At 36.5% G+C, this 144,179-nt stretch overlaps 9 protein-coding genes and 1 long non-coding RNA gene across 11 annotated transcripts; 6 read left to right on the top strand and 4 right to left on the bottom strand.

The window, feature by feature from the left end:
* Window positions 1-51,899: 51,899 nt before the first annotated feature.
* On the bottom strand, window positions 51,900-66,173 carry LOC145729137 (uncharacterized). Its single transcript, XM_081979775.1, has 3 exons — window positions 65,633-66,173; window positions 55,703-55,839; window positions 51,900-52,690 (listed from the first exon to the last, which is right to left on the bottom strand). The coding sequence occupies exons 1-3, from the start codon at window positions 66,071-66,073 to the stop codon at window positions 52,006-52,008; spliced, it is 1,263 nt and encodes a 420-aa protein (XP_081835901.1). The 5' UTR covers window positions 66,074-66,173; the 3' UTR covers window positions 51,900-52,005.
* LOC145729236 (uncharacterized) lies at window positions 53,743-54,666 on the top strand. Its single transcript, XM_081979916.1, has one exon. It carries the CDS (start codon window positions 53,743-53,745, stop codon window positions 54,664-54,666), a length of 924 nt encoding a protein of 307 aa, XP_081836042.1.
* LOC145729136 (uncharacterized) lies at window positions 63,895-65,263 on the top strand. Its single transcript, XM_081979774.1, has 3 exons — window positions 63,895-64,046; window positions 64,313-64,462; window positions 64,520-65,263. The coding sequence occupies exons 1-3, from the start codon at window positions 63,980-63,982 to the stop codon at window positions 64,615-64,617; spliced, it is 315 nt and encodes a 104-aa protein (XP_081835900.1). The 5' UTR covers window positions 63,895-63,979; the 3' UTR covers window positions 64,618-65,263.
* A 9-nt stretch (window positions 66,174-66,182) lies between the features above and the next one.
* On the top strand, window positions 66,183-74,651 carry LOC145729135 (uncharacterized). The gene is made up of 12 exons (XM_081979773.1): window positions 66,183-66,599; window positions 71,049-71,238; window positions 71,304-71,453; window positions 71,508-71,575; window positions 71,658-71,771; window positions 71,837-71,865; window positions 72,401-72,469; window positions 72,532-72,743; window positions 72,961-73,859; window positions 73,918-74,166; window positions 74,437-74,522; window positions 74,578-74,651. The coding sequence occupies exons 2-5, from the start codon at window positions 71,049-71,051 to the stop codon at window positions 71,688-71,690; spliced, it is 441 nt and encodes a 146-aa protein (XP_081835899.1). The 5' UTR covers window positions 66,183-66,599; the 3' UTR covers window positions 71,691-71,771; window positions 71,837-71,865; window positions 72,401-72,469; window positions 72,532-72,743; window positions 72,961-73,859; window positions 73,918-74,166; window positions 74,437-74,522; window positions 74,578-74,651.
* Window positions 74,652-75,635: 984 nt separating this feature from the next.
* LOC145729647 (uncharacterized) lies at window positions 75,636-76,568 on the bottom strand. The gene is made up of 2 exons (XR_014178428.1): window positions 75,928-76,568; window positions 75,636-75,868 (listed from the first exon to the last, which is right to left on the bottom strand). It is a non-coding gene; the product is annotated as an uncharacterized LOC145729647 (long non-coding RNA).
* A 171-nt stretch (window positions 76,569-76,739) lies between these two features.
* Window positions 76,740-77,692, bottom strand: LOC145729290 (uncharacterized). The gene is made up of 3 exons (XM_081979977.1): window positions 77,142-77,692; window positions 76,880-77,088; window positions 76,740-76,826 (listed from the first exon to the last, which is right to left on the bottom strand). The coding sequence occupies exons 1-3, from the start codon at window positions 77,392-77,394 to the stop codon at window positions 76,740-76,742; spliced, it is 549 nt and encodes a 182-aa protein (XP_081836103.1). The 5' UTR covers window positions 77,395-77,692.
* Window positions 77,693-82,733: 5,041 nt separating this feature from the next.
* Window positions 82,734-83,237, top strand: LOC145729289 (uncharacterized). The gene has a single exon (XM_081979976.1). The coding sequence runs from the start codon at window positions 82,734-82,736 to the stop codon at window positions 83,235-83,237; it is 504 nt and encodes a 167-aa protein (XP_081836102.1).
* Window positions 83,238-86,509: 3,272 nt separating this feature from the next.
* Window positions 86,510-92,405, top strand: LOC145729079 (uncharacterized). 2 transcript variants are annotated; one of them, XR_014178256.1, is made up of 5 exons: window positions 86,510-86,963; window positions 87,333-87,401; window positions 89,110-89,181; window positions 89,847-90,006; window positions 92,309-92,405. XR_014178256.1 is itself a non-coding variant. In XM_081979691.1 (4 exons), the coding sequence occupies exons 1-4, from the start codon at window positions 86,588-86,590 to the stop codon at window positions 89,924-89,926; spliced, it is 597 nt and encodes a 198-aa protein (XP_081835817.1). In that variant the 5' UTR covers window positions 86,510-86,587; the 3' UTR covers window positions 89,927-90,026. The 2 variants fall into 2 exon arrangements, 1 of the variants encoding a protein (XP_081835817.1); XM_081979691.1 differs by lacking the exon at window positions 92,309-92,405 and having other exon boundaries at window positions 89,847-90,026.
* A 21,154-nt stretch (window positions 92,406-113,559) lies between these two features.
* Window positions 113,560-115,476, bottom strand: LOC145729563 (THAP domain-containing protein 2-like). Its single transcript, XM_081980369.1, has 3 exons — window positions 115,341-115,476; window positions 115,000-115,241; window positions 113,560-114,915 (listed from the first exon to the last, which is right to left on the bottom strand). The coding sequence occupies exons 1-3, from the start codon at window positions 115,409-115,411 to the stop codon at window positions 114,701-114,703; spliced, it is 528 nt and encodes a 175-aa protein (XP_081836495.1). The 5' UTR covers window positions 115,412-115,476; the 3' UTR covers window positions 113,560-114,700.
* A 7,820-nt stretch (window positions 115,477-123,296) lies between these two features.
* On the top strand, window positions 123,297-125,492 carry LOC145729288 (uncharacterized). Its single transcript, XM_081979975.1, has 2 exons — window positions 123,297-123,353; window positions 125,187-125,492. The coding sequence occupies exons 1-2, from the start codon at window positions 123,297-123,299 to the stop codon at window positions 125,490-125,492; spliced, it is 363 nt and encodes a 120-aa protein (XP_081836101.1).
* Window positions 125,493-144,179: the final 18,687 nt, after the last annotated feature.

The following is a 144,179-nucleotide window of genomic DNA, read 5'->3' as shown; positions in this document are numbered from 1 at the left end:
ATAGTTTAGAGGGGTCAGTTTGTTTTCTGCACTTTTTGGCATGCGCAGTAGGTCCTACCTTGTTACTGACACTGAGTGGCATCGTTTGGGGGGGTCAGTTTGTTTTCTACACTTTTTGGCATGCGCAGTAGGTCCTACCTTGTTACTGACAATGAGTGGCATCGTTTGGGGGGGTCAGTTTGTTTTTCGCACTTTTTGGCATGCGCAGTGGTTCTTACCTCTGCGCAGTGGTATAAATTTTGTTACTGACACTGAGTGGCATCGTTTGGGGGGGTCAGTTTGTTCTCTTTTTGGCCCAATTTTCATGATTTTGATCAATTTTCATGATTTTGATCAATTTTCATAATTTTGTTAATTTTTTAGTTTTGAACCAATTTTCATGATTTCGATAAATTTTCATAATTTTCATGATTTTGATCAATTTCCATGATTTTGGTCATTTTTTAATTTTTGAACAAATTTTCATGACTTTGATCAATTTTCATATTGTCGATGGATAGCTAATGAAATGGGCTTTCCAACGATATGGCAACTTTGGCTGATTGGTTGAGTAAGTTGAACGCTAGAGGGCTTCAAACTTGACTTAATTTTTTTTGCACTGTTCTGTTTAAACCTTTCTACCTGGCTTATTTGACTGACAAGGTGTGAACTTTTATATGTCGATGGATAGCCAATGAAATGGGCTTTCCAACCATATGGCAACATTGGCTGATTGGTTCAGTAGTTTGACCGCTAGAGGGCTTCAAACTTGACTTAAATTTTTTTTGCACTCTTTTGTTTAAACCTCCCTACCTCCCATATTTGACCGACAAGGTGTGAACTTTTATACGTCGATGGATAGCTAATGAAATGGGCTTTCCAACGATATGTCAACTTTGGCTGATTGGTTCAGTAAGTTGACCTCTAGAGGGCTTCAAACTTGACTTAATTTTTTTTTGCACTGTTCTGTTTAAACCTTTCTACCGGGCTTATTTGACTGACAAGGTGTGAACTTTTATATGTCGATGGATAGCTAATGAAATGGCTTTCCATCGATATGCAACTTTGGCTGATTGGTTCAGTAGTTTGACCGCTAGAGGGCTTCAAACTTGACTTAAATTTTTTATCAATTTTTTTTGCACTGTTTTGTTTAAACCTCTCTACCTCCCTTATTTGACCGACTAACCTTCCTTCCAAATTTCTCGGCTAATTATCTAAAGCTAAATATCTCGGCAATTTCTTAATTGCTTGTCTAAGCACTTGGATCATTGTCCGAACAATTGATGACTTATTGCTGACTGGCGATTGCAACACCTTAGCTAGCTTTCGTTCTAAAAAGGTTCGATTGCTTATTTTGCAACTCAAGTGGTCGACGACTTGTTTCGGTCAGTGGCCGATTATTTCCTGAATAAGTAATTAACGAAAATCTACTTGTGACAATATCAGTAAAAATAAAGTTGTATAAAATCTAATAAAAAGTATCTTCAATCTCTTTGACCAGTTCATAAAGGGATAAAGGAAGCTGTAGAAATTAACAGGTTATGGGCCCAGTCCAGGAAAACCGGAAAAGTAAGCAGTAATTATCCTGTTGTGAAACGTATTTTGAAAACCTGAAGGATAAGACAAATTATGGCGACAATCCCTAGTAATTTAATTGTAAAGCCATTTGATGGAAACAAACGGCTTCTCAAATTGGGAGTTTCGAGTAAGATTGTGTCTTGAGCAACAAGGTGTTTTGGAAATGTTGGAGAAAGATCCTCCGGAATCAACAGCCACAAATGAACTTGCAGTTTTTAATAAAAACGATATAAAAGCTCGGAATTTAATCGTTCAGTTATTGGCTGATAATGTTCTTGAAATGGTGAAAACCAAAACTACAGCTAAAGAAATCATGAATGAGTTGAAAGGTACTTTTCAAAAGCAAGGAATAGCAAACCAGGTACATTTGCAGAAGAAATTGAGAAACATGAAATATTTTGGAAAAGGAAAACTAAGTGAATTTCTGTTTGAATTTGAGAAAACAGTCTCAGAGTTAAAAAACTGTGGTGAAAACATAAATGACACAGAGATAGTTACACAGTTATTGTCTGCAATGCCAGAGAACTATTGTCACGAAGGATAATAAATCAATTTATTTCACTTGAACGGAAACATTAAAAAATGTGGAATTTATATTACTTGAGCGGAAACATTAAAATTGTGGAATGCGGTCGGAGTGCAACTGCAATTATGATGCATTTGCTGAATTGCGAAATAATGTGGAATGTTTTCCAAGTACCGAGGGTCGAAAGGTCGTCACGAGTTGTCGGCTAGACGAGGCCAGGTCTGGGAGTTTTGATTGGTGGAACCAGTGTCTGGAATGATATAAAAAGAGGTTGTACCCTAGAGAGGGGTTCGGTTCAGTTCAGTTCAGTCCAGCTCTTTCCAGTCAGTCCAGTTTTGCTGTGCACCACGTTAGTGACCGAACCGCAAATGTCAATTAGACATGTCCGTAACGCTCAAGTAAAGTTAACGCGCTCCAAAGTGACCAGCCTCTCTCCAAGATTCTGTCTTCTATAGAGATGTAAGTATGTTTATTGTACTTCTATGTTGTGTGTTAATTTACGCCTGGTTTATCATAATTTTATTGGGAGTTAGTAACGTTTTCGTTGGGTTAGGAAACCTGTTATTTTATTAGCTAGTAAGTTAGGAGTTGTTAGGTTAAAGTACTTATTCAATAGAACTTGATGGTAGAGTTAACTGTGTTTTATTTTCACGCTGAAACGAGATCCCAGGCAAATAAGTTGAATTAAATTCAACACGTCACGCTAGTCGTGACATATGGTGGAGGCGCCTACGTTTCAGGGTGGAAAAAACATAATTTTTATTTTTTAAAAATAAATCGTTCTATTTAAAATGGGGGGTTCTTAATCAAAAGAAGAAAAAATTATTATTTCTCAAGCGGGTAATAGCGGAGGTATTTCTAATAAAGCGTCTCAAGAAAAAGATAATTCATGGTCAGCTAAGGAAATTTTGATTATTATTTTTTTGTGCATGGGGGTATTAATGCTGGTGTATTTTAGCATTAGAAAGATTATTAGTTTGATGAATAAGCAAATTCGCAAAGAAATTGCTAGGAATAATCAAATCGTTTAAATTTTGTCCGAAAACTTGAAAAATCTAAATAATTAAAATACTGCCAAACATTTCGTATTAATTTTACATGAGTGAACCAAGTGACAAATCACGAGTACGAACTCGCAGTAGAGCTCAAAGTGTATCAGACAAAGAAAAATTTGTTTTGCAACAAGCACTAGCCCAAGGGAAAAACCCGAAAAAGTCTTAAAAGAGTTGAGAGAGTTTAAACCCGCGCATCATAGCTCAACTGTCGGTTCCTCTGCTTCTGTACAGGCATCGATATCTGTAGGTGCCCCAGAAGTTGACAAAACAGCTTCTATTGCCAGTTTAACAAGTAGTGAGGACGAGAACAGCCCTTTCGAAAAAACTGTCGTAAGTGCGTAAATTGAAACCCCGCGAATTCGAACAACCAAAGCTTCGACTTCCCCAGAACAGTTTTTTAAGCCAAGAGCTTCATTGAGTAGGACTCCGCCTAAACCGCGAGAATCAGAAGAGTCTTGGCGAGAAAGTCCCTTAGAAGTGGTAGTGCCAGAGCCTACCTCATCCCGCCCCACAGATTTATTACAAGGTTGTAATAATCCTTGCCCACCCCCTGTAATTCGAGAGAGAAACAGTGTGATACGTCCTAACAATCCTGCAGCAATGGCTAACATGACTTTACAGGTAGCTTTGGCTGAGCCAAAAACTCCAGCCACACCAAAGTTTACATGCCCACCTACATTTAACCCATCTATAGACTCTCCCATTATTTCTGTGAATAAATATGAAAAAGCAGCGATTGCAAACAGCTGGTCGGAAAACCACAAAATTTCCTACTTAGCAAATTTCTTGGAAGGTCCGGCTCAGACTTGGTTTGATGGTTATATTAACGAACCGGCAAACCAGGCAAAGACATGGACAAATATAAAAACGGACTTTTTAAAAGAATTTTCCAGTGAACAGCCACTAAGAAAACTAAAGTTTCGACTAAATACACGAAAACATCAAGACAATGAGGATGTTAAAAAATATTATTTTAAATAACGAGAATCAAATAGTCAGGAGCGGACCGGGAAATACAACAAATTTTGCACGCAGAGATGGCAATCCAAATAGAAATCGAGTCTATTATAATAGTAATAGCACAAGGAGAAATTTCATAGATAACACGAATGTCGCCAGTAACGGTCCGAACAGGAATTTTGTCAATTATCGTGGAAATTTTACAAGAAATACGCCACCAAGGAACAATGACATTAATAATGATTCAAATAATGGCGGTCAACGGCCATATTACCAAAATCGGAATATGCAAGGGAATAGAAATAATGAGTAAAGAGGTCCAAACTATGGAAACAGAGCACCTTACCGAAATCAAGGTAATAGCTATTTACCGAACACAAGAACACACGATGGACGCATTAGATGCATTAATTGCAAAAGAATTGGGCATGCATCGTGCAACTGGAATGCAAACAGTTCCAGAAATAATTCAGATAACCGTCGAAATGATCAGGTATATCAAAACCCAAACGAAAGAGGACAATTTCGTCAATAGGAAGCCCTAACGAGATTGTCCACCTGTCATCAAAGGGCGTCAAAGGAGGGTTATTGAATGTGCATTTAAAAGTAATAATCAAGAAAATGTAAATGTTGTTCTAGACACCGGAGCGTGTAAAAATATTGTGGATTTAAATTATATTAATAACATGTATCCTTTGGAAAATGATGTTGAATTAATTACTGCAGGCAGTTACCCTCTTACACCTATTGGAAATTCACAAGTGACTATTGAAGTTAATAATAAAGAGATACGCGTTGAAGCATTAGTGCTAAAAAATTTGTCCAAAGCTCTAATTTTGGGACATAACTTTTTGACGACGACAAAGTTAGTCATTGACTATAATAACAATAAAGTGACATTGCAGCATGGTTCGGACAAATTAATCCTAAATTTTGGAGATTATGATTCAACTGAAGAATGCGAGCCACAGCAAGATTTGTTCGTAAACATAGCAAACGAGCCAATAGTAAATTCCCTGAAAATTACCGTCGCCAACGATTACGTGTTGAAGCCCGGGAATGATATAATTACCCGATTGAACTTGAACCTACGACCGCCTGACTTAGCGGAATATTGTTTTATTGAGAAAGACAGTTTTTTACGACCGAGAGGTCTTATTTGCGTAGGATTACCGTTTTTGCAGAATGGACATTTTTATATTAAGCTTAAAAATGTCGGTCACCGTAGAATTTTTGTAATAAAAAATTCCACGATTGGTAATCTCGAGAAAACAATTAAAATGGACATGACAAAACTTCCAGTTTGTTGTATTAATGACCATAATCTAAGTAATATAACAATCTTAGGATTACAGAATAAATTGCAAACGCTACTTGCGGAGTATAGTGACGTTTTTTCAAAAACACCAAAATATATGGGGAGAACAGATGTAATTGAACACGAAATTGACGTAGGAAATGCTAAACCTATAAAACAAAAACCTTACAGAGTAGCACAAAAAGAAAGAGAAATAATAGATAATCAAATAAGGGAAATGGAACAATATGATATAATAAGGCAAAGTAACTCGCCCTGGGCAAGTCCCGTCGTATTAGTAAAGAAAAAGTCGGGAGAGACGCGGTTTTGTGTTGATTATCGCAAGTTAAACAATGTAACAGTAAAAAATTCGTGGTCAGTATCTAATATTGAGGATATTTTGACTTACTTAGGAAACGCCCAGTATTTCTCATAGTTAGACATTTATTCAGGTTATTGGGAAGTCAAAGTAAAAGAAGAAAGTAAGCCACTAGAAATAGCAACATTTATTTTGGATACTCGTAATATTGAGGAATTACAAAAGAAAGATGAAAAAATTGCCCAAATAATAATGACAATCAAAAACCCGGAAAATGCTACAATTGGTTTACGTAAGCAGGCAAAAAACTTCAGGATTGAATCCGGAATTTTATACCGAGTAAATCCGAATGATTTAGGTCAAGATAAGCTATTAGTAATACCACAACAGTTGGTGGGAGAAATTTTGTATTCTCACCATTCAGAACCGCTGAGTGGTCATTTGGGAATAGCAAAAACGCTATCAAAAATTAAGCAACGGTATTATTGACAAGGGTTGCAAAAAGATGTTGAAAATTTTGTTAAGGGTTGTCCAGATTGTCAAGCTAGAAAAGGTCAGCAAAATCAAAAGCCGATAAGATTTTTACACCCAATTCCTGTGGGAACACCATTTGAAAAGGTGGGGATTGACCTTTTAGGCCCTTTCCGCCGAAGTAGCAATGGTAAAACCATGATAGTGGTAGCAACAGACTATGCAACACGTTGGGCAGAAACTGAGGCGTTACCAAGTGGAAAAGCAGGGCCCGTAGCAAAATTTATTTTGGAAAAAATAATTACGAGACATGGAGCGCCTAAGGAATTATTAAGTGACAGAGGAAAAGTATTTCAATCAGAATTGGTGACGAAACTATTGAAAGAAATGGGCACCACAAGTCAATTTACAACGGCATATCACCCAGCAACAAATGGTCTTACGGAACGATTTAATAAGACTCTTGCAAATATGTTGGCAATGTACACCAACACAAATCAGTCAAATTGGGACCAATACTTACCACATGTAACTTTTGCCTATAATTCAGCGAAACAAGACAGCACGCAGTTCTCACCCTTTATGCTAGTGTATGGACGAGAACCTGTTTTACCAACTGAAGCAAACATTATGCCGCATGCTGAATCTCTTGATAGCAATCAAATGAGAGAAACTAGTCTGGCAATACGTAATTTTGCTGCTGAAAACATAAAAAGACGACAAACATAGATAAACTTCGTTATGATTGTAAACATAGACATGTGGAGTTTAATGAGGGTGACCAAGTGAAAGTTTTCACCCCGGTAAGGAAAGTAGGGAAAAGTGAAAAATGGCTGCTTAGGTGGTTCGGACCTTATTATATAAGACGAAAAATGTCAGACGTGGACTATGAGATACAGAAAGGCAGATCAGACAAAGCAAAAAGAGAAGTTGTTCACGTAAGCAGAATATTACCCTATTATGATCCCTGGACCCCAGAATGCACGCCTTTATAAGGAAGAAAGATGGGAAAGACACACAAAAGAGACAACTTTGAACAACTAAAGAGTATATTACTACTAAAAAAAAAAAACAAACGAAACGAAATATAATGTAATGTAAATATAATGTAAAAAACTTAATAATGGTGGTGGTGGAAATAAATGCGGTGACCAGTACCATTTATGGTTACTTGGTCACCAGACCACCAAGTTGGAGAATTGCTGGAGGTTGTCTCCTCAATATTATTTTCCGCTGTTGGAGTAGCGATCCCATTCGGGAGCCGCTCTTTCGGACCGGGGGCGTCGATGGCCTCGTTGGCTCTGGTGACCCCCACGCAGAGGTGTTCGATGAGGGTGATGGATATGTGACACCCTGGTTGCGCCCAGTGGACGGCGAAGCGGACCTGGCACCAATGTCCCTATCATTGTCGGACCAAAGGTCGGCGAGCCCTTCACCAGGGCGGCGCATTGTTAAGAGTCTCCGAAAGTGCCGGAGACGACAACCCCTTCCAGACCCAGTTTGGTTGTCATTTGGGGGGCAAGATTGTGGATCTTTAGTTTTGAAAAGAACAACAAATTGGATTACTTTATAATGTGAATAACAAAGCCAACAAATTTACTTACGGTTCATGATGAAAACACTAAACACGACGAAAAAAACGAGCTACTACACTCAAATGGAAAAAACAACTGCACTCGCAAAGGCACACAAAGAAAGTGACTGGAGAGGAAAAAAGTAAAGGACCGTTTCGTCCATAAAATGACAAAACTGCTGTGAATGCAGTGCTGTATAAGTAAAATAAATAAACGATAATAAGGCACCGTCCATCCCTAACTGACATAAAGATTGTAACACTTTGTATACAAAGTAATAATTTTGTTGAAATGAAAATATTACGTTTGTTGGGTACAAACTTCACATACCGAGTTGTACCTAAATTTGAAGTTACTGAGCTCAGGGATTTTTATTCTCTTATCCGCGTCTGAATTTAATGGCCAATTGAAAAATTCACGAACGGATATTAGTCTAATTTTCCGCAGTTACACCAAAAGTGTGTAAAATGATTATCTAAGCGCGCGTGTTACAAGTTATTTGACTACAATGGAAAAAATGATATAATTAAAATGGCATACTTAGACAAAAAATTACGAGGGACGTTAAATATATCGGGAAACGCCATAGGTGCCGAACAAGTAAATACTTGAATAAATATATATGTCGAGGGTATGTGATATTGGGGGGATAGACAGATTAAAGTAACGAGTTTTCGTTTTATTTTAGTGTTGGATATTTTTTAATACCAGCATAATGTATTCGGTCGGAACAAATGCATCAAATAAATAATATGCGACCGCACGCGTCCCGTAAAAGTGCTGACATGAAATTAAGAGAATATAAATAATTCCATCGCTGTGACAGTACCGCGAGTGCGTTTCCTTGAAAAAATACCGATCGAGAGTTTATAAAAAAATGGAATGGAGTGTTTCTATATTATTCCCGATGTGTTTCGGACATAAATGTCAAATTACATTTATATGACATGGCGTTATACCATTTATGGGAATTACATCAAGAAATACAGCGACCGGGAATAGTGTATTTGGGAGTCACAAAGACGTTACTAGCACTTTGGACCCAAATAATTCACGTGGAATACCAGATGATTCATATTGATTTAATGATGAGACAAGGAAGAAACCCTACGGAAAGATGTGGTTGTGCAATCTGCGCACCTCCGAGGGTGCCATTCTATCAACCAAGACAATTTTGGGAAATTTGGGGAAATCTGTTTGTGGATGGTTGCGCATGCAATGTTTGTGCGTACAGAAGGAGTTCACAATTCAGGCAGCGTAAACTACATCAACCTCCCCGACCCCATTTGCCACCGAGAATGATGGGACATCCATTTAGGGTGCCATCAAGAAGTGAACCTACGTTTATTGAAGTGCCGAGGGTGACTTTGCGACCGAATTGGAACCCCGTTGAGCCACCAATAAATACAGAAAACATGACAAATTGGACTCGGCAGGTGACTGCCACGCCTCTTCGAAGACAAATAAATCGTACACGTGTACGTGGTACGGCACCATATCAAGTGCCTATACGTGAGGAAAGAAATGAAGACCAGTTGAACACTTATCAGGCGAAACCCGGAGGGACCCAAACCGAACAAGACAAGTGAAACAGTTATTGTTCAATGTATTATATCTATATTATATATTGTATCTTTAAATTTTATTTATATAATAATGACTATTGTAGCACAAAGAAAATAAATGATATTTAACCATTTTTCTTGTTTAATTGAAGGTACGATGGGTAAAGTTAATACAGGCGTAATACGTTTTAAAGGCGTCAAGTACGTCACTGTTATTAAGGTGATAATGATGACACAAGCTTACCCTGACCCACCTCAAAACCGCTGCCAAGACAAAATAAACCGAGTATAGGTTGTTTACACTACTTAGGTAGAGTACATTTCAAACCATAGGGTCATTAGACAACCGTAAATTTTGTTTTGTGTTTACGTTTTGATAATTTACTTTCTTATTTTTGTTTACAGATAATCTAGGGAAGAAGCAATCAGACGCTATCGTCAATTTATTTTTTGTTTTTGGATAAATAAAATATTTCTCCGCACGGATTTGAAATGAAGTTAGAACGTTCAATGTTCCAGTTTTTAGAACAACTTAGCTGATATGGAAATTGGGACATTAGTTAAACATATGCAGAAGTTATTGCAATCGGTTTGAAGTATACCAGTGAATAAAATTCACTCGGTTGAAGGTTATTAATTTGATTGAGATATAAAAGAAATATGCGTGTAATATTATATTATTATATGTTATTATTAAGCCTTAAGTAACGCATATTAACCTTTGTTCTTATTTTCATTACATGTAAAAACCGCTTGAGGGAGCCATAAGAAGCCAATGTACTAAATGGCGCTGTGCAAAGCCAGTATTGGACGACCATTGAAGATGACATTTAACAGTGTCACCAGAGTCAACCACATGATGAAAATGAAGCCTTTGCAGAAGAGACTATGAAAAGGACATTGCTAGACTTCAGCTACTGGACTATTTGGTGACCAGTGAAAGACGATGTGTTAAGTCATAGACAGGGCAATGTATGATTGTGACAAACATTTTTGTGCGAACAATGGCGCAATATAAGTCGCAACATGAAAACTACATGTATTAGAGTAAAATGGTGCGCATTTAAGGGCTACCCAAGGTTTCAAATGTGTTATGTTAATTTAAGGGTTACTTTAATGATTAGGATTACTATAATTTTTAGGTACAACGAAGCGATGACGGAAAATGGAGAAAGTAATGTTACGATTTTCCCGTGGGTTCACACAAAGTCAGTTTAACTCAACAATTAATAAATTTATTTACACTTTCATAACACTCCGTACAATAATTAACTCAGCTATTAAAAACACTACTACAATTCCACTATTTAAAGTTTACCGCGTTCCCAAATTCACTACTACACTACTCTCCCGCGGTCGACACCGCTTCTTTTATATTCGCAAACCACGTTCTAGAATGACAGCGAAACGCTTCGCGATTTGCCTCGATTCTTCCAGGTATGGCGCTTCCTTCTGTGGCCTACTTTAATACGCGCCCGGACAGATATTGCGGCGCATCGGTTTCATCCAGCATAGCATAGTAGGCCCAAATCGTAACACTGCCCCCCTCTTAAAGCTGATCGTCCCGATCCGCTTCATCTAATCCGTGGTATTTCTTGAGTCTGTCCAGATGGACAATTTTCATCTTGCCTTTGGGGCTGCGTTGGACTCTGTATGCGACGTCGTTTAACTTTTTTTACCACATTGTAAGGTCCCTCCCAGTGTCGTTGCCATCTTTGACTTAATCCTTTGCTCCTCCTGGGTTGAAACATCCACACAGCATCACCTTTCTTATAATTGCCACCAGTTGGTCTGTGGTCCAGTGTCATCTTCATACGGTCGTTGTTTGGTTTCATCTTCTCTCTCCCAAGTTCCCGAATTGTGATGGATCCCTTGTGTAACGAACACTGGTCACACCGTTTACACCATTCCTCAACGTCCTTTCTGAAGTTAATCCAGTAAAATCGATCTCTTATTCTAGCCAAAGTCTGGTTTACTCCAAAGTGTCCTCCTCTGCGACTGTCATGTACTTCTCTCAGCACATTTTCTTTGCAGGAATTGGGCACTATTGTTTGGTAAACAAAGCGTTTTCCGTCTGGACTTTCCCATTTGCGAGTAATTAAGTCATCTCGCAGTCGAAGCGAATTCCACTGCAACCAGTAACCCCTTACTGTTGGTCCATATCTGGAAATCTGTTGCCAATCCGGTTTCAAATCTTTCTCCAACCATCTTCTGATTACTTTCAAATCAGAGTCTGAGCGCTGCCCTTTTATTATGTCTTCCTTAGAAACGCTGCTCTTCATTCTTTTTGTAGCCTCTTTATCTGTCACCTTCGCGATTTGACCAATCCTCCAACCCTTATGAATTTGTCCTTTCCGGTACCTTAAGTCACTATCAAAAGCTTGACGATCCTCTACATATCGCGGTAAATGTCCTTCCGGGTTCTTCATTTCCTGCTCCTGGTTACGCCAGTTCTGCGGGGTCGGTAAACGAGACTGCTGTCTGCAATTCCAGCGGTAATTTCCTCTACGTCCACAATTATAACACGTAATGTTCCTTTTAACAGAGGAGTTCCGGTGATTTGTTCTAATGTCCTGATTTCGTCGGCACTGTGGGTTTGGAGAACAAGACCGCTGTCTGCAATTCCTTCTATAGTGTCCTTTGCGTCCACATCGATAACATTCAACTCTAGTGATCGGACGTGACCGTTCTAACTGTGTGGACATTTCCTAATGCTGCCATTTGTTGCACTAATTGGCCGAACATTGATTCAATTTCATCTATTAATGTAGCAACATGATCGGCTGGCGGTACTCTTTCCTCTTGAATTGTCTCTGGCTTTAAGTCATTGCACGCAGCTTCAACTTCCAGCGCTCGAACCAGTAATTCGCTGTTGTTGCTCCCTTTGAACATCTTCAGCCATTTCTTTACCTCCAGATCTCGAATCCCATCTACAAAATACTGTGCCACAAGTTCTTCTTGGATTTCATCCGGGACGGCTGGGTAAGCCAGATGCACAAGGCGACAAATTTCGGCTTCAAACTCTTCTAGACTTTCACCAGTTTTCTGCTGTCTTGCCATTAATTGCGTTCGATACAGTCCTTTCTTATGTTGATCCCCATAACGACGTTCTAATGCAGCTACTAATGCTTCATAGTTGCTTCGTTGGGCGATAGGCACCGTCTGTAACAGTTCCAATGCAGGTCCTCGTAATGCCACTACTAGTGCTACAGCCATTTCCTTGGTACTCCATCCATTTGCATTTGCAGCGGCCTCAAATTGGAGTTGGTACATTGCCCATGAAGTTTGACCGTCGTATGTGGGAGGCTTGATCTTGTTGAGCCCGTTTCCGGTGAACACTGTAGAGCTGACTCCTATGCTGTCAATTTTCTGCTCTAAGTCGCGTAGCTTTATCTCAACATCATTCTGAATTTTATTAATGTCCTCCCGAACATCATTAATGTCCTCCCGAACATCCTTTAATTTTACCTGAACATCACACTCCATCTTTTTGAGACTATGGGTTACATACTCTAGGATTTCTGTCTTGGTCCCCGCTAGAAGGTTCAATATTTCTACGTTACGTTTTTCTTGCCGCTCTCTATCTTCTTGACGCATTTCTATATCTTGTTGTAGCATTCTTTCTTGTTGTTGTCCAATCCTTTCTTGTTCTTCCTTGTCTTGTTGTCGAATTCTTTCTTCTTGTTGTCGAATCCTTTCTTGTTCTTCCTTGTCTTTTTGTCGAATCCTTTCTTGTTCTTCCTTGTCGTGTTGTCGAATTCTTTCTTCTTGTTTTTCAAGCATTGCCATAATAGCTGCAAATTGGGCCTCCATATTTGCACTTTGACGTCTTGTTATTGGCATAAAATAAATTTAACACACCACTGTTCCAAAAATCTCTAGTCCGGTTCTGAACACAAGTCTTTAACCCGAAGTTTAGTTCAAATTCACGTCGCACTAAAGTCTGATCGCACTTCTGACACCAATTGTTACGATTTTCCCGTGGGTTCACACAAAGTCAGTTTAACTCAACAATTAATAAATTTATTTACACTTCCAAAACACTCCGTACAATAATTAACTCAGCTATTAAAAACACTATTACAATTCCACAACTATTCCACTATTTAAAGTTTACCGCGTTCCCAAATCCACTACTACACTACTACACTACTCTCCCGCGGTCGACACCGCTTCTTTTATATTCGCAAACCACGTTCTAGAATGACCGCGAAACGCTTCGCGATTTGCCTCGATTCTTCCAGGTATGGCGCTTCCTTCTGTGGCCTACTTTAATACGCGCCCGGACAGATATTGCGGCGCATCGGTTTCATCCAGTATCGAGCATAGTAGGCCCAAACCGTAACAATAATTTATATCTAGTATGCATGAATATTGATAATGGGGAAGCGCATATAACTGAATCTGAACTTAATGATTTATGGCATAAAAGAATGGGACATTCTACTAAATACCCTAGTAAAACTCTATGTGAAACATGTTTAAAAGGTAAACAGACACAGAAGCCTTATAAATCTTTAAGTGAAAACTTAAAAGCAAGGAGATTGTTAGAGGTTATTTCGTCAGATGTTTGTGGACCTTTAACTCCTGTAACTTACAACGGCATGAAGTATTTTGTAACATTTATTGACCATTTTTCACATTTTACAGTATGCTATCTTATGAAAAATAAAAGTGAAGTTCTGGAAAAATTTCAGCAATATGTAGCAATGGTAGAAGCTAAGTTCCAAAGCAAAATAGATAGATTACGATGTGACAATGGGGGTGAATACATGTCAAGGGATTTTAAATACTTTTGCAGAGCAAAAGGTATAACAGTTCAATCAACAATACCACATACACCTCCACAAAATGGTGTGTCTGAAAGAATGAACAGAACTATAATGGAAACTGCACGTTGTATGCTTCTTAGTTCTAAACTGGAAAAATATTTATGGGAAGAAGCAGTACTGGTAGCAATTTATATTATTAATAGATTACCAACAACAGCATTACCAACAAATATTACTCTGGCATGCGCAGTAGGTCCTACCTTGTTACTGACACTGAGCGGCATCGTTTAGGGGGGTCAGTTTGTTTTTCGCACTTTTTGGCATGCGCAGTGGGTCTTACCTCTGCGCAGTCGTATAAATTTTGTTACTGACACTGAGCGGCATCGTTTAGGGGGGTCAGTTTGTTTTTCGCACTTTTTGGCATGCGCAGTGGGTCTTACCTCTGCGCAGTGGTATAAATTTTGTTACTGACACTGAGTGGCATCGTTTGGGGTGGGTCAGTTTGTTTTCTGCACTTTTTGGCATGCGCAGTAGGTCCTACCTTGTTACTGACACTGAGCGGCATCGTTTAGGGGGGTCAGTTTGTTTTTCGCACTTTTTGGCATGCGCAGTGGGTCTTACCTCTGCGCAGTGGTATAAATTTTGTTACTGACACTGAGTGGAATCGTTTAGGGGGGTCAGTTTGTTTTTCGCACTTTTTGGCATGCGCAGTAGGTCTTACCTCTGCGCAGTGGTATAAATTTTGTCCTCAATGTCCGAGCAGTACCTCCTCCACGTAAATCTGCGGGAGTCTCGTATCGCTTTCTTGTAGAGCTTCTGAGCCAACTTGTGGTTGTCCCAGTGTTCCACAGTATTGATCCTTTTTGCTTTGTTAAAAAGTTTACGGACCTTCTTACGGTGTCTCTCTAAGAGAGAGTTCCACCATGGCGTTCCTCCAACTACCCGTTCCTTAGCCGGGCAGTTGTGCTCGTGTGACGCTAGTACGGCAGCGTTGAGTTCGTTCTTTTATACATGACCCTTATCCTACTGGCCAGCTGCTCGCTGTAGAGGCTCCAGTCAGTAGTCCGGGGGTTCCTGTAAGTGGAAGAGGGGATTGTGCTTATCCCCTCGACATCGAAAAGAATGTGTCGGTGATTGGAGAGGGAATCCTCCTCCGACACGCACCATCGCTTTACTTGTTGTTTTAAGGGCCCACCGCAGATCGTAAGGTCGATGACAGACTGCCGCCCCGGCATGAAGAAGGTCGGCACGGTACTTCTATGGAGGACCCCCAGACGGAGGCCCAGAGCTCGGGATGAGCATTGGAGTCAAATCCAATTAATTCTGGAGTGTCCTCCTCTGCGCACCTCCTCACGAGAGACTCAAGTTCGACCGGTGGACACACACGGGTCCGGCACGGTTCCCCGTGCCAATTTTGTTACTGACACTGAGTGGCATCGTTTGGGAGGGTCAGTTTGTTTTCTACACTCTCGCGCTTGACAATAACCTTGATTTTGCCAAGGTCCTTCGATATACCTTCGATGTCCGAGGTTCCCTTAACGGGCTCCTCTGGCATCGAGGTACTTGTACAGGCCGGACCCCCCGTAGTCCCAATAAGAGGGCATACGTTGGAGGCGGCCGAATGTGTTGAGGCCGAGGAATTCAAAGACCCCTCGTCCTCCGAAGAAATTTCATTAATGGTATCCATATATTGGTCCCACGAGTAATGGGGAAATGTGGTCCGACGCCGTGGAGCCCCACACGACGCTAAGGCATTTATACAAGGGGGTGCACCAGCTGCCCCCAGGTTCGTCGCTAGATGTCAGACCGCCTGGCTGACCATCCATCCCGTCAGCGCGCACGATACCTTGTTATTCAGAAGGTTTTTTATAGTGGTGCCTAACATCCACTCGGCCCAGGCAGTAAAGCCAAGGTCCCCGTTCCCCGGGTTGCCCCGGGGGTTACGGTATGTAGCTGGTCCACGTCTGCATTTTACCGGGCTCATCCGGGTTTTTATTCCCTTCGGACCCGGCTATGTATACAGATAACCATGAGTTCCCCAAAGGGCCCTCAAGGCCGTTCCCCTATCCGCCACCTGGGACGCGCCTGTCAGGTTGCTGAACCCCCGCAGAACTAGCTGCGGTACCAGACTGCGCAGTGGTATAAATTTTGTACTGTGCAGTTTGTTTTTCGCACTTTTTGGCATGCGCAGTAGGTCTTACCTCTGCGCAGTGGTATAAATTTTGTTACTGACACTGAGTGGCATCGTTTGGGGGGGGGTCAGTTTGTTTTCTACACTTTTTGGCATGCGCAGTAGGTTCTACCTCTGCGCAGTCGTATAAATATTGTTACTGACACTGAGCGGCATAGTTTAGGGGGGTCAGTTTGTTTTTCGCTCTTTTTGGCATGCGCAGTAGGTCTTACTTCTGCGCAGTGGTATAAATTTTGTTACTGACACTGAGTGGCATCGTTTGGGGGGGGTCAGTTTGTTTTCTACACTTTTTGGACTGCGCAGTAGGTTCTACCTCTGCGCAGTCATATAAATTTTGTTACTGACACTGAGCGGCATCGTTTAGGGGGGTTAGTTTGTTTTTCGCACTTTTTGGCATGCGCAGTAGGTCCTACCTTGTTACTGACACTGAGTGGCATCGTTTGGGGGGGGTCAGTTTGTTTTCTGCACTTTTTGGCATGCGCAGTAGGTCCTACCTTGTTACTGACACTGAGCGGCATCGTTTAGGGGGGTCAGTTTGTTTTTCGCACTTTTTGGCATGCGCAGTGGGTCTTACCTCTGCGCAGTCGTATAAATTTTGTTACTGACACTGAGCGGCATCGCTTAGGGGTGTCAGTTTGTTTTTCGCACTTTTTGGCATGCGCAGTAGGTCTTACCTCTGCGCAGTCGTATAAATTTTGTTACTGACACTGAGTGGCATCGTTTGGGGGGGTCAGTTTGTTTTCTACGTTTTTGGCATGCGCAGTAGGTTCTACCTCTGCGCAGTCGTATAAATTTTGTTACTGACACTGAGCGGCATCGTTTAGGGGGGTCAGTTTGTTTTCTGCACTTTTTGGCATGCGCAGTAGGTCCTACCTTGTTACTGACACTGAGTGGCATCGTTTGGGGGGGTCAGTTTGTTTTCTACACTTTTGGCATGCGCAGTAGGTTCTACCTCTGTGCAGTCGTATAAATTTTGTTACTGACACTGAGCGGCATCGTTTAGGGGGGTCAGTTTGTTTTTCGCACTTTTTGGCATGCGCAGTGGGTCTTACCTCTGCGCAGTCGTATAAATTTTGTTACTGACACTGAGCGGCATCGCTTAGGGGTGTCAGTTTGTTTTTCGCACTTTTTGGCATGCGCAGTAGGTCTTACCTCTGCGCAGTCGTATAAATTTTGTTACTGACACTGAGTGGCATCGTTTGGGGGGGTCAGTTTGTTTTCTACGTTTTTGGCATGCGCAGTAGGTTCTACCTCTGCGCAGTCGTATAAATTTTGTTACTGACACTGAGCGGCATCGTTTAGGGGGGTCAGTTTGTTTTCTGCACTTTTTGGCATGCGCAGTAGGTCCTACCTTGTTACTGACACTGAGTGGCATCGTTTGGGGGGGTCAGTTTGTTTTCTACACTTTTTGGCATGCGCAGTAGGTTCTACCTCTGTGCAGTCGTATAAATTTTGTTACTGACACTGAGCGGCATCGTTTAGGGGGGTCAGTTTGTTTTTCGCACTTTTTGGCATGCGCAGTAGGTCTTACTTCTGCGCAGTCGTATAAATGTTGTTACTGATGTAACATAGTTAGTTGAAGTTGTAACAGTTCATTTTCATGCATAGCTAAGTATTATTATTAATCGTATTGCATCAATCGGTTCGCTATTATAAGTATTTTATGTATACACAGCAACCGATATTATATTGTATGAGTACGCATAATATAGTACGATGCCACTCAGAAGCTAGTAGTGGATACAAGAGTGTAATGCAAAAATATAATTGATTTATTCAGCAAATAGATATTGAATACAGGGAACTTGCGGGAGTATCATTTGCTACCTTTACACTGACACTGAGCGGCATCGTTTGGGGGGGGTCAGTTTGTTTTTCGCACTTTTTGGCATGCGCAGTAGGTCCTACCTTGTTACTGACACTGAGCGGCATCGTTTAGGGGGGTCAGTTTGTTTTTCGCACTTTTTGGCATGCGCAGTAGGTCTTACCTCTGCGCAGTGGTATAAATTTTGTTACTGACACTGAGTGGCATCGTTTGGGGGGGGTCAGTTTGTTTTCTGCACTTTTTGGCTTGCGCAGTAGGTCCTACCTCTGCGCAGTAGTATAAATATTGTTACTGACACTGAGCGGCATAGTTTAGGGGGGTCAGTTTGTTTTCTGGACTTTTTGGCTTGCGCAGTAGGTTCTACCTCTGCGCAGTAGTATAAATATTGTTACTGACACTGAGCGGCATAGTTTAGGGGGGTCAGTTTGTTTTCTGGACTTTTTGGCTTGCGCAGTAGCTCTTACCTCTGCGCAGTGGTATAAATTTTGTTACTGACACTGAGTGGCATCGTTTGGGGGGGGTCAGTTTGTTTTCTGCACTTTTTGGCATGCGCAGTAGGTCCTACCTTGTTACTGACACTGAGCGGCATCGTTTGGGGGGGTCAGTTTGTTTTCTACACTTTTTGGCATGCGCAGTAGGTCCTACTTCTGCGCAGTCGTATAAATGTTGTTACTGATGTAACATAGTTAGTTGAAGTTGTAACAGTTCATTTTCATGCATAGCTAAGTATTATTATTAATCGTATTGCATCAATCGGTTCGCTATTATAAGTATTTTATGTATACACAGCAACCGATATTATATTGTATGAGTACGCATAATATAGTACACTTTTTGGCATGCGCAGTAGGTCCTACCTTGTTACTGACACTGAGCGGCATCGTTTAGGGGGGTCAGTTTGTTTTTCGCACTTTTTGGCATGCGCAGTAGGTCTTACCTCTGCGCAGTGGTATAAATTTTGTTACTGACACTGAGTGGCATCGTTTGGGGGGGGTCAGTTTGTTTTCTGCACTTTTTGGCTTGCGCAGTAGGTCCTACCTCTGCGCAGTAGTATAAATATTGTTACTGACACTGAGCGGCATAGTTTAGGGGGGTCAGTTTGTTTTCTGGACTTTTTGGCTTGCGCAGTAGGTTCTACCTCTGCGCAGTAGTATAAATATTGTTACTGACACTGAGCGGCATAGTTTAGGGGGGTCAGTTTGTTTTTCGCACTTTTTGGCATGCGCAGTGGGTCTTACCTCGGCGCAGTGGTATAAATTTTGTTACTGACACTGAGTGGCATCGTTTGGGGGGGGTCAGTTTGTTTTCTGCACTTTTTGGCATGCGCAGTAGGTCCTACCTTGTTACTGACACTGAGCGGCATCGTTTGGGGGGGTCAGTTTGTTTTCTACACTTTTTGGCATGCGCAGTAGGTCCTACTTCTGCGCAGTCGTATAAATGTTGTTACTGATGTAACATAGTTAGTTGAAGTTGTAACAGTTCATTGACATGCATAGCTAAGTATTATTATTAATCGTATTGCATCAATCGGTTTGCTATTATAAGTATTTTATGTATACACAGCAACCGATATTATATTGTATGAGTAGGCATAATAGAGTACGATGCCACCCAGAAGCTAGTAGTGGATACAAGAGTGTAATGCATAAATATAATTGATTTATTCAGCAAATAGATATTGAATACAGGGAACTTGCGGAAGTATCATTTACTACCTTTACACTGACACTGAGCGGCATAGTTTAGAGGGGTCAGTTTGTTTTTCGCACTCTTTCGCATGCGCAGTAGGTCTTACTTCTGCGCAGTGGTATAAATTTTGTTACTGACACTGAGTGGCATCGTTTGGGGGGGGGGGTCAGTTTGTTTTCTGCACTTTTTGGCATGCGCAGTAGGTCCTACCTTGTTACTGACACTGAGCGGCATCGTTTAGGGGGGTCAGTTTGTTTTTCGCACTTTATGGCATGCGCAGTGGGTCTTACCTCTGCGCAGTGGTATAAATTTTGTTACTGAAACTGAGTGGCATCGTTTGGGGGGGGGTCAGTTTGCTTTCTGCACTTTTTGGCATGCGCAGTGGGTCTTACCTCTGCGCAGTGGTATAAATTTTCTTACTGACACTGAGTGGCATCGTTTGGGGGGGGTCAGTTTGTTTTCTGCACTTTTTGGCTTGCGCAGTAGGTCCTACCTCTGCGCAGTAGTATAAATATTGTTACTGACACTGAGCGGCATAGTTTAGGGGGGTCAGTTTGTTTTCTGCACTTTTTGGCTTGCGCAGTAGGTCCTACCTCTGCGCAGTAGTATAAATATTGTTACTGACACTGAGCGGCATAGTTTAGAGGGGTCAGTTTGTTTTCTGCACTTTTTGGCATGCGCAGTAGGTCCTACCTTGTTACTGACACTGAGTGGCATCGTTTGGGGGGGTCAGTTTGTTTTCTACACTTTTTGGCATGCGCAGTAGGTCCTACCTTGTTACTGACACTGAGTGGCATCGTTTGGGGGGGTCAGTTTGTTTTTCGCACTTTTTGGCAAGCGCAGTAGGTCTTACCTCTGCGCAGTGGTATAAATTTTGTTACTGACACTGAGCGGCATCGTTTAGGGGGGTCAGTTTGTTTTTCGCACTTTTTGGCAAGCGCAGTAGGTCTTACCTCTGCGCAGTGGTATAAATTTTGTTACTGACACTGAGTGGCATCGTTTGGGGGGGTCAGTTTGTTTTCTACGCTTTTTGGCATGCGCAGTAGGTTCTACCTCTGCGCAGTCGTATAAATTTTGTTACTGACACTGAGCGGCATCGTTTAGGGGGGTCAGTTTGTCTTTCGCACTTTTTGGCATGCGCAGTAGGTCCTACCTCTGCGCAGTCGTATAAATTTTGTTACTGACACTGAGCGGCATAGTTTAGAGGGGTCAGTTTGTTTTCTGCACTTTTTGGCATGCGCAGTAGGTCCTACCTTGTTACTGACACTGAGTGGCATCGTTTGGGGGGGTCAGTTTGTTTTCTACACTTTTTGGCATGCGCAGTAGGTCCTACCTTGTTACTGACAATGAGTGGCATCGTTTGGGGGGGTCAGTTTGTTTTTCGCACTTTTTGGCATGCGCAGTGGTTCTTACCTCTGCGCAGTGGTATAAATTTTGTTACTGACACTGAGTGGCATCGTTTGGGGGGGTCAGTTTGTTCTCTTTTTGGCCCAATTTTCATGATTTTGATCAATTTTCATGATTTTGATCAATTTTCATAATTTTGTTAATTTTTTAGTTTTGAACCAATTTTCATGATTTCGATAAATTTTCATAATTTTCATGATTTTGATCAATTTCCATGATTTTGGTCATTTTTTAATTTTTGAACAAATTTTCATGACTTTGATCAATTTTCATATTGTCGATGGATAGCTAATGAAATGGGCTTTCCAACGATATGGCAACTTTGGCTGATTGGTTGAGTAAGTTGAACGCTAGAGGGCTTCAAACTTGACTTAATTTTTTTTGCACTGTTCTGTTTAAACCTTTCTACCTGGCTTATTTGACTGACAAGGTGTGAACTTTTATATGTCGATGGATAGCCAATGAAATGGGCTTTCCAACCATATGGCAACATTGGCTGATTGGTTCAGTAGTTTGACCGCTAGAGGGCTTCAAACTTGACTTAAATTTTTTTTGCACTCTTTTGTTTAAACCTCCCTACCTCCCATATTTGACCGACAAGGTGTGAACTTTTATACGTCGATGGATAGCTAATGAAATGGGCTTTCCAACGATATGTCAACTTTGGCTGATTGGTTCAGTAAGTTGACCTCTAGAGGGCTTCAAACTTGACTTAATTTTTTTTTGCACTGTTCTGTTTAAACCTTTCTACCGGGCTTATTTGACTGACAAGGTGTGAACTTTTATATGTCGATGGATAGCTAATGAAATGGCTTTCCATCGATATGCAACTTTGGCTGATTGGTTCAGTAGTTTGACCGCTAGAGGGCTTCAAACTTGACTTAAATTTTTTATCAATTTTTTTTGCACTGTTTTGTTTAAACCTCTCTACCTCCCTTATTTGACCGACTAACCTTCCTTCCAAATTTCTCGGCTAATTATCTAAAGCTAAATATCTCGGCAATTTCTTAATTGCTTGTCTAAGCACTTGGATCATTGTCCGAACAATTGATGACTTATTGCTGACTGGCGATTGCAACACCTTAGCTAGCTTTCGTTCTAAAAAGGTTCGATTGCTTATTTTGCAACTCAAGTGGTCGACGACTTGTTTCGGTCAGTGGCCGATTATTTCCTGAATAAGTAATTAACGAAAATCTACTTGTGACAATATCAGTAAAAATAAAGTTGTATAAAATCTAATAAAAAGTATCTTCAATCTCTTTGACCAGTTCATAAAGGGATAAAGGAAGCTGTAGAAATTAACAGGTTATGGGCCCAGTCCAGGAAAACCGGAAAAGTAAGCAGTAATTATCCTGTTGTGAAACGTATTTTGAAAACCTGAAGGATAAGACAAATTATGGCGACAATCCCTAGTAATTTAATTGTAAAGCCATTTGATGGAAACAAACGGCTTCTCAAATTGGGAGTTTCGAGTAAGATTGTGTCTTGAGCAACAAGGTGTTTTGGAAATGTTGGAGAAAGATCCTCCGGAATCAACAGCCACAAATGAACTTGCAGTTTTTAATAAAAACGATATAAAAGCTCGGAATTTAATCGTTCAGTTATTGGCTGATAATGTTCTTGAAATGGTGAAAACCAAAACTACAGCTAAAGAAATCATGAATGAGTTGAAAGGTACTTTTCAAAAGCAAGGAATAGCAAACCAGGTACATTTGCAGAAGAAATTGAGAAACATGAAATATTTTGGAAAAGGAAAACTAAGTGAATTTCTGTTTGAATTTGAGAAAACAGTCTCAGAGTTAAAAAACTGTGGTGAAAACATAAATGACACAGAGATAGTTACACAGTTATTGTCTGCAATGCCAGAGAACTATTGTCACGAAGGATAATAAATCAAATTTATTTCACTTGAACGGAAACATTAAAAAATGTGGAATTTATATTACTTGAGCGGAAACATTAAAATTGTGGAATGCGGTCGGAGTGCAACTGCAATTATGATGCATTTGCTGAATTGCGAAATAATGTGGAATGTTTTCCAAGTACCGAGGGTCGAAAGGTCGTCACGAGTTGTCGGCTAGACGAGGCCAGGTCTGGGAGTTTTGATTGGTGGAACCAGTGTCTGGAATGATATAAAAAAGAGGTTGTACCCTAGAGAGGGGTTCGGTTCAGTTCAGTTCAGTCCAGCTCTTTCCAGTCAGTCCAGTTTTGCTGTGCACCACGTTAGTGACCGAACCGCAAATGTCAATTAGACATGTCCGTAACGCTCAAGTAAAGTTAACGCGCTCCAAAGTGACCAGCCTCTCTCCAAGATTCTGTCTTCTATAGAGATGTAAGTATGTTTATTGTACTTCTATGTTGTGTGTTAATTTACGCCTGGTTTATCATAATTTTATTGGGAGTTAGTAACGTTTTCGTTGGGTTAGGAAACCTGTTATTTTATTAGCTAGTAAGTTAGGAGTTGTTAGGTTAAAGTACTTATTCAATAGAACTTGATGGTAGAGTTAACTGTGTTTTATTTTCACGCTGAAACGAGATCCCAGGCAAATAAGTTGAATTAAATTCAACACGTCACGCTAGTCGTGACATATGGTGGAGGCGCCTACGTTTCAGGGTGGAAAAAACATAATTTTTATTTTTTAAAAATAAATCGTTCTATTTAAAATGGGGGGTTCTTAATCAAAAGAAGAAAAAATTATTATTTCTCAAGCGGGTAATAGCGGAGGTATTTCTAATAAAGCGTCTCAAGAAAAAGATAATTCATGGTCAGCTAAGGAAATTTTGATTATTATTTTTTTGTGCATGGGGGTATTAATGCTGGTGTATTTTAGCATTAGAAAGATTATTAGTTTGATGAATAAGCAAATTCGCAAAGAAATTGCTAGGAATAATCAAATCGTTTAAATTTTGTCCGAAAACTTGAAAAATCTAAATAATTAAAAATACTGCCAAACATTTCGTATTAATTTTACATGAGTGAACCAAGTGACAAATCACGAGTACGAACTCGCAGTAGAGCTCAAAGTGTATCAGACAAAGAAAAATTTGTTTTGCAACAAGCACTAGCCCAAGGGAAAAACCCCGAAAAAGTCTTAAAAGAGTTGAGAGAGTTTAAACCCGCGCATCATAGCTCAACTGTCGGTTCCTCTGCTTCTGTACAGGCATCGATATCTGTAGGTGCCCCAGAAGTTGACAAAACAGCTTCTATTGCCAGTTTAACAAGTAGTGAGGACGAGAACAGCCCTTTCGAAAAAACTGTCGTAAGTGCGTAAATTGAAACCCCGCGAATTCGAACAACCAAAGCTTCGACTTCCCCAGAACAGTTTTTTAAGCCAAGAGCTTCATTGAGTAGGACTCCGCCTAAACCGCGAGAATCAGAAGAGTCTTGGCGAGAAAGTCCCTTAGAAGTGGTAGTGCCAGAGCCTACCTCATCCCGCCCCACAGATTTATTACAAGGTTGTAATAATCCTTGCCCACCCCCTGTAATTCGAGAGAGAAACAGTGTGATACGTCCTAACAATCCTGCAGCAATGGCTAACATGACTTTACAGGTAGCTTTGGCTGAGCCAAAAACTCCAGCCACACCAAAGTTTACATGCCCACCTACATTTAACCCATCTATAGACTCTCCCATTATTTCTGTGAATAAATATGAAAAAGCAGCGATTGCAAACAGCTGGTCGGAAAACCACAAAATTTCCTACTTAGCAAATTTCTTGGAAGGTCCGGCTCAGACTTGGTTTGATGGTTATATTAACGAACCGGCAAACCAGGCAAAGACATGGACAAATATAAAAACGGACTTTTTAAAAGAATTTTCCAGTGAACAGCCACTAAGAAAACTAAAGTTTCGACTAAATACACGAAAACATCAAGACAATGAGGATGTTAAAAAATATTATTTTAAATAACGAGAATCAAATAGTCAGGAGCGGACCGGGAAATACAACAAATTTTGCACGCAGAGATGGCAATCCAAATAGAAATCGAGTCTATTATAATAGTAATAGCACAAGGAGAAATTTCATAGATAACACGAATGTCGCCAGTAACGGTCCGAACAGGAATTTTGTCAATTATCGTGGAAATTTTACAAGAAATACGCCACCAAGGAACAATGACATTAATAATGATTCAAATAATGGCGGTCAACGGCCATATTACCAAAATCGGAATATGCAAGGGAATAGAAATAATGAGTAAAGAGGTCCAAACTATGGAAACAGAGCACCTTACCGAAATCAAGGTAATAGCTATTTACCGAACACAAGAACACACGATGGACGCATTAGATGCATTAATTGCAAAAGAATTGGGCATGCATCGTGCAACTGGAATGCAAACAGTTCCAGAAATAATTCAGATAACCGTCGAAATGATCAGGTATATCAAAACCCAAACGAAAGAGGACAATTTCGTCAATAGGAAGCCCTAACGAGATTGTCCACCTGTCATCAAAGGGCGTCAAAGGAGGGTTATTGAATGTGCATTTAAAAGTAAATAATCAAGAAAATGTAAATGTTGTTCTAGACACCGGAGCGTGTAAAAATATTGTGGATTTAAATTATATTAATAACATGTATCCTTTGGAAAATGATGTTGAATTAATTACTGCAGGCAGTTACCCTCTTACACCTATTGGAAATTCACAAGTGACTATTGAAGTTAATAATAAAGAGATACGCGTTGAAGCATTAGTGCTAAAAAATTTGTCCAAAGCTCTAATTTTGGGACATAACTTTTTGACGACGACAAAGTTAGTCATTGACTATAATAACAATAAAGTGACATTGCAGCATGGTTCGGACAAATTAATCCTAAATTTTGGAGATTATGATTCAACTGAAGAATGCGAGCCACAGCAAGATTTGTTCGTAAACATAGCAAACGAGCCAATAGTAAATTCCCTGAAAATTACCGTCGCCAACGATTACGTGTTGAAGCCCGGGAATGATATAATTACCCGATTGAACTTGAACCTACGACCGCCTGACTTAGCGGAATATTGTTTTATTGAGAAAGACAGTTTTTTACGACCGAGAGGTCTTATTTGCGTAGGATTACCGTTTTTGCAGAATGGACATTTTTATATTAAGCTTAAAAATGTCGGTCACCGTAGAATTTTTGTAATAAAAAATTCCACGATTGGTAATCTCGAGAAAACAATTAAAATGGACATGACAAAACTTCCAGTTTGTTGTATTAATGACCATAATCTAAGTAATATAACAATCTTAGGATTACAGAATAAATTGCAAACGCTACTTGCGGAGTATAGTGACGTTTTTTCAAAAACACCAAAATATATGGGGAGAACAGATGTAATTGAACACGAAATTGACGTAGGAAATGCTAAACCTATAAAACAAAAACCTTACAGAGTAGCACAAAAAGAAAGAGAAATAATAGATAATCAAATAAGGGAAATGGAACAATATGATATAATAAGGCAAAGTAACTCGCCCTGGGCAAGTCCCGTCGTATTAGTAAAGAAAAAGTCGGGAGAGACGCGGTTTTGTGTTGATTATCGCAAGTTAAACAATGTAACAGTAAAAAATTCGTGGTCAGTATCTAATATTGAGGATATTTTGACTTACTTAGGAAACGCCCAGTATTTCTCATAGTTAGACATTTATTCAGGTTATTGGGAAGTCAAAGTAAAAGAAGAAAGTAAGCCACTAGAAATAGCAACATTTATTTTGGATACTCGTAATATTGAGGAATTACAAAAGAAAGATGAAAAAATTGCCCAAATAATAATGACAATCAAAAACCCGGAAAATGCTACAATTGGTTTACGTAAGCAGGCAAAAAACTTCAGGATTGAATCCGGAATTTTATACCGAGTAAATCCGAATGATTTAGGTCAAGATAAGCTATTAGTAATACCACAACAGTTGGTGGGAGAAATTTTGTATTCTCACCATTCAGAACCGCTGAGTGGTCATTTGGGAATAGCAAAAACGCTATCAAAAATTAAGCAACGGTATTATTGACAAGGGTTGCAAAAAGATGTTGAAAATTTTGTTAAGGGTTGTCCAGATTGTCAAGCTAGAAAAGGTCAGCAAAATCAAAAGCCGATAAGATTTTTACACCCAATTCCTGTGGGAACACCATTTGAAAAGGTGGGGATTGACCTTTTAGGCCCTTTCCGCCGAAGTAGCAATGGTAAAACCATGATAGTGGTAGCAACAGACTATGCAACACGTTGGGCAGAAACTGAGGCGTTACCAAGTGGAAAAGCAGGGCCCGTAGCAAAATTTATTTTGGAAAAAATAATTACGAGACATGGAGCGCCTAAGGAATTATTAAGTGACAGAGGAAAAGTATTTCAATCAGAATTGGTGACGAAACTATTGAAAGAAATGGGCACCACAAGTCAATTTACAACGGCATATCACCCAGCAACAAATGGTCTTACGGAACGATTTAATAAGACTCTTGCAAATATGTTGGCAATGTACACCAACACAAATCAGTCAAATTGGGACCAATACTTACCACATGTAACTTTTGCCTATAATTCAGCGAAACAAGACAGCACGCAGTTCTCACCCTTTATGCTAGTGTATGGACGAGAACCTGTTTTACCAACTGAAGCAAACATTATGCCGCATGCTGAATCTCTTGATAGCAATCAAATGAGAGAAACTAGTCTGGCAATACGTAATTTTGCTGCTGAAAACATAAAAAGACGACAAAACATAGATAAACTTCGTTATGATTGTAAACATAGACATGTGGAGTTTAATGAGGGTGACCAAGTGAAAGTTTTCACCCCGGTAAGGAAAGTAGGGAAAAGTGAAAAATGGCTGCTTAGGTGGTTCGGACCTTATTATATAAGACGAAAAATGTCAGACGTGGACTATGAGATACAGAAAGGCAGATCAGACAAAGCAAAAAGAGAAGTTGTTCACGTAAGCAGAATATTACCCTATTATGATCCCTGGACCCCAGAATGCACGCCTTTATAAGGAAGAAAGATGGGAAAGACACACAAAAGAGACAACTTTGAACAACTAAAGAGTATATTACTACTAAAAAAAAAAACAAACGAAACGAAATATAATGTAATGTAAATATAATGTAAAAAACTTAATAATGGTGGTGGTGGAAATAAATGCGGTGACCAGTACCATTTATGGTTACTTGGTCACCAGACCACCAAGTTGGAGAATTGCTGGAGGTTGTCTCCTCAATATTATTTTCCGCTGTTGGAGTAGCGATCCCATTCGGGAGCCGCTCTTTCGGACCGGGGGCGTCGATGGCCTCGTTGGCTCTGGTGACCCCCACGCAGAGGTGTTCGATGAGGGTGATGGATATGTGACACCCTGGTTGCGCCCAGTGGACGGCGAAGCGGACCTGGCACCAATGTCCCTATCATTGTCGGACCAAAGGTCGGCGAGCCCTTCACCAGGGCGGCGCATTGTTAAGAGTCTCCGAAAGTGCCGGAGACGACAACCCCTTCCAGACCCAGTTTGGTTGTCATTTGGGGGGCAAGATTGTGGATCTTTAGTTTTGAAAAGAACAACAAATTGGATTACTTTATAATGTGAATAACAAAGCCAACAAATTTACTTACGGTTCATGATGAAAACACTAAACACGACGAAAAAAAACGAGCTACTACACTCAAATGGAAAAAACAACTGCACTCGCAAAGGCACACAAAGAAAGTGACTGGAGAGGAAAAAAGTAAAGGACCGTTTCGTCCATAAAATGACAAAACTGCTGTGAATGCAGTGCTGTATAAGTAAAATAAATAAACGATAATAAGGCACCGTCCATCCCTAACTGACATAAAGATTGTAACACTTTGTATACAAAGTAATAATTTTGTTGAAATGAAAATATTACGTTTGTTGGGTACAAACTTCACATACCGAGTTGTACCTAAATTTGAAGTTACTGAGCTCAGGGATTTTTATTCTCTTATCCGCGTCTGAATTTAATGGCCAATTGAAAAATTCACGAACGGATATTAGTCTAATTTTCCGCAGTTACACCAAAAGTGTGTAAAATGATTATCTAAGCGCGCGTGTTACAAGTTATTTGACTACAATGGAAAAAATGATATAATTAAAATGGCATACTTAGACAAAAAATTACGAGGGACGTTAAATATATCGGGAAACGCCATAGGTGCCGAACAAGTAAATACTTGAATAAATATATATGTCGAGGGTATGTGATATTGGGGGGATAGACAGATTAAAGTAACGAGTTTTCGTTTTATTTTAGTGTTGGATATTTTTTAATACCAGCATAATGTATTCGGTCGGAACAAATGCATCAAATAAATAATATGCGACCGCACGCGTCCCGTAAAAGTGCTGACATGAAATTAAGAGAATATAAATAATTCCATCGCTGTGACAGTACCGCGAGTGCGTTTCCTTGAAAAAATACCGATCGAGAGTTTATAAAAAAATGGAATGGAGTGTTTCTATATTATTCCCGATGTGTTTCGGACATAAATGTCAAATTACATTTATATGACATGGCGTTATACCATTTATGGGAATTACATCAAGAAATACAGCGACCGGGAATAGTGTATTTGGGAGTCACAAAGACGTTACTAGCACTTTGGACCCAAATAATTCACGTGGAATACCAGATGATTCATATTGATTTAATGATGAGACAAGGAAGAAACCCTACGGAAAGATGTGGTTGTGCAATCTGCGCACCTCCGAGGGTGCCATTCTATCAACCAAGACAATTTTGGGAAATTTGGGGAAATCTGTTTGTGGATGGTTGCGCATGCAATGTTTGTGCGTACAGAAGGAGTTCACAATTCAGGCAGCGTAAACTACATCAACCTCCCCGACCCCATTTGCCACCGAGAATGATGGGACATCCATTTAGGGTGCCATCAAGAAGTGAACCTACGTTTATTGAAGTGCCGAGGGTGACTTTGCGACCGAATTGGAACCCCGTTGAGCCACCAATAAATACAGAAAACATGACAAATTGGACTCGGCAGGTGACTGCCACGCCTCTTCGAAGACAAATAAATCGTACACGTGTACGTGGTACGGCACCATATCAAGTGCCTATACGTGAGGAAAGAAATGAAGACCAGTTGAACACTTATCAGGCGAAACCCGGAGGGACCCAAACCGAACAAGACAAGTGAAACAGTTATTGTTCAATGTATTATATCTATATTATATATTGTATCTTTAAATTTTATTTATATAATAATGACTATTGTAGCACAAAGAAAATAAATGATATTTAACCATTTTTCTTGTTTAATTGAAGGTACGATGGGTAAAGTTAATACAGGCGTAATACGTTTTAAAGGCGTCAAGTACGTCACTGTTATTAAGGTGATAATGATGACACAAGCTTTACCCTGACCCACCTCAAAACCGCTGCCAAGACAAAATAAACCGAGTATAGGTTGTTTACACTACTTAGGTAGAGTACATTTCAAACCATAGGGTCATTAGACAACCGTAAATTTTGTTTTGTGTTTACGTTTTGATAATTTACTTTCTTATTTTTGTTTACAGATAATCTAGGGAAGAAGCAATCAGACGCTATCGTCAATTTATTTTTTGTTTTTGGATAAATAAAATATTTCTCCGCACGGATTTGAAATGAAGTTAGAACGTTCAATGTTCCAGTTTTTAGAACAACTTAGCTGATATGGAAATTGGGACATTAGTTAAACATATGCAGAAGTTATTGCAATCGGTTTGAAGTATACCAGTGAATAAAATTCACTCGGTTGAAGGTTATTAATTTGATTGAGATATAAAAGAAATATGCGTGTAATATTATATATTATTATATGTTATTATTAAGCCTTAAGTAACGCATATTAACCTTTGTTCTTATTTTCATTACATGTAAAAACCGCTTGAGGGAGCCATAAGAAGCCAATGTACTAAATGGCGCTGTGCAAAGCCAGTATTGGACGACCATTGAAGATGACATTTAACAGTGTCACCAGAGTCAACCACATGATGAAAATGAAGCCTTTGCAGAAGAGACTATGAAAAGGACATTGCTAGACTTCAGCTACTGGACTATTTGGTGACCAGTGAAAGACGATGTGTTAAGTCATAGACAGGGCAATGTATGATTGTGACAAACATTTTTGTGCGAACAATGGCGCAATATAAGTCGCAACATGAAAACTACATGTATTAGAGTAAAATGGTGCGCATTTAAGGGCTACCCAAGGTTTCAAATGTGTTATGTTAATTTAAGGGTTACTTTAATGATTAGGATTACTATAATTTTTAGGTACAACGAAGCGATGACGGAAAATGGAGAAAGTAATGTTACGATTTTCCCGTGGGTTCACACAAAGTCAGTTTAACTCAACAATTAATAAATTTATTTACACTTTCATAACACTCCGTACAATAATTAACTCAGCTATTAAAAACACTACTACAATTCCACTATTTAAAGTTTACCGCGTTCCCAAATTCACTACTACACTACTCTCCCGCGGTCGACACCGCTTCTTTTATATTCGCAAACCACGTTCTAGAATGACAGCGAAACGCTTCGCGATTTGCCTCGATTCTTCCAGGTATGGCGCTTCCTTCTGTGGCCTACTTTAATACGCGCCCGGACAGATATTGCGGCGCATCGGTTTCATCCAGCATAGCATAGTAGGCCCAAATCGTAACACTGCCCCCCTCTTAAAGCTGATCGTCCCGATCCGCTTCATCTAATCCGTGGTATTTCTTGAGTCTGTCCAGATGGACAATTTTCATCTTGCCTTTGGGGCTGCGTTGGACTCTGTATGCGACGTCGTTTAACTTTTTTTACCACATTGTAAGGTCCCTCCCAGTGTCGTTGCCATCTTTGACTTAATCCTTTGCTCCTCCTGGGTTGAAACATCCACACAGCATCACCTTTCTTATAATTGCCACCAGTTGGTCTGTGGTCCAGTGTCATCTTCATACGGTCGTTGTTTGGTTTCATCTTCTCTCTCCCAAGTTCCCGAATTGTGATGGATCCCTTGTGTAACGAACACTGGTCACACCGTTTACACCATTCCTCAACGTCCTTTCTGAAGTTAATCCAGTAAAATCGATCTCTTATTCTAGCCAAAGTCTGGTTTACTCCAAAGTGTCCTCCTCTGCGACTGTCATGTACTTCTCTCAGCACATTTTCTTTGCAGGAATTGGGCACTATTGTTTGGTAAACAAAGCGTTTTCCGTCTGGACTTTCCCATTTGCGAGTAATTAAGTCATCTCGCAGTCGAAGCGAATTCCACTGCAACCAGTAACCCCTTACTGTTGGTCCATATCTGGAAATCTGTTGCCAATCCGGTTTCAAATCTTTCTCCAACCATCTTCTGATTACTTTCAAATCAGAGTCTGAGCGCTGCCCTTTTATTATGTCTTCCTTAGAAACGCTGCTCTTCATTCTTTTTGTAGCCTCTTTATCTGTCACCTTCGCGATTTGACCAATCCTCCAACCCTTATGAATTTGTCCTTTCCGGTACCTTAAGTCACTATCAAAAGCTTGACGATCCTCTACATATCGCGGTAAATGTCCTTCCGGGTTCTTCATTTCCTGCTCCTGGTTACGCCAGTTCTGCGGGGTCGGTAAACGAGACTGCTGTCTGCAATTCCAGCGGTAATTTCCTCTACGTCCACAATTATAACACGTAATGTTCCTTTTAACAGAGGAGTTCCGGTGATTTGTTCTAATGTCCTGATTTCGTCGGCACTGTGGGTTTGGAGAACAAGACCGCTGTCTGCAATTCCTTCTATAGTGTCCTTTGCGTCCACATCGATAACATTCAACTCTAGTGATCGGACGTGACCGTTCTAACTGTGTGGACTGACCATTTCCTAATGCTGCCATTTGTTGCACTAATTGGCCGAACATTGATTCAATTTCATCTATTAATGTAGCAACATGATCGGCTGGCGGTACTCTTTCCTCTTGAATTGTCTCTGGCTTTAAGTCATTGCACGCAGCTTCAACTTCCAGCGCTCGAACCAGTAATTCGCTGTTGTTGCTCCCTTTGAACATCTTCAGCCATTTCTTTACCTCCAGATCTCGAATCCCATCTACAAAATACTGTGCCACAAGTTCTTCTTGGATTTCATCCGGGACGGCTGGGTAAGCCAGATGCACAAGGCGACAAATTTCGGCTTCAAACTCTTCTAGACTTTCACCAGTTTTCTGCTGTCTTGCCATTAATTGCGTTCGATACAGTCCTTTCTTATGTTGATCCCCATAACGACGTTCTAATGCAGCTACTAATGCTTCATAGTTGCTTCGTTGGGCGATAGGCACCGTCTGTAACAGTTCCAATGCAGGTCCTCGTAATGCCACTACTAGTGCTACAGCCATTTCCTTGGTACTCCATCCATTTGCATTTGCAGCGGCCTCAAATTGGAGTTGGTACATTGCCCATGAAGTTTGACCGTCGTATGTGGGAGGCTTGATCTTGTTGAGCCCGTTTCCGGTGAACACTGTAGAGCTGACTCCTATGCTGTCAATTTTCTGCTCTAAGTCGCGTAGCTTTATCTCAACATCATTCTGAATTTTATTAATGTCCTCCCGAACATCATTAATGTCCTCCCGAACATCCTTTAATTTTACCTGAACATCACACTCCATCTTTTTGAGACTATGGGTTACATACTCTAGGATTTCTGTCTTGGTCCCCGCTAGAAGGTTCAATATTTCTACGTTACGTTTTTCTTGCCGCTCTCTATCTTCTTGACGCATTTCTATATCTTGTTGTAGCATTCTTTCTTGTTGTTGTCCAATCCTTTCTTGTTCTTCCTTGTCTTGTTGTCGAATTCTTTCTTCTTGTTGTCGAATCCTTTCTTGTTCTTCCTTGTCTTTTTGTCGAATCCTTTCTTGTTCTTCCTTGTCGTGTTGTCGAATTCTTTCTTCTTGTTTTTCAAGCATTGCCATAATAGCTGCAAATTGGGCCTCCATATTTGCACTTTGACGTCTTGTTATTGGCATAAAATAAATTTAACACACCACTGTTCCAAAAATCTCTAGTCCGGTTCTGAACACAAGTCTTTAACCCGAAGTTTAGTTCAAATTCACGTCGCACTAAAGTCTGATCGCACTTCTGACACCAATTGTTACGATTTTCCCGTGGGTTCACACAAAGTCAGTTTAACTCAACAATTAATAAATTTATTTACACTTCCAAAACACTCCGTACAATAATTAACTCAGCTATTAAAAACACTATTACAATTCCACAACTATTCCACTATTTAAAGTTTACCGCGTTCCCAAATCCACTACTACACTACTACACTACTCTCCCGCGGTCGACACCGCTTCTTTTATATTCGCAAACCACGTTCTAGAATGACCGCGAAACGCTTCGCGATTTGCCTCGATTCTTCCAGGTATGGCGCTTCCTTCTGTGGCCTACTTTAATACGCGCCCGGACAGATATTGCGGCGCATCGGTTTCATCCAGTATCGAGCATAGTAGGCCCAAACCGTAACAATAATTTATATCTAGTATGCATGAATATTGATAATGGGGAAGCGCATATAACTGAATCTGAACTTAATGATTTATGGCATAAAAGAATGGGACATTCTACTAAATACCCTAGTAAAACTCTATGTGAAACATGTTTAAAAGGTAAACAGACACAGAAGCCTTATAAATCTTTAAGTGAAAACTTAAAAGCAAGGAGATTGTTAGAGGTTATTTCGTCAGATGTTTGTGGACCTTTAACTCCTGTAACTTACAACGGCATGAAGTATTTTGTAACATTTATTGACCATTTTTCACATTTTACAGTATGCTATCTTATGAAAAATAAAAGTGAAGTTCTGGAAAAATTTCAGCAATATGTAGCAATGGTAGAAGCTAAGTTCCAAAGCAAAATAGATAGATTACGATGTGACAATGGGGGTGAATACATGTCAAGGGATTTTAAATACTTTTGCAGAGCAAAAGGTATAACAGTTCAATCAACAATACCACATACACCTCCACAAAATGGTGTGTCTGAAAGAATGAACAGAACTATAATGGAAACTGCACGTTGTATGCTTCTTAGTTCTAAACTGGAAAAATATTTATGGGAAGAAGCAGTACTGGTAGCAATTTATATTATTAATAGATTACCAACAACAGCATTACCAACAAATATTACTCTGGCATGCGCAGTAGGTCCTACCTTGTTACTGACACTGAGCGGCATCGTTTAGGGGGGTCAGTTTGTTTTTCGCACTTTTTGGCATGCGCAGTGGGTCTTACCTCTGCGCAGTCGTATAAATTTTGTTACTGACACTGAGCGGCATCGTTTAGGGGGGTCAGTTTGTTTTTCGCACTTTTTGGCATGCGCAGTGGGTCTTACCTCTGCGCAGTGGTATAAATTTTGTTACTGACACTGAGTGGCATCGTTTGGGGTGGGTCAGTTTGTTTTCTGCACTTTTTGGCATGCGCAGTAGGTCCTACCTTGTTACTGACACTGAGCGGCATCGTTTAGGGGGGTCAGTTTGTTTTTCGCACTTTTTGGCATGCGCAGTGGGTCTTACCTCTGCGCAGTGGTATAAATTTTGTTACTGACACTGAGTGGAATCGTTTAGGGGGGTCAGTTTGTTTTTCGCACTTTTTGGCATGCGCAGTAGGTCTTACCTCTGCGCAGTGGTATAAATTTTGTCCTCAATGTCCGAGCAGTACCTCCTCCACGTAAATCTGCGGGAGTCTCGTATCGCTTTCTTGTAGAGCTTCTGAGCCAACTTGTGGTTGTCCCAGTGTTCCACAGTATTGATCCTTTTTGCTTTGTTAAAAAGTTTACGGACCTTCTTACGGTGTCTCTCTAAGAGAGAGTTCCACCATGGCGTTCCTCCAACTACCCGTTCCTTAGCCGGGCAGTTGTGCTCGTGTGACGCTAGTACGGCAGCGTTGAGTTCGTTCTTTTATACATGACCCTTATCCTACTGGCCAGCTGCTCGCTGTAGAGGCTCCAGTCAGTAGTCCGGGGGTTCCTGTAAGTGGAAGAGGGGATTGTGCTTATCCCCTCGACATCGAAAAGAATGTGTCGGTGATTGGAGAGGGAATCCTCCTCCGACACGCACCATCGCTTTACTTGTTGTTTTAAGGGCCCACCGCAGATCGTAAGGTCGATGACAGACTGCCGCCCCGGCATGAAGAAGGTCGGCACGGTACTTCTATGGAGGACCCCCAGACGGAGGCCCAGAGCTCGGGATGAGCATTGGAGTCAAATCCAATTAATTCTGGAGTGTCCTCCTCTGCGCACCTCCTCACGAGAGACTCAAGTTCGACCGGTGGACACACACGGGTCCGGCACGGTTCCCCGTGCCAATTTTGTTACTGACACTGAGTGGCATCGTTTGGGAGGGTCAGTTTGTTTTCTACACTCTCGCGCTTGACAATAACCTTGATTTTGCCAAGGTCCTTCGATATACCTTCGATGTCCGAGGTTCCCTTAACGGGCTCCTCTGGCATCGAGGTACTTGTACAGGCCGGACCCCCCGTAGTCCCAATAAGAGGGCATACGTTGGAGGCGGCCGAATGTGTTGAGGCCGAGGAATTCAAAGACCCCTCGTCCTCCGAAGAAATTTCATTAATGGTATCCATATATTGGTCCCACGAGTAATGGGGAAATGTGGTCCGACGCCGTGGAGCCCCACACGACGCTAAGGCATTTATACAAGGGGGTGCACCAGCTGCCCCCAGGTTCGTCGCTAGATGTCAGACCGCCTGGCTGACCATCCATCCCGTCAGCGCGCACGATACCTTGTTATTCAGAAGGTTTTTTATAGTGGTGCCTAACATCCACTCGGCCCAGGCAGTAAAGCCAAGGTCCCCGTTCCCCGGGTTGCCCCGGGGGTTACGGTATGTAGCTGGTCCACGTCTGCATTTTACCGGGCTCATCCGGGTTTTTATTCCCTTCGGACCCGGCTATGTATACAGATAACCATGAGTTCCCCAAAGGGCCCTCAAGGCCGTTCCCCTATCCGCCACCTGGGACGCGCCTGTCAGGTTGCTGAACCCCCGCAGAACTAGCTGCGGTACCAGACTGCGCAGTGGTATAAATTTTGTACTGTGCAGTTTGTTTTTCGCACTTTTTGGCATGCGCAGTAGGTCTTACCTCTGCGCAGTGGTATAAATTTTGTTACTGACACTGAGTGGCATCGTTTGGGGGGGGGTCAGTTTGTTTTCTACACTTTTTGGCATGCGCAGTAGGTTCTACCTCTGCGCAGTCGTATAAATATTGTTACTGACACTGAGCGGCATAGTTTAGGGGGGTCAGTTTGTTTTTCGCTCTTTTTGGCATGCGCAGTAGGTCTTACTTCTGCGCAGTGGTATAAATTTTGTTACTGACACTGAGTGGCATCGTTTGGGGGGGGTCAGTTTGTTTTCTACACTTTTTGGACTGCGCAGTAGGTTCTACCTCTGCGCAGTCATATAAATTTTGTTACTGACACTGAGCGGCATCGTTTAGGGGGGTTAGTTTGTTTTTCGCACTTTTTGGCATGCGCAGTAGGTCCTACCTTGTTACTGACACTGAGTGGCATCGTTTGGGGGGGGTCAGTTTGTTTTCTGCACTTTTTGGCATGCGCAGTAGGTCCTACCTTGTTACTGACACTGAGCGGCATCGTTTAGGGGGGTCAGTTTGTTTTTCGCACTTTTTGGCATGCGCAGTGGGTCTTACCTCTGCGCAGTCGTATAAATTTTGTTACTGACACTGAGCGGCATCGCTTAGGGGTGTCAGTTTGTTTTTCGCACTTTTTGGCATGCGCAGTAGGTCTTACCTCTGCGCAGTCGTATAAATTTTGTTACTGACACTGAGTGGCATCGTTTGGGGGGGTCAGTTTGTTTTCTACGTTTTTGGCATGCGCAGTAGGTTCTACCTCTGCGCAGTCGTATAAATTTTGTTACTGACACTGAGCGGCATCGTTTAGGGGGGTCAGTTTGTTTTCTGCACTTTTTGGCATGCGCAGTAGGTCCTACCTTGTTACTGACACTGAGTGGCATCGTTTGGGGGGGTCAGTTTGTTTTCTACACTTTTTGGCATGCGCAGTAGGTTCTACCTCTGTGCAGTCGTATAAATTTTGTTACTGACACTGAGCGGCATCGTTTAGGGGGGTCAGTTTGTTTTTCGCACTTTTTGGCATGCGCAGTGGGTCTTACCTCTGCGCAGTCGTATAAATTTTGTTACTGACACTGAGCGGCATCGCTTAGGGGTGTCAGTTTGTTTTTCGCACTTTTTGGCATGCGCAGTAGGTCTTACCTCTGCGCAGTCGTATAAATTTTGTTACTGACACTGAGTGGCATCGTTTGGGGGGGTCAGTTTGTTTTCTACGTTTTTGGCATGCGCAGTAGGTTCTACCTCTGCGCAGTCGTATAAATTTTGTTACTGACACTGAGCGGCATCGTTTAGGGGGGTCAGTTTGTTTTCTGCACTTTTTGGCATGCGCAGTAGGTCCTACCTTGTTACTGACACTGAGTGGCATCGTTTGGGGGGGTCAGTTTGTTTTCTACACTTTTTGGCATGCGCAGTAGGTTCTACCTCTGTGCAGTCGTATAAATTTTGTTACTGACACTGAGCGGCATCGTTTAGGGGGGTCAGTTTGTTTTTCGCACTTTTTGGCATGCGCAGTAGGTCTTACTTCTGCGCAGTCGTATAAATGTTGTTACTGATGTAACATAGTTAGTTGAAGTTGTAACAGTTCATTTTCATGCATAGCTAAGTATTATTATTAATCGTATTGCATCAATCGGTTCGCTATTATAAGTATTTTATGTATACACAGCAACCGATATTATATTGTATGAGTACGCATAATATAGTACGATGCCACTCAGAAGCTAGTAGTGGATACAAGAGTGTAATGCAAAAATATAATTGATTTATTCAGCAAATAGATATTGAATACAGGGAACTTGCGGGAGTATCATTTGCTACCTTTACACTGACACTGAGCGGCATCGTTTGGGGGGGGTCAGTTTGTTTTTCGCACTTTTTGGCATGCGCAGTAGGTCCTACCTTGTTACTGACACTGAGCGGCATCGTTTAGGGGGGTCAGTTTGTTTTTCGCACTTTTTGGCATGCGCAGTAGGTCTTACCTCTGCGCAGTGGTATAAATTTTGTTACTGACACTGAGTGGCATCGTTTGGGGGGGGTCAGTTTGTTTTCTGCACTTTTTGGCTTGCGCAGTAGGTCCTACCTCTGCGCAGTAGTATAAATATTGTTACTGACACTGAGCGGCATAGTTTAGGGGGGTCAGTTTGTTTTCTGGACTTTTTGGCTTGCGCAGTAGGTTCTACCTCTGCGCAGTAGTATAAATATTGTTACTGACACTGAGCGGCATAGTTTAGGGGGGTCAGTTTGTTTTCTGGACTTTTTGGCTTGCGCAGTAGCTCTTACCTCTGCGCAGTGGTATAAATTTTGTTACTGACACTGAGTGGCATCGTTTGGGGGGGGTCAGTTTGTTTTCTGCACTTTTTGGCATGCGCAGTAGGTCCTACCTTGTTACTGACACTGAGCGGCATCGTTTGGGGGGGTCAGTTTGTTTTCTACACTTTTTGGCATGCGCAGTAGGTCCTACTTCTGCGCAGTCGTATAAATGTTGTTACTGATGTAACATAGTTAGTTGAAGTTGTAACAGTTCATTTTCATGCATAGCTAAGTATTATTATTAATCGTATTGCATCAATCGGTTCGCTATTATAAGTATTTTATGTATACACAGCAACCGATATTATATTGTATGAGTACGCATAATATAGTACACTTTTTGGCATGCGCAGTAGGTCCTACCTTGTTACTGACACTGAGCGGCATCGTTTAGGGGGGTCAGTTTGTTTTTCGCACTTTTTGGCATGCGCAGTAGGTCTTACCTCTGCGCAGTGGTATAAATTTTGTTACTGACACTGAGTGGCATCGTTTGGGGGGGGTCAGTTTGTTTTCTGCACTTTTTGGCTTGCGCAGTAGGTCCTACCTCTGCGCAGTAGTATAAATATTGTTACTGACACTGAGCGGCATAGTTTAGGGGGGTCAGTTTGTTTTCTGGACTTTTTGGCTTGCGCAGTAGGTTCTACCTCTGCGCAGTAGTATAAATATTGTTACTGACACTGAGCGGCATAGTTTAGGGGGGTCAGTTTGTTTTTCGCACTTTTTGGCATGCGCAGTGGGTCTTACCTCGGCGCAGTGGTATAAATTTTGTTACTGACACTGAGTGGCATCGTTTGGGGGGGGTCAGTTTGTTTTCTGCACTTTTTGGCATGCGCAGTAGGTCCTACCTTGTTACTGACACTGAGCGGCATCGTTTGGGGGGGTCAGTTTGTTTTCTACACTTTTTGGCATGCGCAGTAGGTCCTACTTCTGCGCAGTCGTATAAATGTTGTTACTGATGTAACATAGTTAGTTGAAGTTGTAACAGTTCATTGACATGCATAGCTAAGTATTATTATTAATCGTATTGCATCAATCGGTTTGCTATTATAAGTATTTTATGTATACACAGCAACCGATATTATATTGTATGAGTAGGCATAATAGAGTACGATGCCACCCAGAAGCTAGTAGTGGATACAAGAGTGTAATGCATAAATATAATTGATTTATTCAGCAAATAGATATTGAATACAGGGAACTTGCGGAAGTATCATTTACTACCTTTACACTGACACTGAGCGGCATAGTTTAGAGGGGTCAGTTTGTTTTTCGCACTCTTTCGCATGCGCAGTAGGTCTTACTTCTGCGCAGTGGTATAAATTTTGTTACTGACACTGAGTGGCATCGTTTGGGGGGGGGGTCAGTTTGTTTTCTGCACTTTTTGGCATGCGCAGTAGGTCCTACCTTGTTACTGACACTGAGCGGCATCGTTTAGGGGGGTCAGTTTGTTTTTCGCACTTTATGGCATGCGCAGTGGGTCTTACCTCTGCGCAGTGGTATACATTTTGTTACTGAAACTGAGTGGCATCGTTTGGGGGGGGTCAGTTTGCTTTCTGCACTTTTTGGCATGCGCAGTGGGTCTTACCTCTGCGCAGTGGTATAAATTTTCTTACTGACACTGAGTGGCATCGTTTGGGGGGGGGTCAGTTTGTTTTCTGCACTTTTTGGCTTGCGCAGTAGGTCCTACCTCTGCGCAGTAGTATAAATATTGTTACTGACACTGAGCGGCATAGTTTAGGGGGGTCAGTTTGTTTTCTGCACTTTTTGGCTTGCGCAGTAGGTCCTACCTCTGCGCAGTAGTATAAATATTGTTACTGACACTGAGCGGCATAGTTTAGAGGGGTCAGTTTGTTTTCTGCACTTTTTGGCATGCGCAGTAGGTCCTACCTTGTTACTGACACTGAGTGGCATCGTTTGGGGGGGTCAGTTTGTTTTCTACACTTTTTGGCATGCGCAGTAGGTCCTACCTTGTTACTGACACTGAGTGGCATCGTTTGGGGGGGTCAGTTTGTTTTTCGCACTTTTTGGCAAGCGCAGTAGGTCTTACCTCTGCGCAGTGGTATAAATTTTGTTACTGACACTGAGCGGCATCGTTTAGGGGGGTCAGTTTGTTTTTCGCACTTTTTGGCAAGCGCAGTAGGTCTTACCTCTGCGCAGTGGTATAAATTTTGTTACTGACACTGAGTGGCATCGTTTGGGGGGGTCAGTTTGTTTTCTACGCTTTTTGGCATGCGCAGTAGGTTCTACCTCTGCGCAGTCGTATAAATTTTGTTACTGACACTGAGCGGCATCGTTTAGGGGGGTCAGTTTGTCTTTCGCACTTTTTGGCATGCGCAGTAGGTCCTACCTCTGCGCAGTCGTATAAATTTTGTTACTGACACTGAGCGGCATAGTTTAGAGGGGTCAGTTTGTTTTCTGCACTTTTTGGCATGCGCAGTAGGTCCTACCTTGTTACTGACACTGAGTGGCATCGTTTGGGGGGGTCAGTTTGTTTTCTACACTTTTTGGCATGCGCAGTAGGTCCTACCTTGTTACTGACAATGAGTGGCATCGTTTGGGGGGGTCAGTTTGTTTTTCGCACTTTTTGGCATGCGCAGTGGTTCTTAGCTCTGCGCAGTGGTATAAATTTTGTTACTGACACTGAGTGGCATCGTTTGGGGGGGTCAGTTTGTTCTCTTTTTGGCCCAATTTTCATGATTTTGATCAATTTTCATGATTTTGATCAATTTTCATAATTTTGTTAATTTTTTAGTTTTGAACCAATTTTCATGATTTCGATAAATTTTCATAATTTTCATGATTTTGATCAATTTCCATGATTTTGGTCATTTTTTAATTTTTGAACAAATTTTCATGACTTTGATCAATTTTCATATTGTCGATGGATAGCTAATGAAATGGGCTTTCCAACGATATGGCAACTTTGGCTGATTGGTTGAGTAAGTTGAACGCTAGAGGGCTTCAAACTTGACTTAATTTTTTTTGCACTGTTCTGTTTAAACCTTTCTACCTGGCTTATTTGACTGACAAGGTGTGAACTTTTATATGTCGATGGATAGCCAATGAAATGGGCTTTCCAACCATATGGCAACATTGGCTGATTGGTTCAGTAGTTTGACCGCTAGAGGGCTTCAAACTTGACTTAAATTTTTTTTGCACTCTTTTGTTTAAACCTCCCTACCTCCCATATTTGACCGACAAGGTGTGAACTTTTATACGTCGATGGATAGCTAATGAAATGGGCTTTCCAACGATATGTCAACTTTGGCTGATTGGTTCAGTAAGTTGACCTCTAGAGGGCTTCAAACTTGACTTAATTTTTTTTTGCACTGTTCTGTTTAAACCTTTCTACCGGGCTTATTTGACTGACAAGGTGTGAACTTTTATATGTCGATGGATAGCTAATGAAATGGCTTTCCATCGATATGCAACTTTGGCTGATTGGTTCAGTAGTTTGACCGCTAGAGGGCTTCAAACTTGACTTAAATTTTTTATCAATTTTTTTTGCACTGTTTTGTTTAAACCTCTCTACCTCCCTTATTTGACCGACAAGGTGTAAAATTTTATATGTCGATGGATAGCCAATGAAATGGGCTTTCCAACTATATGGCAACATTGGCTGATTGGCTCAGTAGTTTGACCGCTAGAGGGCTTCAAACTTGACTTAACTTTTCTGTCAAATTTTTTTGCACTGTTTTGTTTAAACCTTTCTACCTGCCTTACTTGACTGACAAGGTGTGAACTTTTATATGTCGATGGATAGCCAATGAAATGGGCTTTCCAACCATATGGCAACATTGGCTGATTGGTTCTGTAGTTTGACCGCTAGAGGGCTTCAAACTTGACTTAAATTTTTTTTGCACTGTTTTGTTTAAACCTTTCTACCTCCCTTATTTGACGGACAAGGTGTGAACTTTTATATGTCGATGGATAGCCAATGAAATGGGCTTTCCAACGATATGGCAACTTTGGCTGATTAGTTCAGTAGTTTGACCGCTAGAGGGCTTCAAACTTGACTTAAATTTTCTGTCAAATTTTTTTTGCACTGTTTTGTTTAAACCTCTCTACCTGCCTTATTTGACTGACAAGGTGCGAACTTTTATCTGTCGATGGATAGCCAATGAAATGGGCTTTCCAACGATATGGCAACTTTGGCTGATTTGTTCAGTAGTTTGACCGCTAGAGGGCTTCAAACATGACTTAAATTTTCTGTCAAATTTTTTTGCACTGTTTTGTTTAAACCTTTCTACCTGGCTTATATGACTGACAAGGTGTGAACTTTTATATGTCGATGGCCAGCCAATGAAATGGGCTTTCCAACGATATGGCAACTTTGGCTGATTGGTTCAGTAGTTTGACCGCTAGAGGGCTTCAAACATGACTTAAATTTTCTGTCAAATTTTTTTTGCACTGTTTTGTTTAAACCTCTCTACCTGGCTTATTTGACTGACAAGGTGTGAACTTTTATATGTCGATGGATAGCCAATGAAATGGGCTTTCCAACGATATGTCAACATTGGCTGATTGGTTCTGTAGTTTGACCGCTAGAGGGCTTCAAACTTGACTTAAATTTTTTTTGCACTGTTTTGTTTAAACCTCTCTACCTCCCTTATTTGACTGACAAGGTGTGAACTTTTATATGTCGATGGATAGCCAATGAAATGGGCTTTCCAACGATATGGCGACTTTCGCTGATTGGATCAGTAGTTTGACCGCTAAAGGGCTTCAAACTTGACTTAAATTTTCTGTCAAATTTTTTTTGCACTGTTTTGTTTAAACCTCTCTACCTGCCTTATTTGACTGACAAGGTGTGAACTTTTATATTTCGATGGATAGCCAATGAAATGGGCTTTCCAACGATATGGCAACTTTGGCTGATTAGTTTCAGTAGTTTGACCGCTAGAGGTCTTCAAACTTGCCTTAAATTTTCTGTTAAATTTTTTTTGCACTGTTTTGTTTAAACCTCTCTACCTGCCTTATTTGACTGACAAGGTGTGAACTTTTATATGTCGATGGATAGCCAATGAAATGGGCTTTCCAACGATATGGCACCTTTGGCTGATTAGTTCAGTAGTTTGACCGGTAGAGGGCTTCAAACTTGACTTAAATTTTGTGTCAAATTTTTTTGCACTGTTTTGTTTTAAGCTCTCTACCTGGCTTATTTGACTGACAAGGTGTGAACTTTTATATGTCGATGGATAGCCAATGAAATGGGCTTTCCAACGATATGGCAACTTTGGCTGATTGGTTCAGTAGTTTGACCGCTAGAGGGCTTCAAACTTGACTTAAATTTTCTGTCAAATTTTTTTGCACTGTTTTGTTTAAACTTTTCTACCTGGCTTATTTGATTGACAAGGTGTGAACTTTTATATGTCGATGGATAGCCAATGAAATGGGCTTTCCAACGATATGGCAACTTTGGCTGATTGGTTCAGTAGTTTGACCGCTAGAGGGCTTCAAACTTGACTTAAATTTTCTGTCAAATTTTTTTGCACTGTTTTGTTTAAAGCTCTCTACCTGGCTTATTTGACTGACAAAGTCTGAACTTTTATATGTCGATGAATAGCCAATGAAATGGGCTTTCCAACGATATGGCAACTTTGGCTGATTAGTTCAGTAGTTTGACCGGTAGAGGGCTTCAAACTTGACTTAAATTTTCTGTCAAATTTTTTTGCACTGTTTTGTTTAAAGCTCTCTACCTGGCTTATTTGACTGACAAGGTGTGAACTTTTATATGTCGATGGATAGCCAATGAAATGGGCTTTCCAACCATATGGCAACATTGGCTGATTGGTTCTGTAGTTTGACCGCTAGAGGGCTTCAAACTTGACTTAAATTTTTTTTGCACTGTTTTGTTTAAACCTCTCTACCTCCCTTATTTGACTGACAAGGTGTGAACTTTTATATGTCGATGGATAGCCAATGAAATGGGCTTTCCAACGATATGGCGACTTTCGCTGATTGGATCAGTAGTTTGACCGCTAAAGGGCTTCAAACTTGACTTAAATTTTCTGTCAAATTTTTTTTGCACTGTTTTGTTTAAACCTCTCTACCTGCCTTATTTGACTGACAAGGTGTGAACTTTTATATTTCGATGGATAGCCAATGAAATGGGCTTTCCAACGATATGACATCTTTGGCTGATTAGTTCAGTAGTTTGACCGCTAGAGGTCTTCAAACTTGACTTAAATTTTCTGTTAAATTTTTTTTGCACTGTTTTGTTTAAACCTCTCTACCTGCCTTATTTGACTGACAAGGTGTGAACTTTTATATGTCGATGGATAGCCAATGAAATGGGCTTTCCAACGATATGGCAACTTTGGCTGATTAGTTCAGTAGTTTGACCGGTAGAGGGCTTCAAACTTCACTTAAATTTTGTGTCAAATTTTTTTGCACTGTTTTGTTTTAAGCTCTCTACCTGGCTTATTTGACTGACAAGGTGTGAACTTTTATATGTCGATGGATAGCCAATGAAATGGGCTTTCCAACGATATGGCAACTTTGGCTGATTAGTTCAGTAGTTTTACCGCTAGAGGGCTTCAAACTTGACTTAAATTTTCTGTCAAATTTTTTTTGCACTGTTTTGTTTAAACCTCTCTACCTGCCTTACTTGACTGACAAGGTGTGAACTTTTATATGTCGATGGATAGCCAATGAAATGGGCTTTCCAACGATATGGCAACGTTGGCTGATTAGTTCAGTAGTTTGACCGGTAGAGGGCTTCAAACTTGACTTAAATTTTCTGTCAAATTTTTTTGCACTGTTTTGTTTAAAGCTCTCTACCTGGCTTATTTGACTGACAAGGTGTGAACTTTTATATGTCGATGGATAGCCAATGAAATGGGCTTTCCAACCATATGGCAACATTGGCTGATTGGTTCTGTAGTTTGACCGCTAGAGGGCTTCAAACTTGACTTAAATTTTTTTTGCACTGTTTTGTTTAAACCTCTCTACCTCCCTTATTTGACTGACAAGGTGTGAACTTTTATATGTCGATGGATAGCCAATGAAATGGGCTTTCCAACGATATGGCGACTTTCGCTGATTGGATCAGTAGTTTGACCGCTAAAGGGCTTCAAACTTGACTTAAATTTTCTGTCAAATTTTTTTTGCACTGTTTTGTTTAAACCTCTCTACCTGCCTTATTTGACTGACAAGGTGTGAACTTTTATATTTCGATGGATAGCCAATGAAATGGGCTTTCCAACGATATGACATCTTTGGCTGATTAGTTCAGTAGTTTGACCGCTAGAGGTCTTCAAACTTGACTTAAATTTTCTGTTAAATTTTTTTTGCACTGTTTTGTTTAAACCTCTCTACCTGCCTTATTTGACTGACAAGGTGTGAACTTTTATATGTCGATGGATAGCCAATGAAATGGGCTTTCCAACGATATGGCAACTTTGGCTGATTAGTTCAGTAGTTTGACCGGTAGAGGGCTTCAAACTTCACTTAAATTTTGTGTCAAATTTTTTTGCACTGTTTTGTTTTAAGCTCTCTACCTGGCTTATTTGACTGACAAGGTGTGAACTTTTATATGTCGATGGATAGCCAATGAAATGGGCTTTCCAACGATATGGCAACTTTGGCTGATTAGTTCAGTAGTTTTACCGCTAGAGGGCTTCAAACTTGACTTAAATTTTCTGTCAAATTTTTTTTGCACTGTTTTGTTTAAACCTCTCTACCTGCCTTACTTGACTGACAAGGTGTGAACTTTTATATGTCGATGGATAGCCAATGAAATGGGCTTTCCAACGATATGGCAACGTTGGCTGATTAGTTCAGTAGTTTGACCGGTAGAGGGCTTCAAACTTGACTTAAATTTTCTGTCAAATTTTTTTGCACTGTTTTGTTTAAAGCTCTCTACCTGGCTTATTTGACTGACAAAGTGTGAACTTTTATATGTCGATGGATAGCCAATGAAATGGGCTTTCCAACGATATGGCAACTTTGGCTGATTAGTTCAGTAGTTTGACCGGTAGAGGGCTTCAAACTTGACTTAAATTTTCTGTCAAATTTTTTTGCACTGTTTTGTTTAAAGCTCTCTACCTGGCTTATTTGACTGACAAGGTGTGAACTTTTATATGTCGATGGATAGCCAATGAAATGGGCTTTCCAACCATATGGCGACTTTCGCTGATTGGATCAGTAGTTTGACCGCTAAAGGGCTTCAAACTTGACTTAAATTTTCTGTCAAATTTTTTTTGCACTGTTTTGTTTAAACCTCTCTACCTGCCTTATTTGACTGACAAGGTGTGAACTTTTATATTTCGATGGATAGCCAATGAAATGGGCTTTCCAACGATATGACATCTTTGGCTGATTAGTTCAGTAGTTTGACCGCTAGAGGTCTTCAAACTTGACTTAAATTTTCTGTAAAATTTTTTTTGCACTGTTTTGTTTAAACCTCTCTACCTGCCTTATTTGACTGACAAGGTGTGAACTTTTATATGTCGATGGATAGCCAATGAAATGGGCTTTCCAACGATATGGCAACTTTGGCTGATTAGTTCAGTAGTTTTACCGCTAGAGGGCTTCAAACTTGACTTAAATTTTCTGTCAAATTTTTTTTGCACTGTTTTGTTTAAACCTCTCTACCTGCCTTACTTGACTGACAAGGTGTGAACTTTTATATGTCGATGGATAGCCAATGAAATGGGCTTTCCAACGATATGGCAACGTTGGCTGATTAGTTCAGTAGTTTGACCGGTAGAGGGCTTCAAACTTGACTTAAATTTTCTGTCAAATTTTTTTGCACTGTTTTGTTTAAAGCTCTCTACCTGGCTTATTTGACTGACAAAGTGTGAACTTTTATATGTCGATGGATAGCCAATGAAATGGGCTTTCCAACGATATGGCAACTTTGGCTGATTAGTTCAGTAGTTTGACCGGTAGAGGGCTTCAAACTTGACTTAAATTTTCTGTCAAATTTTTTTGCACTGTTTTGTTTAAAGCTCTCTACCTGGCTTATTTGACTGACAAGGTGTGAACTTTTATATGTCGATGGATAGCCAATGAAATGGGCTTTCCAACCATATGGCAACATTGGCTGATTGGTTCTGTAGTTTGACCGCTAGAGGGCTTCAAACTTGACTTAAATTTTTTTTGCACTGTTTTGTTTAAACCTCTCTACCTCCCTTATTTGACTGACAAGGTGTGAACTTTTATATGTCGATGGATAGCCAATGAAATGGGCTTTCCAACGATATGGCGACTTTCGCTGATTGGATCAGTAGTTTGACCGCTAAAGGGCTTCAAACTTGACTTAAATTTTCTGTCAAATTTTTTTTGCACTGTTTTGTTTAAACCTCTCTACCTGCCTTATTTGACTGACAAGGTGTGAACTTTTATATTTCGATGGATAGCCAATGAAATGGGCTTTCCAACGATATGACAACTTTGGCTGATTAGTTCAGTAGTTTTACCGCTAGAGGGCTTCAAACTTGACTTAAATTTTCTGTCAAATTTTTTTTGCACTGTTTTGTTTAAACCTCTCTACCTGCCTTACTTGACTGACAAGGTGTGAACTTTTATATGTCGATGGATAGCCAATGAAATGGGCTTTCCAACGATATGGCAACGTTGGCTGATTAGTTCAGTAGTTTGACCGGTAGAGGGCTTCAAACTTGACTTAAATTTTCTGTCAAATTTTTTTGCACTGTTTTGTTTAAAGCTCTCTACCTGGCTTATTTGACTGACAAGGTGTGAACTTTTATATGTCGATGGATAGCCAATGAAATGGGCTTTCCAACGATATGGCACCTTTGGCTGATTGGTTCAGTAGTTTGACCGCTAGAGGGCTTCAAACTTGACTTAACTTTTCTGTCAAATTTTTTTGCACTGTTTTGTTTAAACTTTTCTACCTGGCTTATTTGATTGACAAGGTGTGAACTTTTATATGTCGATGGATAGCCAATGAAATGGGCTTTCCAACGATATGGCAACGTTGGCTGATTAGTTCAGTAGTTTGACCGGTAGAGGGCTTCAAACTTGACTTAAATTTTCTGTCAAATTTTTTTGCACTGTTTTGTTTAAAGCTCTCTACCTGGCTTATTTGACTGACAAGGTGTGAACTTTTATATGTCGATGGATAGCCAATGAAATGGGCTTTCCAACGATATGGCACCTTTGGCTGATTGGTTCAGTAGTTTGACCGCTAGAGGGCTTCAAACTTGACTTAACTTTTCTGTCAAATTTTTTGCACTGTTTTGTTTAAACTTTTCTACCTGGCTTATTTGATTGACAAGGTGTGAACTTTTATATGTCGATGGATAGCCAATGAAATGGGCTTTCCAACGATATGGCAACTTTGGCTGATTGGTTCAGTAGTTTGACCGCTAGAGGGCTTCAAACTTGACTTAACTTTTCTGTCAAATTTTTTTGCACTGTTTTGTTTAAACCTTTCTACCTGCCTTACTTGACTGACAAGGTGTGAACTTTTATATGTCGATGGATAGCCAATGAAATGGGCTTTCCAACCATATGGCAACATTGGCTGATTGGTTCTGTAGTTTGACCGCTAGAGGGCTTCAAACTTGACTTAAATTTTCTGTCAAATTTTTTTGCACTGTTTTGTTTAAACTTTTCTACCTGGCTTATTTGATTGACAAGGTGTGAACTTTTATATGTCGATGGATAGCCAATGAAATGGGCTTTCCAACGATATGGCAAATTTGGCTGATTAGTTCAGTAGTTTGACCGCTAGAGGGCTTCAAACTTGACTTAAATTTTCTGTCAAATTTTTTTTGCACTGTTTTGTTTAAACCTCTCTACCTGCCTTATTTGACTGACAAGGTGTGAACTTTTATCTGTCGATGGCCAGCCAATGAAATGGGCTTTCCAACGATATGGCAACTTTGGCTGATCGGTTCAGCAGTTTGACCGCTAGAGGGCTTCAAACTTGACTTAAATTTTCTGTCAAATTTTTTTTGCACTGTTTTGTTTAAACCTCTCTACCTGCCTTATTTGACTGACAAGGTGTGAACTTTTATATGTCGATGGATAGCCAAGGAAATGGGCTTTCCAACGATATGGCGACTTTCGCTGATTGGATCAGTAGTTTGACCGCTAAAGGGCTTCAAACTTGACTTAAATTTTCTGTCAAATTTTTTTTGCACTGTTTTGTTTAAACCTCTCTACCTGCCTTATTTGACTGACAAGGTGTGAACTTTTATATTTCGATGGATAGCCAATGAAATGGGCTTTCCAACGATATGGCAACTTTGGCTGATTAGTTTCAGTAGTTTGACCGCTAGAGGTCTTCAAACTTGACTTAAATTTTCTGTTAAATTTTTTTTGCACTGTTTTGTTTAAACCTCTCTACCTGCCTTATTTGACTGACAAGGTGTGAACTTTTATATGTCGATGGATAGCCAATGAAATGGGCTTTCCAACGATATGGCAACTTTGGCTGATTAGTTCAGTAGTTTGACCGGTAGAGGGCTTCAAACTTGACTTAAATTTTGTGTCAAATTTTTTTGCACTGTTTTGTTTTAAGCTCTCTACCTGGCTTATTTGACTGACAAGGTGTGAACTTTTATATGTCGATGGATAGCCAATGAAATGGGCTTTCCAACGATATGGCAACTTTGGCTGATTGGTTCAGTAGTTTGACCGCTAGAGGGCTTCAAACTTGACTTAAATTTTCTGTCAAATTTTTTGCACTGTTTTGTTTAAACTTTTTTACCTGGCTTATTTGTATGTATACTTGTGTTTCCAGACTCAGCGATGCAGAGTCTGGAATCCCATTTTGGTCGGTTAGCGACGATTCCGAGTCGGTGATGCTGATGCAAGTTTCAACGTGTATACAACTGCGTCGACGCCAAAATGATATTAATTTATTTTCCCGCGTTATTTTAAGGTTAGTTTTGTTGGTTGAGTTTGTAAATTCCATGATGGAAAGTGATCGCATATTTTGGGAGGAGTTTATAAACATTTATCATCTGCATACCTGTCTTTGGAATACAAAGGCTAAAGAGTATTCAGACAGAAACATAAAAAACCAAGCATACGAAGAACTGATAAAAAAATGCAAGGAAAAATTTCCAAACGCAAATAAGGACTTTGTAGTTAAAAAAATTCATACTATGCGATGCAGTTTTCGCCGAGAATTAAAAAAAGTCATAAACTCTGTGAGGTCTGACAGTGGCACTGATGAAGTTTACGTTCCATCCTTATGGTATTATGATATGCTAAGTTTCATAGCCGATTCTGAAATGCCTCGGAAAGGCACTTCAAATATTGAAGATGACGAGAGTGGCCCCGAAAAAACACAAAACGAGGTATGTAAAGCATGTAGCTATTTATTAATATAATGTATTGTTAAATAATCATGTACAAGTTTGGTTTAATATTTTTTTTATAAAAGGGGCCCCCACCCTATTGTTCACTAAGTTTGGATCAAGCCACATCTTTTTTCTTGGAAAGGCACAGCTCCGTTAGTATAGAAGTATGTTTTGTATTCATCTCTTATCTTTTTTGCTAAAGCAGTAGCTGCTCTTGGAGTACGTTTCAGTGATGTCAAAAGATTTCGATCTTGTCGCCATTCTCCAGGTATTACTTCTCCAGTTTCAGTATCTTCTTGGTCATATGAAGATTTTGGCGAGTAAGTTGTAGATGCTTTACGTCTAAGGAAGTTATGAAGGGCACAACATGCTAATACTATAGCATCAACATTTTCAATGTCAATAGCAATATCAGTATGAAATATACGAAACCGGCTAGCCATTATGCCAAAAGCATTTTCTACGATTCTACGTGCTCGACTTAACCTATAATTAAATATCCTTTCTTCCTTTTTTAAGTTTTTTTGAGCATATGGCTTCATTAGGTATTCAAGTAGCGGAAATGCTTCGTCTCCTACAAAAGTATAAGGCAACCTAAACTGAGTTCCACAGGGAGTTTCAGGACGTGGAAAATGTAATTTGTCATTTATCAGTTTTTCATAAAATTTAGTTTCTTGCAAAACTCCTCCATCGGAAATCCGACCGTTGATACCTGTATGAACCATTATGAACTCGTAATTTGCATTAACAACTGCTAACAATACGATGCTAAATTTTCCTTTATAATTGAAGACCACAGGCGAAAAAGACGCTTTGTCAATTTTTGAAGGAATTGAGATAATGGTGCCATCTATTAGAACATTTCGCAAACTTTCATTCCCTATTACCGAACTTGCAATAAACGTGCTAAGTCTGGAGATATTTATCATTCAAATATTTGGGTACAGAGGAAAAAGGCGCCAGGTTCTAGGTCTAGAATAATTTCGGCATTTTAGTCGTTGTTTTTGAGGGGTTATGTTGGTTGTTTAATTCGGTGAAAACGTGAGATCTTTAAGACAACAAAAAGCTAATAAGTTTAGTAGTATACTTGCCTAGTTAAGTAAGTATGTCGAGTTCGGAAAATAGTGAGAGTGACGTGTCTAATAGAAATATCGAGAGAAAAACTAAAAAAAGGAAAAAATACGGGAAACTAACTGATGTGATGAAAACATTCAATTTAAGCAGCCATGAGATTGGCGAGGACTGTCTTTGTAGTCGATATAAATGTTTCCAGGCTGTTCCTGTAACAGCACGAAAAGAAATTATTCGAAAGTTTAATGAATTGAAATCAGTTAATAAACAAAATCTTTATCTATGCGGGCTAATGTCAGTTTTGCCAATAAAACAGAGAAGGCCCCGAAAAGCGGAACAACTTGCTCAATTTCACGATGCTTCCTATTATTATAGGATTCGATTTCATGACAACGAAGAATTAAAGGAAGTTTCAGTACGTCGTAAAGCATTTCTGTGTATAAGTGTAAGCATAAGTGTTCATTAAAAGAAAAAGGTGTAGCACCCATTGATAATAGGGGCAAACACAAAGCTCTCGGAGGTGTCAAAAAACGTAATAAGAAATCACATCAAATCCTTCAAAGGGAGAAAAACTCATTACAGTTTACACAAAACATCAAAGCTGTATCTTCCTGAAGAACTAAACGTTAAAAAGATGCATAATATGTTTTCACAAAAGTTTCCAGATGTTAAAATATCTTATGAAACTTATAGGACGATATTCTCTACAGAATTTAATATAGGATTCGGATTTCCTAGATCGGAGTCAATGCGACATAAACATCGCGAAAATGAAGGGTCTTGAATCTGAAAGATTCAATTTAACAACTAGAGGAATGACTGAATCTTTACAGTTTAGACAAGTAGAGAGGAATATCAGAAATTTGAAAATAGAAATTAAGCTGCATAAATTAAAGGCTGACCAATTTTACAAGAGGAAGAGAGAAGCCAAAATAAGTAGTCAACGAGTTTTATCTACTGAAGCAATTTGCTTGGATTTCTCCAAAAACCTTCCACTTCCCAATATAACGACCAATGACGTCTATTACAAAAGACAGCTATCTCTATATTCGCTAAATATTCATGTACTTTCGACTTCTCAAGCAATATTTTATACATTTCCAGAAACTGTTGGAAATAAGGGAAGTGATTCGGTCAGTTCCTTGCTTCATCACTTTGTATTCAACTATCTCAACGAAGAAGTTCAACATTTAGAAATATTTTGCGACTCGTGTGGGGGGCATAATAAGAACTATACTGTGTTCCGACTTCTTCACTATATAGTCCACGTTGAAAAGAGGCTACAATCGATAAAACTTACTTTTCCAATAAGAGGGCATTCCTATTTGGAGTGCGACAAAGACTTTGGTTTGATTAATCAAAAGAGCCGAGCTGAAGTACCGGAAGATTGGATTGAAGTATTCAAATCAGCTAGAGTTAAACCAATGCCCTTTGAAGTGGTTGAAGTTGAACAAAGCAATTTTAAGAACTGGACGTTCTTTTTTAAAGACAGGTACAGAAAAAAATGTCCCTTTCCAACTCGACCGATTCGAGAACTAAAAATAGTTAAAGAGCATCCTCGCCTAATTTACTACAGGACTACATATAATGGGATGTGGGAATCCAGCCCTGCAACAGACCCAAAATTTAAACCTAGTCAAAAGTGCAGAGACGGAGAATTTGAACTGCCCGATTATTTATACAATGGTATGTAAGTTTTCTACTGACAATTCCACTCATGTACAAAAAATGCCATATATACGTCATCAAAACACGGTTTGCTATCGGCTAATAGGGAAGGAAGAGAGTTTGCTAGCGGATAAAAAAATCGGATAAATGTTGCTGTTGATTTCATCGTTTCCACGGATTTTCACTACACTTCTATTGTTGCAATGTCTCACCTTGAGATTTTTGCTGGCACTGTCAATTTTGATTTTTGTTCGTATTGTTTTGGTTATGGCTCGCTTCGGATAGAGTTCTACTGCAGAAAATCAAAAGAACCAGAAAAATGTATTTCTGTCAGTACAAGGAAGTCGCAGTCTTATTATATTATTGATTATATTCAGGGAATTGTCTTATCAAATACCATTCGAGCTCAGATTTTGAACAGGATAATTTTTCCGCTTATCTTCTCATACTTTCTTTATGGTACAAAACTCGACCTGTTTGGCAAAATCACTCGACCTGCGCTCTCGTGATTTAGTTACAACAGGTCTCGTGCAGTTACACCAAAAAGAAAGTGTTCTAAGACAAGCACAAAAATTATCCGGCTAAATCTGAGCTCTTGTGGTATTGCCCCCGATAATATTACAATGATATAATCATTATTTATTTAAAAATTTTAGAGCTTTTACCAATAAGTCACATTAAGTGGAAAAATCTGAGTGAAAAAATTTGAAAAAATTTTGTGGGCCCGAGGCGCAGAATTATTTTTCCAATATTCCACATTCAATAAATTAAAATACCTGAAGCCTCTCTGACTCGAAATTAGTTTATAGTATCATGCAGGGTAAGTTTTCTATTTAAAAACAAAAAAAAAATTAATAAAAAATCCTGTTTTTTAATAGATCAAGCATGCAAGTATTTTGCTGAAAACACCATTACTTGAGTGTTCACTTAATGACATGGCGCCTTCTTATTCTATCTAGTTAAAATTTAAACAAGACTGTAAGGAATTAAAACCTTTAACCTGGTTTTTCTCGAAATCGATTTTTTTGACAAAGCGCCTTTTTCCCCTGTGGTCTTCAATTATAATAGTATGATCCACTATTATGAGGCTTCTTTATATTAATGTGTTTACCGTCTATCGCACCACAACATGTATCAAAGTTCCATTTTTCTTTAAAATCGTTTGCTATTGATTTCCATTCCTTTTCGCTCTTTGGAAACTAAAACAAAAACAATAACTTATAATTTATTTCAGGACATTGAAAAAAACATGGAGCTAACAGAACCCAATAATTTTTCCGACACCGACTTATCAAACATTCAGTCTCCAACTCCAACTACTTCACATATGAGCTCAACTACGACTCGTAAAAGAAAGAAGATTTCACAAGAAAAGGAGTTTCTGAATGTTGCCACTAAAACGTTGCTAAATTACAATTCAGTTAACAATCATAATCTTAGTACACATGTTGATGATAAATTTGATGCTATCCCTGTTGAAAATGCCTCATAAAAACTTATAAAAACAGCTAAAGATTTCTATTAGGGTCTATCAGCGGATCTGGGATCTATTAGTATTCAGCAATTTACTAGTAAGGATTGTATTAGTTTTAGTTAGGTCCTATAAGACGGCTAATACCCAATAGATACATACAATTTTTAAAGTTGTCATCTTATTTTGGGTCTATAAGTATCAATAAGAATATTAACATGCTTACATTTATAAGGAAAACCAAATTCGTGTTTATACGGATTAGTAAGTTTGAATTGGAGTATTAAAATATATTTTCAATTAGGAAGTTTACTTAATTATGTACAGGTCTCTATCAGTGTCAATGGGGATGCTGTTTTTTATAATATTTTTATTTCAATCTGTAACTGTAAGTTTTAACAAGAATAGGAAATTGCTTATATGTATTGGTAAATCCACATTAGAGTTTAATGAATTATCAAGTTTGAATATGTGATTTATTTACATATTTGAATTAGGAAATCAACATTAAGTGTTTATAAGTATCCATCAGCATCAATTGGAAGACTATAATCATATTTTTTTTTATCAATCTGTGACTATAAGTTTGAACAAGAACAAACCATTCTTGGTTTCTATCAGGATTGGCAAGTTTAAATTATGTTATAAAACCCGCTTTCAATAAGAAATTTCACGTATGTATTTTATAAGTATTTATCAGCATCAACTGTGTCAGTTTGTAGTATTTTATTTCACTATGTGGGGGCTATAAAGTTATGGAAAATTGCTTATATACCTATTTGGAAAATCAGTGTTAATGCTTAATATGAAGATTAGTAAGTTTGAATTCTGATATTAAATTAAAAATACATATTCTATGATGAATACAATTAATTTATTTATGGGTAATTTCATTACACATTTATTATTGTATTTCAATAGTGTTTGGAAACTCACATACGTATCTATCTAAGCCACCAACATTTACAAATATACATTTAGAAACTATTTCATTAAATCCTACTACAATGCTTTCTATTGCCTCCTCAATAATAAGAAAACACTGTTCAACTTTATTGCCATTGACATAAAAGTTTTCACAACACAATTCTTTTAACTCCACATTAAAGTTACTTCCATTAAATGTAAAAAATTTCTGAATTTTTGAAAACTTTCCATCTCTCAACTTTACCACAGAATTATCATTTTTCTTTGTGTGGGATAAATAGGCCAAACTGTGATATGTAATAGAATTCACTTTAACCCTATCATAAATTGTAAATTTTTTAATTTGGTCTAGGTACCCCCTGCCCAATGGATGTAATTTAACCTTATAATTATGTATATTTTTATTATCACATGATAAAATATTACAACAAAAGTTTTGTATACTTATAGAAATATTTTTGTCTGAAAACAACTTTTGTAGAAGGCGAGTTGTTTTTAAAGTTTTTTTCACTATTTGATCCGTAACTCCTGTAGGTCCTTTAATCAGTTTCTTAATGTTAAAAATATTAGATTCGAAACAAAACGTCGATGTAGCCCATAACGGTCCCGTTTTTCTAACCGATTCTGTTAAGTGAGTTAAAAGATGCACATTAAAAGTCATTGCATTTTGACCATATAAGCTTTGAAAGTCTGAAACAAATAAAGCAACACAGTGCTCTGCTTCATCAAGCTCCTGAGGCAAAATACTTTTTTTTAATAGAATATAGATAGCCCGTTGCAAAAGCACAAAATTTGATAAATATTTATCAGGTAAAATACCTTTTAAACACGGAATACAATAAAACAGTAACCAGGAACGCCACTCCGTATCTTTCCACTTTGCTCTTTCTTTAATAGGCCTTGGAGTGCGATGAATTTCATTTGGAGGGTGTATATTTAGTAGTCTTTCATTATGAACATTTAAATTTTTTGGTGCTCCTATATAAAATTCACGGTTTTCTGTATAACCATATGTACTCCATATATCAAATATTTGCCTTACAGCCCACAACAACACGGAATGCATATAATCAATAGGATATCCCCAAACTAAATCAAACTGTTTTAAATTTACTAAAGCTGAAGCACCCTTTACACCTAACACTCTTTTATTAGTTTTCCAAGCTTCTTTCATATGATCTACTATTTCATGTGAACTCCTATTGGTATAATTTATTTCATGTGTTGGCAATGGATATTTAACTACTCGATCAACCACAGTTCCTGGGTGGTAACAATATGAACAGCCATAGAAACCATTGAATTGAGTAAAGTTTTGAATCATAGGCCTAGCAACAGAATCCACACAACAAAATAAAGGTGAAATTTTAAAATTGATTGTTTTATTATTGTGAAAATAAGTAATACCTTGCTCAGCTATGTTTTCACAATTACGAGGAAAACAATTCATAAATATAGTCATATTTGGTTCACAATTGGCACACCATATTCCAGCTAAGATAACATTTTTAAATCTTTCTTTTGGCGGCAACTCATTTAAAATTAACTGTATGGGCCACATAGAGCGTTTAGATGATTCAAAAATAGGAGCACCATCTGTTGAAAAATTAAAAGTGAGTTTTACACACTTGTCATCATCAAAGGATTGATGATTGAGCTTATATATCTCACTGTTACAAATGTCTTCAATTTTGTAACTACATGTCTTTGCCATATCGTTATAAATGGAATTAATATTAATTCTATCAAGCAAACTACGAAATTGGTATTCTAAATCTAACAATTTAAAATGGTTTTAACACTTCTAATGAAATAATATTTTGGTTGTTACACTGATTACATATTTTTGTAGTTACCATTAGTTATAATTAGTTACCTCACTCCTGTGTAAATCTGTAACCAATTCAGCTTTACAAAAATCAGAATAGAAATTATATTGTACTACATTTTCTGGCACAGAAAAAAATGTATCTATATAATAATTGGTGAGTGGTAATTTTTTTCCAGCACACATTTCAATAATTTTAATTAAATCACTCACCCCAGACTTAGAAAGTGAATGTCTCAAGCAAAAGCTTAATATTAAATTTTTAATGTCACTTATGGTTAAATTACTTTCCACAAATATTACCATATTGTCTTTATTACTTTCCTCATCATTCTGATAAGATTTATCTTCTACTTGTTCAAATTCATCATTAGGTGCACAGTTGTTGCCATCAGATTCTTCTGTTTCTAAATTGGAACATACCTATTTTGATGGAGTTTCTTGGATCATCATCATCACAAGCAATCAAGTCTCTACAAATCACATAAATTGTGTTTTAATTTATTGTTGAAATTTGATATACATGTACATAAAAAAAGAGGGTAAATATATATAATAATAATCCAATATGGCGCCGAGTGTGGTGGACATGTTAAACCTGCCTCCCAACTTACCTTGTCGTAGATGTAAAGCTGCGCCTGTGAGTGGCTTAAAGTGTGTGTTGTGTGGTTCGGTACTTCATCCGAGTTGTGTAAAGTTTTTGAAAAACGTGGAAATGATTGTGGAAGGCAAGTTTGTTAGGTGCTGTGCTGAGGTTACTGTTGACCTTGATAAGACCTTGGACCCTACTGTTGTGAGTGTGGGCGAAGAATCGAATGATTCATCCTTGCACATGGAGATAAATTACTTGAAGCAAATCTGCCATGAAAAGGATAAGTTAAATAGTGAAAATAATCTGGTTATCGCTACCCAAGCTGAGTTAATAAAGTCTTTGAAAGAGCAAATTATTTACATGAAAACAATAAACTTGACGTGCCCGCCATCTGGCGAGACGATGCAAACTCGCCAAGCACCAGGTTCAAATTTGACTAAAGATTCTGACACCGCATCGCAGATCTCTGCCAAGGAACTACATCTTTCAATAAATTCGCAAGTGATCGATAGAACTGTGTCGCTGTCTAGTGACAAAAATAGCAATTCATCAACAAAGTCCTACCTGGACGCAGCCAAAAGTACAGGACCGGTACTGAGGCAGGGCGTCTCCAGTGAGGTTGATACTATAAATACAAAGCTTACCAAAAAAAATCCAACTACGAGGACAACCCAGAACTCGTCTTCAAGTGAAAATAGAGCCCCAAAGGCGAAGCAATTGATTGGTTTGGCGCAGAACATTGCCTTATTGTCGGCTCCTAGACTGTCTTTTTTACATGTTTATAAACTTCACCCGGAAACCACCGAACACCAGTTGACTGAATATTTGAAGGCAATGTTCGCTGAAGTTGAGTGCGAGAAACTAAATTCAAAGTTTCCCCAATATTATGCGTCGTTTAAGGTGTCAATACAACAGGAAAATCTGACAAGGGCAATGGATCCGGCTATATGGCCTGCAGGAACCCATGTAAACAAATTTTATCATGGTAAAAAACTTCCTGCCCCGATGGCTAAGAAGGGTGACTGACTGAATGGCTTACAGGCTGGCGTTGAGGAATATTTTAATTATGTTTTTTAAAAAAGTGAGAATTGTTCTGTATGTAAATTTTGTATTGGTATATGTGTGATGTATAAGTTTTATGAGTGCTAATGTTATATTTTAGGCTATTGTAATTGTTGACTTGCTGCACATACATTTCATGTATAATGTTGTCAAATAAATAAATCTAAATCTAAATCTATATAAAAAAATAATAAATAACCCCATGACAAAATTCTTCAGGAAACTTAAGAATCTTTTAAAAAATTACTTACTTGCTTATGCTTATGTTTGAGCTAATTATACTATGTGGCTCTGGTTCATTCTGATCAACATTTGTTATAATATGCAAATCATCGTCATATATAACACTATTGGAATTCATTGAGGAACTCATTACAGTCTGGTTGAGTGATTTTTGAGGAAGATTGATATCACTGTGCATCGAGGTTTCTAAAATGAAAAGGAAAAATGTATCTATTGTATTACAATTACACCACACAAATACTATAATATTAAATTACCTTGGTGATGATAATGATGAGTTAAATCTTGGTTTCGCCGAATGTTCTCAAACTGTTTTTTCCATTTCCAGGTTGTTTTTCTAGATGTTGAACAATTGTGAAGATTTTCTGGATCTTCTGAAGATACCTTTTATAACTTTTCTTTATTTTACCCATTATTTTCACAAAAAAAAACCGGTGTCAAAAACATTACGTCGTTGCCAATATGGTGCTACGACAGTGTCACAACGGGTATATTAAAATGATTAAATAATCTATATAATTACTTATTGCAAATATTTATTTGTTCTTTTTTTACTCTTAACCAAAACTAGAACCGATTTTAAGCGAATGACCAATGTGAAACGGTATTTACCATTCTTAACATGTTTTTAACCGGATCATTTAAGCGTGACCGGTTATAAAATTGGTTTTAGTAGTAATGACGTCATGAATCAGCTGTGAAACATCAAAGTTATAACCAGAGTTTTGCGGTTTAAACCTTGCTCGGCAGGTGCTTTAACAAGCCGGTTATGTTTGATTTGACTAGGAGGAAATGGTGATAAATTTGGATGTTTAGTTCGAATGTTGCATCATGTTAAATAACTACTAAAAATGGAGCAGAACTTCATCCTGAGTATAAATTATGAAGGAACAGATTATCAAGTACAAGTGGATAGTTTGGAAACTGCCAATCTGTTATTAAATGGTAAGTTTTTATAATCACAGCAGGTAGAGTGACATATTTATTTATAATGTCAAAAACTCATTTTATGATCGTTTGGGATACTGTTTGGTTTCAAACGGAGGTGTAACTTTAAACAAATTATTTAAAAAAATACTTCTTCTGTTTTACTTTCTACGCCAAATTTTACTTGCTACCTGCCCTGCAAGTATCAAAAACAACAAGCACCTACCATACATACAACAGTATGAAATATAAAATCATTTTGAAAAAAAAAGATTTTTTGCGAGTTTTTGATCACTTTTTAGACTGAATTGGTAAACCTACTTAAGCTTCAGAGTACGAAATAGCAATCCGCCAAGTTTTACACCTGTAATTCCAAAATAACATGGGCTTAAAAATTTAAAAGTAATGTAAGTTTAAAGTAAAATCCTATGTTGCGCGTTAAAAAAAAACGCACTGTATATTATATTATACAATAATAACATTTGGGCAGGGTCAATTGAGGAACTACGCTCAAAACTTAAAGAAAAGCGAGTTAGAAAGCTCAATAAAAATGTGCTGATGTCAGCGTCATCAGACACCGAAACTGAGAGTCAAGAAAAAATTACTACAACCAAGAAATTTTCATCAGCGTCGCCAGTAAACATTATAAAAAAAACATCGAAAGTAAGTAATAATAATAATGTTTATTTATTTAGCAAGTGCTACATATAAAAACAGATAAAAGAAAGATAATAAATATAACAAACTCCATATAACATCACAATTCGCTAATTCCATATAATCTCAAAAGAGTCTCAAATTGGTTTAAGTTATCACAGTTCTTTATGTGTACCGGCAACTTGTTAAAATCACTTGTGCCCCTATACAAAACAGATTTTTGCATTCGACTAGTGCTACATTTCTGCAATATAAAATCAGTGCAATTTCTAGTACTATACTTATGAATATCCTTAAAAAGTTTTAATCTATCACAGATATATTCAGGTAACAAGTTGTGCTTCAGCTTAAATACAAACAAATGCATGTTGAACTCAAGTCTTTGTCTAACGGACAGTATATTTAAAACATTTAACATTGATTTAACGGGAGTACAACGATTGCACTTTAGAATGATTCTCAATGCTCTATTTTGGGTTTTTTCCAATTGGTCAAGTTTGTATTGTGGCAAATTAACCGTAGTCATCATTGAACAGTATAACTGTTATTATCATTTATCATGTTAGTCAATGATAACTGAAAATATTTTTTGTAGGGTTCTGCTTCACTCAACTCTTCAGCAAACAGACAAACTGAAGCAGGTATTCTGAAAAAGTTTTTGACCCCAGAAAAGTCTGAAATGTTCAATCCTTAATAATACGGATAGTACTAGTTCAAATATTTACAAACAAGAAAATGAAAATTTTAAAAGACAAATAGAGGAGTTGACCAAACTTAATATGGAATTGCAGAAAACCTTGATCCAGGAAGTAAAAGGTACTTAATAAAGATTTTGTTTTTAGACCCAGCTTAATTTTTGTTGTATTTGATACGTTTTTATATCCTACCTTATACCTATAGGTACTTAAATTTTATTATCTTAATGATGGTGATGGTGATAGTTTCAAAATGTAATAAACTTGTACTTAAAATGGTTTGCTAAATAAGTGATAAAAGAGATACGGTTCGTGACAAAATTTACTTAGAATTTGGATTTATATACAGGGTGGACCAGTTTTTAGTGTCAATAAAAATAAATAAAATAAAATAAATAAATTTTTAAACTGAATTTTAGAGGGCCGCATTTTCGTTAGCAGCATTTTTCAGAAAAATGACATAATGCATGTAAACTTATTTTATTTTTTGATGAGCTATCGGATGGTGAATTATTGACACGTAAAACTGGACCATCGTGTAGATATTGGATCCAATAATCTGAATATTTGTATATTCAGAATATTGTATTTGATACTTGTAACGCCATTTTTTAACAGATTAGATATTAATTAGAGATTTTTTAAGATTTGAAAGCCAAATTTAATGAAGGCTGCAAATGTACAACGCCCGTAAGCAAGGAAAATACAGAAAGTAAAACGTGGGAAGTTGGACAAGTAATGGGAAATAAGGTAAAAAGGATGCCAAAGACCTGCCTCTATATTAGCTAATAAACAATAACTTCAAGGGGTTTGTATTGAAAAAATTGCTTTTGACAGTGCATTTGTCAAAAGCAAAACTGTGAGCCAATTTGTAAAAAATATTTCGGTTGCTGTGTTTGGTATCACAACATTATCGCAGTCGTCAGTGCAAGGCAAAATGTGCAATCGCACTAAAACGCAATCAAAGCCAGCGTTGGACCCAAGCAAATTGACAGCTATATATGGTAATAATACTTAATTTTATTTTTAAATTAATTAAATTTTTTGAAAATTACTTAATTATCAATTCAAAATTGGCCATAAAGAACAGGGGAAGCAGTTGCAAACTACAATGTTTTATAAGTAAAACTAATACATGGGTTAATATAAGTCAGAGAGAATGTGATAACATTTTGGCTGATTTTTGTCGAGAGCATTGGCTTTCACTGCCTAATATACCTATTTTTATCTTCAACTCTTTATTACTAGCCTATGAATAATTTGATTGCAGATATTACCAAATACTACCTTAAAAAGAAGGGTACAGATGAAATTCTTATACTGAACCAATTGTCAAAAATTAACACTTGGATAGGCATCAAAATAGCGGATTTAAACCGAGCACCTCGAGGGATATCAAAAGAAACGACAAGTGCTATAGGTATAGAAACACATGCTTGATGTTTATTTCAATCCCTAATGACTATTCTATTAACAGTTGCTGATGAAGTTGAAGCGAGCTCAGAAGCGCCCATCAATAAAGAAATAAGAGAAGAATGGCATAGATCTGAGTCAGATGAATCTGCTGAAGGGTAAGTTTTAAAACAGCATGCACATGTATTTATGTAACTAGTTACAAAATGCCAGATGTAGTGCTATTTAAGTTTCAATTAATAAGTCAATAGTTATACAATAAAACGTGCACTTTTTTAGAATACTATTAAAAAAACTGTTTGCAAAAAAACCGTTGCAGAAAAATACCTTATTTCCTAAATCTAAGTTATATATTATTTTTATCTTTATTGCTCAATACATTGTCTGAAAAAAACCAAACTCATTAAAACACTATTGTAATTATCTAGTGCTTAGCTTTAGGAAATGCGACCTCATTCTAATACGGTTTTTTAATTAATATTTTAGAAAATAGTAGAAATAAGTAGGTATACAGGGTGAGTTTTTTTCGATGTTTAGTGAAGGGATCTCGGAAACTAGTAGAGCTACGGAGTCGGTTAAATGGGGAAAGTATTGCAGTTTTAGAAGACCAATTTAACACTGTTTTTCGTTTTTTGAAAAAGTTCATGGGTCACTAGATATTTAGCAAAAACCAAATTTTATCGATTTCTTTTTTCAATTTAGCCGATTTATTATTGTTTTGTTTTATTTTGTTGTTTGTTCACTACGCACATTCATTCTTATTAAACCTTATAGGCAATTTTTTTATTGGGTTTAATTAGTCATTTTCAACAGGGATGGGTAAAAAAATTGCATTTGATCTAAGGTTTCTTTCCCCTGATCAACTTATTTTTGCTGAAAAATTAATGAGTGATGTTATTTATTACGGCAAATTAAATAAGCTCAATGAGGATGCGATGGTCTCTATTAAACCAAGTCAGGGGTTTAATATATCACAATATCAAACCAATAATAGTCGTCAATATTTCACCAATTCTTCAAATTCAGTATTTCAACTTCATAATACAACTGAAACTGAACCACAACAGTTTCCAGGTCTTACCGAGTACTTGAACTTTAATAAGCATCAGTAGTTTTTAGTTGTTTATGTTTACAAGTTTATAATAAAAAATAGTTATAATTTATAGTGTTTATTTACCTTTAAGTATCCCTCTTTCGATAATTCCTCGTATATAGCAGTACACGTTTCAGGAATAATTTTGCTTAATAGTTGAGGAGAAATTGCAGTAGAAAATTTTAAATCTTCATAACTATTACGAGTAGCTAAATATCTCAGCGTTGCAGTCAGCCTTTCTTCCGCAGTAACGGACTCCCTCATTATTGTATTAACTTTTTCAATTCGATAGCGAATTTTGTTCAATAAATATTCAAAACATTCTTCATTCATACGGAGGTAGTTCCTATAGTCTTCTGGCTCATGTTCTTTTAACTCTTCCAATAAATTTACATTTGAATAACGTTTTCTTTCTATAAACCATCTTTTGGACCATTTCTTTCTAAACTTCTGTTTTCTTTTATGGAGTACAAAGAGTGTGCCAACTACTGCCAATAAAACTGGTGTTGGTAAAACGTGCTTCATTCTATTTATCGAGCACTAGATACCTAGAAAATAATTTAACCCTATTGTTTTTGTGTTGCAAGAACATGGAGTCGATTCAGGCATCCCAATAGGTTTCTAAGGTTTCCATCCCAGCAAGCACGCTACATCAATGGGCCTTTTGCGATGTTCCGTTTAGGTGAAAAATGTTATATAATTTTTGTATGTGTTTCTAATGTTGTTGCAATGTTAAAAGTATAATGTATGTTTTTAATGTGTACTGGACATACCTATTCGATATCTGAGGTACATTAGTAAATGATATTAGCTTTATGGAAGAAAAGAAGAAGAATGTGTTCCCAACCTCACTTTACACCAATTTAGCCTCAACGATTGTAAAGCTAAATGTTTTAACGTTTAATGTCGTTTTCGTGTAACTCGTTTAACAGAGAGGCCATTTTTCTTTGGAACGCTGGAACCTCGATGCCCTGAAAGAGAAAAAACTAAGCGGGTGTGTTTATGTGGTTCGATTGGTGCTTGTGCATTTCTTGGAGTCTAATTCGAAAAGGTAAGTAAAACGTAAATACGTAGGTAGGCATTATTTTGTATTGTTTTTTTAATAATGTCACCTAAACGAACTCCAAAAAATATAGCTTTTATGTCTTCAAGACATAAAAGGCGGCTAAGAGAAAATATCCTAAAAGGCTTACAAAATGCTTGTCTGACTAATAATCCCTCTGGGAATTACTCTACAGGTTCCATTTTTTCAACCACTGAAACTGTAAGCTCGACTTTAAGTATCAGTCAAATTAGTTCTGACACTAATTTAACATTAGACTCGTCCTTGATTTCAATAGCTACTTCAAGTGTGTCTGCTACGTCAACTCCTCCTATAAGTATACCTGTTCCAGGCCCTGCTGATATTTTTGGTAATATGAATAACCATCTCTATGGTAGTAGTTCACCTACAAACAATTTTGATACAGATTCTGAAAGTGAGTGTAATTGTTTAGAGTGTATCAATGCTAGTAATAGTAACTCCCTAGAAATGTCTTCTAATTTAGTTGATGATTTAAGGAGTTGGGTAACTGAGTGTAATATAGCTTTAAACCACACAAGTAAACTCTTAAAAATTCTAATAAGTCACAATATTAATGTGCCTTCAGATGCCAGAACACTACTGAAAACCCCAAGATATGTCAACTGTGATGAAATGGAATCTGGAGAATACTGCCATATTGGGATTGAGTCTAGCATTTTACAATGCCTGAAAGTATTGCCAAATGAAGTGCCATTTGTTATTGGTGTATACCATGGACACACTAAGCCAAAAGATGTAAATCATTTTCTCAGAAAGTTTGTTAATGAATTTAATTCTCTTCAACAAATTGGTTTTATTTGGAAAAATGAAAATATTAAAATTAAATTTAATGTATTGATTTGTGACGCTCCTGCAAAGGCTTTTATATTATGTGTAAAAGGCCATACAGGATATCATGGATGTAGCAAATGCATGCAAGAAGGTGAATTTATAAATTGTGTAACTTTGTGACGCTATTTATTCGGGAGTTCGAATTAAAGTATGTTCAAGAACAAAAGTTAATGAGAATTGCCTCGGGCGCCACCTGGTTTTAAGAAAGTATTTAGAGTTTTCGAAATGTGAACCAGGAAACACAATTCGTATGCCTTGGTAGCTTTTAAACAGCTGGAGACAAGGTTCCCGACAATCTGTGGTAACAGTGGTTCAGTTCGTGACAACGCAAATAAAAGCCAAAAGTACCAATCAACTAACGTATAGGTATTCTCTGTGATTAACTTAAAATGCCAGCAAACTTAACTAAAGCAAATACTTATCCAAACAAACGTATCTTAAATCCCCCCTCCCCTTAATTAAACAAGAACGAGAGTGAGAGTGTGCAACTTAGTTACGGTACGGGTCGGATGCGATGCAAAACAGGTCAACGGTATAATGCAGAAAGTTAAAAAGCCACGCAGTGCAATGAATGTTACAGGTACAAAATGAATCAAAGTTAATTACAGGGTCAATGCAGGTCTACGTTTACAACTAAGCAATTAACCGTCCTAGTGCAAATAAAGTTACGGTGTCACGGGTCGGTAAAAGGGTTGGGAAAGGGTATTACTGAACCACCCGGTCTATACGAGCCTTGTAGTGGTTCTTGTTGGCAATAGGATATAGAAACTTGCCTCCTACGCCCGGTCTAGCGAACCATGTAGCGTAGTCAACAAAAGACCAGGGCCAGGAAGTGCGGCCGGACTACTAAATGTAGCGTTTGTGTTGGATACGGAACTATCGTGTAGCGCCCGGTCTAGCGAACCTCGACGCTACAGAGTGAAGTAGGGCCGGAAATTGGCCTATCGGGGAAAAGTATACAAACACCCGGTCTAGCGAACCATGTAGTGTTTGCAATGAAAACAGGTGACGTGAATGTTACAGCAGCGCCCGGTCTAGCGAACCACGACGCTACAACAAACGGCGGTACAGGGTTGGAGTAAACAAGGAACGAACACCCGGTCTAGCGAGCCTCGGTGTTCAAATAACAGGTACACAGTGCACTAGGAGGGCTAGCCACTAAACAGGTATACTTACTGGGATGCGGCGGTGCTGCTGGAAGGTTGAGATGTTGCTCGGGGGAGCTAGCGATCTCAACAGAGAACGAACTGACGGCGCACGCCAGTTTTATAGGCAGTCCGATTCCCCCACTTTCGGGTAGTGGGAAACACGGCCCTACTCGAGCGACGCGTACAGAACCGCAGTACTGCAGGAAAACGGTACGCTTCGGCCAACCTAGCCGGCTACGTCAACTCGCGAATTATAATTACAAGGAAAGCCGTAAACCATTAAATTCCTATTGCGCGGTTACACACTGCAGCGTTGTTGCAAACCCTGCAATTCCACCAATGGTCTCCAACAAGAATGGCAAATATCGGACTGGCCAATCCTGAGAAAATATAACAACCCAATAACACGGCCCATCGTATTTTGGCAACGTACTAGCACTGGTTACTTTACTAAACGGCTTCTATTAATAGATTCCTTATCTGCATATCGCCGCAAATCCAACGGTACTAACGGACGGCTTAGTAAACCAAACAGAAAAATATTCGTAACTTCGTTACAACTTTTCCTGAATTAGGTTGTGCATTACGTACTGATGAATCTTTCAAAGCCAAACAAGATGAAGACCATCACATTGGATTATCAGAATTGGAATTGTTAGGTATTGGTATGGTTAGTCAGGTACCTCTCGATTATATGCATTTAGTATGTCTTGGTGTGTTTAAAAGAATTATGCAATTTTGGTATAAGGGCCGACAAAACATTCGAATTCCATCAACTAAGATGATTGAACTGACAAACCTTATTTTGAAATTTAAAGACTATATACCACAAGAGTTTGCAAGAAAGCCTAGAAAACTTTCTGACATTGACAGGTTTAAAGCCACTGAACTGAGACAACTTCTATTATACACAGGAATAGTGGGCTTCAAAAATTTTGTATCCACTGAATTTTATAACCATTTTTTACAACTTTCATGTGCAATTCGCATTCTCGCGTCACCTAGTTTATGTGTTTCACTTAATGATGTTGCAAAAAATCTTTTACATAAATTTATTAGACAGTATGGCCGATTATATGGCTATGAGTACATCTCATACAATGTTCACAATTTAAGTCATTTATGTGAGGATGTTAAACTACATGGACCTGTTGATTACTTTAGTGCTTTTCCAGGTGAAGCATTTATGTCTCACATAAAAAAAAAATTTGTCTTAATACAGGAAAACCCCTTCAGCAACTTGTAAAAAGATTGAATGAAGAAATTCAACGTTTCGGTTTCCCAAATTTTCTACAAAAAGAGCTTATCAACAACTTCAATACAAAACATTTACTTTTACTAATAAACTACCAAATAATGTTTGTTTGTTGAAAAATGGAGACTATTTTCTAATTAATAAGATAGTTGAAAATGATGAAATTACTATTAAAGGTACGACACTTAAATGTATTGATGCGTTTTTTCAAGAACCTGTTAATTCATTGCAACTTGGAATACAAATTTGTATGATAGAAGAAAACTTCGTAACTCATACTGTTCAAGATATTATTTGTAAAGGCATGATGTTACCATTCTTAGATAAATGGGTAGTGATGCCCCTGATACATGCAAATGATTAAATTTTCTGATATGTTAACAACTGTTATATATGTTTTTGGTTCACCCTGTAGATATAAATATAAATTGCCATTGAAAGCAACTTTACATGTAACATATAGTATTTTATCTGTTAATTGTAGCTTACTAATTAAAAGATTTAAAAATTGTTCAGGAAAATTTATTTTAATTTATATGATGAAACTGAGGCTGTGGATAGGCATATTTCCATCTTTCAGCCTAATCTGATTACACAAAGAGATCTCTTGTTTTTTTCTTGAAATTAGTTTCTTGATCTGAAGCAAAAAAAAATGTAATGCAAAAAAAAAATTAAAAAGTGGGCGAGTACTACAGATTTTTCACATCAGCCCATAAATCCACCACTATAGAGTGTAAACCGTATATCGCTACCATTTAGAAACAATGAACTTGCCTTCACAGGGTTGCCAGATGCAAATTTAAATTATCTTGGTCACGTGACGTGTTTTCACAATTTCAGCTTTTCTGTCGAACCAGTTTAAATGTGATTTACACACACAAAACACACTTTTCAAGATTTTTCAAGTACAACATTTTTCAGGTTACGTTACTGTGGTTGACGGGAACCTAAGTTTACAGTGTTGCCAGATGCGAATTTAAATTATCATCATCGCGTGACGTGTTTTAACAATTTCAGGTTTCCCACCTGTTTGAATGTATAATTTCCAGGTTTTTCAAGAGTCAACTTGCTCTTACAGTGTTGCCAACTCCAAATTTAAAGATCAAGAAACTAATTTCTGAAGTTTAAAAACTTTTGAATGTTGTCTTTACATATATATACTTGGCTGTTGAATTATTTCAGATGAGTTATGCAGTGGTAAAATTTGTGAATGAAGACGATGTTGTTTCTGAAGTGCCAAGTTCATGGCTGTCAAAAGACAAAAAACATTGCAAATGGCCTAAAGACAAATTTGCGGCGTTATATATAACAAAATGTCTTCCTCCCCAAGAAAACTGGAGTGAACATCCGGTAATTGTGGAATGTTTTTGTGGTATGAATACGTTTTTCAACATCAATATGTTTGTATCTAAGTTACAAGCAGTTTATTTTCTTTAGACACACTAGCTGAAGCAAAACAAATTGCTAGTTCAAGCATCTCTTCATCAGAAGAAGGTGGCAGAGGTTATAGGCCGGTCAAGCCAACTAATTATTTCAGTCCAGCTGAAGAAGAAATAAGAGGAAAACAGCTAAAGTTAAAAGCAAATAGTAATATTTAAAACAAAACAATTGTGTTAGGTTCCTAATTTTGAATTTTTGCAGTTTCTATGCCAAATAGTGAAGCTGATTTAAATAAAGAAAAATTCAGTTTTGTAAATTTAATGCTTAACGTAAGTTTGAAACTATATAAACACATTGATAAATATTAATCTAATTTATAATATTTATTAATTATTGTATCTGTTTTATAAGAAACCAGTCCTAAATCTGTATCAAATGAGGTGAGTTTATAATTTCAGTTCTGATAACAAGTTTCATATACAATGAAAAATTTTTAGGCCGGAAACTTGGAATCAAGAGAAGAAGGTAAGTAACTTTATTTCCTTTGTAAGTTTTTCTGATGCATATTTAACATAAACGCTTGTTTTCAGATAATATAGCAGAAGTCGCTTCTTTTCAGGTAATAAAAAATATTGTTTCATAGAAAACGACAAATGTATTATCGTCCCTCGAAATTAAAACACCATTTTGTCGTCTTGTATGACCAATAAACTGTAGGTATTTATATTTGAACGTTTGTAATTTTTGAAAGCAAAACAATCACACAAACCATACAGACAACTTTTTTTTTCCTAAAATGGTATACATTTAAAGTTTTGCTAATTGTTTTTCAAGTATCTACTAGCAAATTTTATTTTGATATTATGCAATATACTAATTTGTAGGTGAATAGAGGAAATGACATCTTTAGCCAGACTAGGATGGTTACTGGTGTGTTCGGTGTGTTATCGCATGCTTTTAAGTTACTTTTTTTCTTTGCTTGCTTTTCAATGTTCTCATTTGCAGCAAATTACATGTAGTGTTTTAATATTACATATTATATTTATTAGCAGTATTTCTGAGAGCATGTGCATGATTTAAAAAGTACATTTGCTTTACCTTTTATAGTACTGATTTATAAATTTATATTTTCTTACATAATATTTAAATTTTAGACCAAACGGTACATGCAACTGCGGCAGTTGAAACCCAATCAGCAATAACAAAAGCAATACTAGTTGAAGGTATTTCTTAAACGCAATCCTGTCATATCCGCATTTATCTTAAACAAGTATTTTTTTTTTAGAAAATGATATTGCTATTATTAAGAATCAATTGGCAAATATTTGTAACTTATTAACACAAATCAAGTTAGATGTGCTCGAATTGAAACAAAAACATCAACACGAGCCAAGGGCTATAATGCAGCTAGACGGAGTGTTGCCACTGGCTTCCATTGAAGACTTGGAAAGATTCGAAGCCAAATTGGACACGGATGATGAAACTGAATCAGCTTATGTAAGTAAAAAGTTTTATTAGTATTATACTGGGTGGTCCACTTTTTTGTAGCAGGACTTTAACCACGTTTTCTATACGAAAAAGCAACTTCAATTATACTCAAAAAATGCTTTGGGATAATAGAACTTTAGATATGTGATAGCTTGCAATACTTGTATATGCCTCTATTGCAAGAGATTTTGAATTTTATTGGCTAAATATTTTTTTTTTGTTCCAGAAGTTATATTTAAAAAATATTGGAGGTGGGGATGTTAAACCTTGATAATTCGGAGGGTTGTGGGTTGCCTAAACTGAATAAACTAAATCAAGTGTTAGTGAGCGTTTGAGAAAGCTGGCAACAGTGTTTGACAATTCTGACTGAAGTGTGTGTGTAGACAGAAGACAGATTAAAAAAAATTAGAAATTAGAAAGATATCGCAACGCACAAACTAAATGACTTTAATAAAGTATTCCTTTATTTTGACATCTGAGCATGCGCATTTAATGATTGGGGATGACCCCAGAGTTCGGTAATCGTCGATGGCTTGAGACGCTGATTAAATACCCACATCGTGACCCCAATTTGCCGGTCTTGCTGATTCAGACAGTGCACTAGGGGAGACCGGGGCCCGACTAGGTAACGGAACTTAGTGCAATTTATGTTATTCGTGACAATATTAATATAGGCTACTTTATTAAAATACTGCTCGCCTTTATTTAAGTTGTTTTTAAGTTGACCTTTATTTGACTTTTATACGATCGTCGGGTAAACTCGGACTCGAGAACAGTACTGGTGGCAGATCGGCAAATAATTTTAGCGCAATTTTTGAGGTTATGAGGTTTGTTTATTTTTTCAATAAATCGGATTTTTTTGATACTTTTGGATGTGAGGTGAATAAATAATAAGATTATGGAGAGACAGAAGCAACGACGCTTGAGATTTACACACGAAGACGACGTAATATTTCTCCGGGAAGTAGTTCAATAGATACCAATGTTGCATCCTGAAAGGTGGGAAATTGTACAAATTAATATGGAGAGGCTTACCTCCAAAAAGTTTGTCATAAAAACCTTAAAACAACATCTGCAGTGGCTAATTGAAATGTGGAAGGCGAAAGAACAGAAAGAAAGAGTAAAGTAGGTTAATTTGTGTTAGCACTTTATATACCTGGGTAACAAAATAATATTTTTACAGATCTGGTTGTGAAGAACATTACTCAGAAAAAGATACCCTATTGCAAGAAATAATTTCAATGGAGGCTGATTTTGTTATAAAAAAAGGCATAAAGCCACAACCAAAAAAAAGTGATTTCGGATGCAGGAAGGAGTACAAGAGAAACAATTGCTCTTAAAAATTATGAAAATCAAGGTCAATTTGATTTTGTAGAAGAGTCTGAATTACCAATGTACAATTTATCCACACTTCACGATACTTCTGAGACAGGTACCTATTATGTAGGCTCATATGTAGGTGTTTCAGCAAATGACAACCCTAGTTGATAATTGGCACTATTGCAACTGAAAATTAGTACTTTTTATTTTATTTACTTATTTTGCTTAATGCAAAGACAGTTTGAATATAAATATGAATTTATGTTATGACTCTACATCGTATACTCATATAAGATGATCATCATTTGAGGTAACACTTCATCTATAAAGATATGCGTCATTGTAAACTTTTATGTTTTAAAGGATCAATTGGTTTTTACAGGACCTCCTTTTGAAAGTGAAACTGTTATACAATCCACTGTTACACAGTCCACATAGACCATGATTATCACAGTCTAAATTTGGACGGTTAGAAAAAAAACTGACTCAGTACTTGATATATTTTAATATAATGGAATTGTAGGTTCTCAGCAGAGTGAATCTGTAGGAATAGGCAGCAAACTGGTTGAAAATTATGCAGAAATTACTGGAGAAAAGCAAATGGCGTCACAACAAGACCTGAGAGTTGACAAAAATAAAATTCAACTTGAAAAAAGAAAAATATTAGGTAACTGTTTGATAATATGATATGTAGTACAAGTATGGGTGCACATCATTAGAATTTAACATTTACAATTCCACCAATCAATATAGGCTTTTTTACAAGTTACTTGGGTCACTTATCTAACTCAGTATTGTAACCTGGATTTCTCACTAGGCAACAAAACTCACAAAAAAGCCAAATAATAAATTCGGATGATGTGTAACTATACACTTGTATTGGATATTGTATATGAAGTATTATAACCCACATATTGCATTAGTTCCAGTTAGAAAAAAAACTAACAAAAGCCGAATATTAAAGAAAGATGCATTATCATACCTAAATGAGAAACAGGAGAGAGAACGAGAAATTCGGCTAAAGGAGATAGACCTTGAAGAAAAAAAATTAAAATTAGAAGAGCGAAAATTGGCGCTAGATAAAGCCAGATTAAAATTTGACGAGCAGAAATTTGAAATAGAGAAGCAAGAAAGGCTCCAAAGATTAGGATTCGAAAATGAGAGACTATCAATGGATTTGTCTGAAATGAAAACCAAAAATAAGTTAATTGAAGCTCAGCAAAGATGATAGAAGGGTTGTTACAAAACGAATCTTCATTGACATGCCATAAATGTAACGAGCTGTGATACATTACTTTTATACTTTTATTTATTAATAAAGATTTTAAATTTTTTTTGTCACTTGTTGTATAACTATTAGACAATTTTATTTACAAAGTTCAAAGGTGTTTTTCAACCTAAATACTCCTCTAAACTCGGAGGTTCTACATTAAAATATGTGCTAGTTTGACTTCCATATATTCCATATATACAAGTGTGGCAATTTGACAGAAAAACTGCGCATTTAAATAAATTATCAATATCTTGAAGAAGCAATTTTTTATTTTTTTTTAAATCTACAAAAGCAAATTCACATACAACTTTTTGGAAACCCCATTCTACTGCTACACGTAAATTTCTCATTGACATGTTAAACTGTTGTTGGTAGGGAAGCAGAGCTTCAGGTCTCCCAGGGAAAGGTGACAATAATAATTCCATAACTCCATAAGCTTGATCTCCATAAAGCACATACTTTTCATCTCCAAATACAGCTTTTAATTCCAAGCGTTCATATAAGCCGGAGTCCCTAAAAATGCCAGCATCATGTCGTCTACCTAAGTGCAAAATAGACAATGAAAGATTTGTAGTACTTATTTCAAGTGAACTATAGTACCTGGATAAGCTCCTTTAAAACTGACAATCAGACCATCAGGACAAAGTACTGACTGATACTTAATGCAGTGGTTTCTCAAATTGACAAAACAGCATACATATTACAATACGCAGACGACACTGCACTTATTGTTCATTACAAAACTACGACAAAAGCAGTTTTAAAACTACAATCATTTACTGACGACATCATGACATGGTTCTACAGATGGAGACTAACGCCCAACGCAACTAAAAACCAGCTTTTATTACTGAACCATCAAATAAAAAACGACTCACCAAACATAACCGCAGACGGACACACAACTGATCCCAAACAAGACGTAAAATACTTAGGGATAACACTGGACCAAAAACTAAAATTCACAAAACACCTTAAAAATGTCCGGACTGAAATTATTAAAAGAACAAAACACTTTAGGTCACTAACATACAAAAACAAAGGCATCAGTACCAAAACGGCAACTCAAATATACAAATCCATCTGTAGACCGGTCCTGGACTACGGACACTTACTTAGAGCAAATGCTACGGACAAGACTAAAAAATATACACAAATTACTGAACAGATTGCTCTAAGACTAATAACAAAAATACGACATCCTGCAAACCCACTACACAACCCATCCAACCAACTTCTCTACGAACGTACCAACATGACTAAAATAACTGACAGACTCATACAACTACAAACCAAGTGGAAAAATAACCCAAACAACTGGACAATTGTAAATCCACTATGCATAACAACCAGACCAGACAATCCCGTTACCTTTTCCCCGCTCTCTCCCTATTAGAACATTTTAATTGAAACTATTTTATTTTTTTTTTCTTTAGATAATTAGAAATAAGATAACCTGTACAACAGTTGGGGATTGCGCTACCTTTGTTATGAATTGCCTAAAACATTGTTTAACACTAACTTCCTAAATTTATATGCAGAGTTAACATACCTGAGCATAATATTGAAGTCTATTCCTATCTAACCAATTTAAAACATTTAGATCATCTAACAATGAACCATGACTTTCAATTATTAAGCTAGCTGTTTTATTTATAATTTGAGAGAGTGATTGAGGCGAAAGTTTGAACATCTGAGAAATATCTGCCAGTCGATTGGGGTATGCCAGTCTTCTTAAAATAATACAAAGGGCAGTTAATTCTTGAATTAAAAAAAAAATAGTACAGAAGTGAATTAAAAAAAATTATACTTACTGTTGACTTTGTGTCTGGTATCAGTTTGTATTTCTGGTGGTAATCTTAGGGTGTTTGTTAAAATTTCAATATCATGCCTATTGAATCTGAAGTTCAGCTTTATTTCTTGATCAGAAAAATTATCTAAATTGAAAGTGTTATTTTCTGGTTCTCCTACATCATCCCGATCTACTAATATAATATTTAAGATCACAAATTCTACTTCGTTCTCAGCACCACCTCCCAAAATAACTGCTTCCAAAATGTTTTCCATTATCACTATCACCAGTAATATTTTTTTCTAGTCGTACCACCTAGTCCTAGTCTCTCCTTCTATTGACCCCCAAATTCGTTGTAAATTGCAAATAGCTAACTTAAAATAAGTGTGAAAAATCTCAAAAAATTATTTATTTTATAATTTTTAATAATTTCGTTTTTTTTAGGTAATGTTTAAAAGAAACGGTGTTCGTTTTTCACTGCGATAACCTGAACTTAAAATAGATGAAATTAAGCATTGCTTTTAATAAAATTTACTTTAATAATGCCGTAATGTGGCTTGCAATAACTCTCTAATATAAGACTCATGTTTTTTAGCAGTACGTGTAAAAAAGTTTAATTTCTTTTGTTTTATTATAATTAAAACTATTGTAACCTAAAAAAGGTGGTAAAGATTATTTTGTGTATACAGTCCACTTCAAATATCAACATGTTTTTGGACCATCGAGCCGCATGAGAAGTTCAAGGAATGGAACTAATATTAAGAACGTGCTGCATGTAAGTGAGTTTCTTTTTTGCCCTTTCCTAATCACATTGCAAGTTGCTTTCATTTGGTTGATTAGTGAATTTATACAGTTGTCATCGTTAGTTGTACGGTAGTGTTTATTGGCAAACTTATTCATTTTTGCACGTCTTTATTTGGTTATTTTAAACTAATATCAAATTATAACCTCTATTTATCTGGTGCAATCTAATTTTGCCTTTAAAAACATATACATAAAAGAAAAATACGTACTTTTGGACAATGGCAGATGAATCTGTAAGAGACTTAATTAAAAAGAGAGGTGTAATTGAAGGTAAAGTTACGTTTTTTACAAAATATGTGTCCACACTCAAGAATAGGGTAGACAATGGTGAGGAAATTTCACCGACAAAAGTTATTCAACTACAGGAACGTATTTTCAAAAATGAAGACCTTAGCAATGAACTTGACACCATACAAAGTCAGATTGAGATGGAGTTTGTAGAAGATGAAGTAAAGTTTAGTGAACAATTAAATATTCGAGAAGAAATTATTCAGTCATTTTTCGAAATATTGTCTTTGAGTAAGCATTTGCTTAAAACTCTATCTCAGTCTGAGCAATGTTTACATGAAGGTCAATTTAATAACGCCCTTTCCATATCCTCTACTCAAGAAAGTAATCATAATGAGCTTGCTGTCAAGTTACCTGACATAAAGTTGCCTACATTTAATGGCAGTTCCGAGACTTGGCTAGAGTTTCGAGATACTTTTGGATCATTAATTAATAATAATCCTGATATAAGTGAAATAAATAAGTATCATTATTTAAGAGCTAGTTTAGAAGGAAATGCTGCTGAAGTTATCAAATCCATAAATATTTCTGCTAGCAATTACAAAGTAGCATGGGAATTGTTATGTAGACGGTATGATAACAAAAAGCTTTTGATTTTCAATCATTTAGATGCATTATTTAATTTAGGAAAAATTACTAAAGCATCATCTTCTAAATTGAGACATCTTTCTGATACAGTAAGTAAACATTTGCGAGCTCTTGAAATACTAGAGTTGCCAACCGAGAATTGGGATGCTTTAATTTTACATTTAATTTCAATAAATCTAGACAGTTCTTCTATGGCTAGATGGGAAGAAATTAAATCAAAAAAGGGTCAAGATGAACTTCCAACTCTTAAAGAAATGTTTGATTTTATTCAACACAGAGCAGAACTGTTAGAGCGCTTAGAGCTTAATAAAACTGAAACTAGAGGTTTGCTTTCTTTTGAGAATGCAAGTAATAGTGTTGCATTAAAAAGTAAATGTGTATTTTGCACCGGTGATCACAAAAATTATTTATGTGAAAAGTTTGCTTCTATGTCTCTGTCAAATCGTTGGGATCAAGTAAAGCGTTTAAAATTATGCTCAATTTGTTTGCGGGTTGGTCATAAACCCAATGTATGTAAGTTATATGCTACTTGCAAAATTTGTCGAGCTAAACATAATTCTTTATTACATCAAGAAGAATCAAAAAATAACCAATCATTGACTTCAGATGAAAAATCTAAAGACGTATCTTTAATGTCAAACAGTAGAATGTCACAATCTCTTTTGGCTACTGCTGTAGTGGACGTTTTGGACAATAATGGTGTATATCAGCCAGTTCGAGCAGTCTTAGATCCAGGTTCAATGTCTTCATTTGTTACTGAAGCTTTGTGTTCTAGGTTAAATTTATGTAAACAAAGAATTAATTTCTTGGTATCGGGCTTGAGCAGTGTGACTTCTTCAGTTAATTTTAAATCAGATATTGAACTAAAATCTAGATATAATAAATTTAAAACTACCTTGACTTGTCTTGTATTACCTGAAATAACCGGTAGTTTGCCGGCCAGTCCTGTTAATAAAGAAATCTTACCAATTCCAAGCGATTTAAAACTTGCAGATGAGAATTTTCATAAAATAGGACCCATTGACTTGTTGATAGGTGGCGAAATATTTTGGCATATTTTAGGCAACAAACAGTTAAGTTTAGGTATAAATTGCCCTGTTTTACAAGAAACTCAACTTGGCTGGGTAGTGGCAGGCAAATTACAATGCAATAGTTTTTTGGTTACATATTGTAATTTGGTGAAAAATGAAATAAACATTGAAATTCAGGATCAACTAGCTGAATTCTTTAAGTTAGAAGATGTAAAGGTTGCAAGTCCATGGTCACCCGAAGAAATTCAATGTGAAAATCATTTTATTAACACAACTCGAAGACTGGAAGATGGTCGTTTTTTAGTCTCTATTCCACTGAAAGGTAATATTGGTGCACTAAATAGTACTTTAGACTTAGCAACAAAAAGATTTTATTCATTAGAAAGAAAATTTAAGTTAAATAATTCTTATTACAATTTATATTCTGCTTTTATTCATAAATATCAAAAATTGGGCCACATGAAAAGGCTATGCAAGCTTTCTGAAATTAATGATGATGGATATTTTCTACCTCACCATGGTGTTTTGCGCGACCATAGTACCACTACTAAACTAAGAACTGTTTTTGACGGTTCGGCTCGCTCATCTTCAGATTCTGTGTCATTTAACGATGTCCAATTAAAGGGTCCAGTCATTCAAGATGATTTGATATCAATTCTCTTAAGATTTCGGCAACATTTATATGTGGTCACAGCGGACATTGAGAAAATGTACCGTCAAGTGAGAGTATCAAGTGATCAACATAAATTCCAAAGAATTTTGTGGCGCGATAATGAAAATGAAGAATTATCTGTCTATGAACTACTAACCGTCACTTACGGTACCACAAGTGCCCCTTATTTGGCTATACGATGTCTGATTGAGTTGGGCAAGCTTTTTAAAAATCAATATCCACAGGTATCCAATATAATTCAACATGATTTTTATGTTGATGATTTATTAACTGGGTTTGATGATCTTGAAACAGCTCAGGAATGCTGTCTATATATATTCTTATGTCTGGATGTTTCCCACTTCGAAAATGGCGATCAAATTGTCCTCAAATATTTGAAAACTGTAAGTTTTTTTTTATGAATAATTCATTAGAAACTCTCATAATTGGGGAGGACAATACAATGAAAACTCTGGGTCTAACTTGGGTTAGTAATATCGATAAACTTGGCTTCAATATTAATGTACACAATACTGGACAGATTACAAAGAGATCGATGCTTTCATGCATCTCAAAAATATTTGATCCTTTGGGTTTGGTCAGCCCAACCATAGTTTTAGCAAAGGTTCTCCTCCAGAAACTGTGGTTGGAAAAATTAAATTGGGATAGTTCTGTTCCATACGAATAAGAATTAAATGGAACCAATTTGCTGGAGATCTTCCGTCTTTGAATGATTTGAGAGTCAGTCGATATGTCGCTTGTAATAATGCTGTTCGAATCGATTTACACGCATTTTCAGACGCTTCTGAAACTGCTTATGGAGGAGCTGTATATGTAAGATCTGAGAATGACAATGGTGAAGTTTTCTGTCATCTACTCACTTCCAAGGCAAAGGTAGCTCCATTAAAACCATTAACCACTCCACGTTTAGAATTATGTGCAGCACACCTCTTGGCTAAGCTTCTTAATAAGGTGACAAGTTCTTCAAATTTGACTTTTAACTCACTAACCTGTTGGACTGATTTGAAGGTAATTCTGGGTTGGATTCGAACTTCAGTAAATGTATTAAAACCTTTTGTTAGAAATCGGGTCGCCGAGATTCAAGATTTGACCGAAGTGTCCTCATGGCGTTATGTTCCGACTAATGATAATCCTGTGGATATATTGTCAATGGGGTTAAGTGCAAGTACTTTAAAATCGTCAGAACTTTGGTGGCACGGTCCACGTTGGCTGAAGGAAAATTCAGTCCATTGGCCTAGCGACATGGGTACTTTAGTAGAGTTACCGGAAATAAGGTCTTTATTTGTGAAAACTTTATTCGACTTTCCATTTGAGAAATTTTCTTCTTTGTCTCGTTTAAAAAGGTGTATGGCATTTGTTCTTAGATTCATTCATAATTGTTCAACTAAAAGGGAATTGCGAACTACTGGAGTACTATCTGCTCTGGAGTTGGAGAAAGCTTTAAATTTGTTAGTAAAAATATCTCAATCGTCATCATTTACCGAAGAGAATCATGATTTGAAATCAGGAAATGGTGTTAGTGAAAAAAGTAAAATTTTAAGCCTAAATCCATTTATAGATGAAGAAGGAATTCTTAGAGTTGGAGGAAGATTGAAAAATTCAAAATTTGATTACAATAAAAAACATCCTATGCTACTGTCGTCCAAACATTATCTTACTAGACTTATTTTTGAATATGAGCATATTAGACTTCTACATGCAGGTCCACAACAGCTCTTATTTAGTGTACGACAAAGGTTTTGGCCAACAGCATCTCGCAACCTAGCCAGGTCAGTTGTACATAAGTGTTTAAAATGCTATAAGCTAAACGCAAAGCCTGTTCAACCTATGATGGGTGACTTGCCAGCTGATAGATTTCTATCGGGATTTCCATTTCAGGTTGATTACGCTGGTCCATTTTTTATTTTAAATAATTTGTTTTAGTTCTAAAGCCGTTCACCTAGAAATTGTTAGTGATCTTTCCTCCGATGCTTTCCTTTTAGCTTTAAAACGATTTATTGGCCGCCGGGGAAAACCTTCTAAATTGTATTCTGATTGCGGAAGCAACTTTGTGGGTGCTAATAAAGAGCTGAAAGAGCTCTATAAATTAGTAAACAATAATAATGTTATCAATGATTATGTCAACAATGAGGGTATTTCATGGCACTTTAATCCTGCATATGCACCACATTTTGGGGGTCTGTGGGAGGCGGGTATTAAGTCCATGAAACACCATTTAAGACGTGTAGCAATGAATTCTAATTTCACGTATGAAGAGTTCGGCACATTACTCTGCCAAGTGGAAGCAATACTTAATTCCCGTCCACTTTCTCCCCTTTCGGCTGATCCGCATGATCCTTGTCCTTTGACTCCAGCTCACTTCATTATTGGAAGACCATTGACATCAATTTTGAAACCTGATCTGGCGATGATAAAGGAATCAAGGCTATCTAGATACCAGAAGATTGAAAACGGACGCCAGCACTTTTGGACGAGATGGTACAAGGAGTACGTGTCAGATCTTCAAGGAAGAGTTAAATGGAAGACTGAATCAGGAAGACTTACTGAAGGCACATTGGTTGTCATTAAAGATGACAAGCTTCCCCCTTTAAATTGGAAGATGGGGCGTGTAGTTAAAACCTTTCCAGGAGGCGATGGGATAGCAAGAGTGGCTGAAGTAAGAACTCCAACTGGTATAATTAAGAGGGATTTCTCGAAGCTGTGTCCGTTGCCGTTGAACGATACATCTGTATAGTTTCGCTACTGTTTGTTCTTAAAAGGCAGTGCTTTTAAGGCTGGGGGCATGTTAAACCTTGATAATTCGGAGGGTTGTGGGTTGCCTAAACTGAATAAACTAAATCAAGTGTTAGTGAGCGTTTGAGAAAGCTGGCAACAGTGTTTGACAATTCTGACTGAAGTGTGTGTGTAGACAGAAGACAGGTTAAAAAAAATTAGAAAATATAAGACTCATGTTTTTTAGCAGTACGTGTAAAAAAGTTAAATTTCTTTTGTTTTATTATAATTAAAACTGTTGTAACCTAAAAAAGGTAGTAAAGATTATTTTGTGTATACAGTCCACTTCAAATATCAACAGGGGTTGTAAAAGACTTCACAACAAGGATTTGTAAGTCCATTTTTAAAAATCCAGTGACGGAAAATTGTTCTTTGTTGAGAAAAAAAAACTATGCAGTTGGCTATTTACAAATTGTAACTATTGCCTATGGTAAATATTACTTTTACTTTTAGGTTTTATTCAGTTAGGTCATTAGTACTGACCATGAATTAAAAGTAAAAATAATTTTTTGACTCGTGATCGACCTGATTCTTATCCGTGCAAAGATTACACTTTATTGTTATTATGTGTGTGGTTCTGTCTGAAAATGCATTAAAATGTTTTAGGGGTGGTGCATCACAAAACACAATGCACTAAAAAAGATTTTGAAGAGATATTTGCAGAGTGGCTCCGGCACGCGAAACAACGACGTATGCGAGAAGAGGCTGTTCTACAACCATCAATTAGTTAAGATTTAAAAAAAAAGATTTTAAAAGCAAAAGCAAATAAACCATTTTATGAAAATTACAGAGGTTGTATTTTTAGTAATTAACAGAAGTGTAACAAAATGAGTTAATTTCTAGAAAAATAACTCAATTAGGCCACGCTCACACATGTTAAATGCGTTTTCGTAGGGGTTTGAATCGTGCGAACACTAAAATTGGGATTCCACATTGCGTATTTTTCTCATACATCTCATTTTAGACAAGTCTCGCTTAATGGATTATTATTCACAATGTGGAATTCCAGCTTTAGTGTTCGCACGAGTCAAATTCTTATGAAGACATTCAATTTGAGCACGGCCTAGAATATTGCGGAGCACTGTATACGTCATATTGAAGCAATATACAGATGGTACAGGGTGATTGATTGAATTTTGACCACCCCCTTAACTTTCTTAATTTTGATTTTAGCAAAAAACGTTGAATACAAAACCAGTAGATATTGAGGTCTACTTTATTTTTAGATAAACAGTTATCATACAGGGTGTCCCAAATTTGAGTAATAAACCAAACTTATGTTTTTTTAAATACGATGACCAACTTTTTATCCGATATTTGAATTCCACGTCAAATTCTAGGCCTAATTGATGTAAAATGTCTGTATCGATATTCAAATGTTTTCGCAGCAGAGTCCTTGATTGATTGAATTTTAACCACCCCCTTAACTTCCGTATTTTTGATTTTAGTAAAAAAACTAGTTGTAGCAACAGTATTTGGGCTAGTTGTATAGATATTTGGATCTACTTTTACTCTTATATAAACAGTTATTATACAGGCTGCACCAAATTTGAGTAACTAAATTAAACTTTAATCACATAGTCGAGGAAACATTGTTAAAGTAACAGATGCTGCGGAAACAGTTGAATATCGATACAGACATTTTACATCAATTCCTAAAATTTATAATATCGGATAAATTGTATTTAACGTTTTTTGCTAAAATCAAAATTAAAGAAGTTAAGGGGGTGGTCAAAATTCAACCAATCAACGACGCTGCTGCGGAAACAGTTGAATATCGATACAGACATTTTACATCAATTAGGCCTAGAATTTGACGTAGAATTCAAATATCGGATAAAAAGTTGGTCATCGTATTTAAAAAAACATAAGTTTGGTTTATTACTCAAATTTGGGACACCCTGTATAATAACTGTTTATCTAAAAATAAAGTAGACCTAAATATCTACTGGTTTTGTATTTAACCTTTTTTGCTAAAATGAAAATTAAGAAAGTTAAGGGGGTGGTCAAAATTCAATCAATCACCCTGTACATCTATCCAATCTTCAATAAGTATATTCATAAAACCTCAAACTATTACGTTAGAAATACATCGATTTTCAATGTGCCAGATATGTCACACTTAGACGTCTATAGTATGTTGTTGAAACGTAGTTGAAATTAAAAATTTTGCTTTCTCAGTTAGTGATGATCAGCCTATAATTATAGGCAAAAAGTACTGTGAATCTGACTTTTTCAATACCCCTTGCAACAGTTCTAAATTTGATATTTACAGTGTTACCAATTTGTCTGATGAATTAAATCATTGGCCATTGTCTGATTTCCAATGTAAACTTGTCCGACTCCAACAAAATTCTAGATTTGTCGTTATACCCTTACTTCCTTACTTCATTCAAACTAATAAAACCATTATATTATTTTTGTATGTTTTAGGCTGCTTAAATTTAGGTTACTTTTTTTTTGTTATTTTTATATGCCTTAATTGTACAAAGTTGTATATCTATACAGGGTGTCCGGAAAATACGTGTACAACGTTTGACGACAGACTCCTGACGTCAAAATATGTCGATCTAAGCCGACTTAGTTATATCCAAAATTGTCTCGTTTAGCCGGTAGAGGGCGTCAAAAATTTGTAAAAATATTGGGTACAATTTCATTTCTTAAAGAGTATTGATAAGTGTATTCAGCAAGATGGCGGTCATTTTACACATTTGCTTAAGTAATGTTTTTGGTTTACTTAGTTTCTTACAATAAATAATTTCAACTTTATTATACCTACTTTGATGTATGCAGGTAATTGTAAATTTTTTTTTTCTGGCGAAACAGCTCATCCACCGGGAAATATTAAAGAGGTAAAATAGCTTCAAAATACTTCCGGTCACTCGACAAAAATATCTGGGTTGTCATAACGCCGTTCATATAAAAAATGAGGAGAAATGTTGACGTATTATATCACTTTTATAACACTTCCACTTATTTACAGCCGGTGACTATACTACTAGAAAACGTCATTTTATAGTATTAGTCTACATACTAAAATTCATTAAAATCCATTAGCAGGTTTTCACGTAATTTAGTAAAAAACCAATATTTTTACAAATTTTTGACGCCCTCTACCGGCTAAACGAGACAATTTTGGATATAACTAAGTCGGCTTAGATCGACATATTTTGACGTCAGGAGTCTGTCGTCAAACGTTGTACACGTATTTTCCGGACACCCTGTATATTAATGCTTAAGGACTTTTACTTTTAAGCACAGTTATTAGTTAATAGGTTTTATATATAAATGTCATCAAAATGTATCTCGTAGATGTCCTGGGTTGTGGCTAAATTTGTTACCTCTAATGAAATTGAAGTATTGCCAGAGAAGTGGCTACTAGCTGACAAACAAAGTGCAGTCTATCCACCAAATTATCCGAGATCAAGATTGGAGAAAGCAATTAGAACAGAAGAAGAGCCTAGTTCCAACTGGAAATGCTTTGAAGTGAAACTAATGACTTCAAAAATATATAAGAATTTCTTAAAGGCATCAGCAATTGCATCCAAAGCATGCATAACATCTGATTTAAGTGAATCAGAAAAGGAACTGCCAGCAAAAAGGCAAAGGAAAACTAGGGAGCTTTCTAGTAGCGAGGAAGAAAACGAAGAGGAATCTTCTTTGGATGACTTTCCAATTATATCAGCTAGTAAGTACATATATTTGCTAAGGTTTACTAGAATTTGTATAACTTAGGCCAAGTTGTACAATCAGGGTTCAAAGACGGGTTTAGCTGAACTCGTCTGGTACTTGAACCTGCCCATAAGAGTATTGCTGTCAAAAACCAAATTAATTTGACAGCAATGCTATTCTTATGGGCAGGTTCAAGTACCAGTTGAGTTCAGCTGAACCCATCTTTGAACCCTGATTGTACTACTCGGCCTTAGTGTAAATTAATATTTTTCAAAATTTTAAGTTCTTAAATAAATTGTTTTCCTTCTTATACTATAATTATATAACTGTTTAATATTACATGTGTCTGCTAGCATGTCTCAGTTAGAGTAGAATTTATTTCTAGGAAAAGAAACAGCAAAATCAACGTCAAAATCAGCTAACATCAACTCTGTAAGAACAAATAAATCAGAAGGTAGGTAAAAATATAAATAATAAAATAACTTAACGTATACAGGGTAATTCAAATTCGACCCTCACCATTGGGATCTCAGAAACCATAAGAGATACGAGAAAGTTTAAATTGGGGCAAAGTTGCGCAATTTAAAGCTCAACCAAATGCTGTTTTAAAATTTTTGATTTTCCGAGTACTTCCGAAGATATACGAAAAAAACTGAAAATTTGATTTTTTGTTTTTATTTATTTCTAACCTTATTTGAAGAGATATCCCAAAACTAAAAGCATCTTTTCATTGCCACTTTTTCCTAGCTATTCGATGATGGATACAAATTTGCCACACGACGTTTCGTTTTCTGTCAGTCATCATCATGATTTTAGTGATGTATAATAACTTATGATTTGCTTCATAAATAACAAAATAATTCAATAAAAACTATTTTTACTTTAGTTATTGGCTTTGAGTTAATGGGCCGTTTTAAAAAATGTCATTATTTGACAGTACTTGTCAAACACGATAATTCGGATGATCATTAGAGCGTCAATCATAGTTAAAAATGTATCTAGAAAAGAAACCCCCGCAGAAAATGTTATTATTATACAAGCATTGCTGAACTATTTAGGTTCATCAAAAAAAGAGATTTGTTAGCATTATCTCTAACTTAAAAGGCTTATTTATGTTTCCAAGAGAAAGATCATCATTTTAAGAACTTTATTTTTTGCCAAATTTCAATTTTGTATAATGTTAAGTGCAAGTTTATAGTTATTTATACAGTAAGTGACAAACCATTTTTTATTCATTCATATTTATTCGAGTGAATAAACCGGTTTAGGTCACGTGTCTTATACAGTATTTTATTAAATTTCGACTTCTTATATTAAAAAAAAAAACTAAAATTACAGTACTATTAAATTTGCACCGCGCCCCGTAGATGTAACATTGATGTTTGTTTGTTTACATCTGTAAATAGGCGAATGTCATTCAGAGTGATTTAATAGTTATTTATACAGCAAGTGACTTAAACCATTTTTATCGCTTAGGTCCACAAGCGTAGCGAGTGGCCTAAGCTCTTCGAGTGAATAAACCGGTTTAAGTCAAGTCACGTGTACACCTTTGTGACTAAGTATGTTCAGGCCAATTGCGTGTGACAAGTACTACCAAGTAATCTTCATAAAACGTCTCATTAACTCAAAGCCAATAACTAAAGTAAAAATAGTTTTTATTGAATTATTTTGTTATTTATGAAGCAAATCATAAATTATTATACATCACTAAAATCAGAATAAAACGTATATACTATCTGGTGGGCTAAAAATCCAATATGGCGCCCATAAGAAAAAAGAAAGTTGATGATGGCTGCCAAAAAACGAAACGTCGTGTGGCAAATTTGAATCCATCATCGAATAGCTGAGAAAAAGTGGCAGTTTTTAGTTTTGAAATATCTCTTCAAATAAGATTAGAAATAAATAAAAACAAAAAATCAAATTTTCAGTTTTTTTCGGATATCTTCGGAAGTACTCGGAAAATCGAAATTTTTAAAACTGCATTTGGTTGAGCTTTACATTACGCAACTTTGCCCCAATTTAAACTTTCTCGTATCTCTTATAGTTTCCGAGATCCCAATGGTGAGGGTCGAATTTGAATTACCCTGTATAAGTACACTAAACCAAATATGTAGTATTTTTTACCAGTAATTGGCGGCTAGCTCAATATTGTTTTGTTGTAGTGGCGATCACTCCAAATGGCAATGGAAATGGAAGTTTGGATATGTCTTCTGGTGCTATAATGTCAAAACTAGGTAAGGAGACGTTATTAATATTATTTTATTAGCATTAGAACTTGAAAAAAGATGGTTTCATAGTGGGATGGTGGTCAATAATTTAGGGGTTTAGTTGTTCCCTTATATTATTTGCCTTATAGAAGGATTGTCTCTTTCTAGATAAGCTTTCCAAGAAGGTGATTGATTATTCAGTGAAACAAAAACGCATCTTAGAGGATCATGAAAAGAAACTGAAAGATATTAGAGTCAAAACTCACGAAAACTTTGAGTTGCTAACCCAAATTTTAAATGTATTACAAGGTGTAAATACTCTCAATAATGTATCTCAAACCACAGGCATATCAGTTGAAAAGTATTTTCCAATTAATGATGAAGAGACATTGCTAAAAGTAGAGCAACTAATAGTTGAAGATAACAATAATCGATTGTTACTAGTAAGATAATTACTTTAATACTTATTGTATCTGCTTTATTATTTATATGGATGTTTTTAGGCATTATAATTGAATAGATATCCATCAGCTAACTAGATTGGGTAAAAGTAGAATTTGGACAGTTTGTAGCATGAATTTAAATTAGCTAGTGCTAGATATTAATTCCACGGCAACTTGTTTTACTTTAACACTTTATTTTGTTAGGTGTTAATATCACACTTTTTTATAACATGTGACGTGCTTTTACAGGTAGATTCTCTAGCAAAAGTGGGTGGATTGACTTTCAAAGAAGCAGTAAGACGGATTTTGCAGAAGCTACTCACAGATAACTTTATGTCCCAGTTCAGCCTGGTTGGACATAAAAAGAAAAAGCCATTTAAAGAAACTCAGCTTTTTGCTGCATTACTGGGTAAGAATTAACCACTTATTTATGAATAGTAAGTAAAGGGTGTTCAATAATTGTTATGGTCAGGTCACCTATGGATGGCAATTGTCACAAAAAACGTATGTCTTAGATAAGGTTGTAAACAATTATTCTATGACAGCAATCAGAATCAGCTTTTTCATTTCAAATCATATACGACATTATCTCCGCCCTACGTTCATGCTAGAAAGAGAGAACCACAGCCAACTACGACCATAACAATTATTAAATACCCGGTACTTAGTACTTGTACAAATTTATAACTATGATTTAAAAAAAAACTCAATTTTGACCCAAAATTTGAATATTTTTCTCTGTTTCATAATTTGTTTAGTATACAGGATGTCCCACGACGAAAGAAAGAAAGAGACCGAAAATTCCAGAATTCTTAAAAATTTTTCTCTCTAATTACGTGTGGATTTATGTCACACCAGTAGTGTGAATTATGTCTATTGAACATTCCATTTTTAGTGAATTTGGCCTCGTCGATTCAAAATCAAAAAAAAAATGAAAAAGGGTGAAATTTATGTTTCTTCAGGATCCTCTGAATTGAGCTTTTGGATATGCCTGATTCTACGGAAACTTGTCTTATTGACAAAGTTGGATTTGCAACAAAATAGCCCAAAATTGCAATTTCTACATTTGTATTATTAAGGATTGGTTTTGTTTTAATAGCTTTTATCTTCACATATCCCGTATTCTTAAAATTTTCAATTATTTGCTTGACAGCTTTTGGTGATGGCTTTGGTTTTTCTGGATAACGAGCGGCAAATACCTCACATGTTCTACTCACAACTTTATCACATTCTCCGTAAATAATAAACAGATTTAAGTAATCTTGGTTTGAATAACGTAACCGCGACGGCATATTTGCAGTTGTCAAAACACTCAAAACTAGTGTTATTAACATGCCCTGCAGGTCTCCAGTATCACCGTGTGTCAAAAGCATGACCAACTAGAACACCACATAATCCCAACCGTGCAGCATAATAAAAAAATGTTTATTCTCAAATAAAACGTATTGGGTTGGATTTAGGTATAGGCAAGTAAATTGAAACTTATAGTAATTTTTAATGCTCAAAATGATTCCGTCATAAAAAATGTAGGTTTCTATTTAAAAAACTTGAGATTTCTCATTTTTTTTAGTGGCAAGTTTATGATTTTTTTTGACGACCCTGTATACAAATGAGTCATTACGCACCCTCAGTTTAATAAAACGATCCTTTATTTACAATAACCCAAAGTTTCATTGCAAAATGAAATACGGTTTTAACATAGTACAAAAATATGTTGAGCGTTGCAACTGTCCCTTTTTTGGAAAAACATCAAATATTTCGAAAACGGCTAGAGATAGGCATAGGGCATTCTATACAAAAGTTGGTCAGAATTTTGTGATGAATCCAAATATGTAATAATATATAGGGTGTTCTATTTAAAATAAGAAAGTTGTGATCGACTTCCGGTATAAGCGGAAGTGCAACCATCTTGAAAATATGTTAGTTGGATTGGGCATGCCCACATCAGTATCCTGCCAAATTTTCAAAACTCTCCTATTTATACTTTTTCCAATATCAATCGATGTCTTTCGTCGTGGGACACCCTGTATAGGTAACTACTTGTGCAAATATTGGATCTCTCTTTTTTGCTCAAAATTATTAAATACTTACCCCTTTAAGTTCATACATCAAGTGAAGTTAGTATTAAACAAAATAAAACTAAACATTTAAGATCATCTGGATGGTTAAAGCAAATTACTACATATTGTTGCGAAGCGAACTTTTGATTATTAGTTAGGATTTCTTTAGTTATTTGTTGTTACCCCTGTATGTTACGTTGCTTTGTTTACGTTCTACATTCTTTTGTCTGTGTTCTAGAAAATCCTGGCTCCGTTGCTTATATAGAGAGAGATTTATGTTATAGCTTAATGAGTGTGAGAGAGAAAGTCAATTTCATGAATATTTGGGAACTTTCTAGAAACCATGGAAGCCTATATAAGCAGCTGAACCAGGCCTGGTTAGTTAGTTGTTGAGTTGATGGTTGTAGTATGTGGTTGTAGTGAAGTTGAAGTTGTCAGATAACGAGGTTAAAGTCAGTGTCAGTTTATTGTTTGTAAACAATATACAGTGTTGTACAAGAAGTGTGATATTAAGGAGTACGACGGTACAATATTAATTGTTTATACAAGTTGATAAATATTTTAAAGCAGAGTTATGTCGTTGTACACAATCCGCTTGTCATAAATTATACAATATAAATGATATATGAATATATGAAGTTTTTTTTTCAGATGCCATCCAACGCCTTGACACACGAGTGACAAGTAAGGAAATTGAACAGCAGATTGCCATTTATTTAGCAAAGGCTACCGATAGAATTAAGCGACATAATAAAGATGTATTAACCTAAAAAAAAATAAACTTTTATTTTACAGAAATCATCCATAGTTATTCCTTTTTGAATATATTACAGAGCACTTTATGAATCACTTAAAGATATTCATGTATCTGCTCATAATATTATAAGAATAATCCAATGAATATTCCAGGAATGACCAAAAAAATTGACATTTAGATATGACTAGAATATTCCGAAATGATATTCATGGAATAATCAATATTCTCAAGAAAATGACATTAGTTCATTCCTAGAATATTTGTTGCTATCTGGGTGGCTCATGTTCTTTTAACTCTTCCAATAAATTTACATTTGAATAACGTTTTCTTTCTATAAACCATCTTTTGGACCATTTCTTTCTAGACTTCTGTTTTCTTTTATGGAGTACAAAGAGTGTGCCAACTACTGCCAATAAAACTGGTGTTGGTAAAACGTGCTTCATTGTATTTATCGAGCACTAGATACCTAGAAAATAATTTAACCCTATTGTTTTTGTGTTGCAAGAACATGGAGTCGATTCAGGCATCCCAATAGGTTTCCATGTTTGTAGGCGTTTATGCAACTGATGCAAGTTTCATGAAACATAAGAGTCGATGCCTGCATCGCAGCTTACATCAAGGTGTGTAGGCCGCTTAAGAGTGAGTGCAGCATAGTACACGACGAATGTAGAAAATAAATGATAAGTGACTACAAACTAGATTAGTCTGTTTTTAGACTATAGAAAGTCATGATAGGGACGACAAATAAATAACGTCCAATGGTTGTGACTTACTTTCGTCAAGAGGACGTCACTTTTTTTTTTCATGTAGACGTCATTTGGCCTAAAACCATGTCGTGTTTTGGACGCCTTTTAGACGAATAATGAATAATGCTACCTGAGTTGGCTCTCTATTCTATATCACTATGCAAATAGTAACTGTGGTACTCTCCAATAACACAAAACACTTGATACAAACACATGTAACTTTATTAATAATATATATAAACTGAATATTGTCTTTTATCGTACTCCACACCAAGACTCCACTATATCAACCATCAACTAACTATATTTCTCCGCTTCCTCGCTTCCCGTCGCGCACGTCCTCCGTATCGATCTCCTGCGTCACCTTGGCAGGTCTCCACATTCCTTCCTTTTTTTCCAGTCTAAGTGGTTCTACACGTGGTGTTGGAAACTGGACTTCTTCTTTTTGGTGGGTAGTCACTTGGTCACTTATTGAGGCTTGGTCTATGATGGCATCTTCCTGTATCTGAGCGGAAACTGGAATTGTTGGTTGAACAATTGGGTAATTAGGCTTCTTTGGGATTTTCTTTACATGAGATATGTGACGTTTGAATGTCTTTCCATTACTTCCTATTGTAACTTCATTTCCTTTCCTCTCCAATACCAGGAATTCTTCGTTTAGAAATCTACTTTCTAATTTGTTTGAGGTTGTCATATTAAGAGCAACAACTTTATCACCAGGCTGTATGTCGCACATTTTTGCTCTCCGGGCTACATCTTCCTTCTCCTTTCTTTTCTGTTTATTGATTATATCATTATCTTTGGCTTCTTCGTCTACATCCGTGCTAATTAAATCGTCAATAGATGGGATTTTATCTCTAATGTTTCTGCCGAATAAAAGTTGAGTTGGAGATTTACCCGTGGTTCCATGTGGTGTTACATTGTACATTAATATATATTTTTGAATTTCTTTGTGATAGTCTTTATTATGTGTATAGGCGATTTGCAGTCTTTTAAGAATAGATTTATTAGCATTTTCGACTTCTCCGTTTGCTTGAGGCCAGTATGGGGGAGTTTGAATAAGTTCAATGCCATGATTGCTACAAAATTGTTTAAATTCGCCACTTACAAACTGTCTTCCATTATCTGCTCTTATACTTTTTGGATACCCTAGCCGTACAAAAATTCCAGATAAGTGGTCTATTATTACTGCTGAAGTCGTGGTTTTTAGAAATTGTATTTCTTGGTATCTAGAGTAATAATCGATTATTACTAGAACCATCTCTTTGTTTGGTAAGGGTCCCATTAAGTCTATGGCTAAACATTGCCATGGTCCCTCCGGAAATTTATGCCGTTCCATCGGTGGAGGCCTATTGGGTTGAGAAACTAATAGACAATCCCGACATAATTTGACATATTGTTCAGTATTTTTGTCTATTGATGGCCACCATACTTTTGCCCGAAGGCGTCTTTTCATCACGGTTTCTCCCGGATGACCTTCATGAGCTAAATCCAGAATACGTTTGGTCAAAGATTGTGGAATCACAATTTTACGACCTCTCAAAAGTATTGGTCCCATTGTACTTAGCTCGGTTTTGAAAGCTGAGTATAAGTTCTTATCGTTTGCACTCCATAACCCGCTATTTATTTTACTTACAGTCTCTGCTATCAAAATGTCTGTTTTACTTTCTGATACAATTTCTGATATTTTTACAGCTTTGGGTGCACTCTTTTCAATCAATGCAAATATATGAAGTTCTCCTTCGCAGTCAAATGACTTTTCTTCCTGCAATTTGCACAATCTGGAAAAAGAGTCGGCAATATTACACTTTCCCGGTCTATAAACAACTTTAAATCTAAATGCCTGCAATCTTAACAACCATCGTTCTATACGAGCAGGGGGTTTGGATGTTGGTTTAAATATCATTTCCAAAGGCTTATGGTCGGTTACTAATTCAAACTCTAAACCAGCAAGGTAGAAATAAAACCGTTCTACTGCCCATACCAATGCTAGGCTCTCTTTTTCGGTCTGTGAGTACCGTCGTTCTACATCAGACAAACATTTACTTGCAAACGAAATTGTTTTGGGACTGTGTTGATGGTCAAATTGTAGAAGAACTGCTCCTAATGCAACTGGGCTAGCATCTGCGATTAGTTGAGTTCGTCTTTTTGGGTCGAAATACGATAAAGTGGGCAACTTAGCTAAGGATCTCTTCAGACTTTCAAAATGTTGTTGATGATATTCATTCCACTCAAATACTGCATCCTTCTTCGTAAGCTGTCGAAGTGGTTCCGTGTTTGTTCCTAAGTCGGGAAGGAATTTTCCCAAATAGGTAACTAGACCTAAGAAACTCCTAATTTCTTCCTTATTTTGAGGCGAACGGAACTCCAGGATTGTCTGCACTTTCCTTTGATCTGCCTCTATGCCTTGTCTTGACAATTTATGCCCTAAAAATTCCAGTTCTTGGACTTTGAATAAACATTTTGATTTATTTAGTAGAACATTGTAGTTGTTCAAAATGTTAATCACTTTATTTAGACAGTGGTCATGTTCGGCCTCTGTAGCTCCGTATATTATTATATCATCTAAATAATTAAGGCAGTTTTGACAAGACACTAGAATGGCTTCAAAAGTCCTTTGGAATATTTCCGGTGCTGAATTTACTCCGAACATGAGGCGTTTGTAACGGAAAAGACCCTTATGAGTAATGAAAGTAGTGATGGGGCGGCTTTCAATATCTAGTTCCAACTGGTGATATGCACTTTCCAGATCTAAGCGAGAGAAATATTTTGAGTTTCTAAGTTTTGTCATGAAGCTGTCAAACGTAGGCAGTGGGTAGTTTTCTCTTTTGATTGCTTCATTCGCCCTACGCATATCTACGCAAATTCGTATGTCTTTATTCGGTTTGAAAATTACTACGATAGGTGATATCCATGGGCTGGGTTCTGTAACCCTTTCAATTATGTCTTTTTGCAATGCTTCATTGATTTTGTTTTCTACTTGTAATTCAACCGATATTGGGATTTTTCGTATTGGTTGTTGCACTGGTTTGATATAAGGATCTATGCATAATTTAATACAAAATCCTTTAATTTTAGGGAATGCAGTAATCTTCTCGCACATGGTTGCATTTACCCCTAACTTTAAAACTCCCAGTTGTTTTGCTATTTCTTTCCCCAGTAAAGACATGTCTCCATTTGCGACAACATAGAAATATGTGATGATTTCATTTCCATTTAACGTGTTAATGGTTGTGGCAAAACGATGGTTAATTTTTAGTGGCTCACCCGATGCATACGACTTCAAAATATCTTTAGTAGAATAGTCAACGTCCCATACTACTGCATTGTTTTCCTCTAAGAACTTCCAATCTTTTTCACTTATAATGTTAGCCTTGGATCCCGAATCAATGAGCAATGTTAGTCGTATTCCCCCAACGTTGCATTCAAGAAGCTCATCTGATGAACCATGTTGTTGTATTACCTCCGTGTTGTCTATCTTGAAGCAGTCGAAATTTCTTATTTGGTTTCTGCCTTCTTCGTCTTCAGGATTCTCGGCTTCAACAAAGTTTACACCGGGTCTATATCTTTTATATCTTTGGCCAGTCGAAACAGCGGAATTGGGTCTCTTCAAGAATTGTTTAGTTTTACAACAAATAGCATAATGCCCTTGAAAGCCGCACTTTCTACATTTTATATTCTTTGCGGGGCAAGCTTGAATATTGGTTGCATGACCTGGTTTACCACATCTTAAACATAATTCTGTTTGTCTTCCACGTTGAAATCCCACTTTGTTCACAGTTAATGCCGACGATGAAGTGCTTGGTTCACTAGTGCCCTTGTCCATTGCAGTTGACTGATTGTTTATTTGTTCGTGAACTTGGCACAACTCAATAATTTCGTTTAATGTACGTTCTTTCTCAAGTAGTTTTTTCTTAAGTTCTATTGATGCCCAACTATCAATAATCTTATCTTTCATACTTATTTCGGTGGCTTCAATTTCGCTTTTCCCAAATGAACATCGTTTTGCTTGTTGTCTAATTTTTAATAGAAACTTATTAAAATCTTCGCCGTCTTCTTTTCTGATGCTCCGAAAAATGTGTCTTTCAAAAGTTGAGTTTTGTTTTGGAGAAAAATAATCTGTTAGTTTCTCAACTAATATTTTAAAGACGTCGTTCTTTTCTACCTCAATGTACGTTTCTATAGCTCCAGGTATACTATAAGCTACTTCTTGTAGTTGCGTGCCCCCCATATGTAAAAGTTTATTCCTCTTTTTCACCACATCTGTAATGTCTTCGGATGCTAAATATAATTCCAAAGATCTCAGCCATTTTTCCAAATTGCCTCTGATCACGGATTTATCAAAATCCTCACATAGAAAAGGTTTAATTCCAGTTTCCATCTTAACCTGCAATTAAATGCAGTTTTGTAAGTAGGTATGTAAGAACTATGCTTTTTGTTTTTCGGTAATACCCGATTTTATGCTTTTAATATAAACCTAAATCTCCGGTACGGTCAAAATATAACATTGTTAAAGGTAGGTAAATAATCAAAACCTATTTAAAGCAAAAAAACGCAACAAAAAACGCGTACCGCATACCAAACCCTAGTATCATAAATATTTTCGTCAAAACACCAACTACAGTATTGATTTTAGTTGGACCGTTTGATAAATAAAATTGTTGCAAACCAACGTTATAAAATGTCTATAATTAAAGTAATTTCGTAGTCATTAGTAGTTCTTTTCACTAAGATAAACAAAACTGTCTTGTAAATTAATAGCAAGTTACGTAGATTTAAACTCACGTTTCTAAAGCGTTCCCGGTCTTTTTAATGGTGCTCTCAGCCCTCCTTAATTGGTGCTCACAGCCCTTTCTTTTATTGGTGCTCACAGCCCTTTCTTTTATTGGTGCTCGCAGCCCTTTCTTTTATTGGTGCTCACAGCCCTTTCTTTTGGTGCTCACAGCCCTCCTCGATGTCTATTAACATCGCAAACAATTATTTGAACAATACCTTCTTGATTATGTCTTGATGGACTCTCTCTTACCTTATGGTTCGAATATAATCCTCGTCGCCAATTTGTGGTACTCTCCAATAACACAAAACACTTGATACAAACACATGTAACTTTATTAATAATATATATAAACTGAATATTGTCTTTTATCGTACTCCACACCAAGACTCCACTATATCAACCATCAACTAACTATATTTCTCCGCTTCCTCGCTTCCCGTCGCGCACGTCCTCCGTATCGATCTCCTGCGTCACCTTGGCAGGTCTCCACAGTAACAATTATGGATAGTTCTTAGAAACCACACGTGATTAGCATTGATTGATTTTTCGATATAAGTAAATCGGTGCTGAGCAGACACACAAAAGTTACTACACACAAAAAGTTAATTTTGCTGTAGGATGTTAATCAGTTGTAACATAAATTGTACGTGTGATAGATATGAGTGACTAATTGCTGGTCCTTGTTTACTCCCAATGTCAACTTCTGCACAGTTACTCAGTTCGCCATGCGTAGATTGGCATTTAAAGGAATTACAATTTTCCTAATAATTCACCATTTAGTCAGACATGAAATGAAAATTATTCGTCCAGATATTGTGGATAGGACAAAGCTGCATATAGCATAACAGCAAATCGAAATAGCAAATAAAACTACATACAACCCGCCCCTCCAACTTTAATTTATTAATAAAATAAATAAGAATTCCAATGTTCGCCTGCATGACTTTTTTTGCATCTTGCCTCACCGGGAGAATATCTGAAACAAAGAAAATATTATTACGAAAAGTATATAAGAAATGTCAATGTGTTTTAACTGAAGCTTGATCTTATATTGTAGCATAAAATCAGTATAAAAATTCATTCCATATTGAATGGTAATCTAACACACCAGGGGGTCTATTTCTGACCATACGCAACTTTAGAAACGTATGAAAATTATTGTCAAAATGGATTTTATGCAAAACACGTATTTGTCAGCGCACGGAAAAACCCACCAGTTAAAGCAGCGCACGGAAAATTGACACTTTCCAGCATCCACGGAAAAGGTACATCTTTTCAACAATGAACAAACCAAAAATTAGATAGTTTTCAGAGTAGTAAGTGAAAAAAACATTTATTTTATTTTAATTCTTAATTGCAAAAGATAATCTAATGAAATTAGGCATACATGTTCAACATTTCAAAGCAATCATTTACGATTTTTCTCAATTTTTGAAAATAATCTGGACAGATACGGGAGCCGTTCAAAGGGTTTGACATCTTATTTTTTTAAGCTGTAATTTAAGAGCAGTCTGACACTTCTAAGAAAAGTATGTCTGCACATTTCTTTTCATTTTGCATAGTATTTCAGTTATGGTAACTTTTATAAAATGAACGATAAAAATTTCGTATCTGTCCAGATTATTTTAAAAACTGAAAAAAACTCCAAATGACTACTTCAAAATGGTAAACAAGCATACGAAATTTCATACGAGTTTTGTTTTTGATTAGTAATTAAGTTAAAACATTTTTTTGGAGAGCACATGCTTAAGGCCCGTTAACTCCAATAAGTAATAAACTCAACCACAGTTTATATGACACTTTTCGTAAATTTTTTATTTACTTTCCACCATTTAAGTATCCTACAATCAATTTGAACCACCCTGTATTATGCTCTAGTATTTTTGGATAGTGCTACTGACTATAAGTTTTGTTAAAGAAAATGGCAACCAAAAACAAAAATTTCCACATTCGAAAACAAGTAAAACTTTAAGTATTGAACTTAGGCAAAAATTACTTGCATATTGCTATCTTACTTTTCATAGGTTATTTTAGAACGTTGTTTAAAATTTTCTTTGGACGAGACAAAAGTATGAAATTTTCAATTAGTTTGCAAACATATGCACATAGACTTATAATGTTGAACTAAAGTAATGTGCATGTCATGTTCTTCTTAATTCTTCCAAAAAAGCTTTTTTTCTATGATAATAAAAATTGAAAATCCTTATTTGATTAAAAGACTTTTTTGTATTAATTATTTATTCCGTATCTCTAACCAATTTCAATGGTAATATGCTAAGTGCATGTAAAACTGCCGTAAATCATGCATGAAAGTTGTTGCCCTAGAAACAGCTTGAATGAATTTTATGGTTATTTGACAAAAAGTGCCCGATCCGAAGAAGAAGAAAGAATATTTTACATGCACGAAACGTATTTTGTAGACTATATTCCGATTAAAAATATACTGTTAATTCTGTAATATAACTTTTTTTGGTTTTAATTGTCAGATTTGCTTAGATGTGCCGCCAACTTGTTACATAGTGTACCGTCGTGCTCCTTAATAACACACTTCTTGTACAACACTGTATATTGTTTACAAACAATAAGCTGACACTGACTTTTTAACCTCGATATCTGACAACTTCGACTTTACTACAACCATCAACTCAACAACTAACTAACCAGGCCTGGTTCAGCTGCTTATATAGGCTTCCATGGTTTCTAGAAAGTTCCCAAATATTCATGAAATTGACTTTCTCTCTCACACTCATTAAGCTATAACATAAATCTCTCTCTATATAAACAACGGAGCCAGGATTTTCTAGAACACAGGCAAAAGAATGTAGAACGTAAACAAAGCAACGTAACATACAGGGGTAACAACAAATTACTAAAGAAATCCTAACTAATAATCAAAAGTTCGCTTCGCAACACTGCCCCCCTCCTAGAGTTGATCGTCCCGATCATCAACTTCACCAGCCTTGGGTGGTCGGTAAGGTGCAAGTCGATCCAGGTGAACTATTTTCATTTTCGCCCGATGTCCTCGCTGTATTCTGTAGACGACGTCGTTCAGACGCTTTATAACGTCGTAGGGTCCCTCCCATGACTTTCCTTTCTTTAGAGCAGGATTGTATAACCAGACCTGATCACCGGCTTGGAATCCGCTGCTGTTGGCCCTTTTGTCATATCTTGTCTTTAGTCGGTCGCTTGCAAATTTCAACTTCTGCCGGACTTCCTCATGGATCACGTGCAAGCGTTGCGCCAATTTTTCTGAAAAGCTATCACAAGAGGCTGGGGGTTCTTCCGCTCGTCCAAAAAGAAGATCCATTGACAAACGAAGCTCTCTTCCAAAGACAACACTAGCTGGTGTTTTGCCAGTGGAATCATGTACTGCCGATCGATAAGCCATCAGGAACAACGGAATGTGCTGATCCCAATCTGTCTGATTGTTATCGACGACTGTCCTTAGGTAGTTGTCTAGTGTCCGGTTGAAACGTTCCACCATTCCGTCTGACTGTGGGTGTAATGGAGTAGTTCTGGTTTTCTTAATTCCCAATCGGTCACACACTTCCGTGAATACTGCCGATTCGAAATTACGCCCTTGATCCGAATGCAGCTCCCTCGGTACTCCAAATCTGCAGAAAAAGTTGTCAACCAGAACTTCTGCTACAGTAGCGGCTTCCTGGTTTGGTATTGCGTACACTTCTGGCCATTTACTGAAGTAGTCCATTGCGACCAAGACATAGCGATTTCCGGAATTAGTTTTGGGAAAAGGACTCAAACGGAGCTCCGACATTATACTGCTTCATACATCCTCGGCTCCGAGTTTTGGGACCCTTGCTACTGAAACAGTCTGCGCAACGCCGACACCAATCTTCTTCATCTGAGCGGCTTTGTAGCCAATAGAACCTTTCCCTAACTTTATTTAACGTTTTGTTGATGCCAAAGTGTCCTCCACCAATTCCATTATGGGCTTCTTTCAGTACGTCACTAACTCGGTTTCTTGGCAGAACTACCTGTAGTCGTTCTTCTTTCCCATCCGGACTTTCCCATTTTCTTTTTAGTAAATCTCCATCAATAATAAGGGACTCCCATAATGCCCAATATCCCTTTAATGTTGGAGACTTAGCGGAAATCTCCTCCCAATTTGGTCTTTCTCCACGCTCTTTCCAGTTAATTATCTGTCCTAAATCGGGGTCTTCTCGTTGATCGGCGGCCAAGTTTTCCCGATCCCATGCGATGTCATTTTTCAGAGCGATCCTTCGACAAGGCTTTCCAAATTCAGCTATCTCCAGGCGTTTACAGTGATTGCAACCTTCCACACAAGGTCTTCGTGACACTGCGTCCGCGTTTCCGTGCAAACGTCCCTTTCTGTGTTCAATCTGGAAGTCATATTCTTGAAGTCTTTGCAACCATCGAGCTATTTGTCCTTCTGGATTTTTGAATTGAAATAGCCATTTCAGAGAGGCATGGTCCGTCCTTAGTCTGAATCGTTGTCCGTACAGGTATTTGTGAAACTGCTCGACTGTTTTCACTACGGCTCACTAACAGCTCCTTCCTGGTTATGCAATAATTTCTCTCTGGCTTTAATAGTGATTTGCTGAAATAGGCGATCACTCGTTCTTCACCATCTTGGATTTGAGATAAAACTCCGCCTAAACAAATATTACTAGCATCTGCGTCCACAATAAACTCTTCCCCAGGTCGTGGAAAAGCCAAAACTGGTGGAGAACAAAGGGTTACTTTCAGTTCTTCCATGGCTTCCTGACATGTTGTAGTCCATTCGAAGGGCTGGTTATTCTCCGTCAATTTGTGTAGGGGTCTGGCTATATCAGCAAATCCACGAACAAACCTTCTGTAATAGGAACACAATCCCAGAAAACTTCTCAATTCGTGCTTGTCTTTCGGAACAGGCCAATTCTTTACAGCTTCAGTTTTCTTCGGGTCGGTTTTTACTCCTTTTGACGATATAACGTGTCCCAAGTATTCGACTTCTTCTTGGAAAAAGCTGCACTTCTTCGGATTTAATTTCAGGTTTGCCCCTCTGAACTGCTTGAAGATTTCTTCAACGTTTTGCAGGTGTTCTTCAAATGTTTTGCCCATAATAATGATGTCGTCTAAATAAACAAGACAGGTTTTCCAAGTCAATCCTCGTAGAATAGTTTCCATTAATCTTTCGAAGGTTGCCGGAGCATTGCAAAGTCCAAAAGGCATGACGTTAAAATGCCACAAGCCATTTCCAGTTGAGAAGGCAGTTTTCTCTTTGTCCCGTTGATCCATCTCCACTTGCCAGTATCCGCTTTTTAGATCCAAGGTGGAAAACCACTTTGCGTTAGCCAGAGTGTCTATGGTGTCATCTATTCTGGGCAAGGGATAACTGTCTTTCTTAGTAACTTCATTTAGTCTTCTATAGTCCACGCAGAATCTTGTCGACCCATCTTTCTTAGTAACAAGTACCACAGGAGAACTCCAAGGGCTGGTGGATGGCTCAATGACGCTGCGATCCGCCATGTCCTGTATAAGATTTTCCACTTCTGCCTGCTTAGCCAATGGGAGCCGTCTGGGTCTTTGCTTAATGGGCAAATAATCCCCTGTTTCAATTTTATGCCTCACTAAATGAGTTCTTCCCAAATCCGTTTCATTTAAGGCGAACACGTCCTTGTAGTCGTGAAGCAAACGGCCAAAAGTCTGTTTTTCTTGATCAGTCAAAATTGAGCTCGTCTTTTTCATTAAGTGTACTAAACACTCAGGAAGGTCACTGTCGGGGTTTGGTTTTGTTTCGTGCGACTCCTTAGTCACCATAAGTACTGGTTCGGATTTGGCTATTATATCGCCTTTTTTTAATCTTTGACCACATTCTTTCAAATTGGCGACTTTTACGTATGCTTGGCCGTTTTTCTGCTGGACTAGGGTGCGGGCTACAAGAACTCCCTTCTTCACAGCTTCATCTTCCTCTTCATAACTCGGTTCTATCAGCTGAAGTTTGCTCAATTCCGTTTTTCTGTCCAAATTAACTATAACGATGGTCTCTGATCTTGCAGGTAAGTTGACATCTTCCTGCAACGTGACTTCCCTCACACGCATATCTTGTTCGGGTGTCATTTTCATTGGTAATGGTAAAACTTCTTGACCTGTGAGTTTTTCCATCTCGTAAGAACACGACAAGGAAACGCCCATTATCTTCCACATCATCTAAACTCAAACGTATTAAATCATCTCTGCGGCATGCACCGAAGATGCCAAACACTAAAATTACTTTTGCTAGTAGATATTCTCCATCTGAAGCTTCACATAAAAATTTGGTTACTTGTTCTGCTGTAAGAATCTTGGATTTCTTTGGTATATATCCTACAGCTTGTCGTTTCAAAAAAGCAATCGTTTTTGGATATTGATGGTGAGTATTTTCTTTTATTGCCAAACAACTCTTTAACATAGAGAATCGACTCCATAAAGTGGAGGATTTCATAGTGTTGGCTTTTTCAGAAAAATATACTAAAAGAATATCGTCACTCACAATTTTGATTCGTTTCTGAGTCCGCCATTCGGTAAAACTGATATATTCTTGTTCATATCTCAACCTGGATTTCACTGGTAATAAATCTGTACTCACTTCTGCCGCTCGTTGTAAGATATTTTCGGGAATATCCCGATTTTCTTCACAATCTGAATTCATTTTTGCAAAATGTAAGAAATGCATAAATACTTAATTTTCACTGACAGAAAATAAAATTTGTCATTAATAAATAAATCGTTGCTATAGACACATTACTCGTTTCTTTTTTTTCTTCGGGTTGCCATAGGATATCTAGTATCATGGATATCTATGTTTATTATTAATCGCACGGAAAGAGGGATCGGGAAAAAATTTCCGTGCGCTGCACAGAGGAGCCATTTATTAATAAGGTGGCAGAAAGTCGAGTTTAAGAACTTTCAGTAATTCTTTTTCTAACTATATATTATAATAATACATTTATCATAGTACTAGAAATGACCTACAGAGGGAGTTGTAATGCAACTATTCCGCTGTTGACATGGTAAATACTTTTATCTACTCCTAGCATGGTAATCATTCATTACATAGCTCATTTTGAGTTACGTAATGAGCGATTTTACCGCACTAGTGCGATAATAATCGATTTTATCGCACTAGTGCGATAAAACAACTTTAAATGAAAATTTCTGCTATAATTGTTTATTGAATTTAAACATAACTTTGATAAAACCATGAACAGACCTATCTTAAATAATAACTATATTTTACTTTTTATAAATATTAAAAGTGAAATGAATTCCTGAATTAGAAAGTTCTTGGATCGAATTTACACAAAAAAAAAAAAAAAGGCTGGATGAACTATAGGTTGCTGCCAAGGATTCAAAGTACACGAGTAACACTTTTTCTTGAAAGGGACTCTTTATGTTCTTGGTCTCGCACCAGGTGACAAAACGTTGATACATTTTTTCATATTTCTCCTTTGACTTGGCAGGCAACAAGCCAGATACCACGTTTGCGGCAGCTTCTTCAATATCTGACGGAAGTTCTTCAGACATGTTCATAACGAAATGCACTTTTAAAAATTTGTGACTGACACTGTTAAATTGTCGCTTAAGTGATATGTGGAAACAAATGGCCACCATAGCAACAACACCAAAACAGTACAGCGTAGATGACAAGATTTAAGGGTAACAAATAACTACCCGTAGTAAGCATATACGAGGTACTCGTGTGATCACCACAACTCGGTCTACGACCTCGTCGTGGCAACACTCCCACTCGTGACTATAAAAATGCTCATACCCCACTAGTAATGTAAATAACTATTATGTTGTAGAACCACATGATACGACTTTAATTTAACGGGTCAATTTCTAGTCTCAACTACAACTTTTTTGTTACTTTTATCAATATGAAATCTAAAAAAAATGTTAAATTATACCTTTAAATATACAGGGTGTCCGGAAAATACGTGTACAACGTTTGACGACAGACTCCTGACGTCAAAATATGTCGATCTAAGCCGACTTAGTTATATCCAAAATTGTCTCGTTTAGCCGGTAGAGGGCGTCAAAAATTTGTAAAAATATTGGGTACAATTTCATTTCTTAAAGAGTATTGATAAGTGTATTCAGCAAGATGGCGGTCATTTTACACATTTGCTTAAGTAATGTTTTTGGTTTACTTAGTTTCTTACAATAAATAATTTCAACTTTATTATACCTACTTTGATGTATGCAGGTAATTGTAAATTTTTTTTTTCTGGCGAAACAGCTCATCCACCGGGAAATATTAAAGAGGTAAAATAGCTTCAAAATACTTCCGGTCACTCGACAAAAATATCTGGGTTGTCATAACGCCGTTCATATAAAAAATGAGGAGAAATGTTGACGTATTATATCACTTTTATAACACTTCCACTTATTTACAGCCGGTGACTATACTACTAGAAAACGTCATTTTATAGTATTAGTCTACATACTAAAATTCATTAAAATCCATTAGCAGGTTTTCACGTAATTTAGTAAAAAACCAATATTTTTACAAATTTTTGACGCCCTCTACCGGCTAAACGAGACAATTTTGGATATAACTAAGTCGGCTTAGATCGACATATTTTGACGTCAGGAGTCTGTCGTCAAACGTTGTACACGTATTTTCCGGACACCCTGTATAAATATAGGAAAAATGTATTGAGATTTGAATAATATTAAACCACTTCGTCACTTTCTTGTTTCGCTGCTAAACACAAATTTAGGTATAAAACATTAATGAATTTAGTTGATTTCCGGTCTCTTCCCGTTGGAATAGTTCTTCATACATTATACCCCTGAGTCTTAGCTACAAGATGTCATTAAAACATTTTCCGCAAACATCCGCCATTAAAAAAATCGTGGTTATTAATTATAGTCTGTCGCGGCTAATTCTCATCACCTGAACTTGCAGCGAGTGCGAGAACCGTACTCGCTCAAAATGGCAAGCAAGGGGTGTGGACCATAAGAAGGTAGTTGCTGAAACCAAAAGAAAAATTCAGGAGCAGTTTAAAACGCGAATGGGTTTGATTGTTGATCGCCCAAAACCTGGATTCGGTAGCTCAAACGATGGAAATACTGCCAGGCGATTTTTTGAAAATGTATTTATATTAAATGAAATTACTGGTATTGATGCAGATATTATCACAAGACTAAAAATTATTCTGCAGACCATTTCATCTGGCTTTAAAATAAATATAGATAGGTTTAAAACATTTAGCCTGCAAACAGCTAGATTATTAATCTAGTTAGTAAGTTTTGTTTTGAATAGGACTTTGTGATACATAAAAATGTCAACATATTGTTTATGAAATGTTCACATTATTTCTCTACTTTTTGCTGTTCGGCTTTTGTTAATTAAATTATTTTGTTTTTATATAATTTAGTTACCTAAAAATTTTCCTATTTTCCTGTGTTAATCATTTTACTTGAAGAAACGAGGCGAGGCGAGACCGAGGCCGAGGTTATTTTAGCAGCAGAGGTAATTTCACAATTTAAGGATGTGATCATGTATTGTTATGTATGTGTACCTCTAAAACAAGCAAAATAAACTATTATTATACTATTTCTCAAAATCGATTATGCTGCAAAAACTACCATAAGAAAGAATAAATATATTTTTTGAGTAGAAATTTAGTTGACCAATAAAAGAAATTCTAACTAATGCCGAATTTAAGAAAAAAAACTCTCTGAATACTCAATAAAAATATAGGTATTTTCTTTAAAATCAAGCCCAGGAAACAAACTCACATTTTTTTTTTCTGAATATTTTAATGATGCAGAAAAAAATATAATAATCATAGAATTTTACCCAGTTTTATGTTATAATTATGTCAAATTTAATAAATTAAATATTATTTTTAATGCCAAACCTTTAATTTATTAGAATTCTGGTAATAAACATTTCTGCCACAAATTTTGAATCTTGCCCCTCTGTGCGCTGTTCCGAAAATGTCATATTTACTGTATTTTATAAACAGTTGAAAATGTAGTATTTTCTGTTAAGTATAATAAAAAGTTATTTTTGCACTATGCTATATTTGTTGTGCTTTGGTCATCAAACAAGTCGATTTTATAAAAAATGTTGTATGCAACCCATACAAAAAGAACTTTTTTGCATTTACGTGTGGTTAAGCTCGATCTTCGGTCTCAAACAACTGGCGTGCAAAAAAGATGTACTTTTTGCGCTTGTTGTATAAATAACTATTTTGTCGTACCTGAAGCAAACATTCTACTAATAGTATTCTACACTTACAAAGAATGGCCCTGCAGTCAATTTTTCATCATAGTAAAAGCTAATCTTTTTTTGAAAAAATTAAAATAATAGAAAAGCTATTAAGTTTATGTATACAACATATAACATATATGTTTTAGAATTTCAAGTAGAATTTAAAAACGTATTAAAATATGTGATTCTAATTAAAAAAACTAATATTTTTATCTACCACGAATTTATGCACCACCTTTTGCATAGTAAAAAAAAAAGATATTTTTTGTTTTTAAAAAATTGTCCTGCTTAAATTATATTATTATCATAGATGTATAATTCATGTAACAAATCTTTATGCTCAATCAATCAGTAAATTCAAAAATTTTATAATATAGAGAGTGTTACATTATAAAACAAAGAAAGTTTGGACTGTCACAGTTTTACAGGATACTTTATAGGTACCCAAATAGTTTACTTTGGTTTAGGTTTAATCCTTTAGATAAATCCCTAAAAGTTTTGTATTTACACTTTTTTTGTAAAATAAAATAGATAAGATTAAGAGTGGGTGAAAATAAAACCAATCACCTTGTACCTACAGAAAACTAACTATTTTTTTCTATTATTAAGGCAAGTATAGCCAATCACATTAGTGTTATGATATTTGCCTGCACTGGCAGTAAAATCTCTATTGAGTGAAAAGCACTGCTACTAACTAAGCTACTGCAGTAAATAAACTTTATATTTTGCCAAAAAAAAAAATCATGATTTAATCAAACCTCACAGAAATGTTAGTGTTTAAATTGAAGTTTCAGTATTGCTTTTACCAATACAACAGCAGCCGTAATTTAATCCAAGCTTAAACTAAATGTGGTTCAGGCTGTGACAATACAAGTGAAAACACTCACAGTCTAGTACAATAGTGCAAATAAAGATTAAAATAATCAAATCAAACTTAATGTTAGTTCCTGTCTATCTGAGATATTATTTATAAAAAAGAAAAAGCTCGAATAAAAAAAATATCTAAAAGTTTACAAGACTTTACTTGGTTTTTAAAAGACTGCAACTGTACAAAGATGTTTGCTTTATAATCATCATAAGATAGAAGATGTCTCATACAAATGGTTTTTCAAGTTCATCATTTGATATCACTGCAATCTACCTCATTATTACTATTACTTTAAACATGCTTATAGATAACTCTAAACATATTGACTTGAAGTACAGCAATACAATTTACTATAGTGCGATGCTTTTCATATTAATGTTAATTTCAGTAAAAATAGAAAACTACCATTAAAACATGCTCCTTTATCCGCAGTTCTAATGAAGTACTTCTTAGTGGGTTCTTTGTGAAAGTCATGCTTTCTCATCCACATGAAAAAGTAAGTATTCAAGCATATACTGGATACAGATCTATGAAATAGGCCTGTTCGAAAAATGTTTCTTGTAAATTCGATGCATTAGCATTACTATCTCAGAAACTATAGATGATAGAGCTTTAGTTAAATGGAGGCAAAGTTGCGCATTTTATTGCTAAAAAATTTGGTAAAAAAAAATTATCATTACATCCAGAGATATCCGACAAAAACCGAAAAAGTTATATTTCTATTTTATTCTTTTACCACTTATTGATTATTTTGGAAAACCAATGGCACCTTCTGGAGACACTTTTTTATGCTCTTCAAGAAAATAGTTTTAGTTTTCAATGTGGGAGACGTTTCGTTTTTTAGATAGCGTTATACGGACCTGAACTTTTTATTTCGTTTTTTAGTAGCTACAGACCTTCCAAAACAAATGATGTGTCACACTTGTGAAAAAATAGCTATTTATGTAACCAGTTACGAAAAGATCGATTTTGTGTAAGGAATGAATGTTTACAGGATACTTGAATGAGTTACACAATAAGACATTTTCGAAACGTGTTGCATACATAATTTTTTCTAATTTTGACCAAAAAGCTGGGAAAACCATCTTTTAAAGTGATTTAACACAAATATTCGCTTTCATAGCACCTTGTATAAACTGTGACAACGACATGTTATGATGGATGTCGCCCATATGTTTCTACGGAAATGCATAAAAACAGGGAGTGATGAAATGAACTTTTCATAACTAGTTACATAAAGTATCAACTAGTTACATAAAGTAAAACGTTTTGTCACTCTAATCAGTTTTGAAAAGTCTCACTTTATATGCCAAAATTAGAAAAAAAATATTTTGTGTATTACCTATACTTGGTACGTTTTTTAAATAAATTAAGTAAATAAAATTAATATGTAGCCATAATGAGTAGATAATTAGTTTGATATAACTTAATAATTAGGTTCATTGCTCCTTCGAAAAAGGGAGAGAGTTTCTTATGGTACTTTTCATTAATTTAAAAAAATATATATATGTTTTTGGTTAATTATTTATTTTTCAGATACTCACATGTTTGAATTTGAGGTTGAGCTTTGATGAAACAGCTTAAACTTTATTTTTAGTGTTAAAAAGAACAAAACCTAATAATTAAATCATATCAAACTAAATTACCTACTCATTCTGACAGCTTATAAATTCCAAATGCATATTAAAAAATACCTAAGTACATTAGGTATAATTTTTTGACAAGTGTGGCACATCATTAGTTTCGGTCTGTAGCTAACAAAAAAAACAGAATAAAAAGTTGATGTCCATACTTGAAAATTTGAAGTCGATGATAGTATCTAAAAAACTAAATATTGGAGTTGAAAATTAAAACTATTTTCTTGAGTAGCATAAAAAAGTGCCTCCAGAAGGTGCCCATTGGTTTTCCAAAATAATCAATAAGAAAGTGGAAAAAAATTAAATGGAAATTTTGCTTTTTCGGTTTTTGACGGATATCACCGGATGTGATGAAAATTTATTGAATTTTTTTTACCAAATTATATAGCAGTTAAGTGCGCAACTTTGCCTCCATTTAACTAAAGCTTGATCAAGGATAGTTTCTGAGACAGTTATATGCTAGTAATATAGTTATAGATAGTAAATAGTTTCAATGCTAATGCATCAAATTTGTAACACCCTGTATACTTAAAAAATGCTAGACTAACAAAATTTGTAGTACCTAATGATACATTAGCAGGGTTTATTACATAGGTTAAGTATGAAATTGCCATTGTAATCTTATCTGGGCCACCAGGCATTATGTTCATCAAAAAATATACATTTACTTGATTTTACTTTAAATTTCTCACCTATTATTGGAATAATGGAATATTGTATTAAAAATATAATTATTTTAGCTGCATGCTGCAAAGCTGCATGAATCTTTTTGACATAACAAATAACAAGACAAAAACAAAATCAAAGTGACAAGTCAGAATTTTAGTTGACATTACAACAGATGGAAGTGGGGATTAGCAGAATTTGACTCCTCAAAGCGATACGCCATGTGACGTCACAGTGGGTGCTCGGATGCACAATATGAAATTAAAATTTTTATATCATTCATTACATTGAACAGTAAAGACTAGAAATCTACCTTCCATAATGGATGCATTACTTTCCTTCTCAGGCAGTGATTATAGTGGGGTAAGCTCAAATAATCAAAATAGCTAAAAATTCTGTTTCATTAAGTATTCGATTGTTTAAAAAAAAAAACATTGTAGCTGCACAAAGATGTTTGCTTCACAATCATAGTACTAGATAGGCAAATGTTGTATCATATAAGTGGTTTTAGGGCTATCATTTGATCTGAAAAATTGCCACTTATATGAATTTGAAAATACACATTACATTTGATCTCACTACAAACTACCTCATTATTAACAGGGTTGGCAAGTTTTGGACAGAGTGGTTTAAACGAACCAGGGCAGTTTTAACCTGGCCAGTTATTGTATTAATTGCCATTAATACATAAGAGTATATACCCCCATTACCCTCTAGGAATACATTTTTAATTTTGGTTTTAACCAGTATCAACCAACTCAAAATCAAAAAAGTGGTCATTTGCACATCCCTGATTATTACTGTTATGGCAAACATGCTTAGATAACACTACATACAGTGTTTCCATACATACTGCCTAAATTCAATAAAATTGAAAAGACTAACTTTTCACAAAAATGCTCAAACTCCTATGTTTTTATTATTAACTGCTTGCTTGTGTTATGTAAATTGGAATTATACAGGGCAGCCCAAAAATTCGGTATTTAAAATAATTATGTTCTTTTTACTGTATAATTTGATAATTATTGTATAATTTGGATTCTAGAAAAAAATCTAACTTGTACCACAATTGTCATGCAAATATTGATATTTTGAAACCAATAATTTTCCAAGAAGTCAGATTAACATCCTCAACAATTATTGATAACATCTTGTCTTGGTTATTGTCAAACAGGCGATAGAGTTCATATTGAACAGCTGATTTTAATTTTTTACTATTATTTTAAGTAAACCTATCCTATAGTTTTGAAAAAGGTGTTTTTGACCTTTATTTGAAAACAATTGAATATCAGTATGGAGTATATTGCATGAAATATGTTAAGAATTGTTTGTAGAATCCAAAACCCCCTTTAAAAATAAAAACATATGGTCCCAAGTGTTTTTTCAAAAAGTTGCTTCCATTTTACCAAATTTATGCAGTATACAAAGACCGAGACAAAGACACTGTCTAATACATATTAACTCAAGGTTGAGCAATAGCAATGCAGTCTACTAAAGTGTATAATGATGATTATTGTGTTAAACATAACAATAATGAAAACTGCAATGCTTTTCATTTGCATGTTAATTTAAGTCAGTATACAGACCTTAAAACTTGCTTTTTTATTCACCGTTCTAATGTAAGTAGTTGAACCCATTGCTCACAATTTCACTCTTCAACTTGATTGATATGTTGCATCTTAGTGGGTAATTGGTTCCTGGCTTAGGTCAATTTCTTCATAAAAGTTGTGTTTTTTCATCCACATGGAAAAGTAGTCAAGTATTTAGCATATACAGGATACAGATCTGTGAAATAGGCCCAATTTGTTACTTGAACCACCCTTAAAAACGTCAGACTAGGACAATTTGTAGTAATGATGCATGAACATATAGGTTCCCTATGAACATATTAAGGTTATGTATGAAATTGCTACAGCAATCTTACCTGGGCCAGCAGGCGTTGTATCCATTATGACCATTGAAAAATATATATTTCCTTGATTTTAATGTATAATTTTCAGCAATTATTGGATTATTGTAATAAAAATACTATTATTTTAGCTGCATGTTAATTTTTTTGACACAGCAAAACCATCGACCTCTTAACTTATGGACTGGCCTTCGCTTCACGAAAGCACGACGGAGCGTGCGGCCAACATTAGTAAGAGAGAAACGAGGAGACCGAGAAAACGACGACTTTTACTTAAAGTTGGCTTAATATGAGATTAATAAAAAACGGTAGCAATTGAAATTTTTATTAACGTAACAAAATGTACATACGAGCAAATTTTCAAAGCGTTTACTTAAAAAAAAACGCTTTTATTAAATCTGAAAAGCATCAATTATATAGTTCCCATTTTATTGTTTTAAAGCAATATGACATATTTTGAACAACATTTCAGCCATTTAAAGAAATGTATTGCAGCTTATTTAACACAAAAAAGCTTTGCCTAGAGTTTTACTAATCAAATTTGAGAGGATATAAATCCACATTTTATTGATTCCTATATCTGAGGAACTTTTATGGGTGGTTCTCAAATCAGTGATATGATCAGTCTTCATGGCTCAGACTTAGTGTTAACTGTTGTTGATTCAAAAAATCACTTCTATTTATTTGATACTGATCATTAACAATATACAAATGGGTACTGGGCATATAAATATGACAGATGTTATATCGTCTGTACCATTAGTTGCAAATTTAGGTATTTCCTTAATTTAAGCTCCTGTTTTATACATGTTATTATTGCAGGTAATACTAAAAATTGGTCTGATGAAATTTTTTCCTTTTCCATCAAGTCATTCAATACTGAACTTAAATCATTAATTTTTTTCTTTTGTCTTCTATTCTTACATTGGTAATATTTAATCATTGCCTTATACCGACATACAGTTTCAGACGCAACCTTAAAGAATCGTTTGCTTTTTACTGGACATCCTAGGTCACATTCTTTAAAATCCCCAAAATAAGTAGGACACCTTCTGTCCCTACAAATATAAATGAATAATATAATAGAAAACTGTTTCAATAAAAGTAGGTATCTTTTTCTTACAAAACACCTTAAAAAGTTGAATAATTTTAATATAAATATAAGGGTTGTCAAGTGGAACATCTAATATATAATTTTATCACTTAATTTGTCAATGTCCAAATACATACTTTGTAAGTAGTGTTTTATTATAATACCTGAACATTAATTGAAAGGCTAAAAACAATTTTTACTGCTTAATAACCTTAGACACTCTTAGGTAGTACTTAAAAATTAAAAATAGAACAATTAAAAATTATGACTACAGTGACCCACTTAAGAACCCTTGTATCCACAAAAATAGAATAAAAAACCAATGGCTCCTGATTAAAATGTACATATTATTCAAAAATTTACCTTGCAACTATTTGCAGTTTCTGGGATGATGCTGAAGATGATGATTCAACTTTAGTCTGGTTTAGAAAAACATCAGAGCTTGTAACTGTGTCAGCAACCACTTCATTTAAGTTCCCCTGTGTTTGGTCAACAGTACCACTATCTGAGTCAATTTCCATCAAAATGTCCGTAGAATGATTTGGTTGCAAATTCCCATTATCACAATTTGTTTCTTAAAAAAAATTGTTACAATAAAAAAAAACTGTATGAGGATTGGAAAGAAAATTAAAAAGTAAAATTGTTATATTATATTAACCTGTTTCCTTCCTGTCTCTCTGCAAAACTCTCCTCTTTTTAACTATTTTTTTCAAATGGGGAGGGAAATTAAATACAGAAGGAATAGCCCCTTTTTTCAAAACTTTGTTACCATGAACATTGGTAAAATAGTCCTCCTCAACAAAATGTTCTTCACATATCACTGCCCTTTCTCCAGGCTTGTAATTCTCTCTTCTAATGGCTTGTATCCATGCTTTTTTTAAATTACAATCCTTGGGAAAGCTGAAATAATTTAATCATCTTCTGAGAAAGTTCTGGCAAAACAGGTATTTTTTATTTCAAGGTGGATAAGTTGTAAATACATTAGCAAACTTTGCTTACCCATGAAACTTTATTTTCACACCTTTATTTCTTCTCCTCGTACAATTTATAGCTGCACAAGACTCAACCATTGTTGTAATCACTGTTCACAAAACAAAAAGTTACGAAAAACCGTCAAAAACCAACAAAAATACCAAGTTATGAACCCATAACAGCTGACTAGTGTCTAGTATAGTAGAAGTGCTTAGCTTAGCAGTGCATAGGTATTAAGTATAGCTCATTGTATCAAATCAAATCAAATCATTCTTTAGACCGCTTTGCTATAGTTCACCTCCAAGTTAGAGAAATAAAGTTTTTAAAAACGAATTTTGTATTTTCAAACTTATAATTGGCGCAGTCGGTAGGATAAGAGCAGTTACAATCGAAGTCACGTTATCGGAACGATTCAATTGTTAACGCGAGTTTCAACTCCTCAGCTCTTATCGAACGTGATAGACTGTTTCGGACTCCGAAAAGTGATTGAGTTTGCTGTGCGTGTGTTACCGAACAACAGGACATCACTTCCTCAATTTGGGTTGTGCTACATAAGGCTCTAGAGGATCACCACGCAGGAAGAAAAGACTGACAACACCAAGGGTGAGTGCCCCAGTATTCCTGTCGCTTTTCCACTTTCCCTGGTTAGGAGAGTAGAAATAATTTTAAGTTTATTTTTGAAGAAAAGTTAAAAGAAAAAGTAAGAAAAAATAACTAACTGTTAATGAACAGAGAACTTGAAGATTTAGTCAATCAATTTGATAATACTTTAAATTTATCTAGTAATTTAAGACAATCTTCCAACATGCAGAACGCATCTAACGCTTCTCAAGCACCTCAAGTAAATTATACTTTACTTAAATTGTTTATTGACACTATTCCTCTATACGATGGAAATTCTATCACATTGAATAGTTTTCTATCAGCTGGTGACTTTCTTTTTTCAACATATGGTCAACCTAATGACAATGTTTTAAAAAACTACTTACTTCGTACTATAAGAATGAAGCTTACTGATAGGGCTCAAATTTTAGTTGGTTCAAGACACGAATTAGATACTTGGAACAAACTTAAAACAGCTTTGTCAGATTGTTTCGGCGATAGACGTAATTTAGAATGTCTAGAACAGGATTTGTTTATGGCAACTCCTCATAAAAGTGAAAGTTCCTTAGAATTTGCTAAAAGGATACAGGTTCTAAGAAGCACGCTTGCTCAAAAAATTAATTCACTTCCAACTAATGTAATGGACCAACCCACTAAAGTGATCTATTTACGGCAATACGATACACTATGTTTGAGAACTTTCATTAGAAGCTTACCTGGATTTTTGCAAAGTATAATTCGTTTGAAAAATCCCGATTGCATTGAAACTGCAATGAATTACATTATTGAAGAGGAAAACTTTCAATACACCCAAAACCTTTTCAAAAATCCAGTACAAGATAAATCTGCTTTTCATAACAAACCACAACATAAATCGTATTATCCACCCGTAAACCCCTCTATGTCATCTTACAACCGAAATTACCAACCTAATGCAAGTCATATGCAAAGACAACCGATTCCAAATCATTTTAATCAAAACTTAACTTACAATCGGTTTAGTCAACCTAATATGTTTAATAATCAGCCATCATTTCCAAATTACGGAAACAAACCTGCATTTCCACGAGGACCTATTAATATACAACCTCGACCAATCCAAAATTAACATTTCCCGACAAACAGACAAGTTTTCGGACCTCCTCAAGATGTTTTTAAACCAACCGGTAAAATACCTGTTGAGAAACCTGAACCAATGTCAACACGTTCTCGTTATACAATGCCACCCCTTTCATCCCGAAATAACCACTTTAGACCAAACGGACCTAGAAATTTTGTGTCTCAAGAACTTTACCATTTGGAAGAAAATCCACAAGAAATTGATGAATTTGCTTTTCCACAAATTGACTATTCTTGTGAAGACGAACAGACTCAAAATCACAATATGCACCAACATTTTAATAATGAAGAAGTTCATGGAGAAAGCCAAGACCAATTAACTTACGCTGAAGCAGAAGACAACTATGGAAATTTTCATCAGATCAGCCCTCCAACTTCTCAGACCTAACAGTAGAAATGCATACTGAGATTTTGAATAGTTTACCCTACATCAAAATTAAAAATCCAAGTTTAAAGCTACTTGTAGATATTGGGTGCTATAATTCAATAATTCGTCCTTCTATTGCTGAAAAATACTTTCCAAATACAATTTTTAATTCACCTTCAATAATTAAGACAGGTGTTGGCGAAAAGGAAACTTTGTTTAAAGTTAATATACCTGCATTTCAAGAATTTCAAGTTCATGATTATATTACTTTCATCTTATTTGATTTTCATGAATACTTTGACGGTATTATAGGATTGTATGATTTAAAACGTTTCAATCTATCGATTGACCTTGTAAATGATCAACTTAGCAACAACAAACTAACAATTCCCATACAATTCCGACAACCGCAACTTGAAACTTACGGTTTCACCGTACATTCTCATGAAGTCAAGAAGGTAAACGTCCCTGTTTCTCACCATAATGTTGACATAATCATACCCGAAACCTATTTAAATGATCTTTATTTTCCTGAAACACTAACCACTGCAAAGAACGGATTTTCAGTAACAGAAGTTTTTAATTACACAAGTAATGACATTACTGTGCTATTCAAAGAACCCATGCCGTGTCACTTATTTTCCCACGAACAATACGAACATTTTTCATTGTTTCATATGGATAATATTCTTCCAAAAGAAAGTGCTAAAAATAGCAAAGTTAACATTATCGACTCTTTAAGATGTGACCACCTTAATCTTGAAGAAAAATCTGCTCTTACGAAACTTTGTAAACAATTTTCAGATGTTTTCCACCAAGAAAATCAAAAATTGTCCTTTACCAATAAAGTCAAACACACAATTAGAACAACTGACGAGATCCCCGTACATTCAAAAACTTACCGTTACCCTTTTGTACATAAAAATGAAGTACATCGACAAATAAATAAAATGTTAGAAGAAGCCATAATCCGTCCTAGCCAAAGTCCATGGAGTAGTCCAATATGGATTGTACCCAAAAAGTTAGACGCTAGTGGCAAGCAAAAATGGAGGATTTGCGTAGACTATCGCGGTATCAATGCCAAGACTATTGACGACCGTTACCCTTTACCCAACATTACTGACATCCTAGACAAGTTAGGTAGATGTACTTACTTTTCGACTATAGACCTTTCTTCTGGCTTCCACCAAATAGAAATGGACCCCAAATCGATTGAGAAAACAGCATTTAATGTCGAAAATGGTCATTTTGAATACCTTCGAATGCCATTTGGCCTAAAAAATGCACCTGCAACATTCCAGCGTGTCATGGACAATGTTCTGCAAGGATTGCAAGGAAATATATGTCTTGTCTACATGGATGACATAATTGTGTTTTCAACTAGTCTCGAAGAACATATTAAACATCTCCAAAAAGTTTTCGAAAGATTAAGAAATGCCAGACTAAAAATTCAGCTTGATAAGTCAGAGTTTTTACGTATAGAAGTTGAATTTTTGGGCCACTTAGTAACAAAAGATGGTATAAAACCGAATCCAAGAAAAATAATGGCAATTCAAAAATTTCCAATTCCAAGAACCGCTAAGGAAATCAAATCTTTTCTGGGATTGCTTGGTTATTATAGGAGATTTATTAAAGGTTTTGCTAAACTAACTCGACCCTTTACGAAATGTTTAAAGAAAGGAGCTACCATCGAGCACACTCCTGAATATATAAAAACTTTTGAAATTTGTAAAAATATTCTTTGTAACGATCCAGTTTTACAGTACCCCGACTTTGAAAAACCATTTATTTTGACTACCGATGCATCTAATGTAGCTATAGGCGCTGTATTGAGTCAAGGAAAAATAGGTAGTGACCTTCCTATAGCATATGCCTCCAGAACTTTAAATCCTGCAGAGACCAACTATTCGACAATAGAAAAAGAACTATTGGCTATAGTGTGGGCAACTAAATACTTCCGACCGTATTTATTTGGGCGCAAGTTTACAATCATAACTGATCATAAACCTTTGCAATATCTTTTCAGCCTGAAAGAACCTAATTCGCGATTAATTAGATGGAAACTGAAACTTGAAGAGTTTAACTATGAAGTTCAATATAAAAAAGGATCTCTTAATACAAATGCTGATGCATTGTCAAGGATTGAGATTAATGCTATCGAAAATCAATCAATACTAGGAAATCCAGGAGATATAAATCGAGAAATTGATCACTATATAGAAGAAGAACGAAATCGAAGTCTCAGTCAAGAAGAAATCCAAGAATTAAATGACATAATTAGACCAGTAGAAGCTGAAACCAATACATCCAACATCAATGTAATATCTGATATCCAAATACAAGCCCCAAGTCGAGAGTCTGATGACATAACTGTACATTCAGCTGCAGAAGACCCTATTTTAAACATTCCAATAACTGAAAATTGCCTCAATACTTATACGAATCAAATCATTTTCACCCTAAAACCTAAAGGACGTTATCACGTAATTCGAAGTAGTTTATTTCAAACTAAATTTCGATATTCTGTGTGTCTTACTGAAAACTATTGGGAAGAACTTATAAAATTCTTTAAAGAGCACATAAGTCCAAATAAACTGTACTGTTTATATATAGCTAAATCCGAAATAGACTTAGCTAATAGAATCAGTATCATTTTACCAGAAACGTTTCAACATAATTCTTATAAGCTAGTACTTACAAGAACATTAGTAACAGACATTGAGGATGAAAATCGTCAAAACCAACTCATTGAATATCATCATAATAAAAGTCATCGTGGTATTAATGAAGGTTTAATGACCCTAAAAAAGCTCTATTACTGGCCAAACATGAAATTAGATCTGACAACTTATGTGAATAATTGTGAAATTTGTCAACAAACGAAATACGACAGACATCCACCGAAAATTAATTTCAGTATTTCTCCTACACCTTCACAACCTTTTGAGAGCATTCACATGGACGTATTCCAAATTAATAGTGTCAAGTTTCTCACAATTATTGATGTCTTTTCGCGTTATGCACAAGCTTATGAACTCCAACCAGCTTGTACCGCTACAATTGTGTTAGATAATCTTGCAACTTTTATCAGTCACCATGGCCTACCTCAACAAATAACATGTGACAATGGTACGGAATTTGAAACGTCCTTGCTCTTAGAATTTTGCAAACTTCACAAAATTAAATTACACTTTACAACAGCTGGTAATTCCAACAGTAATAGTCCAGTTGAGAGATTACATTCAACTCTCATTGAATTTTATCGCATCTTAAAACTTAAAAATTCCTCATTAATGCATAAGGAATTAATGCAATTTTCTATAATAGGATAAAATTCATCAATTCATAGTGTTACTAAACAGAAACCTTTCGATGTTATTAATGGACGTATTAACGCTTTAGATCCCTTTGATTTAACAGATGAAATAATCGTTAATAAATATATTAATGACAGAAAAGAAAGACTGAAAACTATATATCAGAAAATCTATGACCTTTCTTTAGAAACGAAAACACGAACAATTGAAAAACATAATAAAAACCGTGAAACTCCACCTGAGTTTAGTGCAAATCAAAAAGTATTTGTTACTGACAAATCAGCTCAAAGAAGTAAAGATAAACCTCGAAGGAAAAAGCATTTTGTCGATCACGATATTGGTAACAAAATAATAACTAAAGACAAGAAGGTTATTCACAAATCACAGATTCAAAAACCTAGACTTTTTTCTGTTCCACAGGAAAATGAACCTGATGGTGCCGACCGTTTGTGACACCGACTCATCTGACTGATGACGACCTCAAAACCATTCCATTAAAAGCACCTCTCCTTCCTTTTAATCTAGGAAATGCTAAAGTCGTAAACACCAAACATACATTCCTACATTTTGTAGAACTTACACCCTTAATTCACCAAATGGAAAATTTAGAATACTTTTATGATTTTGTAAATAAGTCGCTTAACATAACGAACTTTCAGGCATCGCAACTTACATACCATACTAATGCCATCAATTTGCTTAATCATGCAAAGTTTTTAATCCTAGAAGCTAGAAATAAATTTAATAATATACGACCACATAATCGAAATAAACGTGGACTGATCAATGTAGTTGGAAAAGTCTCAAAGTGGCTTTTTGGTACTCTTGATTCTGATGACGCTGACAAATATGATAAAGCCATTTCAGAATTGCACTATCAGAAAACTACATTACAAAAAGAACTTTCTTTTCAAATTTCATTGACAACTATAACAGTTCAATAACGATTTTGTACAACAATCAAGCTTTGATTAAGTCTCATATTAAAGCTTTTGAAAAATTAATAAATAAAACCTTAATTGACACAACTACTCTACTAAGAATTCAAAGTACCATCCTTCAAATAATCTTTAGTAGTCAAAACTTAATAACATTTTTGGATAACTTGGAAAATGCAATTATGTTTGCACAACTTAATGTTTTACATAGTAGTATAATTTCATACCATGAATTGGATACCATCCTTAAAGATTTGACAAAACTTTATGGTAATGATAAACTATTAACATTAAGTAATATTCAGTACTATTATAAACTGTCTGCTCTCCAAGTAACCTTCTCCAAAAATAAAATAATTTTTGCAATTCACTTTCCAATATTTCTCAAAGAATCTTTTGAAATTTGAAAACCCTACATGGTAATTGGAGCCGATTCTGCCGAATATGAAGAAGACGCCTGTCCGATGATCGAAAACACCTACATCTGTAAAAATCACCTGGAAACTCAGAGAGATGATTGTGCTGTTCAACTAATCAGACACGCCAATATTGGAAAATGTGAAGTGACACCAGTACGAGTAACCGACGCCATAATTCAATCAATAACAAATGAATACGTTTTGGCAATACCAACAAATAGTCCACTTAAAGTTCACAAGTTATGCCAAACTAAGGAGATTGTATTTTTAAACCACCCTAATTTGGTCAAAATTCCAAGAAATTGTGGGATAGGCATCTTAGATAACCAGTTTTGGAATAAAGAGGACATAATTCCAGGAAATCCATTTATTCTTCCTCAAATGGAGTTTTCCTTAAACCACTCTGTTGCCCTTAAGCTGAAGCCTTTGGAACTGACGTCATTAAATTTAAAAGATATCAAGAGTCTTAGTGAAAGTAGATACTACGCAGACTTTCTAGACGAAGAAAACATTCATCCAGTGGTTTGGAGCTTTTCAACATCTTTCCTGATGGTAACCCTTGCCATGCTTTTGATGTTTGCAGTCTGGAAGTTCTACCAATTCAAGAAGACGAAGCGTCAACCGACCGGTCATTCCACCACCAAGAGGGATGTTCCTGAAAACAACATGGTACCCCTGTTACTGTAGAATAAGCGTTGTCTGTAGTTTTTCATTACACTTTACATTGAAGTAGTCCATCTTCGCAGAGTGGAGGCATTACTTTATACACACAATATTTATTTTTTCCATACGAAAAAATAGGCTATCGACCACACGTGGTCTTTCTTGTAGAAATAGTAGAATATTCAATTTTGCATACATGAAAAGTATATGAATGTAAAGTGCCATTAGTGCCACCGATGACACGACACGAATGACTTTAACTTTTGCTGCGTGTGGGCGGTTTGTTGGTTGAGCAATAAGAAAAAGGAAACGTGTTAAGGTAATTAAATATCATATTTTATTCTTTAATACTGTGTGTTCAAGTAACCGGTAGTTTTATTCCACTGTGCAGCATCTTTGCGAACAAGTTATGGGCCCAAAATTGCCATTGAAGCGGTAAAGGTTTGTGGTGTTCCCACTGGCAATGGATCCCTAAAACATCGTGTCGTGGCCCATACAGGCAGACCACCACAAATGGTGACCCCGAGTTTGAGCATAATTACCTAGACCCTACGGAGATGGATCAGAGAGAACATCCTACAATGGATCCAGTGCAACCGCAACCTCAACCACAGGTAAACCGTATTTCCATTAAAGTACCGCCCTTCTGGAAAGTAGACCCCAAGCTTTGGTTCATACAGCTTGAAGCCCAGTTCGAACTTGCCCACATTACTGTTGACCAAACCAAATATAACCCGCAAAAGTAACCGATTTTTTAACTGATCCACAACGTACTAACAAATATGAAAGTATCAAGGACAGATTGATTACAATATTTTCAGAATCAAGCGAAAGAAAATTGAGAAAACTACTCTCAGATATATCTCTAGGAGACCGCAAACCATCTATCTTGCTTAATGAGAAGACCAGACTTGGAGGTACTTCAGTTTCTAAGGAGATGCTCAAAACACTTTGGCTCCAGCATTTGCCCACGCAAATCCAATCAGTTTTGGCCACCAGTAATGATTCATTGGAGAATTTGTCAAAGATGGCTGACAAGATTGCAGAGATTGACCAACCCCGCACATTTGCAGTAAATGCACGAAACAATAGCCTTTTGGAAGCAGTCGAAAAACTTACAAAGCAGGTAGAAGAGTTACGTATGAATGAAAATCAAAATCGGAACAGATATATGAGGCGAAACAGATCCAGAACAACCCATCCACTGGTTTATGTTGGTACCACGCCAATTTCAAGGACAAGGCAAAAAAATGTGTGGCACCATGTAACTACCAAAGTACGGATAATTTTCCGCCACATCAACAATGGCAGCTCTTGATGTGGAAGAGTCCAGCAACCAGTCACCCCAACCAGCTTAACCCAGAGCAGCCTACTCAAGAAGTGAGCACTGTTAGTCGACGTTTACTTTTAAAAGATCCTCTTAGAGGAATTTCTTTTCTTATCGATTTTGGTTCTGATGTTTCTTTATTACCAAAAAGATTTGTAAAAAAATGTTTAACAGATTGTAAAATTTCGTCTTCAATTGAGACATTTGGTACCAAAATTTTTACTGTAAGTTTAGGGTTACGTAGAAATTTTACATGGTCTTTCATTGTAGCCAAGATTGACCACGCTATCATTGGTGCTGATTTTATACATAATTATCAGTTGCTGATTGATCTTTCTCGTGGAAGATTAGTGGATCCTGCAACAAACATGTCAAGTTTGGGTACATATAGTAAAGTTCAAGTTCACTCAATTTATGCTTTAACACCTGACTGTAAATACTATATAATATTAAAAAAATTTCTTTCAATTACTAAACTTTCAAATCCCTTAAATGACATAAAACATAACACATGCCATATTATATTGACTGAAGGACAACCTGTATTTTCCAAACCTAGACGTTTACCTCCGGACAAACTTAAAATGGCTAAGCAAGAATTTCAGTATTTTCTTGAACAGGGTATCTGCAGACCTTCAAGTAGTCCTTGGGCTAGTCCCCTCCACATGGTTAGGAAAAAATGTGGTGCTTGGCGACCTGTTGGCGACTACCGCCGTTTTAATTCTGCTACCTTGGAAGATAGATACCCAGTCCCTAATCTTCAATATTTTTCTTCCATGCTTGAAGGAAAAACTATTTTCACTACTCTCGACTTAGTTCGTGCTTACCACCAGATTCTGTTGAATCTCGTTCTATACCTAAAACTGCCATAATCACCCCATTTGGGTTATTTGAATTCACTAGAATGCAGTTTGGGTTGCGTAATGCAGCACAAACGTTTCAGAGATTCATTCACGAGGTATTAAGAGACTTTGATTTTTGTTTCGTGTATATTGACGACATTCTAATAGCTTCAGAATATGCCAATCATCATGAAAAACGTCTTACCTTAGTTATTGATCGACTTCAACATTTTGGTCTCACTATCAATTTAGAAAAATGCACGTTTGGTGAATTTCAGGTCAGGTTTCTAGGTTATCAAGTTTCAGCGCAAGCATCAAGTCCTTTACCTGAGAAAGTCGATGTTATCATTAATTACCCCACTCCCAAACATGCTGGCGATCTTCGTAACTTCCTTGGCATGCTAAATTTTTATCGCCGTTTTATCCCTAATGCAGCTCATCAGCAGTCTTTTCTGCATGGAATGCACCAAAACTACAAAAAATACGATAAAACCCCTTTGCAATGGTCTTCACAAGCCTTAGACGTTTTCAACCAGTGCAAAAATGCTTTAGCTAATGCTGTTTTACTGGTTCACCCCTCATAAATAATAATAAACGAGGCATATTTGTCGTCCCAGAAATTAAAAAATATATGAGATTTGATTTTTCCACGTAATTTTCATGCCATCATTAAGTACATTTTAAGATGTCACAATTACGTGCAATTACTGACCGAATTAGAGGCAGTGTCTGTTTTATGTACATCAAGGTGTCAGAATTATGTACCTTTATTAGATGCCTATGACCGAATTAGGTGCATCGACGATAAGTTAATATTTTATTTTTAAGTCAGTTACCTTATCATATAAATATTATTTTATGTACAAATAAGAATAACATAAAGATTGTGAGATGATGTGTGTGCGGAACGCACCCCTCTCTATGTCATAATTGCCATACGTCAAGCAGTCATTGTAAGGTTAGGTAGGCGCGCGGGAACATGCGAGTTCGTTCTAGTTACGATTGCAGAGTTTGTTCATTTTCCCCCTTCTAGTGGGTTGTTACATTGTTATAATAAATGCTTAATAGCATTTATGTTATTTTCTTACAATATCTTGGCGGATATTACATGGTGCCAGGTCAGGTCCTGTTAGTCGCTTGTTGACTAGTCTTACTGTAAGTTGGAACGGTTGAAGCTAGAAAATGGAGAACTTGTTTCGCCCTCCAGAGCCATTAGCGCTAGATGGTAATATAGCTGACAATTGGAAGAAGTTTGCTCAGAAGTTTGAACTGTTTATGACAGCCACAGGCCTCAAAACTAAGGTTGAAGAAACTAGGATTGCTGTGTTTTTGAATCTTGTAGGTGACGATGGCCTAGAACTCCACAATAGTTTTACCTACACTGAAGAAGAAAAAAGTCCTTGGATGCCATACTTAAAAAGTTTGGAGATTATTGCTCGCCGACAGCGAATGTGATATTTGAACGCTTCAAGTTCAATAGTGTGGTTCAGAAAGAAGGTCAATTGTTTGATAGCTTCTTGACTGAGCTAAGAAAAGCAGTCAAAACAACTGCATACCTTAATCAAGATGAAATGATCAGAGACAGGATAGTCATGGGCATTTGGGACAAAGGAACACAAGAAATACTGTTGAGGGAGCCCAAGTTGACCTTGAATAAGGCTGTTGACTTTTGTCCTTCTAAGTGAGCTGAACATAAATTCAGTGAGTGAACATAGTGCTAACCGCATTAAGAACAAGAAATTGAACACAGATGCTTTAATCACTTGCAAGTATTGTGGTTATAAGAATAGCCACGTTTTTATTTCCATCTGTTGTTACACCGGTTGACCTGATGGCACCAAAAGCGTTCGTAAATAATTTCCGATAGATATGATGGATTCTTTTTTGCGTTCGTATATTCATCCGTTGAACTAACGTTCAACCAGTGACGTAAACCGGGCGCAACCGGACTTTGAAGTCGGTGGAAGGAAATGACATTTGTTGGTGGATTGAATTTGTAATTTATTGGTTATGTTTAGGTTTTTATTTTTATAATAAGAAAACTAATAAGAAAGACTATTTTTGAAGAAAACTATTTTTATAATAAGAAAACTCAAAAAACATGGAAGAAAAGATTGTTGTGTCTTTGGAGCATGGAGGAGTCGAAATACAGACTTCTCTAAGTCCAGAAGAAATTGAAGAAATTTCAGAAGGTAAATCTACTGCTTTTTACTTTAAAGTTTCCACAGATTTTTCTAATGTAGGTACTTTATGACATTGTATTTTTTTCTTTTACTGCTTTACTATTTATGAGTAGTATTTGTAGCGAGGAGTACCTACTCTGTGCAAATAATGGATTTTAGGGTCGCTTTTAAAAGCCATCATTACAAATTTATTTTACTGTTAATTTTTTTTAGACCCATGCAAGTATCTGACCGTATTTCAGCGGCAGTTAAAAGCGAATGAACAAGTACAGTCAAGTGCTAATACTAAATCTTCAAAATTCTGGACAACATCTTCGGTTAAACTCCTACTTAGTGTAAGACTAGGCATGGAGGAGCAGTTTAATAACCCAACTTGCAAAAAAATGAAGCTATGGGATGATATTAGCAAGCAAATGATGGAAATGGGCATTCATGTAAATGGCAACGACTGTTACTCAAAATATAGAAATCTATTACAAACTTACAGAAGTAACAAGGAACGATCTATGAAAACTGGCGAAAGTAGGGTTCAGTGGGAATTTTTTGAAAACTGTAGTATATGTACATAAATATGTTAGGGTCCGAATCCAATGGAATTTATCAGTTTAGGTTTATCAGTTATTTATAGCACTTGTGAGTCGGGCAGTTGGAAACGTGGCATTAAAGAAGACAGTTTAGTTTAAAATGGTAGTCTTATTTGTCGTACATTAAACTGGCGACGAGGATGGGATACATCATATGTGATGTATCAAGTGTGTAACAGTTCGAAAATATGTTACTATGTATTGTAAAGTCAAGTGTTAAAATTTCCAGTGAAAAGACGATTGAAATTTAAATAGTGCTAAAGACAACCAACGTTAAACAAAATGGCAGGTGTCGGAGACATCGGCATCAATCTTGTTTTCGATGCAAAGTCCAGTGATTGGAAAATTTTTCACAGCAGATTGACTCAATATTTTATTGCAAAAGAGATCAAGGAAGCAATGCAACGCGCCGTGCTGCTGTGTTGTTTAACTGAAGACGCATACATATTGCTAACCAACTTATGTGTGCCATACAAACCCGAAGATTGCTCTTATAAAGATTTAGTGGGTTATTTCGATGCTTACTATGAGGTCAAAAATGTAGTTTGGGTTGAAAGGGGGAAGTTTTATGCTGCTTATAAAGAAGAGAGTGAAACTGCACAGGAATGGAGTACCAGATTAAAAAGTTTAGCAAATAATTGTCAGTTTGCCGAATCATTAGAGACTAAACTTATTTTATGAGGATATTTTTATAAACCACTACAGTGATGGAAAAATAAAAAATGCTCTGTATAGTTTAAAAGCGAATGTTAAGTTTAGTAAAGCAGTAGAGGCAGCGCGTATTGAAGAGGCTACTCAGATTGGAATTAAAGACGCGGCAGCCTGTCCTGCGGGGATCAAAACAGAGCTGGAGTCAGAGGTTTTCAAGATGTCTGTAGGGCGGCGGGAATCGTCTATTCAAGGAAATAGCAGCACTAGTCGCAACATCGCACAAGGCGAGAAACTTATCTTCAACCCCAACGGTTGAGAAATGACAGAGAGGTGTCACGTGATCATGTTTTTGGCAGCGGCAACGGGGTTCCATGGCGAGGCGCACAAGGCGGCGACGGTGGTAAGAGTTGTTTTCGTTGTGGCAAATCATCACATTTTGCAAATCTATGCCCGTATAAAAATTATATTTGTAACAATTGCGGACGTCGCGGTCATATTAGAGCTGCGTGTGCGGCTCTCAAAGATATGAATACCAGTAGAGATATGCATTTTTTTGACGTAGATGATAAGGATGTAGAAACAGATAATATGCCGGTTTTTTTAATTTGTTCTGATATGGATAAACCTATTTTTGTGGAGATTGCCCTGAATGGAACAGTGGTAAAGTTTCAGTTAGATTCGGGAGCTGCTGTGTCCATATTGCCATATAATCTGTATCAACGTTATTTTTGCGAACAGAAATTAAGCGAAACGACCATAACCTTGCTAAATTTTTCGGGTCATAAAATAAAACCATTAGGAAAATTAAATTTAAATGTTATGTATAAAGACAGAAACGCTACTTTAGATTTTTATATACTGTCGGGGGACGGTCCTGCTTTGTTAGGAAGGGATTTTATACGCAAGTACAACTTATTATTTCAAGAGATAGAAAAAGTCAATTATCTAGAGTCAAATGAAATTTGCAGGCTGAAACATGAATTTTCGACGGTATTTTCTGGCAATCTTGGTTTATTTAGGCATTTTCATATCAAATTGAATTTAAAGCCAAACGCAACTCCAAAATTCTTTAAGCCGCGACCACTACCTTTTGCATTGAAAGATAAAGTCGACAATGAACTGGATCGATTGTTAAATGATAATATCATATCACCCGTTGAGTTTTCGGAATGGGGGACACCGATTGTCCCCATTTTGAAAAAGGATGGTAGCAGTGTGAGAATTTGTTGTGATTTTAAGATTACAATTAACCCGTTTATTATAGCTGACCAGTATCCAATTCCAAGGGTAGATGAGTTATTTAATAAAATGAGAGGGGGCAAACAATTTTCTAAAATTGATCTTAGTCAAGCTTATCAACAGATACTGTTGCACCCTGAATCGCGACGATATACGGTAATCAGTACACATAGAGGATTATTTCAATATAATCGACTACCTTTTGGAGTTTCGTGCGCACCGGCGCAGTTCCAGCGCTTGATGGAATAATTATTCAAAGAAATGCCATGGGTGGCCTTGTTTTTAGATGACATATTAATAACAGGGGAAAACAAACAGGTGCATGTTGAAAATTTGCGCAAGGTTTTAGGTATATTAAGAGACGCAGGGTTAACAGTACAAGAAAAGAAGTGCATTTTTTTTCAGGATTCTGTATCGTATTTGGGATTTGTTATTGACAAAGAAGGGTTGCATAAATGTCCAAATAAGTTGAAGGCAATTAAGGAATTGCCAAAACCAGAAAATGTTACACAATTAAAATCATTTTTAGTTTGACACCGTTTTAGGAAATAAGGCTTCAACTATTCCCCCAGCTAACATTTTATCAACTAGTATAAACCAGACTGAGCCACCTGTACAAAGTTCAGAAGAGTTATCCACAGTGGCCACAGTCTCTTCAACTCCAGAACCAGCAGAGAGTTTACTGGAGCATGTGCCACAACATAAAAAAAAAAAAAAAATGTGGAGTTGTCTATCCCTCAATATTTATTTTACAAAAGAGAGAAAGATGAAGAAAAGTGGAGAGAGAAAAAGGAATTGAAACTGAAAGAAATAGCTGCAATAAATAATGTGGCTAATGCTCTAAGAGCATTGTCAGGACAAAACCAGCACTGCCAGTAGTTTCAGCTATAAGAAAAGGAAGTACTCTGAATCAGAGTCTGATTAAATGGAAAAATTGGATTTCAGGTTACAACAGACTACTTAGTTAGGTGTTTAAATTAATGTACAAGTTCTCACTGCCATATTTTGATAATTATAGGCTATGTATGTGCTAATTTTTCAAGGGTTTGATGGTCTTTTATAAAAAAATTAAATTGTATGAATTTATGTTCAGAATGACTTCAATTTTGTGCTACAGAGTGTTGAAAACACTCACTTGCAAATATGTATACCAGGTGTTCAAGAGCACCCTGGACATAGGAGATTAACATGGAAAAATGTTTTTATTTTTTTACGCCTGTACGGTTGATTTGATTGAAAAATCGTATTAATGAAAGTTGTAGTACCTATCACGGACTAGTTTTCTGTATTTTTTTCAGATCTCTAACTTGAGCCCTTTCGTCGTAAAACACGAACAAAAACGAGAAAATTTTAACTTTTTACCTGCACTGTACAAGTGGTTGTCGAGCAACCGTTTCAGCAACAATGACCTGTTTATCCGTTGCTCGACAACCTCTTCGCATTTTTGTTCGTGTTTTACGACGAAAGGGTTCAAGTTAGAGATCTGAAAAAATACAGAAAACTAGTCCGTGATAGGTACTACAACTTTCATTAATACGATTTTTCAATCAAATCAACTGTACAGGCGCAAAAAAATAAAAACCGTTTTCCCATGTTAATCTCCTATGTCCAGGGTGCTATTGGACACCTGGTATTTATTTATGTTCTAGTATGACATTTTACTTTTAATTTACTGGTAGCCCAAATTGAAAAATGTTTCTGACATAACTTAACAATATAACTTATAAATAACTTAAAAAGGAAAACCACTTCCTGTAAATGTTGTTCCTCATTTTTGTATTTAGGTTGATATAATATTTATGATTTAAGTTTTCTTAATGATTTTATTTTGATTTGATGTATATAAATGTTATCAGAAAATGTTAAATCGTTTGGACAATAAAACATTATAATCTTCTATTTACAAGTTTATTTGACAAAAAAACATACCTAATAACTTTATTTTAAGTAAACTCACTTCAGAGAAAAAAAACATGCATATCATAATATAGAATACAATTTAAACACTTGCCTAGGTTGTAAGAAGATAAAAAAAATCATGTTATGGATAATAACAGTCTTTCCCTTTTTTGTCTTCCCAGGCCATCTTCTCTTTCACCTCTCTCTTCACCTTCCACATTATTTTCATCAGTTTCATTCTCTTCTATGTCTAAGTTCATTCCGTTTTTTATTCTTAAATTGTGTAGTATACATGCAGCCACTACATAATATTTTAAATTTTCTACTGAAGGCTTAAATACCTGCATCCAGGTATTTAAGCCTTCTAAATACTTGTTTTAGCATTCCAATGGCATTATCTACTTGCACTGAGCTAGATAATGTTTTATTAAATTTCTTGTGTCTAGCAGTTAAATGACCGTTATCTCTATAAGGGGTCATTATAAAAACATCCAACGGATATGCACTGTCACCTAATAAATGAAAATCTTCTGGCAATAAAGCTTGATTTTTTAATTTGTAATAAATTGGTGAGTTTTTCCAAACTCTTGCGTCATGTGTAGACCCAGGCCAACCAAAGTATATGTCAATAAACTCCATACGCGCATTACAGATTACTTGCAGAAGAGCTGAATGGAATCCTTTCCTATTGTAAAATGAGTTGTCATTTTTTTTAGGAGCCTTAATTGGAATGTGTGTTCCATCCACACAACCAATTACATTTGGAAATGATCCATTTCCTCGCAAATTATTAAATTCCAGACAGGTTTGATGAAATTTGTTTCCTACTGGCCATGTGACATAGACAGGCATTAATACACAAATGGCTTTCAACATTGTCAAAACAACTGCACAAGCATTTTCTCTGTTTAATCCAAAACGATCTCCAATGCTTCTGTATGAATCTGGAGTTGCTAAAATAAAAATAAACAATTACTGGAATATAAAGTTTTCTAATACCTTGAAGGCTAATTAAAAATACTTCTCATATAACTTACCCAAAGTCCATACTGTTATTAACAAAGCATGCAGTCTTTTAATTGGCGGTCTTCCAGGGCCAATGTCTTCATTATATTGTAATTCAGAACACAGATTCTTGAAGTAAAAGTTTAAAAGTAGATAACATTTTCTTAACTCCTGTACTAAGCTTACCTCAATTGCTGACTTTGTCAGTCGAAAATGCGAAACAAAATCATCTAATGAGTACCTATAAACAACCTGCTCTGCAACAACTGCAGCAACGTGTTCCATTTTTTATGTTAATCTTTTTCGCTTCAAAACTTTCTCAAACCAAACAATGTTTAGGTTTATGAGGTTTAGACACCGGTTTAGGTAATTTAGGTTAAAAATACAAATTTTTGAGGTTATGGAGGATGGCAAGGGTGTTTTTTTTTTTTTTTTTTTCTGTTTAATGGCGTTACCAACTAGGGTATTTGCCAGCTCGATACGAAAGAGGCTCAGATAGTCGGGCTTGTGCCCCAGAGCCCCAGATAGCTACTAAAAGTTCTAAAAAATCGCTTAAAGGCACGATCCGAGCAAAAGATGTAGTCCTTCCTCGTGGAAACTATAACCGTCACTGTCACATCCACGTGGTCTTCTCCTAGGTTTTCACCCTTTCCGCCTCTTGGAAGTGCACCGCACAAGACAATTCCCCGTAGACCTTTAGGAATCGACGTTTCCACTTAGAGGCCCCACATTTCCACTCGACCGGCTGCGGAATTCGGTCGTCAACTTCAAATTTCTCTGAACACCGTTTCAAGAAACGTGGTGTCTTAGCGACAAAAATGGCGCCCACGAAACAGACGTGCGATACGTTTCAAGTTGAAAATCGAACTGCAAGGGTGTTTGTTATTTCAACGGTATTTTGATGCCATCACATCTATTGACAATCAATTGACAGATCATCAGAGAAGCACCGAACTTCCATCTGATTCACCATAGCATAAAACTATGTTGAATTTAAAAACGCCCCTCATATGAAAGGTGCAAAATGTCCAGCACTAGGAAAAACTTGCGCGAAATGTCAAGGACGAAATCATTTTGCTGCAGTTTGTAGGAGAGAACCTAAAAGAGAGCAATATCCTAGGTACAGAGGAGCCCAGCGAAAAAGTACATTAAGAAATGTTAATGAAGTAGGAGCAGAAAATCCTGAAGGTGAGAGTAGTCACAGCGGGTCAAGCTGTGAAGAGTATTATGTGAGCTCAGTGAAGTTTTTGAAACATGTTAGTGAAGTTCAGAAAAGTGGAAAAAATACTGCAGTGTCGAACCAGAACGTGTTGGTAAGTGAAACAAAGAAATGTGTTACCTTTAAGTTAGACACTGGAGCGGAAGTCAGTGTTCTGCCCTTGCATGTATTTATGTCTTTAGGCCCAAATGTTGAATTGAAATCAACAAAAGTATCACTGGTGTCTTATGGTTGTGATGCATTTAGAATTAGGCCTCTAGGAGAGGTAAAAGTAATGTGTGAAGTTAACGGGCATAAATCATTGATTAATTATGTAGTAATTGATGCTAATAATCAGTTACCTCTCCTAGGATTGCCTGGTTGTGTAGATTTAAAATTAGTTTAAAATTAGTAAGAGGTTAGCGTCAATTAGTAAGGAAGGTAACGCTGGATTTGACTCATTAGCTAGTGTGATTAGTGAATATAAGTCTGTTTTTGATGGATTGGGTGAGTTTACCAATGTTCATTTAAAAGGTGATGCAATTCCCCACATTCAGCCCCACAGGAGGGTCCCTAAAGCTCTTTATGAGAGGCACAAGTTAAAATTAGAACAGCTTGAAAATCAAGGCATCATTGAAAAAATTGAAAAACCCACTGAGTGGCTGAATCCTGTGGTTATAGTGGAAAAGAAAAATGGGGATTTAAGGATATGTTTAGACCCTAAATTTCTCAATCAAGCAATTCAGAGGGAACATTTTCTAATTCCAACTGCGGAGGAAATTGCAGTTAAGCTAAGTGACAAAGAGTATTTTACAGTTCTAGACATGAAAGATGGGTACTTTTTATACAGCTTTTGGAACCTTAGCTTATTTGGATTATACAGCTTTTGGAACACCATTTGGTCGTTTTAGATTTCTCAGATTGCCTTTTGGTATTAAGTCAGCCCCTGAGGTCTTTCAAAGAAAGAATTTTGAAATGTTTGGTGATTTAGAAGGGGTGGGAGTTTATTTTGATGATAATAATAACTCGTACTAATGTTCAGGAACATGATAGAAATCTGAAAATAATTCTTGATAGAGCTGTTAAATATTGTCACGTTAAGGGGTAGTTGAGGGGGAAGAACACACAGGTAACCCACTTTTATTAAGTTATAGTGCCTTAGTGACTAGTCAGTAATCTTACCCCCAGATTGCCAAGATGGCGGGGAGCATGATGTGATCCGGCTTTAGGCAGAAGGAACACGGATGGCGACGCTTTAACGGGGATGAATGAACCCTAGACTTAGGTCCGAGGGCATTCATCGAGCCGGTAAAGACGTGAAGAACCTAACAAAGCGGGGTAAGTAGGAAAGGCAACTTATGCTGCTCGTCCACACTATTTCCTTTGCTAGGGCTGATCTAGGGTGTGGCACTTGGTCACCTACTGCTCCACGTTACGTTACACAATAGGCATACCCAACCTAACCCAGAGATCAGTCAGTGACCTCCCTTTGGGGAGACCCCAGAGTTCGGTAATCTGTACGTGCTTTTGGTGCAGTATTTAAACCCACATCATGACCCCAATTCGCCAATCTTGCTGACACAAACATTGTACTGGGGGAGACCGGGGCAACTTAGGGTAACGGCACCTAGTGTAATCTTTATGTTACAATATAACATCAATGATGATGAATAAATGAATGATCCTGATGTTAAATATAACATCAAGTTTAACAGTTCTAAAATACAGTTCAAGTCAAAGTTTGTTAAATTTATGGGGCAAATTTATTCAAAAGCTGGTGTTGAGCCCAATTAAACCTATGTGAAAGCAATAACTGAATTTCACCAACACCTAACCATAGAAATGAATTGCTTAGAGTGCTTGGTATGGCTAAGTACTTGGGAAAGTTTGTTCCAAACATGTCGAAAATCACAGCCCCCTTGAGAGATTTAACCAGACAAGATGTCAGTTGGTTGTGGAGTGATGTTCACAAAGAGTCTCTGTCACAACTCAAACATTTGTTAACATCAGCTCCAATATTACGGTATTTTGACTCTAAGAAAGAGATTGTTATTGAGCCTGACGCATCTAAAGATGGTCTAGGTGCATGTTTATTACAAGAAGGCCACCCCATTGCATTTGCGTCAAGAAGTTTCACCTCAACAGAACAGAAGTATGCGCAAATCGAAAAAGAAATGCTTGCCATTGTGTTTGCAATTCAGAAATTCCATTATTTTGTGTATGGTTTAAAAGTTAATGTTAACTCAGATCATAAACCTTTGGAGGTGATCTTTAAAAAAGATTTGCCAAACATTTCACCTCGACTGCAAAGAATGCGTCTAAGACTTTTAACTATAATTTAGTAGTGTCTTATAAACCAGGTAAATATTTGTATATAGCTGATACATTATCTAGAGCTTTTCTGTCTGATAAAGGTTTAAAGAGTGATGAGGAGTTTAATTTTGCCATTCATTCAGTAGTCAGATATGGTGGATGGTGGGGATTGTATCTGAAATTATCTTTATTTACAACCATATATGTAATGCTGTCATTACTAACGTCATTGAAGGTTAGGAAGTATCATATTGCGCACCTCTACTTCCCGCCCTCATTTCCCGCCCTCTAAAATTGTGTGATTGTTTATATTTTTGAAAAAAAAAATGATTGAATCAAATTTTTTTAATGTCAGATAAAAGTCGGATCGATATTCAGTTCGCAAATAATAAATTGAGAAAAATGTCCTGGATTACAACTTAAATTGTATGCATTCTAACGGTTATAATGCCTATAATACATTACAATACTAAAATTAACATGATCTAAACTAAAACAAACTACTTATTGAAATTAATGGTTACATTTGAATTATTATAAGTGTTTATAGAAATATTTAGGCCAGTACCAGCACTGGCGTCTCCAACAGTTGTCTCTTTGGTCGACAAATTAATTTGCTGCTGAATGACTGAGGTTTGTGAACTACTTGCAACAGCTTCAGAAGACATGGCACGTTGGGACAGCATAACGGCAGTTTTGGTTTTATTCTCCATTAAGCTATCCACATAACCTTCTGCCACAGTACTAGATTTCCATCCTCCCAGCCTTTTTAATTGGAGTACATTTGCTCCACTGTTGGCAAGTAACGTAGCGGCGGTTCTTCTTAGAGCGTGGCCTGTAAAGCCTTTCGAGTTATCTAAATTCAAAAAAGTAGCAATTTTTTGGGAATATTTAGCTATTGTATTGTGCCCAATTGGTTGATTTCTTGCTATTCCTCCTCTAAGCTGAACAAAAAGTCTATCGATTTCTATGTTTTCTCTCAAATTTATGTAGTCTCGAAGGATCTTCACCCATATTGGCTCAGTAATGAGAAATGATCTAATTGTATGTGTTTTAGAATCTGGAATCTCAACCGAAATTTTTTCTTCAAAAAAAGTAACATCCAACATTTTCATTTTCACTAATTCGTCCGTCCGACAAGCTCCAATTACACCTATTATTAATGCGACCTAAAACAATAAGAAGAATATAATACAATAATAACTGTGCACTTGTATAAGCTAATAAAATACTATTTTTTTAAAATACCTATTTAAAGATCATAAATATCTTACCTTTATCGGTAGAAGATTATTTGGAGCTATGTTTAAAAAATCCTCTATATTTTTCCTAGAAAATACGTTCGATTTTTTGGGCCTGAAGCTCACATTTTGACGTTTTAGAAAGGCCAGCAGTTTCCCATGTTTTGAAATATCAGTTTTTTCTTCAATTTGTAGCATCGTTCGTATCATACTGTACATTGCCCACAAAGTGGACGGCTTCATTTATCTGGATTGTTCTCCAAAATATGCTAAGAGTACACTTTCGGAACTGGTATTCTTCACCTTTTTTTCTTCGCACCACTTCCTATATAATTCAATAGCTTTTAGGTAGCGATGCTTACTTTTCTCTGGCTCCAAGCCGTGTGCTAATGCGTCAGCAGCCTGTCCTATTTCTGGCGGGGTACACGTCAATTCTTCACCGGACGACATTTTTCTCAATTTATTAATCCGGAAATGAATGTCGATCTAACTTTTTCTGACATTTATTTACATTGGTGAGTTGTTTACCACATAGCTACGATAACAATATACCTGATTGATTATTCTGAGAAAAATGCCTGCTTGGTAGTTTTTTGTTAAATGTAATATTCTAGATATGTTCAGAATGAAACAATGATTTGTAAATTTTGATAGAAATGTGATGGTTGTAAATAAAATAGTATACAAACCTTGGTAGGAAGTTTCATTCCTGTCTCGAGATCCTAGCTAAACCTCGACGCTTCGCGTCTCGGCTATCTAACTAATCTCTCGACAGTAATGAAACTCTTCCCACCTCGGTGTGTAATATACTATAAATTCACAAAATCTTCACAACATGGGTCTCACTGTCTCCCCCTTTCTAAAAAGACAGCCCGCGCATTGATTGTCGAGTTGAGGTAGGTTTTTTTCCCGTTTGTTAAACACCTGTTACGCATAAGTAGAGTAAGTTATTCTTGTAGCTCCTGAAGATGGCCATTTATATGTCCGAAACTAGTAGAGCAGGCCTTACCTTTTGAAGGTCGAAATAAAGTTTTGTGGAGACGACTGCGTGTCATTCCCTTCCTTTTGTACTTGTACAACTCCACTGAAAGAAAATGGATTACTACTTCTTTTTGAAATATGCTTAAATTGTTACATGAAGGCCACGTTGGCATAGAAAAAGCCAAATCTCGTGCCCGTCAAATCTTTTACTGGCCGAGTTTGAACATTGATATAATATCATATATAAAAGCTTGTAGAATTTGTGAATCATTTGCTAGAAAGCAAGAAAGAGAGTCTCTATGTTTGCATTCTGTTCCTCAGCGACCCTGGGAACGTGTAGGTATCGATATTTTTAGTTACGCAGACAAAAGATATCTTGTTATTTTTGATTCTTTCTCAAATTGGTTAGAAATTTGTACAATAAAAGATAGATCAACTTCAGCTGTGATTGAGCCACTTAAAAAAGTGTTTTCGACCTTTGGAATTCCTGATTGTGTAACTTGCGATAATAACCCATTTGACAGTGCGACATTTAAAGATTTTGCAAAGTGTTGGAACTTCAGAATTGTCACTAGAAGCCCTAATTATCCACGCTCTAATGGTCTTGCCGAAAAAGGAGTAGGTATAGCCAAAAATATAATTAAGAAAGCTTTAAAGGGTAAAGAGGATGTTGAAGTAGCCTTAATGCAATATCGAAATTCCCGCTTAAACACATGGATTATTCACCATCCCAATTGTTACTGAGCCGAATTTGTAAGACCAAAGTCCCCATTAATCCTGATTTATTATTTCCTAAAATGTGTGAAAATATAGGGGATAAGTTAGTTAATAAGCAACATACACACATAGCAAATATTATAATGGTCAAGCTAAAGACCTGAAACCATTAGAACCTAAGACAGGCATTACGATGTACAATCATGTTCAGCAGCAATGGGAACCTGGACAGATTGTTGATGTCCATAGAGCACCGCGTTCATATATGGTTCAGAATGAAGCAGGCCACATTGTGCGCCGCAAAACTTTGTCATACACTACAGATAACGCCACTGATTTGCAATACACAGAGTGGGAGCCAATGATGCAATCCAGTGTCCCTACAACTTTCAAACCAATTCCAAACTCAGTCAGTTCTGTAAGCACGTATTTATTTTCGGTCTCTATGCATTTTTTTTTGCAAATTCCTCTAAAGAATTACATATGTATATAAATATTATATATTTCAACTCAAATTACTCAAAAGTACATATTTTGACTTCATGTATTTTGCTTGCAACTTGGGCAATATTACAACCAAGCTTATGAGCTTACACCTTTTAGGTCAGTGCCGATGTGAGTGTCTGGACTACAAAAAAGCCCACAACAAGGGATCATCAAGCAACATTGCGATTTTTACAAATAAGGACGACAATGTCTGCTAAATTTGATGATCAAAAAACTCCAAAAAATTCATTGTGGCAGGAAATTGCAAAAATATTAAACAAAGAGGGATTTTATGTAGGTTTAGGCCTAGAAGGAGGTGAAAAATGTAGGAAAAAGTTTGCCAACTTACAGGCGGCTTACATAAGATACAAAGACAAGAAGCACCAAACTGGACAGGGTCATGTTCACAAACCACCCTATTTCGAGGAGATAGACGATATATTGGGGCTGAAAGACAAAGTGACTCCACCTATAATAATTGATTCTCTTCCGATTACTGAAATTGAAGCCCTATTAAAAACACCATCACCACAACCTTCTCACCACATTACAAAGAAAAGAAGATTGGAAGGAAGTGAAGATATTGAGTGCACACCAACAACTTCATTCAGAGAACACAGAAAGGGAGATTTAGACAAATCAAACAAATTTATAAACATTAAAAAGTCTGTTCGTCCAGAAAAAAATGCATTAATCCGAGAATTGATAGATATTACGAAAATTGACATAGAACAAAGAAAAACTGAATTTAACAGAATTATGACCCACATGAAGACAACAGCAGCCATGAGACATGAAGAAATGATGTCTCTATTAGGGAAAAGAAAAAAAGTAAGAAAAGCAGGAAAGATACCAGGATCCCCTCAAAATCAAAACTGTATGTACAGTCGTGACCATAGCAGTGACAGCAGCAGTAATTAAATAATTGATTTGTAACAGTTGGTGTATTTGTTCTGTAAAAAAATTAACAGTTTAATTATAATTATTATCAAAGTTTACTTTTGTTTCATTAGGACACTGTCTTATTGTAGACTTACTCAAGTTTACCCAAGTATTTTTGGGATTATCCTTTGGTTAAGAGGACCCAACTTTATATAAGTGGGTGTTGATGGTATAGATGCTTCAGTTTGAAAAAATGTTATAGTAAAACAGTTTTTTGAAAAAAATAAATAAATTTGGGCCCCTTAAGTAATACTTCTGCAGACTTATAGCTATTATGCTATTACCTCCTCAAAATATATATTTTTATTATCATCCTAGTTCTAAGTTATAATTTATATACAAAATAAATTATAATATTACATAAATAAATTTGCAATCTGTTGACGTTTTGCAACACCTAAATTTTCTTGCTCAAATCTGTACATTGGGTGCTCTTCATCAATATTTTCATGATCATCTTCCTCATTATTTCCTTCATCTTTCCATTCATCATTATTAATATAACAAAAATTATGTAGCATGCAACATGTAGCAATTATTCTGCTTGCCTTTATTGGGCAATTGACATTTACATATTTTAATATTCTCCACCTTGATTTTAAAAGCCCAAATGTGTGTTCAATTTTTATTCTGGTTTTGGCATGATGGGTGTTGTACATTGTTTGTCTTCTTGTCATGTTTCCATAATTCCTAAAACAGAGATCTACTTGTATTTAATGTAAAAATGTATTGTTGTGGAGAAGGCTTAATGTTTCTCACCTACCTTTTGTAGATATAATACTATTTTTGTAACTGTGCAAAACTTACTTAAAAGGCGTCATTAGCCAAGATAAAGTTGGGTAGGCTTTATCACCAACTAAGTGGAAATTTTCTGTTGGAAAATAAGTTAAAGGATGGTTTCTCATCTCTACAAATATGAGACTATTACAAAACACCTGAAAAATGTAACTACATAATATTATTTTAATAAACATAACATAATACAACTTTACTCTTGCATCATGAACTGATCCTGGATATCCAATATTTAAGTTTGTGAAAATTTTGCTTGCTGTGGCTATGGCTTGAAATTTAATGCTCTGGTTATCATTTTTGTCTATGTAGCTGTCTTGTTGAGAGTGGGGTGCTTTGAAAGGAATATTGCAGCCATCTATAGCCCCTATAACACCTAAAACAGTAACAATATATATTTGCAAGTCTTTACTATAGTGTGAAAATACTTGTTAGAATCTCTTGTTAGAATATTGAAAACACAATCTTTGGTTATAACTTAAAAAAAACATCCTTACCGCGAAACCCACATATTTCATAAAACTGTTGTTCAATTGTCACCATTTCTGCTGCATTGGGCCAAACTACATAGTGAGGAAGTAACTCAACTAAACGTTTTATTACAATATCACAGTAAGTGTAAGCTGTTGAGGCTGCGACATTGAACCGGTCGCTGATAGAAATAAGGGTGTCCCCTTTACCTAACCACCATAATGTAATTAGGACACTGGTTTCAACTGGAACTGGAAGTCTACCACCTTTGTAAACCTTGCATAGTTGCGGACATTGTGTAATCTTTACCAAGTCTTTAAACGCCGCCTTGGACATACGAAATAACATAAAAAAATCGTACTCAATGTAGCGGTTAATCCAGTTTTCCATGTATAAGGCTTTAGAATGTTCTTCTCTCTCTAGAAGCATTAAGACTGGTGTTAAAATTGACCTACTGGGAAACATTATGCCTTTAGCCAAAAAAGGGCATAGTACATCATTATCTGACAAAACGAGTGCTTCCACGAGGTCCATTGTTTATACTAATATTACAAAATTGGAGGTAGACTATTCCACTATTTTTCTATTCAAAGATTCAAAAACAAAAAGGTTAAAAAAGTCGTTAAAAGTCAAACCTCTGCCAACTGTCAATGTCAGAAACGCTGTGACGTAACGCTTATTAGACAACTTATTTTTGCAAGAAATTTTTCTGTGACGTAACGCTTAAGCTGCTTATAAGACAAGCTGCTAAGACGCCACATCGCAAAAATACAGCTTTAATAAAATCACAATTTGACACTCTCCTTAAGGTGTCCGAATTTGGTACATTTACCTTTATTTATTGTTATTACTGTTTTATTCATTATTTAAAAACAATTACTTAGCTAAAATAAATATTTTTTATGCACTTTAGGGATTAAAAGTGCACTTTTAATCCCTAAAGTTAATAAAAAAATGTTTATTCTCAAATAAAACGAAATGGGTTAGATTTAGGTATAGGCAAGTAAATTGAAACTTATAGTAATTTTTAATGCTCAAAATGATTCCGTCATAAAAAATGTGGGTTTCTATTTAAAAAAACTTGAGATTTTTCATTTTTTTTTAGTGGCAACTTTATGATTTTTTTTTGACGACCCTGTATACAAATGAGTCATTACGCACCCTCAGTTTAATAAAACGATCCTTTATTTACAATAACCCAAAGTTTCATTGCAAAATGAAATACGGTTTTAACATAGTACAAAAATATGTTGAGCGTTGCAACTGTCACTTTTTTGGAAAAACATCAAATATTTCGAAAACGGCTAGAGATAGGCATAGGGCATTCTATACAAAAGTTGGTCAGAATTTTGTGAGGAATCCAAATATGTAATAACATATAGGGTGTTCTATTTAAAATAAGAAAGTTGTGATCGACTTCCGGTATAAGCGGAAGTGCAACCATCTTGAAAATATTTTAGTTGGATTGGGCATGCCCACATCAGTATCCTACCAAATTTTCAAAACTCTCCTATTTATACTTTTTCCAATATCAATCGAGGTCTTTCGTCGTGGGACACCCTGTATAGGTTTGCGTTTAGTAGTCTCAAGTAGCCCGCAATTCTCCTTGTTAGCTGTCCAAATGTATTTTTTCCTATGGGCTGAGTCATGCATTTCCCATTTTTGTAAGACACAAAAAATCGTGTATGCTTTATAGGTGGCCTTAGACCAATATACTTTCTCACTAATTCCACTACAACGTCGGCGAGTTTTCGCCAGACGTTTTTATCACAAACAAGCGATCCTTTCCTGATTTTGTACCCCGTAGATTTACCAGAAAAAAGCTTTTATGATCTGAGACATCGTTGCAGTCTAGCTGGCAGAGCTCCTTTCCTCGACATGCTCCAGCGACTCCCATAATCAGCACCACCTGCAACAAAATTGTCTCCTGTCAGTACATTTTGTAGTTTTGTAGACAAAAATAATCAATGGTGTTATTTTTAGTAGTACTATCAGGAAAATATTCAAAGTAAAGAAAATAATCTTACCTTTTGGGCTAGATATTGTTCATCTGGAGCATTTTGAAGAAAATCTCTTATATGGTCGAAATCCAATGTCTTGGACTTCTTCGGCTGATAATGGTCATTCTGTCTCTTTAGAAATGCCTGGAGTTTACTGTATTTGCTGATGTCGACGTTTGCTTCAGATATTATCGTGGCTTTGATCATGGAATATTGGCTCCATAGAGAAGATGCCTTGAGCTTCTTAGACTTCTGCAGGAAGTAAGCCAGGAGCACCTTTTCATCCGTAAAATTCTCTGCATTCTGTTCAACTTACCATTTTTGGTAAACAAGAAACTGTTTTTTGTAAGCCTCGCGAGATTTTTCTGGAAGAAGGCTAGCGATGGCCTCTTGGGCGGCCTCTTCAATGTTCATTTTCAAAAAATACGATTTTTCTGGACTCACCGTTTGATAACAACTGATTGACATTTGTTTTGTGGCATAGCAACACTTCCAGCGCACAATAAATTTTAAGTGAATCCACCATTCCAACAACAATCAATAACAACTATCAGTAATACGAAAGTACC

Source organism: Ips typographus, linkage group LG5, assembly GCF_016097725.1.
Source record: "Ips typographus isolate SLU linkage group LG5, UJ_Ityp_2.0, whole genome shotgun sequence".
NCBI classification, from domain to species: Eukaryota; Metazoa; Arthropoda; class Insecta; order Coleoptera; family Curculionidae; genus Ips; species Ips typographus.
The sequence above is the reverse complement of the archived record's forward strand: the minus strand, read 5'-3'. Positions and strand labels throughout refer to the sequence as shown.

Bases quoted from the DNA above. Each gene is read 5' to 3' on its own strand.
- LOC145729136 (XM_081979774.1), top strand. From the start codon at position 63,980: ATGTGCAATCGCACTAAAACGCAATCAAAGCCAGCGTTGGACCCAAGC. The intron at 64,047-64,312 runs GTAATAATACTT...ATTTGATTGCAG, and splicing joins CAAATTGACAGCTATATATG to ATATTACCAAATACTACCTT. The intron at 64,463-64,519 runs GTATAGAAACAC...TTCTATTAACAG, and splicing joins AGAAACGACAAGTGCTATAG to TTGCTGATGAAGTTGAAGCG.
- LOC145729079 (XM_081979691.1), top strand. From the start codon at position 86,588: ATGTCCTGGGTTGTGGCTAAATTTGTTACCTCTAATGAAATTGAAGTA. The intron at 86,964-87,332 runs GTAAGTACATAT...ATTTATTTCTAG, and splicing joins CTTTCCAATTATATCAGCTA to GAAAAGAAACAGCAAAATCA. The intron at 87,402-89,109 runs GTAGGTAAAAAT...GTTTTGTTGTAG, and splicing joins AAGAACAAATAAATCAGAAG to TGGCGATCACTCCAAATGGC.
- LOC145729290 (XM_081979977.1), bottom strand. From the start codon at position 77,394: ATGGAAAACATTTTGGAAGCAGTTATTTTGGGAGGTGGTGCTGAGAAC. The intron at 77,089-77,141 runs GTAAGTATAATT...TTTTAATTCAAG, and splicing joins TACCAGACACAAAGTCAACA to AATTAACTGCCCTTTGTATT. The intron at 76,827-76,879 runs GTATGTTAACTC...ACAATGTTTTAG, and splicing joins GACTTCAATATTATGCTCAG to GCAATTCATAACAAAGGTAG.
- LOC145729563 (XM_081980369.1), bottom strand. From the start codon at position 115,411: ATGGTTGAGTCTTGTGCAGCTATAAATTGTACGAGGAGAAGAAATAAA. The intron at 115,242-115,340 runs GTAAGCAAAGTT...AAATTATTTCAG, and splicing joins GTGAAAATAAAGTTTCATGG to CTTTCCCAAGGATTGTAATT. The intron at 114,916-114,999 runs GTTAATATAATA...ATTTTTTTTAAG, and splicing joins GAGAGACAGGAAGGAAACAG to AAACAAATTGTGATAATGGG.
- LOC145729288 (XM_081979975.1), top strand. From the start codon at position 123,297: ATGGATCAGAGAGAACATCCTACAATGGATCCAGTGCAACCGCAACCT. The intron at 123,354-125,186 runs GTAAACCGTATT...GGTGAATTTCAG, and splicing joins AACCGCAACCTCAACCACAG to GTCAGGTTTCTAGGTTATCA.
- LOC145729236 (XM_081979916.1), top strand. From the start codon at position 53,743: ATGAAGGGTCTTGAATCTGAAAGATTCAATTTAACAACTAGAGGAATG.
- LOC145729289 (XM_081979976.1), top strand. From the start codon at position 82,734: ATGAATTCTAATTTCACGTATGAAGAGTTCGGCACATTACTCTGCCAA.
- LOC145729135 (XM_081979773.1), top strand. From the start codon at position 71,049: ATGAGTTATGCAGTGGTAAAATTTGTGAATGAAGACGATGTTGTTTCT. The intron at 71,239-71,303 runs GTATGAATACGT...TATTTTCTTTAG, and splicing joins AATTGTGGAATGTTTTTGTG to ACACACTAGCTGAAGCAAAA. The intron at 71,576-71,657 runs GTAAGTTTGAAA...CTGTTTTATAAG, and splicing joins TTGTAAATTTAATGCTTAAC to AAACCAGTCCTAAATCTGTA.
- LOC145729137 (XM_081979775.1), bottom strand. From the start codon at position 66,073: ATGAAGCACGTTTTACCAACACCAGTTTTATTGGCAGTAGTTGGCACA. The intron at 55,840-65,632 runs GTAAATAAACAC...TTTTTGTTTTAG, and splicing joins CGAAAGAGGGATACTTAAAG to TTTCCAAAGAGCGAAAAGGA. The intron at 52,691-55,702 runs TAATTGAAGACC...GCCTGTGGTCTT, and splicing joins AATAGTGGATCATACTATTA to CAATTATAAAGGAAAATTTA.